This window comes from Charadrius vociferus, unplaced genomic scaffold, assembly GCF_000708025.1.
Source record: "Charadrius vociferus isolate BGI_N301 unplaced genomic scaffold, ASM70802v2 scaffold126, whole genome shotgun sequence".
In the NCBI taxonomy this organism is placed as follows: Eukaryota; Metazoa; Chordata; class Aves; order Charadriiformes; family Charadriidae; genus Charadrius; species Charadrius vociferus.
The window spans coordinates 2,306,278-2,431,925 of NW_009648894.1; the positions used below are offsets into that span (position 1 = coordinate 2,306,278).

General features: G+C 37.5%; 1 protein-coding gene across 1 annotated transcript; it reads right to left on the bottom strand.

Annotated features, from left to right (window-relative positions):
- Positions 1–2,514: 2,514 nt before the first annotated feature.
- NEBL (nebulette) lies at positions 2,515–92,716 on the bottom strand. Its single transcript, XM_009887131.1, has 27 exons — positions 92,651–92,716; positions 92,483–92,554; positions 85,803–85,907; positions 83,168–83,278; positions 76,588–76,698; positions 68,701–68,802; positions 66,999–67,100; positions 60,082–60,189; positions 58,430–58,534; positions 54,935–55,039; positions 53,807–53,914; positions 52,735–52,845; positions 49,750–49,860; positions 47,384–47,494; positions 46,597–46,707; positions 46,255–46,365; positions 45,670–45,774; positions 42,386–42,478; positions 37,067–37,159; positions 36,591–36,682; positions 34,508–34,601; positions 33,131–33,235; positions 31,858–32,029; positions 27,846–27,938; positions 26,746–26,874; positions 9,401–9,516; positions 2,515–3,100 (listed from the first exon to the last, which is right to left on the bottom strand). The coding sequence occupies exons 1-27, from the start codon at positions 92,714–92,716 to the stop codon at positions 2,924–2,926; spliced, it is 2,919 nt and encodes a 972-aa protein (XP_009885433.1). The 3' UTR covers positions 2,515–2,923.
- Positions 92,717–125,648: the final 32,932 nt, after the last annotated feature.

Consider the following 125,648-nt stretch of genomic DNA (forward strand, 5'->3'; position numbering starts at 1 on the left):
TATTTTTATAAGCGCACTCTGATAATTTTGGGCCTTTGATAACATTGCTTAGAACGACGCTGCATAATGACACTAAAGTTTGTTTTCTATCAAAAAGCAGGAACCATTCCATATGAACACAAATTATTAAGCATATACAACATAAAAACCAGACTACATGAATGCGTAACTTGAAACAGATCTTAATAATTCTGCTGACATACCATTCTCAACAGAAATACAATTCACATACTGTTTTCGTTTTTTGACCTTTTTTATTTTGCAAATTGCTTTAGCTGCTTTGCCAGGCTAATGAATATTCAAAATTCATAAAGGAAATTTTAGTTCCATTGTTTAGCAAAGCATAGTCCTCTAATGTCATCAAGTGCTCATTTTCTGATTTACTTTTCAATATACATACAGTGTTCAACACTGCAAATCATCTCCTCACTTAGGAAGAATGCTAGTGTATTTATAGGTGGAGACTTTCTTTTCTACAAATCACTAAAAATTGCAACTTGATGCAATATATCTATCCCAAAAATATTTCTTTTTATTCATATCTGGTTAACAAACTAACAACTTGTTTTTATTGTTGTCAGCATTACACAGCTAATAGAGCAGCATGGCAGCAAGTGATAGCCAATTCTGCCTCAGGCAGCATCAGAAAAATTTGCCAGGATTCCTCTCCTTGCTGTTGATGGGTGGTGATAAAAAACAACGCAGAAGCAGACTGCTTGTTTCAGAGCTTCTAGCTCAGCTTACCACATCAGCCTTTTGAAAAAGTCATTTGACTTGCAAAGCTGGCTAATTTAATGTGGAAGTCACCAGTAAATGCATAAGGGTCTGTTGCAGCAGCAGCTCTATACGGAAAACTTTCAAGAATTTTAAATCAGGCAGCGGACAAGAAAGCACAGGCAATTGCACAGTCATGGACATTGTTTAATTATTTTTTTTTAATGCAATCATTCCATCCTGTTTGGCATCTGGAATCAGCCCCATGTTAGCAACACCAAAAAAAATTGCATAAACTTTCCAATTCCTAATTGTATGCAAAAATAGACCTAGCAGGTATTTGCATTGACAACTGTCAGTTGACATAACAAATCCATACTGCCTTCCTTCTTTATTCTTTAAATAGATATTGCAGGCTTGATTACTTTGTGAAACGAGAAATACAAAATTGTCTATAAACTCTATATTTAATTCTACTTTAAAAACTTCAGAAATGGAAGGCAGCCAGCGCAGGCTCAACATTCTGAGAGCTACTCCAAAATTAACTTCTCTAGCACATGGCTGATCACCACAAATTATACTATCAGCAAAAACATTTTCTTCCTTACACATGTATGCATCCACATGAGTAAGTTCCCAAGTGAATCTTTTACTCTTTTGTCTTTCCTACCAGAGTTTCTCCCTGGGCAGGAATGGGGCACCCTCCTGGCACCCAGTCAAAGCAAAAGCAACTTCCCTGGGACCCAAGCCTGCTGACAGTCCCTCTTACAGGTCCGTTATGTCACCAGGTATCTGATCCTCTCCTCATCCTTGCAGACTGTGACCCGCATCCTGCAGTTCTGATCATAAGCTAACGGACACCAAATAGCTTATGTGAAGGTTTGTCAGCAAAATATTTTCACTGTTTTCTACGGATGGCTAAACTGAAGCACGATGGCATAGAGTAAGTTGGACTACTGTTTGGTTAGTTTTCCTTTCAAGTGTCAGTTATGAGAAAGATTAAATCAGTAAAAGAAAACATAATATTTCTCCATCATTAATCATTTGGCAAACGTACAACCCACTGTTGGATCACCAAGATTTTTTGGAGGAAACTGAAGCAACAGGCCATTGAGCTGATATACACTACAATAACCAGAGCTCTCCTCCACTCCCCAATGGAGGTGCAAGTATTTCTGCAGCAGGGGTAGGTACATTAGCTCATCAGCAAAGCAGCCATTAAGCGAGTTACCTGTGGTAAGAAGGAGGGACGTGACTGCAGGCGTTGTGTGACTGCACCGCACTAGGGCCTCACACGGGATATTTATTTACAGCAGTACAGCAGAAGGTAAAGGAACTAACAGGAAGTATTGGTTGTACATTGCCCTAATGGAAGCTTCTATTTAAATGCTAAGTATTATTAGGAGGAAACAGAAGAGTTGACAGGTTTTATACTCTAAATAGTCTCTGCAAGGAATTTTCTCTAGAAAAGATACCGAAGAACCATGAATCCGGGCATGGATCTAACTGATGGACTGGGATGCAAGCAAAGCTGACAGAGGAGGTGGCTGTTGGAAATCAGAGAAAATGGGTAATCCAGGAATAAATGATGTGGGCATCCAAGAGTCAGGAAATTTTGCTGTCAAAATAGACCTGTTTGCTGTAAGGCTGCTGGGCAGTAGGGTTTTTTATTTGTTTTTTTTTTACTAGCATATTACTTGTCATTATTTCAAATGATTGAATTATCTGCTCAACATTTTTATTAGGATGCTAACTTCTCAAACGTTAAACATCTCCCTAATAATTTGAAGATGTGTTCGAACTCAGTGTGTTAACCTCCTGTGACTTCAGAGTGCCATTGGAAGTGAATCGATTTTATGGTTGTTGTTATAAAGAGAAATAATGTCTTTGAGGTGTAGGAAAAGGTGTCTAACCCTTTACAGCTAATTGACTGAAATCTTTATAGGACTGGCAACACCAGGCTTTCCTTATATGTTTTTGATTTTGAGGGAGCACTATTATAAGCAATGCTGTTTTCAAAGCTCTGAGCTTCTTGTTGATTCTTTATCTTTACTTTAAATGACTCTAAATTGGATTCTGGGTGAGAATGCAGACTGTTATAGCAGTGATAAAGTAATGAACATGTACTCTGAAAAGATTCTTCTGACTTTTTCTAAAAGGTTAGGTTTTGAGTAAATCATAATAAAGCTCAAAGGACTAGAGACAAAAATTAGTTAACAAACTCAATATAATTTGCTGGAAGCATTCCTGTTTTCCCAGTTCTCTGAACAGTACCATACATCCAGCCATCATCAATTGGTTGCACATTGATGATATAATCGCCATCCCTGAAGGAAACTTCATCTTCGTCTTGGGCACTGTAGTCATACATAGCTCTGTATGTTCTCTGTTGAAGAAAAAAAGACAAGGCTGTAAACTCTCAAGCCTAAACAGAGATAGACTCCTTTTCTCCTTTGCACAAAGAAAATGAAAAGAGCACAAAAAAAGAACACAGGGAGCAAGGCAGAGAGAGAAATCACAATTTACCTATTGAAAAGACACAGTACACCTGTCAAATATACAATGAATACAGCCCCCTTTTCTGGGTACCGAAATAATTAATTTTGTGAACCTACATTGTCCAAAGTTCTCATACAAACAGACTTCAAGTCATTCACTGCCTCTTCAAATATTCCAACTGTTGTTTCATATATTCACTAGTAACAGTTCATTACATCCAGCCATGGCTAGCTGTGCTTCTGCTCCTTATTTGCATGACTCCCAAATAGCTTCTCCTGTGTCTTCACTACAGAAAAGAAATACAGTCTTCATTCAGGTCATTAATTTTCCCATCACACTGAATGTCCTTCATTTCATTAGGATTTTACCCCAAATTAAGAATTAGGGATATGTTATTATCTAATGAAAAAAAAAAAAAAAAAAAGACAAACAGGATTTCAAAAAGTCTGAAAAAATAGTTTTTACGAATACTCATTTTTGCATATTCAGAGAAAAGATTGATCTAACCAGAACACAAAGTCCTATCATTGTAAGCCAAGATTTCCATTTTCTTTCTAAAAAGAGTATTTATTTCCACTCATAACCAATAAAATGCCATCATTTACTGGAATTCAAAGTGGATTTTCAAACTCAGTGGGAACAGTCTCCCCTTGTATCTTAACAGCAGAACAAAACTAGCTCATTTTAAAATTCCCAGGAGTAGTTTCTTTTCCTTACCCTGTCTCTCAACAGCAGTCAAGAGCAGTTCAAGCATCACTGATAATATCCAATTTCTCTACCAGTAATTTTTTGATATGTCACCATATCTAGCTGAATTTTTCTGGTACAATGATTTAAAGAGAAAAAAAGTAAAAACAGTCAACGTTTAAGTTAATGCCTAGTACTATTTTCTGAACCTTTTAAGAGACAGCAAACTTCGTTCTGCTTGCCAGCTGAGGAAAACAACTCTGGATAAGTTTTAGCCCACCTCATATACGGGTTTTTTTGAGGGCTTTTAAGGAAATTAGTTTCAGAAAAGATAGAGATTCCTACACACACACTGAGTAGGCCATTTGTCACATTGGAAATGTGGGATCAACTAATCCAAACACTATAAGGCAACTCATTATTACTGCTCCCATTCTAGAAATACACTTTTTGTCATGATTCTGCCTTTATCATTGGTAGTGCAGATTAAACTGTACATAGAAATCAACTCCTGGTTGATTTCTGGAGACCTCCTGGTTGAACACTAGAGACCACTACCTTTCCTGACAAGCCTACTCTGAACTGTATTTGAGTCTTGCTCTGTATAACTGTTCTCTGCTGTGCCTTGTAATGTTGCCACGCTACGGGCTGTGACCAAGAGTGATTTTCAACCAGAGGTATGGGGTTCCTTGGTGGTTCCTTAATGTCTTCCAAGTGTATATGGAAGGTGACCAAAACAAGCATCACTGTTTACGCACTACATCGAAGCAACCAATTGGGAGGGTTCTATCATCACTAAAAAATCCTTAAGGATTCACAAACTAGAAAACTAGCAGTCAGAAGACCCTAAGGAATGGTCTCTGCCTTTGAGAATCTTACTTTTTCCCAACTATTTCTACTGATCTCTCCACTGAGCCTTGAAACTAACTCCAAAAAACCAATGACAAATATGCTATTACAACAAGCTCTGCAACAGTAAGTCCTTTAAACATTTTTTTTTTTAAAAAAAAAAAAGTCCATTTAAGAGAAATGGTAGCAAGTCCATATCTGGCATAATGCAGAAAACTGATTTTCCTCTGAGCCATGCTTATATGTCTCCCTTAAATGGGCAAAGACTGGGGGAAGAAATAAAATGTTTTATTAAACTAACATACAATTGCAAAAAAACAGAGACGTTCTTGCCCACCCAGAAGGATGCTCACTCATCCTTAGAACATCACGGTATAGGACATACTACTGCCGTCTCCTTTAAGGCAGCTTGACTACATCACTGTGGTGGCACAGTTGTGGAGACAAGCTGGTAATTTCAAACTTTAAAAAAATTTATTAGGGCCCTAAATGCTGCTGAGAAACCTAAATTTATGGCCTTAACACCTAATTAGGTGCTAAATGGCTGTCAGGAGAAATCTCCATAATAATCCTGTTAGCATTTAATGCCTAATTATCACTTCAGAGTGTAGTCTGGACTATATAATTGAGAATTACAATGCTTAAAGGACTCAAAGCAGGGATTTTTAAAATGCATTTTAGTGAATTATTCCTCCGTCAGTAGTGAGTTTAGTATGTATTGAGAGTACAGGAGGGTATAGGAAAAGGCTGGGGTTTTGTAAAACAGAAAAATACTCACTTATCTCCCACCTCCTCAAAGGTCTATCTTGCAGCTACTGCTTAGACAGAACAGTAAGGCTTGTGCATATGAAGAACTAAAGCCCAGCTGTCACATTCCCAGCTTCCCAGCCAGATGTGAGCCAACAGATGCATATTCCCACTTCAGCCACCAGTTTATACTTATTCAATGGATCGCTCCTTGCAAGGAGCAGTACCTGTTGCAGTGTCCTTCACATACAGCAGCTATCAAGGAAAGCAAACTTGCAACCTAGGTTTTGTTTTCCTACCCCTTTTAGTTATTTAAAGGAGTGAGGACACCCTCTGTTATTTTCCAAAGAGGCAAACAGCTTTCAGGGGTCTATTATATAACCTTCTGTACTCTGAGCTACAATTTAATTCAGCCCATTATGCAGAACTGCTCATAGAAAGTGAGTGAAAGTTAAGAATCAGAAAACAATGGAATTCATCTGGAAAAAACCTGGGAGTCCTGGTGGACAACAGGATGACCATGAGTCAGCAATGTGCCCTGGTGGACAAGAAGGCAAATGGCATCCTGGGGTGCATCAAGAGAGTGTGGCCAGCAGGTCGAGGGAGGTCATCCTCCCCCTCTGCTCTGCCCTGGTGAGGCCGCATCTGGAGTACTGCATCCAGTTCTGGGCTTCCCGGTTCAAGAAAGACAGGGATCTGCTGGAGAGGGTCCAGCAACGGGCTACAAAGATGATTAGGGGATTGGAACATCTCTCATATGAGGAAAGGCCGAGGGACTTGGGTCTTTTTAGTCTACAGAAAAGAGGATTGAGGGGGGATCTTATTAATACTTACAAATACTTAAAGGGAGGGTGCCAGGGGGATGGGAACAGTCTTTTTTCAGTGGTGCCCAGTGATAGGATGAGGGGTAACGGGCACAAACTTGAACATAGGAAGTTCCATCTTAACATGAGAAGGAACTTCTTTACTTTGAGGGTAGTGGAGCACTGGAACAGGCTGCCCAGAGAGGTTGTGGAGTCTCCCACTCCGGAGACATTCAAAACCCGCCTGGACGCCGTCCTGTGCAACCTGCTGTAGGTGACCCTGCTCTGTCAGGGGGGGTTGGACTAGATGATCTCCAGAGGTCCCTTCCAACCCTGACCATTCTGTGATTCTGTGAAAAAAAAATCTACCCGAAGACTGTGTTAGGATCATGCCTGATACAAAACACAGCTCAAAATTAAATAAACCAAAACTTAGAAATTAGAAAATTTCTATTTCTCAACATAGGACATTGGTGGACATGATTATAAAAGGAACTTATATCTTTTAGGGATCCTGATTTGATAACAATGCAACAAACTGGCTGAAAGGGGTAGCTTTTACTATAGCAGCTAACTCTCCAATCATGCCCACCCTGATATAACCCACGGGATCTTAATCCCTCTCACCCTAGAGATGTCCTGGCACTCAGGCACTGATGGATGACCATCCCCTTCATTGCTTTTAGTTGTCTCAAAAAACACTTATGCTTTGAGATCAGTATTCAGGCTAGGATTTATTTCTTCTGGTCTCCTTCCCCTCTTACTTTCTTCTCTTAGTTCTTTCTTCCCTCTGCCTCTGCTGGCTTACCCAGGCAACACTGCATCTCTGGCAGTACTGCTCCAAGCCCAGAACTGAAGAGGCAGCTGAAAGCAATTAAACTAACATTGTGTAAATTTGTCAGATCTCCTACAGCATGTCCACACTGCATTTTAAAAGCACTCCAAGGCTGCCATCAATCTTCAGTCTGTGCAAGTCACTACATTTAAACACATCCCCAAACAGGGGTTTCCCCCAGCACACTCTGAGACCCCTCTGTGTCACCCCAGTCGCTGGGTGTAACGTACCCAGCACATATGGATGAGCTGCACAGGCTAGGGAAAAGACAGTCTTTTGATGTGAATTTGGAAAGACAAGGGAACATGCCAGGTTTCTAGCTGAATCCAATACGCCTCTTCTGGAGCAGAATCATCACCCTGGGGGTGATAAGATCAAGCTCTGTCTTCTTCACCAGACTGGCAAGTTAGCAGCCAGCACTAGGCCAGCAGTCCTTGATTTTTTCCCCTCTGGAAATGTTTGGGGTTTATTGTCTTCAAGGAAATTCACTCTGTTTTCAACAGCAACAAGATCTGTTCAAACCGTGACATTTGCTGTTTCCTGTTTTCCCCCATGATAAACAGCTATTATCACTTAAAAGAATGCCAAATGACAACAGTTTCAGAAAAGGGATAAGAAATCCTGTTGAAAAGAGACACTCAGCCAATCCATCTTTAAAATACTTTACCATCACTCCCTTCCTTTTCCTACTACCTTCTCATTCCCAATTCGGGAAGGAGAGGGAAATGATGATTCTTAAGATGATTGAAATGATATTGTTTCAACAGGCAGCCCACCAGGTAAGCCACTGGGAGGTAGAGATATTAGGGAAATAGTAGCCATCTACCTGCCTGTATACCACCAAAACCTGCTAAGTGCATTTCAAGATCTGCAGGGATGTCCATTTTCTGTCTGCTGGATTTGAAGGCCGTTTGCTTTGCCCTCCACTGACTAGGAAATCTGCTGGCAAAGCCCAGACTTCCAGGTCTCCCACTTTTTGGACTATGGCCCTTTTGGAAAGCAGCCAGCTCCCCAAGCTCTTTGCGATATCCTTGGAAATTAATGGTTGATTCCAGTATCAGCTGCCTCACAGCTGTCATGCAGGTGTCCAAAGAGTTTCTCGCAGGTACCTGGATCCCAGACTTCCCAGCAAGTGAGCCCCTCAACCCCCAAGCAGCTGAGAAACTGGCAAGCCTGAAAGCACCCAAACCACACAGAACATCAAGATCTTTACAATATAAAACGCCACAGACTTTCAGTCTTAAAGAAAAACACAAGTTTCAGCTAATCTTGAAAACAGGGTTTTTTTAGCTCAGCAAGCTCTGAGTTTCATTCATAATTAAATACTTCTTCATCTCTAAAAAAGTTGACAGAGACAGTAAATATACATCCATTCAAAATAGTTTAAAATTCAAAATTACATATCAATATTTTTAAGGTAAAAAGTGAGTGAATCTGAACTATGAAATCTCTAGGCCGTGATATGAGAAAAAAAATATTATAACCATTAAAACTGAACTTTATATATAAAGAGTTCAAAAAGAAAAATGAAGCTCAATTTCCTAAAAACCCAAGCTGAATAGCCATTCAACTCTCATTCCATGACCAGTTACTTCTAAAACAAAATATTTATTCCAGCTTTAGATTCCCATCCACAACAATTAAGAACTTCATGACTGTGGCCGTGGTTTCATGATAAAGCTTCTTCTCAGTTGCTCAGCAGTATAACTCGATTTGGATCAGGCACAAGAGGGTGAGTGAATCTTCTGTTGAATTGGAAAGGGCACACCAATACGGAGTCTGAGCTAGCTTATACAAGCGGAGATGAATAATCCGGATAGGCATAAAGCCTACTAGTACAAAATCAGCAAGTCAAAATATCTGAAACAAATTTAAACCAATGGGGTGATCTTAAGAAACCAGTGGTGTTTATCCAGTGCTAAAAGCCTGAATTCATCACAGAGCATAACATCAAAGCTCAACCTGTGATATACTGTCCAAGCATTTACCATTTGTTTTAAGCAGGTAGAAGACTCAGTTATTACTCTGCCTTCTGGAGATCATAAATGAATTTTTTTAATGCATTCTGACATAAAAGTTCTTGCCATTGCCCTCAGTCACCTAATCTTTTTTGTACACGAGCACTGTCACTTGCATTTAGGACTAGGACATTCAAATAGTCCAACTGTAGAACTCAAGAGGACCAATTCACTCATATTTAAGAGATTTCACAATAGCTGATGAAGTTGCTTACCAAATAAAAACATTCTTTAAATCCAATACTCACCAGACCTGCTGAATGAGGCTGTGAATGCATGGACCTCATGGATGACATACTGGTCTGGTGCATGTATCCATATCCTTGGGACTGGCTTTGCTGATAGGCCCCAGGGAGAACAGGGGCTGTGTGTTAAAGACATACAGACACGTTAATTACTTTTTTTAAAAAGTCCTTATCTAGCATTTTGTAGAAACTGTAGATTATTTGCATTGTAAATAACAACTCTTCAGTATGAAACAGTTCAGAATGATTTCCACATACAACATAAGGCTTCTCATAGGTTGAATTAGATGTAAATGCAACCAAAGCTATAGCAATATATCCACAAACACTATCAAGGTTAGTTGGAAGGAAAAGCTTAACGTACCTTAAGAAGTCTGACCATAAAAAGGTGTACAAAAGCTTGAGACACACAGACTCAATTCTGATACTGCCATAGATGACGCACTAAATATCATGTTCCATAAACTGCAATTTTTTACGGAAAGACTGATGAAAAAAGCTACACACTAGTACAGTTTTTAAATGTTTCAGTAGAAATACTCTGCAATTAATTCTTCACCCATTGCAAACTAAGTCTTATTTATTTGGCTATGAACAAAGAAGGAATGTGATTCACTGGAAGAAACACAAATGTAAAAAAGTGAGCCCGCGGTTGGGTTTCTTAGTTTATTCTGATTCCATTAACATTCTTAGCCAAACACAGAGAGATCAATGCTTACCTAAATATTTCCAAGTCCACCTTTTTCAGTATCTTCCTCTTACCACAAAACTCTTCCAACTCTTTGACACATATTCTATTCACATTATTTTAACAATTGCATCATTTTAACAATTCTGTATGCTAATCACTAATGTGTTGACTTTTATTGTACCAAGAGCTGCTGAAAGAGTTAATAATAAGGACTCCCTACCTCTATTGCTTACTAGGAAAGCATTCATAAACCTTCCATATCTGCTCAAACCAAACACCTTACTTCAGCAACAGACCGAAATTCAAAAAGATTTAAAAAGGAGCAAAGCTAGTGTAGGATTTAATGGGGTTCACAATGCATGGAAGGACCCAGAACTCGTAAAAATGAAAAGACATGGAAGCAGCAAACCTCCATTTAAAAAAATAGTTTCAAGAAGTATTCATATTTTCAGTAACAATACTGTGTCCTTCTCTGCTTTTTGAGCGATCAGGACAATAAATGTACGTGAAAAAGGATCAGCAATAAATTGTTTGCTGAAGTATTTCTGAAAGAAAAGTCAACCTTGTGCTTTCAGCAAGGTGTTTTACCTATCCTACTTCCCCAGCTACCACAATCATTGACTTCAGCAAAGGTTCTTCTTAAAACATCCATTTAGTTTCAGTTAGCATATTCAAAGGCACTAAGTATATAATTACAATTTGGGATGTTACTTTTTGCTCTACTGTACTTGTAAAGATAAGTAATGCTGTATATTCAACTAGGGGTTTTCTGATTTAGAAAACATGTTTCAAACTGTTGTAATGAATAGATTGCTTTGTTAAGTGAGTGAAATTAAAGTGATACACAGTCAGATGCAACACTGGAACATGATGAATAATGGATGTTTTAGAAGTGCCAAGTTCATCCTAATGACATATGAGTACAAAGACATTTTAAAGCAGTTTAATCATCAGAGAATTGCTGCTCGTTAACATGTTCACAGGATTATCATGCATTAAGTGAATAGTCCTAAGTAGTTCATCAAATAATTTATGTTTCAGTGTTGTTACAAGCTATTTCTACGTGACCAGATGTAGCCCTTCATGAGAAAATAGAGAAAAACATAGTTTAATCAAAGGTTCTGCGATCAAGTCAGAATGAATATATTTTGCCTAATTCACCACCAGCATAAACGTAGGTCAGTTCACAGAAGCCAACAGGGTCTCACGTCCTCGTATCAGCAGTAAATTGGTTATGTGGGTTGAAAACTAAACACAGCTCGAACTTTATAACTTAATAGGAAGTAATATCTTAAGGCGACATTGCCCGCTGAGCAGTCAGCACCCTGCCTGCTCTGCAGCAACAAAGGGCTCGTCGCTCTTCCCTGGTCGCTGGCAGGAGCAGAGCCCCTCAGAGTCCCTTTCTTCTTCCTAAGAGAAGCGAAGATGTTGGTAGAAACTTTTGATTCCTTCTCCCCAAAACACATCTTTCTCAATTCCTACCAATCATCCCTTGTCAGCGTAAGGTAGCAAGCCTACTGACGGTCAGCTTCATTATCACCTCCAAATCGACAGGCTTAGTTTGGGAAGGATAACCCATGCCGCCTGCCTCTGTGACAACTGTCAGCAGCAGGTCTGAGACATGCTTCCCTCTTTTGCAATCAGCTTCTCGCAAGCTGAGAGAATTCTGTCAAACTGTCTCAGCAAACCTGTTTGCTAATTTACCTGCAAGAATGGAAACCGTAAGCTCAGGGAAATAAAGCATTTCTTCCAAAGCAGGAGAAAATTTGGGAAGTGTTAGAAGCATTAGAAAAAGATTCTATACAAACAAAAAGAATTTCTAGGATTAGCTTTGCTAGTTATCTTCTAGTCTTTTAATTAGGTATCATATATACGAGCATATATATCAGTGCTGAAGATACTTGATTGAATAATTCCACCCTTTTTTTCCCAGTAAAAGAATACTGTATTAGGACTGCAAAAAACAATCAATGGGTTTTAACATTTTTTTTTACAAAAATACTTAAGAAAACTCCACATGGTTGTCTATTTGGAATATAATTTGGGAATCACATAAATAAGCAGATTAGTGAAGAGACAACAGAGCTGACCTGTGTTTCTGGTGATAGACAGATAATTCAGGGTGAGATTAAATGATGCAGAGAAAGAGTTTGACTTTTCTTCATCATCATCACCCATAGTTAACTGCAATCTTTTGGCTCACACCGAAGTATAACATCATTGACTGCAGCAGCAGCAAAAGCAATGGTTTTAGTTAACCTAAGGGAACAATAAAGCACAGTGGTGGAACATGAAATTCATTTAGCTGAAGCCAGATTTATTGGTGAGGGAGCTGAGGGCTGACCATTGCTCCCAGAAGTACAGGTGGATGTTTTTTCTTGTTGCGTTAAGACTTTACCAGATGCATTCTGATGTATCGAAACTTATTTTTTTCTTGTCCCATTTACCAAGCAAGCCAGATGTTCATTTTAAATTACCTACTTGAAGAAATTTATCATATATCTCTTACTATATCTTTATAGGCTTCCCCAGAGGAAAGAGAGAGCAAACTGAATGAACATGATAAAAAGCAAACAGAGAGAAAGCCTCCAAAAGAAAGAAGAAGCTGGAAGAATGATAGTGAGTATCAACTTGCTGCAGCAGACAAGGGGGTCTGCAGAGTGTGTACCAATCAGGACATGCTTTGAGAAGGACTGGGAAAGCAAAAGGTCAGACTGCAGAAACAGGAAAGGAATAGTTAAGAGAGTATTGTATAACTACAAGGTTAAAAAAAGTTTATGCTGAAAAGAAAAGTCATTTAAAGGGTAGGGTCCAAGATATATTTTATCAAAACCATACTTAAATTCTCTTTCATTCTTTTGTACAGCAGAACCTCGACAGTCCATGGTAAAATAATATATTCCCAACTGCTAACTACTGCACTTTTGCCATGTACTGCAATACATGCCATTTACTGGACCAGATGTAAGATAAAAATTGCTTCATTTACTCTTACAGACATCACGCAGTTTTAAGCATTTATTTCACTTCATATTTTGATGCTGTCTCAATCCATGGTTTCACTACTAATACTTCAGAGAACTCACAAAGAATATTGCAACATTTTGTAATAACAACATGAGAGAGCAGGAAGTAAAAGGAAAAATGATGATTATTATGTCCTTAATTCTAGTGTCTGTAAGACACCAGAAATCAAACTGGAGATTTTCTGAGGAGCACAACAGTTGCAATAGAGCCAGAATACAGCACTACCATACATCTTTGTGTTACTGCCATTATGACTAGCTCCCCTGAAATAGACAAAGCTGCTTATGGGAACCATGTTGCTCCACGTATTTTGAAGTCCTTCTCCTCTTTTGCCTTGCTGCTGCTGTATTTTCCACTGGTTGCAACATCTAGAGCAAGCCTCATGGTCTTACATTAGAAGGCCTCTCCCGTAGCTTTCAGTTCCTTCTGTCTGTTTCCCTTCCCTTAGAAATTACTCAGCTATGTCCTGTGCAGCAGAAAGCATTGTCAAGGTAGTGATGCAATCACAGGCGGGGAAGTGTAGCTCTAGAGTACACTTCTGGGGTATTCGGGTACACCCCACATGTTGTTCATGTGGATGGGTCACTGCCCAAACTGCACAACCCCGTTGACCACTTCCCAGTCCAAGTTACAAGGGTACATAGCTAAGGAAATACAGCCTTAGGGTAAAACTGTTGTTGCTCTGCTGAAGCTGGTGGATAATAACAACTGATACCTTTTTAAAGCCTTCTCCAGAAACTGTAACTTTGGTTATAAACTCTGGCTTAGTGCTTTATTTTTTTTGATTTCTATCACTTTCCCCAGATGTTGGCTGCTGCTTCCCATCATTAAAATAATTAAAGTGATTTGGGTTGGAAGAGACCTCTAGAAGTAATATAGTCCATCCCCCATTTAAAATCAGGGTCAAATCTGCAGTTTGGTTGGGTTTCTTCAGGCCTGGGATGGAGCTTTCACTACACTTATTTGGGCAACCACAAACCTTATAATTCCTCCTGTTTATTTCCCATGCTGTGCATATTCCTGTACAAGCTCTTGAGGTGAGCTCAGCCCAGCATTGTGTTAACCATACAAGCATCTTGAGAAAGAGTTTTAAGGAGAGATCTGAAGGTTAACACATTAATTCTGCAGAAGTTCACATCCTCCCCAAGCACAAACAGCAAGGTAAATGGAACATAATTGTTGTGAATTTAATGAGTGTTGTAACGAAGGCCTGTATCACAGGCTGATCAGAAACAAGAATCTTGATCCTTTGGCATCAAGTAAGGCAGGATAGATATGATGAGGATAGGATGTGAAAGACATAAAAAGAGAAGAAAAGTCACTTGACTGCTATGACAGATGAGCTTTTAGCAGGCTTTTAAAGATGAAGTGCTAAACATCATTCTCTGCTAAAGTTAACAGTGTTGGAAGAACTCAGCAGGAGTCATGAGGTGATACATCTCAAAGAGGGTATAGGCAGTCCATCCCTGATTCCCACTGCATATCTGAGGCTAATGCTCCATAAGCTGGCTGAGGCAATCTAACACTCCTACCACCCTTCCCCTTCCCCTCAGATGGGTTGTTTTTCTGCTGTCTTGGTGAGCTAAGTCAGCTCAGCAAGGGATCAGACCAGGGACAGATGCAGTGCAAGGAAGGAGGCAGGACGATATACCCAAGGCTACAGGCAGCAGAAGGCAGCAAACTGATCAGCTCAGCTCTCCCAAGGTATTGCCCCCCTCAAGCATCTCACTTCTGTGCAAGCTCCCTCTGAGTTCAAACCACAAAAGAGCTGAGCTTATCACAGACGCTTCCCTCCAGATGTCCCATCATCCAGCTCCAAGCAATGCATCCCATGTAATGCAAAATGCTCCTGTGTGCTAGCACGGGGCATGCACTGCTCAACTACCTGTATCCTACGTCTCCACAGTATTTGAAAAAAGTCATAGTGAAAGTTTAGAGAAGATTAAGCCTAATGCAGCCAGCAAGCGCTGTTACTAAAAACAGATATCAGAGAACTTTAATAAGTGTGCAAGGACTGCCCAGAGATAGAGATGGTGAAGAGGTTGAGATGAGGTACTGAACTCTGCAGCATCCCCATGGCATAGAGCAAGGGGATAGTCTCTAAAGGACATGATAAAAAAGCAGTCACGGGGGTAGAGAGAACAAAGAGAAGAATACGGACATGTTAGATACAGATAACATTAGCAAAACCTCAGTAATAATTTTCCAGTGCAAGACTGATTGCCAAGAACGCTCCTGTCCCAAATTGGGATGAAAAGAAAAGAAAATCTCAAAGGTTCATGCAAAATCAAATTTTAAAAATCAGGTAAAGAAACGATTTTATACCAATCATTTCAAAAGTTCTAGCTTTAATTTTTATAATTTTCAATGTTTATTATAATTTATGTAACTTCAAAATTAAATATATTTCAACATAAAGCTGGATTCTTTGTTTCAAAAATGTGAAGCTATAACCTTAACGATCTCAAAACTGAATAAAATGGAGTCTTTGGCACTAAGACATTAATCATAAGTGATCCATTCCTATAAAGAAGTTTGGCATTAAACTGCTCTCTTCCGGTGAAAAATATTGAAAAACTCCACGCCATCTCTGAAGTTAAATTGTTCAGCACTAACTTTTCAAATGAGCTAGAAAATGGAAACACATACTCTAAACTGATGATAACTTATCTATTATAGAGTTTTATTATTTTCTAGTCAGAAAGAGTAGCACAGCACAGTCAAATTTACTGGGAATAGGTCGGACTGCATAAGCATATAAAAAGCACTAACCTGAAGAATGCAGATGGTGAGACCTGATACAGAACAGGGCTGTTTTTAGAACAGTAGAAAACAACATGGTAAGGCATCTCGGCATTTTTTCTTGTAACAGTAAGTTTCCCTTCATTTCTTTTCTTTCTTTGTTTTGGTTTTTTTTTTTCTCTCTCTTTCTTGCCCTTTACTTGTCAGTTAGGCTGCTTTCACGGCTGTCTGAGCTACCAGGGTTGTTGCTCTCAGTGGTGCTGTCAGAAGCAGCAGTTTGTCTGCATACTATCCATTACAGGAGTCACTATTAGTTAGCAAATTGGAATATCAAACCCAGATATAATTAGGTTGTTGAAATAAGAACCTGAAAGTATGGCCTAATTCACACGGGGTGCTAATAAATATCTGCCATGCTCACTGACCTCATTAGAATTGAAGCTCTGAACTACTTGGAGTCAGTGGCAAATTCAGAACATTACAAGCTTAGGAAGTTTCCATAACCTAAATTATAAAGATATAAGAAATAAACCATGCACTCTTCAAATACTTGAAAAAATAAATGGGGGAGGGGGATCAACAAAATGATTACTCTTGTATTTAAAATAACTAACATTAACTATTCATGAGCAAAAAATCAAAATGTCTCTACTCTCAAGACTACTCACTGACATACTACAATAGATAAAATAAAACATTTTAAACTAAACATCATTACTGTCATGATTAGACTAAGACTGTTCTAAGCACCATTATTTTATAACACGATTTATTAGGTAGCAATAATTAAGCCTAACTATATGTATCCACCATGTAAGCTGAAGCAGATTATTATGGGAAATGCAGAATCATACAATTATAACTCTTAAAAGCAGTTTCAATATAAGAAATTAAAATTTCATTTTGCATGGAATTGCAACAGATCACACATAGCTATTTAGCATATGTCAAAGAAAACAAAGAAATTTTGAAAGAAATGACAAAAAGAACGCCTAATGTGCTCACGGCACACGGAATGCTGCATTTTATTCATAATTTGTTTTCATTTTAGGGGGGAACTATCTCATATTTCTGTTACTCCTGAGAGCAAACATACTCACAAAGAATTCACCTGTTCCAAAATTCCTGATTTGTATGAACAACCAATATCATTAATAGTGGCTACACTGGTCTTTGTTGTATAAGTCCATCATATATCCAATAGCAGATGGAGTGGGAATTTGGGAAGTACTAGCTAGTCCAGTGGCAAACAGTTGGCAAACTGCCTCTCTAGTACATCACGGTCTATGTGTCTGGTCATTCAGGCCTTCTCCTTAATTCTTCATATCTTGAGGAACGGTGCATCAATCAACTCCACTATATTCTTTTTCAGGGCAATCTGTTTCTTGAGGTATGCTCTGGCCTTTCTGAGGGGTCTAAATCTCTGTACTGCAAAAAGCCAATCTCTCATGGACATATTTTCCTTTAAATAAAAGTAGTACAGCTTTCATTCCCCTTCAGAGGAACTGCACAAAAAGGCTATATTCAGAGAAAGCCCAGGCTAGCACAATCTCCAGAAGCCATATCTGCAAGCAGGTATCAAATGTCATTGAGTAGCGAAAAATGAAAGGAACGCAGGATGTCCTGTTTTCTACTGTCAACATTAAAAGAAAGAGGACAGTCAACTGAACATCCACCCTCTTCTTCTCAAAAGACAATAACACAGGGAATATTTTTGCCAGGAAGTGCTTGTGAATATTCCTTAGGGCATCATTTCTACTGAGGAACAGGGGGTAGAGGATACTGAGTCACAGCTCAAAAGCCTTTGTGATCATCAATACGATATAGTTGTTGTAAAGCATCACAGAGTTGTAAAGTATTACATACACGTGATCTTGTGCTCTGCCAACAGGAGAGCAGAAGTCGGATCTCAAACAACCCATAGAGTGGCTGCCTCTAACTGTGTCTGACTGTGGAGCAGTGAGGTGGTGCGTGGCAGCCTCATAGCCTGCAAAGAGCACGAGCCAATCCTGTCCTGGCAGAGCAGACAATTTTGACGAACAGAAAATGCCATCAGCTTCCCCAGACTGCCTTTGAAATGGCCGGTTAGGACTGTAAGACCATAAACACTCAGAAAAACAGATCGTAGCAGAGCAGCCCCTTAAAACAAAAGCAGCCCCTTAAAACAAAAGCCTTTTCACAGAAAGGTATTTGTTATAAAATAGGGTGGTAAATGATGTCCCAGGAAACTCAATTATTAAAATGTTTCAAAGCCTTTAAAATATAGGAAGAGGCTGTTTGAAGTGTTTACTCAAACTGACATGTTTTTGTGGGTTTTGCTAAAAACCAGGATAAAATAGAAGTGAACACAACACAACATTACAATTTAGAATTAATGACAAAATTATTGTCTTCATCCAAGTTCTATGAACAGTCATTTTCAGGATTTTAAAATCTGTATGAATTTTATATCTGACATTTAGAATTTTATGGGCAGTTACAACAACCTACTTCAATTAAAATTTAATTTACTTAATACACAAATCATTTATGCCCCCTCCAGATCCCACTGACCAGTTCTTACCACAGTACTGTAAAAATAAAACTACCTCAACTATTTGGCTTCTTACCCTGAAACTGAAGTCCTATTTGTCCCCAGTTTTGAATCCTAAAATGTCATTTTAGCGTTATCATGATGAACACAGAATATTCTAAACCAGTTACATGTTGTGCAAGTGACAAAAAATTACATTTTGAATATTCAACTACTAAATCTTTTCTAGATGTTTAATTCAATCAATTTCCTCAATAAAGTGGATTTAATACATTAAATACTCTTGCAACCTAAGGACAAAAGAATTACTAACTGGGACTAGAGGAGAAAGGATTGTATATTTGGTCCCGTTGCCATTCTGGATTCCTGTATCTACATGACTTAAAGGACTGAAATGGATTATTCAGAAGAGACCAAATTATATATTAAGCAGTCAGAAATATTCTTTTCACATAAACTTATATAGAACTGAGCGCACATGTAGGGAACACACCCAACCTGTTTCTAACTGAAATCTGAAGTCCCACAACTAACCTTGCGTTTAATTTTCCTTTTTACCTCAAATCTAGGGCTGAAAAAGTACCACCTTTCTAACACCAGGAAACCTCCTACTGTTTTCAAAAACTCTTCTAACTGTAATGTCATTATTTTTAATCAGAAAAAAAAAATATGTCCTTTGAACATTAGGAATCACTGCAAAACAGGAGGGAGAAGCTGAAAAAAACCAAAACACATCTCCTTCAAATGAAAGGTGCAATTTTCAGAAGGGAGAGAGCTCCGTCTTGTTGCCTGAACAAGCACTGTCCTTTTGGGGTACAATGTGGTTACAGCAAACCCTTACAAAGGAAACTATATCGTTCCAGCAAAAATCTATTTGAGGATGGAAGACTGGGAGTCACCAATTCTGAAGGAGTATAACCCCTCTAACGAAAACTGTTGATGCTAAATAATTTGTGGTATCGGAAAGGTACCAAACATATGCACTTGTGCCCATATTACATACACAGAGAAGTACTTAGCCAAGTTCACAAATATCACAAGAGGTTTATGGGTGAGGTATTTATTATTTCACTGCAAGCATTTGTACTAAAGTATACACTTCAGAACAGAAAATCACCTGATTACTAAGATGGAAAATCAGTTTTACCATGACATCATTGAGTGGAAGAAGACTATTTTTTCCCCACGTATTAGCTTTCAGGTTGGCAAACCTGTTCGGGGCTTGCATGTAAAAGAAGCAAAACCAAAGCACCACCTAGTCCAAAATAAAAAGAGTCAGAAACAGAGGTAAGAGTCTGGTGGATAAGAGAAGTGTGGATGTGACCCTCACCAAGAGCGAGTACACAGACCGTTGTTTTGATGTGTTCAGCCTTCTGTGGCAGTGTGACCGGCTGATAGACTTGAAAGGGAACAAGAAACCCACAAAAGCCGATAGTTCTTCCTGTGAAATCTACAATTCCTCTCCCTCCGAATGCCATGTTTGATTACTAGACTCCAGGGAACAACGTTACAGAAAGTTCAGCTACCTAGCATAAAAGAACCATTCCTCCTTGGCTACCAGAGAAGAAAATATAACTGCTGTGTCATTCTGCTTGACCTCCTCAAAATGACAGAGCTTAGCAACTGAATATGAATATGGAGAGGGGTGAAGGATTTCTGCCCTGTATTTCTTCCAGCTGCACCTGGAGATGGAAGACAGATCTCTGTATTGCAATATGAAGAGCAGACAGGTATTATTCCCTCTTTTTTTTCTTTGACTTGTCTTACTAATGATGATTTTTCCCATCCTCAAAACCAGAGGGTTTTTTATAAAAAGTGATGGGAAGGACAGAGCAAGCAAGGGAACCAAATCTTGCCTCCTTTCCTCTTCTCCTTCCATCTAGTGGCACAAGAGTATTACCACTATCCCAACACAAGTAGACTCCTTGACCCATGTACCAGGGAGCATCTCTGCAATTCCAGTGTGTGAAACGAAGAGGGTTTTTTTTCTCCTTTTCATCTGACTAGTTTGTCTTCTGATCAGACTAACCTGGAGCAGAAGCAGCAGCACATTTCTTTGTTCTAGGATTGTCTGTGGAATGTATGGGTGGGTGTCAAAGCCTCAGGCAAATGCTACAAATATACATTTTACATACAGAGCCACAGATATTGGTGTGTGCTAGGGGGAGAGAAGAAGACATCCCTGAAATCAATACTTAAAAGGTCTGTGTCATGCTGAGGAACAAAAGCCCCCTCCATGAGCTGGTACACAGTGCAAGGCTGTTGCCAGTGATACACAATAATACATGAAGTCGACATTTCCTCTTTGCAGGGCTGCATTCAAACAATAGTTTGAACTGTTCAAACAACAGTTCTTCTAATGGCCTACAATATGTTCCTGCCTTAGAGAGGCAAGGGGAAAGAGAACCCCTGGAGTCTGGAGAAAGGCAGCAGAGCAGGCTCAGCTACTCTGGAGCATTTCTTCTTCAGAAGGCTCATATCACACAAGGAGGACATGCCACTAGGGAGAGATGAAAGGACTGACTGTTTCTCATTGAGTTAACTTCAACTCCAAGCTATATAAAGACTTAAAAACTTTAAGTATCCATATCCCACAGGAAGATACTGCGGTACTCCGTGTTCTGCAGTCTTCATAGACTTTGGAATCAAATTGCCAGCATGCCCATTTGCCATATTTATTTCTCAAAGATTGTTTGCACTAATCTTTTCTGGATCTGACCAATTGTTATATAGTATCAATGAGGCATCTAATATGAATTTTCAGTTTTCTCATAGCAACCTACAGGTTACTTTTAAGGTTGATAACAAAAATTAAGAAACTATCAAGATATAATTGGAATTTTATGGTTTGTTGAAATTTGTGTATTTGGATTGCCAGCGTGAGTAAAAGAAGGTAGCTTCCTAGGCAAAAGCAAAGTGAGAGACCTGGGTATTAGTGGCAGACCCTTTTCATCGGAATAAAGAAAGGAAGACTTCAAACCTCAGATCAAGGCCTCTTTATGTTAATTCTCACTACTTGTCTGGTGACAGCAGGTGAACTCAATCTGAAGAACTTGGGCTGAAGGAGACAAGTACAAATAGTGGACATGCAGCCAATCAGTAACATGCTGGCTTCAACCAAATACATGAAATTTTTGCATTCATTTTTAAAATGCAACAGAAGGTACTTGAAAATTCTGTCCTAATATCCACTAAGTTTTCCTACATAGCATGAGCTTTTGGGAGTACAGTGAACCAGACTTCTGTCTCCTACAGAGTGACTTCTATATAGCTTTTAAGATAATATGATGATGACTTAGAAAATAACCAAAAAATCGAGTTTTTTTCCAGCAGAGTAACAATACATGCACAACTGAAAGGAACTAATACTCACCTCTGACTTTTCCCCATCTACGGACTATACACAATTTGAAATAAGAATAAAGGGACACTTAAATACACTGAAAAATTCTGAACATATGGTAAGGAAAAATGTCTATATGCTGATGTACACCAATTAAACTAGAAACTAAGAGGAAATAGAAGACCAAAAAAAGGGAAGGTCAAAAGCAAAAGGGGAGAAAACCAACTTAAAAGTTTTTAACTAAAAAGAAAAAACAAAAAAGGTGTATCAAGGACAAAAAAAAGTTACATTCATCTATTCCAAGATGTTTATTAAAGATCATTTTAAAGTAGAAACCTTCAGACTGAAAGCAAAACTTGGTAATATTAAATAAAATCCTGCTGATTTAAATCAAAGAAAAACAGGAGAGAGCTAAACAGAAATCCCCACAGAGATACAATAAATTGAAAGATAATTAAAGTAAAAACTGAGAGAAGGAAGACTATTAGAAAGTGAAATGAAAACATTCTGCAGTTGAAACAGGATTGAAGGAAAGCAGCATAAGAGGACTTTGATAATGAAAACAAAAGGAGGAACCCTAAGGAAAATACTTCCACTGAGGTATAATGAAAATAAACTGTGCACACAAACTGTTGCATAATAAAAGACAGAGAGAGAACAAATAACAGTGACATGTGAATAACAGTAATACTCTTTAGTGCAGATGGGTCTTCTCATTCCCAACACACTAAGAGGAATTCTTCACCTCAAAATGAGTCAAAGACCAATGCAAAACAGAAGCGACAAAAAACGGTAGCCCTAGTAGCAGTGCCATGGTTCATCTGCTATCATCTGGCTGGTCATCAGAACACTCTGTTCCAGTAGTACACAAATGTGTAAGCCACTTCCCTGCCATCATGGCAAAGCCTGGCATTTCTTCCAGTAGTAGTTGAGTGACCCCTGTAGACACTAGGTCTACTCAAGGACAAGTTTCTGCCCTCTCAAAGACTTAAATGGTTTGATATTTTAAGCTTAAACCAGAATTTCCTCTGGTTGTAGTATTTTGTTTCTTTGCTTTCTACAAACAATGGGCCTGATGAAAAATATTAATTAACCTTAAAGTTTTACTTGCAGCCTTCACTTTATCTTGCCACTCTTCGTCTGTACCTGCACACACAGAGAGCTTTGAGCAACTGAGCTTAGTTTCCGTGACTGGCACTGGATCATACACCACATTTCTGTATCTTACATTGTACCACATATTAACACTCTAGTGTTAAAAAGTCCTTTCCCTGCCTCAGTCTCCAGAGATGGAATAACTGAGAAGAATATATATAGAAAGTGTTCTAAAATAACAAGGCTTAAAAAAAGTCTCCAATATTGTGAACTTGTGCTACTTTCAAGCATTTTTACTCTTGCCTTTGGGGGAATGGAACTAAACGAAACAGTCTTGAGCCATGAGGGTGTGAGATAAATGCCATTTTCACTTACTAAAGTAAATTACTAGCAAAAGACAGTAGACTAATTTTATATGGAGACCTTAAAATAGGATAAGATGTCTTTATAAAAGTACATGCTTTAGCACAACTTCTGAGAAACACTGCAGAGACTGTGAATACAAGAAGTCAAATTAGGTTTACCTGTGTACCTTTCTGTCACTAGCTACCAAAAACTCCATAATTATATGTAAATGGGAGTTACATGTAAAAGCAATTCATCTCCTTCATAGGGTAGATGGTTGAAACACAAATACAACTGTCTGAAGTAATGCAAGACTGGAACAGGTGTGTGAATCAGATCATCCTCTTCTGGTGCCTGAATGCAAACTAACAGGATGGGATCTTACTCATAGGGAAGGAAGGGAAGTAAGAGAGTCAGTGTGAAAAGAACTGGGAGGAAAACAGTGTGTAAGACTGCACAGAAAATCAGGACAGCCAGAAAAGACTTTACAAAGCAACTCCAAAAAAAAACAGCTGAAAAATTTGTCAGACACAATGCTGTCTAGAAAGACTTTAATTGAAAGCAAAGAAACTTCCTCTTGTTGCCTTTTTTTTCTACAGTGTTCTATGAAGAAGGAACTGTCTGGTGTGTATTTTCAAACAAAAGCAAATCTGACATCCGTATATCTCAACTTCTCTTTCTGATGAAAATAATCTGAAAAACCTTCCAAAAAATGAATTAATATCTCCATGTCTGAGAAGCTGCAACACCAGTGTTAAAAGCAGCATTGAAAGAGAGAAATTGTTAGCTTCTGTTCCTCTTTAGCCAAGCTGAAAATAACTACTTGAAAAACAGCTAAGAATTTTGCAAGAATTAATGTGGCACCCAACTGTTTCTGGGAAGTGCTACAGAATGGCTTGCAGGTAAAAGGAAATCTTTGTTAGGGCAGTAATTAATTACAAAGCATCTTGGTAGACTGAGAAGCTCTAGTGCAACACCTTCTGTCCAGTATGGCAAATAAATTCATTGATACCATGAAGTAATAAAGTCAACCTTGAAAAACAGTAATGGAGAGAAGCTGAAAAAAGGACAGATAAAGCTGAAAAGTAATTTCAAAAAGAATATCAGAATGAAAATTCATCATCTGCATCAGGCTTCCTGGAAAGCATTCACAATTGTTTCCTATCCAGTTTTACCTGCTGTACTCTAAAAGGGAGAACAGGGATTTTCCTGAACTTACATCATGCAAAAATATTCTGATTCAGCTCAACCCCGACATCTAAAATAATGGTCAGGGAATCAAATAGGAAGAAGTAATTCTAGTGAACAACATTAGTAGCCTCCCTGTGATGTTGTTACTGAAATTCCCCAAAGACAAGAGAGAGTTATTTAAACTGAATAAGCCTTTAAAGTCTGGTATGAAGGCAGGGACCCAGCCAAGGGCTGGGAGAGGTGGTGAAGGAACAATTCCATCAGCAGTGGCAGTGGAAGACTTGAATTGTGGGTCAAATATCAGCAAAGGTATGTAGAATAAATTAGTAATTGAACAATGTAGAAATAACTGAAAGACGATGAGACAAGGTCAAAGACACTCAGAGGCTGTAAAACTGGTCACAGGTCTCCAACTGTCTTTCATGTTGGCACGCCATCAGCTTGAACACTTGCCAGTGAGAAACACCGCTAGATCTAAAAGTACAAACTCCATGAGAAACAGACACAAATTCTCAGCAAAATGGATTTGGTCCTCAATTACTGGGGTATGCCATAAGAGATACTGCATTAACAGTCAAGGGCAAACCCACCTTGTGGCTATGTGCTAATTGAAATTTTGGATGAGAATCTGCCATAATAAAGGCTGGTACTTTTGACCAAAGATGCTGTCTTCTGCTGTTTTTTTCTGAATGTGTTCATAGAAATGGCCTTTTCTTGTAAATCATTAGGGTTATGTCAAATTACTTAGCTCTGGCACTTATTTCTCCCCTGCAATGGGAACTGTCTGCAAGTGCTCAAACTCTGCCTAGCCAGCTGGGTCAAAAGCGGAAACAATATCTTGCTCAAATATGTTGATCTTGGCAAGAATCTATTCAACACATCACCGCAACAATAGATTTAAATAGAGACACAAAAAGCAAGCTTGCTAGTGCCAAAACAACCGGGAAAATAAAGCCCATTTCCTATTCTCAATATGGCGAGTAATAAAAAATATCCGTTAACAATCAAATCAAGCTGACAAAGCAATGTTAAAATAGCTTGGAACAGAGCCAAAAAAAGATCAGAACAGATCTAAAGAGACAATATGCACTGGACTGTGAAGTCCACTTTGCATCATCACAGGAAGAGACATAAAAACCAGCATGATGTACATTATTGTTATCATCTATGAAAAGAGTTGGGAATATAGCTAAAATATCAAATAAAGATGTACAGACATAATAAAAGGGATTACAGTTCTGACAAAGATGTGTGTTTCTTTCTTTGTTCAGAGTTAGTTCTTCCTTAGCCGTTCCTAATCAGAGCTGCTTGCATGTATTTACATGGCACCTAACACGACATAGACTCACTAAACACTAGCCGCTATAATAACTTATTACTCTGGTGAGTGGGAGAACATAAACGGGTGCAGTCTACAATTAAGATGTCTTAAAATCTAAAAGCAGGGGTAATTCAAGGATGTCAGGCAACTGTATGGTAGCAATATCTTTAACACCTTCTTAAAAAAAATATAGTAACCCCTTTAGATAATCCTTTTCCATACACCTTCTTTAGCAAGTGAGAAGTAGAAATCACTATTTTTAAAAAATACATTTAGAATGCAATGTTTCTGAATATTTACAACTCGGTAGTCAAGTCTAGTTCACACTGTAATGCCACTAGGATTACTAGAGTCTTATTCACCAGTTTCATAAATTTTGTTCTAATCATCAAACATGCAAAATGTGGGTTTGTACCTGGGAATGCAGGTTCATCAAAGTATTCTAATATAAATCCATGTTAAACAATATCAGAGTATATAAGCTTCCCAGCTGAATATTAACCCTGGTTCCCAAACTGCTAGGAGTTTAAGAAAACTTTCATATATGAGAAAGTTGACAGTTGATACACTTTTATTTCTAGGATGGAAACAAGAGTTACAAGCACCTGCATAGTTTAATATGGCAAGAAGTACTTCAGTCACTAAAATACTATTATATGCTTGATTTGTCCACTGAAAGGCACAAGGTAATTTTTTTTTTCAGTTCAGAGGTGTATTTTTTTCAGTTACATTGTGTCTTTCAACAGAAAAAAACCCAAAACCATTCATGTGCATTTTGCAAAAACACAACACATCTTTTCTTAAGCACTGTAAATGGGAGTTAGTAGGGCTTTCAGACTGACAGTGTTACCAAAATGAGGAAAGAGAACACAGGATAAAGCAATATAGCATGCAAGAAACTGTGTAGTCTTGAGATTTTGCTTTGCTTATCAATCAGGCAATGGCATACATAGTTTCTAATTATTTGTGACTAGACAAGGACATGGAGTTAATACAGGCCTGTGAGGTCTCAGCACACTGTGATAGTGTCATTAGTGAAAAAGGTGGCAATAAGGGGTACCTCCTTCGTCAGATGGCCTTGTTATCTCACTGCAGTAAGAAAAGGTAGGGTTCGTGTCAGAGCCATCTGACTTATAGTCTCCCAAACTGGTAGAATGTAAATACTGCTTACTGTAACGACTTGCTCTTTCTACGAAGGTAGAAAGAAAGAATATCACAGTAAATAGACGATAGAAGTGCAAACACAAGAAACAACAAAAACCCCAATGCTGCTAACACTGAAATCCTTACACTGATGGCATTAAAATTAGAGAAAAGTGAATTGTTCACAATTTTGTATCCATTTTGAACACCATTAGTTCAAAAGGTTGCTTCAAAATCAGATACAACTAAGTGTGTTCTCTGCTTTAGAAGAATAGCAGAAAGGGAAGCTGGGATTGAGATACTGGGAAAAAAAGCAATGAAGAATATGAAAATTTCCAGTGGAAAATCAAAATGTTCCTTTATCCCAGCATCCATACTAGTTCATGTGGAAACAACTGTTGTATGATATTCAAAAGAATATTTAAAGTTCCACTATTAGTAGCAAATAAAATACATGTGCAAAATAAACATTAAAAATAAACACTTCTGGGGGAGAAAAAAATCCAAAAACTTGTAGACCCAAAACATTGCTGCTTATTATTACATTACCTTATCTCCTTTTCTATCTACCCTTAAATGATGAAAACCTTGGAGTTGCAAACAATAGCACAAGGCATACCATGTGCCATATAAGCAAAATGTGCATAGAAAAGAAATTATTTTCATAAATAGGCCACCATCTATATGTCTGAAATTTTAGTAAGGTCTAACTATTGGAAAATTCTTCTTATAGTAAGGACAAAGTAGGTCAATGCTTTTTGAGTGACTACTTTTAAGTGGTATGAATAACTGCTGTTTAGGATAAGGTTTATTTCACTATTTCTTATCTGCACAGGTGATTACAGCTGAAGGTCCTATAAAACACTGCTTTTAAAATACTATGGTTTTATATATATGTATATGAAAACATACTTATAAAACATATGGCTGGCACATTGACCTGAACATTTACTGTATCAACTTAGTTTTATAAACATAAAAAGCTGAATTGGGGAAAAATCAGGATATAAGCAATACCAGAAAGCATACGCAGACTCCTAGACTGAATATTGTCCTCCAGAGGATCAATGTCGAAGATGGAGCCAGGATCTGTGCGCCAAACTTTAAGATCTTTTCCCAAACCACAGAAATTATAAGAGAGACACACAACAAAGGAAGTAAAAGCATGAAAGGTATGAGTTTTAACAATCAGCAACCAATTTCCTTCATCTAGAAATTAACCAGAAGATATAGATATTCACCTGAAAGAACCGGAAAGCATTAATTTCCGGCTTAAAAGAACTTAGTGCATTCCTTTTTAAGTTTGACATTATTTTTAGGAGACTTTTTTTTTGTTTTCCTTTCCTAAATATGACCATAGTATTTTCTTAAGTCTAAATAAATGGAAACATGTTAAATATCACATACCAGAGCTCTTTTCCACTAGAAGAACCAAAATCATCAGAGCTACAAAATTACTTCCCCAGTCGACCAAGAGCATCCTTACTCCATGGAGGCACTGCAGTATATATCCCTATAGCTGACAGTTGACATACATCTCTACAGCTGACAGAGGCACTACAGGCTCTCCTCTGCAAACAGTAGAGATCAAGATAACCTAATAAGCAGAATCAGGGACATGGTTCATCTTATCCAAAATAAATTTCTACAAGTTGCTCAATTCATATAAACTCCAAAGTATCCATCTTTCTTAATTCATACCAAAAAAATGGACTAGGACGACAAATTCAGCCGTAGAAATCTACATTGTAGAAATCTACGGTTGGGTAAAATGAAGCCCACTCTTGATCGTAACTAGCAACTCCCTTTGTCTTCCAAATATCTAAGTTTCCTGGGACACGGACTTACTGTTGATCTACTACCTCACTATGGAAAAGCATTTTTGGAATTCAATGTATGGATTCAGTAACAGTAGTAAGTAAGATCTTCAGCTTTAATTCATACAAGTAAGTCACTAATATCTCTTGAATTCACATGTCTGAACTGGATATTGAAAGAAAAAAGAGTCCATAAGAAATAATTAATTTCACATCTGAGTTTAAGTTACAATCACAGCAGAAAAGTTAATAGAGTCAACCATGTTTTTAATAAACTTTTAACAAATATTACAGTGTTGTACAAGCTAAAAGGAGGCTTATAACAAATGCAGAAGCAGCTACAGTGTAAATTCTTGATCTACTCACATCAATCTAATATATACAATTCATTTCTGCTATGTCTAAAAATACAATAATAATTTAATCTCTCCAAACCAGTTTAAAATAAAACCTTGATGTAAAGTACAATTAGTTAAAGCACAAATCTACCAAATCACACCTTTTTACTAGTGGTTTGCTTCTTGGGCAGACTTGTCTGCAAGATTTACTGAATGCATTGGAAGTGGGGAAAATAATTGTCTTCCCAACTTTGTCCTTTTGCTGGTTTGAGTGGTACCAAGCTAAATAATGGGTTGGCAGGTAAAGTAGGACTGTGGGGACCCCAAATATGTCATGTTTCAAATGATTAATAGCCTAGAGGCAATGGAAAGAACAGACAGAGCTAATAAAGTAAATCCCACGGCTTTAGAATACATTCAATGTGTGTACATTATGTGTTATCTACTGCAACTCCCATAAGGTAAGGCATAGTGCTAACTCCCTCTTGACAAGATGAATAAAGCCAACACAAAATCTTTTGATAAACTATGTGTTAGTCCTAACGGTGATAAATTATGCAACTACATAAAGCATTGACAGGCATGAGAGGGGTGGGGGAACTGGTGAATGCCCAACTTTTCCTGTTTGATCATGCCTTAGTAAGTAAAAGCATAATAAGTACAGCTTCATGGCAGCACCAGTGCAGCAGCCATTGATTTGTACTGATTTTGTTCATCTCTGTAATCTGAAATAACATACATAGAATCAGAATCTTGGCAATTTATAGCACCAATAAATTTCAACTCCGTGGTAACTTTTGCCAATTTAAAATATCCTTATACTCACGTGAGAATCACGGAGCCTCTTTAGTCACAGATCCAAAGCTCAGTTAGATTAATTTATCCTGATGGGTTTAGAATGGCTTTAGCATGGTTAAAACTAGTGCCTATTTTTCACAGCAGAGACATTAATTTTAGCAGTCAGGCATTTGAAAAAGTTGTTACAGCTTCACCAATAATACTTTAAAAACCAACCAGATGGACGCTAACACCGAGGTACTTTTCCTAACTGGCTGAACAATTATCAGCTAGGAAAAACTCAAGAGAATTGTTTTTTTCAGTCTGTGATTTTTTTTTTCTAGCTGCCAAGGACATTCCATGAGCAGGGAGCTCACTGCTTCTTTTTAAACAAGCAGATAAAATAGCAGTTCACTCTGAAAAAGCATTAGCTGAAATATCACTGGATATTAGGCTCACAGGCCTGTCATGGCCCCTTTCCTTTAAACAGTTGGACTATTTTTGCTGTTTGGTGGGCACAGGGAGTTAAGAATTCCTGTGTGCTTTGATACTGGAGTATTTTAAGGTGATAAATAGTACTAATATTTCAGTTACTTACAGATCAAGAATTTGTCTTAGGGATGTTCTTAATCCTAATTTTGTGCTAGTGAGCCTTCAGTTACTGAACACAGGATTGCACACATGATTCTTGCATAGGGTTACAGCACACGTGCAATGCAGTACAGAGTAGGAGGTTTGAAGTGCGCACTAAACAGCATATTGCAAACTATATTAAACTTCAATTTTGCAGGAGCTTTTCCCTCTGTGTTTGGCTGCACCACTTTTAGCTATGGAAGTGAGTTCAAGTGCTTGGACTCCACAATGATTTTCTGAACAAGTTGTTGCCCTAGATCCAGAATGTGTGACCCTCTGAGACGTGCATGGTCTTAAAAGTATCAGTACCTTCCCCAGGCAGAGCTTTCTAAACATTCACTTTTGAGAAACCCCTTCTGACATAAGGCTGTAGCTACAGACATGTAAAAGGTGGCTATACAAAAGGAAAAAAATACACTTCTTCATGTGGTGGAGGCTTATTTGGAGACTTTAAGAAAAAGACTGAGGAAGCATCTGCCAGGAATGATACAGATACAGTTAACCTTGCTTTAGGCAGGAGGAATGAACCACTGATTAGTCCTGCAATTTCTCTGATTTTTGAGAGACAGACTTAAACCCTTGCTATTATTACTATGTATGAAGGATATTAGAGTGCTATCTCAGCATGTTGTTCAATATGTAAGGGTCTACACTGGGGTCTACACTGTTGTAAAGCAAGAAAAACAGAAAAAGAACACACGAAAAGAAAAAGAAAGCAGAAAAAAATAAAAATATCAGGTTACCATTGCCTTTGCCATAGCAGACTTGCTAACTTTTAAGAGTTTTCAAATATCCATTTTGATTTTGAACTGGCAATTATTATGAATACCCCAAATGTCATCTTAATGCAGTACTCTGTCTCTACATGCAAAACCAATCTGTATTCCACCCCCTGAACACCTGGTCTAATCTTGGACCATCTTTTAGAACACCACTTCTGAATACCAGTGTTTGGCTTACCAGAGGTCTAATGTGTTATTGATGAATTACAGCTTGAGATATTTTGAAAGCTGTGTGAAATTCTAAAACAAGAGGTAAATGGAGCATGTGCAGCTCTCAAGAAATTGCTGACCAACCGAAGGTGAAATGTCAAACTGGTCTGTAGCATTTAAACATTGAAATATTGGAGAATCACAGCTTTAATCATCTCTCTTCTGTGCAAAATGAAGATTATTGCAGATATTTTGGCCTTTCTTGAAGAGTCAAAATTCAAACTTAAAGTAATAGCAACGAGTATCCATATTTAAAAAAAAAAATTACAGAGCAAATGACAATGTATCTCCCATTCATTCTCATTATTACTTTGCTAGAAGCTGCCATTGAACCAGCAGTTGAACACAAGTTTCATGTTAGAAAAGAGTGAAAAGGAAATCTGGGAGTTTTCTTGGTCACAGTGGAGAACACAAGCAGTGGCTTTAATCTTCTCTGCACTGTTTTCAATAGCAACAGGATTTAGTAACTTACCAACAATTATTCCAGGTCTTCTATCCATTTCAACGATATGTGGATGCACACCTTTATACGCTGCATCACTCACAATTTGGGTGTTTCTCCGCACACGCTCTGTTACAGGATCATCTACCACTGGGGTGAAGCCTCTGCCCTTTGTCTTCTCAAAATCTTCATGGTATTTTACCTGGGAAAACAAGAAGGATTACATTTTCCCCCAAGCTGCAATTGACAGCAAATGGTTATTCTATGCAGGCATGCATACATGTTTGCTTTATGAGGCACTTATATTCTTTGGGGTTTGCACCATAATACAATTGTTTTACACACATGAGATTGGCTGGATGGCTGGCCAAGTCTTTTCTGTCTCTCTGACTTGATTTCCTGATATTTTATTAGGCATTAACTCAAGCAACAAAACATCATCTTACAGTCACACAGGACAAGAAAAGCCCTCAAGAGGTCATCTGGTCCATTCGCTTCTTCTCTAAGATAGGATAGCTCTCTACTGATGTACACAACTACATCTGTCAGTAAAAAAAGTTCCAGCAGTAATAGTTCTAAAGAACTCACGCATTTTCATTTACAGTGAATTTTGAATATATGCACAGTTTCATACAAAAGGTACTCTTTTGCTCTTTTGTTTTATCGTATGCCAGCTGGCTTTAAACATAGGTTTTTAGAAAGAATTGCAGTTACTCTAGAGCAGCCTGCTTTCCAAAAATGATAATAAAAAAATAAAAGTAAAAACAAGGACATTAGGGTAGAAAGTGTTATATAACCAAGTGTTGGAACAAAACCAGTATTAGTAAGAGTTATAAAAGCAGTAACCCTCATTATGCATATTTACTTTTTTAATTGTCTAATCATCAAAGAATTAAATTGGCAAACATTCTCACACAAGCAAATGCACGCAAAACAACTCATTCCAAGAACAAAAGTCACGCAGAAACCAGGAACGTGCACAGGCACAAGGTGAAGTGTGTCACCTAATCCAGTCAAACTGTGTGATGCTCAAATGAGGTGTGTACTTTTTTAAAGAAAAAAAAAATCAACAAACAAAAGAACAGACATTTAACTGTTAGAAAACTGTTTATTAGTATTTTGAAAATGTTCATTACAGTCATATGCAGTTAGCAAACACTCCTTCAACAGGCATAAGAAGAAAATATTCCTTCCACACTTGAGCAGAGTTTCATTAGTTACCGATATTAATGGGAGGCAAAATCCCGTGGAAGTCAAGTGCCATTCCTTAGTATACTCTAGTTTTAAGAAGAAAGTACCCTACCATTGAGATGTTGTTTTGTGTTTCTCTGACATGCCTTAGCTCAGGTGTGTCTAGAAGCATACTACATCTACCTTTCATCTGCCTCTGATCACTGGTGTACTTGACCTGCAAAACAGCAACAACAGCACAAATGAAGTTTTTGTTTACAGTAGAAAGGATGGTGAGAATCACACCACGCATTGGTATCCTTTCCAAATCACAATGCCCAATGTTTTTCTTGTATCTTTCTTTACACTCATTTTCTAGTAGCCTATTTCAGAAGCAGGATACAGATGAGCTAGTATATGGGTAGGGGCAAAGGGCATGTTTATTCCATCAATCACTTACTCAAAAAATAGTATTTACCTGAAAGCTGAAACTCTTGACTGTTTAAATGACATAAATGAAATAATTCATTTATCAACTAAAAAATAAGATAATTAATAAGAAAACACCACTGTGACTTGGACAACTTTAAAACATATTTGTACGGCTGATTATAAGCTACCTTCATATTACCCAGACAGACCCAGACTCTGTCCTCAGTCTGCTTCCAGGTTCGGATTAGTTGAGAACCCCTGGGTCCCCAGGGAGTTCAGCTCTTGCAAGCAGATTAGTCCTTTGGCAGCCTTCTTGCTCCTGTTCAGTAGCTAGTCTTTGCTAGCAGCACAAAAGCAGCAAGGCTGGGATTAATCCGAATATGCTGTTTTCAAAGAGAACATCTGGGCCCTGTGTTTTGTGCATCAGTAAGTACAGAACCTCCTATGTCACATTTCTTCTAATTAGCTTCTTTTGTGGTATTTTACAGACTTGCAAAGATGCAAGGTTAATTATCTGGTTTAAAAAAAAAAAATAAAGGAAGAAAGCCACAGGCAAAATTGTAAAACAGTAAAAGTAGTTGGTCCTACTTGTTGGTTCTAGAGTGAGAATCTATTTAGGACTACTCAGTTCTAACATAGGTGGCATGTTGCAGAGTCGAATGGATGACTATACACTTCCATGCTTTGAATCATTAAAAAAAATTAAATTTGCCCTAAAGTTAAATTCTCATTTCCTTTGTTCTTTAATGTAATTTACTCCTGCAATCTAGCAACTAAAACTTTGTAACAAGAGACGAAGACTCTTAAAAGAATGACTGACTTCTACTGACCCTCTTCTTGAAAAATACTGGCACCCACACAACCACTTACTTTTTTTTGCAAGAATAATCAGGCCAGTCTGAATACTTTTGTTGCCCGTATGTGCAGTGCATGTACTCAAAGGATAAAAAAAAAATTCCATTCAGCAGATATGCAGTTGGATTCATTTGACATGTCAAATCTAAATGGAAAAGCATATCTTTGTTATATTCCTACAATGACTGAAAATCTAAAGGACAAAAAGATTCAAACAACTTGCCGAGCTGATATTGTCTTGATTCTTCTTGACTCTCTCTATCTCAGGAGTGACACTCATAGCAGTAGCTTTGCCAGGCTGCTCTCTGTAGTGAACCTATTATTTAACAGAATAAAATGGTACATACTATTTCAGATAAAGCAATATCACATTGTTTTACATTCAAATGTATGATTTAAAAGGTCATCCAGGAAAAAAATGAAAAGCTAAAATGCATTTGAAGTTTATTAAAGCTTATAAAACTTGATTTTTGAAGCATAACCTTGAATTCTTTCTGTATAGCCTTCTCACTAATGCATTTGCGTGGATATATACACACATATGCACACAACATCTTGACATTTACCACATTGGTCCTTGGCTGTACAGAGAAATATCTTATATTTGGAAGTGGGTAAGCCACAAATAATGCAGTACAGTCAAGCAGAGCACATGAAAAACTGAATTTCAGCAATGACCACTGTAAATGTGTATTTATCCAGACACAGAAATTCTATAAGGATACCATCCATGCTCTAACTTTTATACTCTATATATTCAAAGGTGATTAAACACAGTGGGTACAATATATCAGGCAACCACCAATTGAATAAAACTGCCTAAATTTCACCTTGTGTTTATTTAAATGTACTGTAGGAATATCCTCTCTATCGCTTTTAAACAAAATACACTTGTAGCAATGATGCATTAACCAAATGCACACTCAAGGCAGGATCAGTATCTAAAGCAGGTAAAGGATAGGATGTGGGATCGACAGACCAGTCTCGTGTTAACCCTGGCCCCAAATACTGGGAAGTCAGCTATGGTAGACATTTAGTAAACAATTGGAGATTCTTGCATGATTTATGCCAATCCATATAGTTTTATGTAAAATAAATGTTTCCATACAAACCTTTCTTTTTTTTTTTTTTTAAAATAAGTTCTTGGTCTTGTGCGATAAGGATCACAGTGCTGATACATTATGCTCATAATTCTGTAGTGCACTGCGGCAGTAATTTACATATTGTTCAAGTAACTGTTTTCCCACACAACACTGTTTTGGTCTGTCCACATCAACATATTCCAATTGAAAAATTAACATCTTAGAAAAATGATGGTAAGATCTCAAATGGATTAAACTTGCAAACTGACATTTGTAAAGGCAAAATTATTTTTCCAGACTTAATGTTTCTAGAAACATCTGAAGTTAAAGAATCTTTGCCCAAAGTTATTCCAATGACCCAAAAGAGAATTTAAACTTTCCAGTGAAATTTGCACAACACAAAAATTGGTGAAAAGTAAACAATGATGTAAGTAGAACAACTACAGAAGCTGGCTTGAATCACTTGGGAAAACAGGTTTGTTTGAACAGTGTGCATTTTAGGAGAGCTAGATTTATCAACATAAATCCAGAAACAAATAGCATACTGTTAAGTTAGAGGGACAGTATTCTTGAAAATTGTAACTAAATTAATTTGGGGAACGTGGCAGAAAAAACCCCAGGGAAACACTCCAGCTATTTGTAGCCCCATGAAACATGGCTGGTGATGGAAGTTCCCAGTGAGGAGAACGGCTGGCCTCTCAAAGACTCATTAACGGGGTACAACTTCGACAATGCAGGAAGGCAGCAGCATGGTCCAAAAGTCCTTGCCTTGCTCCCTGCGCTCCTGCAGACAGCATGACTTTCTAATGGTTATGTCAGCCACTAAATACTAAACTCTGATAGGAAGGTTACTGAGGAACCAGAAAAAGACAGATAAAAGAGCTGGAGTTTGAGTACAAGTGTATTTTTCTGTTTAAAAAACAAACAAAAAAAAACCCACCCCAAAACCAAAAACTGTCAAGACTTCCTGCAAATATCCAAGACAAAGAATAACATTTCAAAACATCACACCCATTTCTTTAATTGAATATGTGATGCTTCTCATGCCATTTCCCAAACTAAGCAACGGCTTTTCACAATTGCTTCCTAAAACAGGGTTTTCAAGTAATTCCATTACTGACCCCACACCTAACTAAAGAAAGGTACAGCTACAGGAGGCAGAACTTTGTGCTCATCCTCTGCACCCAAAAAATTATACAAAGGATTAAATGAGAGCAACTTCCCATGCTGACATTCTCTTGATTCCTCTTGACTCTTTCAATCTCAGGGGTGACACTCATAGGTGTAGCTTTGCAGAGCTGTTCTTTGTACTGAACCTAGCAAACATGGCAGAAGATATTACACAGAGACTTCGGAACAACAGAAATACGACAGTGTATTAGACATCATTAAAGGGCACCCTGCATTTGGATGGAAAATACCATTCCTTAAAAAACACCCACATCTTTCCACACGATACTTAGTACTCACCCTCTGGCCATTCTATTTCAGACACAGAAAATACTTCAACAGGAATATTTCACTTTCTTTGATGTTAATTAAAGTGCAAGGCTAAGCAGTTATCATTTCACCATTAATTGACTAAATTAGTCTTTGTGGACAAACAGGAAATAGCACAAATACCACAGACATATTCACTGAGGCACAAACACATTTAATACATCACAGAGAAGTGTGAAAGCGATGAAAATGGGGCACACATTGCTAATGTACTTCTGGTTTTCCTTAACTCTCCTTAGTTCGGGTGGATCAGAAATAGTTGTTGCATGCTGAATTTCTTCCTTGTATTTAATCTGCACAATAAACATTACAAAATATTAGCAATTTAAAGAAGATACAGACAAGCACCAAACCACAATAAACATTTTGTAATCTCTCCCTTACACATACTGCACAGCTAGACCACACATATCAACGCTATTGACCTGAAAAGGAACAGTTACATTTAATTTCTGAAACAGGCTGCTAGGGTTTCCAATGCATCTTGTTTGATAACATGAAGCAGAGAGTGCATATAACAAGCCTAGTATCCTAAAACTCTTACAGTGGAAATATACATCACATGGGATTGCGGCTATCTTCATGATAATTGGGATGCTGCATATACTACTTGGAGATCTGCATCACTCTGGCAATGACTTGGTCTTGCTATTATCTTGCTACAGAGTCTATCAGTCCATTTCAGAAATGAACATTTCACAGATGTTTTCTTAAAAGGGTGGATGAGTTCAAAGTCTCATTCAAGTTCTCTAAAAACACACACAGACACATCAGGGAGAATGCAGATGTTTGGATGGATGATGCCTTTGAAGATGTTATCAGGTATTTACTGTTGCTTTTGCCACATTTAAGCTCTTCTAAACAGCAGTATGTTTGGATATGGTAGACTCCATAATTTGAAAGGTGCACAGAACTAGAATTTTTTCAATTACACACCATATGTACCAAAACTGGAATTCAACTTAATGAGAAAGAATTGTAGGGTTAAGTGGATGTGGTACTAACAACAAAGGCATCCTATTTTCTGGTTTTCCATAAGCTGTCCAAAAGGGTCATCTTGGACAAATCTGTGCATTGCCTTTTTCTTACTGTCTGTTGCTAAATACCTGTCCAGCATTCAGTAAATTTAGCTTCCAATCTCTCATGCCACCATAAAATAAACATAATAGTTGAAAACATTTTTCATTAGCAAGACTCAAGGAAGGAAAAGCACTTTAAGAACAAGGGAACACCATCATGAATCAATTTGTACAGTTTTGTATTAATGTGGCATACAAAACTTCCGTTAAATACATTTTAAGGCTGCAAAATCAAGGACTCAAAAATCAGAAAATGACACAACTTAAATGTAAACATAGTTTTGCCCACTGTACAAACATGCTCCATAACCAGCTTTTAATATATTATATACTACTTCACTCTTTTCCTCTTTAAGTGCTTTATAATCTTCTTTATCTATCACCAAAAGCTGCTTTTCTCAATAGAATTCTGCCTTATTCATTACACATAACCAATGACCCTTACTTAGTGAGTAGTTTGCATGCGGACCATGACTGATGGTTGTTTTCTTCGTCTTTAACTGCTCTAAGGTCCTGCTTTGATGACAGAATTACTGATTTCTTTAGGAACATTTCTGTGTTGCTCCTCACTAGAGCATCTGAGTTCTTCACACACATTAATTCACTAATTTTGCTGTGAAATGAGCAAAAAGGGAATTGTGACAAGGAAAAGTACTATTTTTACTAGAGAGCACAGACAAGTAACAGCTAGTCTGGCTACGTAATTTAAAAAAAAAACAGGACTATACAGCCCCTGCATTCAAATGAGAATTCCCATTGAACGTTTGCAAAACAGAAAACCAGAACAGGTCCGCCTCCATGGCAAAGCATAAAATCATATACTTTGGCAATGGATTATCAGGTCTAGACACAGGAACTTGAATTCAGGCTCTTGCTTTTGAGTATTAACTTAGCGACCTTAACAATACTCCCTAAAGATACCTCTGGGGATGCAATTTCTCATGATTTAAAAAACTACAAATGTACATTCCTTCTTGTGCCTTCATCTTAAGCTCCTTGTGGTTTGTTCAGATTGACTGCCCAAATCCATGAGAACAATTGTAGTTTGTTACCTCCATTGACACCATCATTAAAGAAAGGGAAAATATTTGACCAAGGATACCTCAGATACATGCTGACAGCAAGGGAGTAATAAGTCTAAACGACCTTGGGTTCTGTTTCAGCTCTTCTGGAAGGAAGAACCTATGCACAGGAGCACCTCATTCTGCCCATCTTTCCCCATATTTGGCCTCTCCACTTTGACCAAGCCCTTCTACACTTTCAGTTCCTCACCCTGGCCTTTTTTTTTTTCCAAATCCACTGTAACAAATGTCACTTAGATAATTTTCAACTCTCTTCTCCATGACATGGTACTTGTGAAGAGTGCCAGATTTTTTAACACAGACAAAACAACTTGTTTTTCTCTAAGATCATACTTGGAAGCTGCTTTGGCTGAAATTTATAAATAAATAAATAAAACCAAACCAGCCCAAAGCACAGAGCAAAAAAAATGGAAAATTTCAGTCCAGACAGTTTAGGACTGGCAGAAGTACTAAACCACTGGAAAAAAGGGTCTTTTAATAGAGACTATTAGGTAAGCTTAAGAATTGGCAGCGCTACTAGTCCTTAAAATGCTTCAAAATGTCCACTGATTGAGTTTTAATCAGACCCCAGCTTTGTGGTGTTGACTCGCATATCACAGGGATTTCATGGATTCATTGATTTCACACAAACAAAAACACAATTACAATCTTCCCCCAAAAGACTTCTTCCCAGTGCTGTGTCCAGCCCTGCCTGTCCCTCAGTATAAAGAAGTTTTTAAAAATCCTTTGTTATTTGTAGCTTCTTGGTTCAGATTCAGTTACAGTCCATGTGTCTGATGTTTGCTCTCAAAGTTCTGTGAGACCTTGACTCCAACTATTTAGGAGGCTGCTTCTTCCAAACCGATCATCACAACAGGTGAGATGACCTCAACCTCCTTAGCTGTCACCACTCTGTTTTTTAGGATTTGAGAACAGACTGTTCTGATCTTTGTCCCCAATATATGTCATGTGGAAGAATCTGATCACTTTCAGAACATGATGCAATGGGCTTTTTTGCACATTTTAGTTGTACAGTGAGTGCTATTTTGGTTTGGTGTTCTGGGTGGTTTTGCACTGTAGATGTGTGTCACATTCCATAGTTTCATTTAGCTCAGCAAATAGTTTTAAAGCTGTCCTAAGTCCTTCTGGCTAAATACAAAAATATGTGTAAAATGTTTATATCTAATGGAGTCAAAATTGGTGTAATTTACCCTTCCTTTGGGACTTCTGTAAATTACACAATATAATCTCCTTCTTTCTGCACAATATAATTTCCCTTTTACTGACATATGATTTAAAACTTTCTTGCACATTGCCTTTAAATTGGACGTTCTACACTTTTAATAAATACTAGACAGGACTTAAGTAATCTCAGGTACACCACATGTAATAAAATACCTTTTCTAAAATATTAATTCTACACACAGACTAGCGAGGTAAAGGCCACGCTACTTACAATATACCATTAAACCACTAATGCATTTTGTGTTTCTCTTGATATGCTTTTGTTCAAGTGTGTTTACTAGCATACTGATCCATCTTTCCTTTTTCCCTCTTCAGCACTGTTTAGGATTTCTAAAACAGCAAGAGCACTGTATGCTATTTTTCCATTTGACTTTGAAAGGTATTGAGAAAAAGCATTAGAGTAAGACTACTCCTAATGAGCCTCTGTGTGTGTGTCACTACACTCAAAATAAATGTCTGTGGTAACTGGAAGTCAAGCATGTAACAGATTAGGTTTTTATTTCTAGAACAACAATACTTAAAGGGAGGATGCCAAGGGGATGGGAGCAGTCTTTTTTCAGTGGTGCCCAGTGATAGGATGAGGGGTAATGGGCATAAACTTGAACATAGGAAGTTCCATCTTAACATGAGAAGGAACTTCTTTACTTTGAGGGTAGTGGAGCACTGGCACAGGCTGCCCAGAGAGGTTGTGGAGTCTCCCACTCTGGAGACATTCAAAACCCGCCTGGACGCTGTCCTGTGCAACCTGTTGTAGGTGACCCTGCTCTGGCGGGGGGGTTGGACTAGATGATCTCCAGAGGTCCCTTCCAACCCTAACCATTCTGTGATTCTGTGATTCTGTAATACAAATCTGGCAAAAAAAATCCCCAAAACGTAATTGCACAGGATGGAGAGGCGGGGAGGGACGACCAAAAAAAAACCAAACCAAACCAAACCAAACCAAACCAAACCAAACCAAACAACAACAGAAAGAAAAAGCCCCCACCCTCAAATCAAGAAATCTTACAACTTCCCAACCAGAAACACTATTTCAGGATTTAGGACACATGATAGCTTCCACTGAATCCTCAAACTGCACTATGACTCAAAATTACAAGATGAAAGTGATTGATGGAGCAGAGAAAAATTCCAAGGAAAATATGAGTTTTTCAAATTTTAATGGAAATTCCCTACCTGACCTTACTTTTGTGGAAAATGCTGTATTTAACACTACTTGGTAAACACAGAAATTCTAGTAGGCGTCCAGAGTCCCTGATTTGGATTTCAACTAATATTTATATGCAATTTAGTGTCATGTCTACGCACTACTTTCAAACTTTGTTTTTAAAAAAGCATCTCATCATCAGAAAAGTCACGTCACAAACATAAAAATGGCCCCAGAGGATTCTGCACCAAAAATTCCAAACAAGTGAACAATGCAGCTATAAGTGTTTTCTTGCTTGGCAGTCACTTTTCCACTCTTTTTAAGTTTTGCCATGTATTTATCAAAAGAGGATGTTCTACTTGCAGAAAGCTCTCATTTTGATACTTTACTTTTAGTGGCCCATTTAAGTACCAAAGACATTGAGCATCCATGGATAAACAATACCAATTCAGAACCAGCCTCATCAGATGCACAGATCAACTTGTCCTCAGCATGTAAAGAGACACAAACCCTCCACCTTTTCACACAGCTTGAATACGGACATAATTTTCCTCTTCTTGAAGTGCAACCTGTACCATCCCCTAGGTAACGCCTGTGGACTCTACAGGAACTTTACAGATTTTCTTTTTTGTGATACGACATTTTTCTAAATTGCAAATCACAACTGCTGTTCAGACTGTCACATCGGGAAATATATTTCATGTTTCTCACTCTTGAAAGACAGAAGTCTCTCCTCAAATATTTAGTTAATTTTTTTTCCTATTTTTCATGATGCTTCAATTTTAAAATCTACCTTTGGATACAGAAGAACTACACTAGAGTGGAGCTCTAACTCTATTAGAATGGAGCTCTATATCCAAAATCCAGTAAAGCAGTGTTTGAATGAGATGTGTGATATGCAAACACAGAATTTTTAGAAAAGAAAATGGAAAAAAAATTTGACCAACATTTTACTCACATTACTCAATAATTAATGTTAATAACACTTACGGAACTAATATTGTGTTGATTTTTCTTTACTCTTTCAATCTCTGGAGTCTCCTTTACAGCTGTGCCAGCTCCTACTTCCTTCTTATAAAACACCTCCATTTCCCCAAAAGAAAAAGTAATTATGAGACTGTTAGCAATGCAAGTACAAGTTCTCATAAAAGGGCTGGGCAATTTTCCAAGTTCCAAATTGATCTGACAATAAATCTTGCTAAGAAAGCAAATACTTTAATTTTTCATAAATCAGACCAATTATCAATAACTATCATAGCATTCTGGTTTTTTTCAACTGTAACCCAGATAGTCTATTATCATCCCTTAGACTGACCTCAAACATTTGTAAGTATTTGTAATGATAGTTTTAACTTTGGAAATAATATTAAAATTTAGATCTTAATCTACTAACATTTACAAATGCAGCTTTATGCTTGAGTAATCTCCCTCATTTCAATGTATTTGAACGTGCATGTACATGCAAGATCTGAACTGTTTTTTTAATCTTCATATCTTAAAATACTGAGAAGTGAACAGATATTATTATTTCTAATTTAGCAAACTAGAAAATTGACATATTCATGACAAAATAACCAGAACAGCCAGAGTTATAATCCAAGTCACACAATTTTTTGATTTCTGGGTTCAAGCCAGAAAGCTGAGGACTACATTTAACAACAAAGCTCACTTCTGAAAAAGATACACATGCTGTGTATATAATTCTCCTCTCTATTTCAATTGTTTCAGTGAAGGATAAAACACAAAGTGCATCAGTAGAATCAATCATTCAAAGTTACTGAAAGAGACAGTAAATAACTGCTGCACAAATTCCAAATGTGGCTATAATTGAAATAACCATGGAGCACCAGTTCATGCTGCAAAACTCCTAAAGAAGTTTTATTTGAATTTCAGTATTTGGTGACACAGCTGTTGCCATTCCAGTAAGTATTTCCAGGCTGGTAGTGTAAAAACAAGACTGGAGTCTGATCCTGGACTTTGTAAAAAAAAAACTGATCCTGGAGTTTGTAAAATAAATCTTTACCATTCAGTATTTCTGCCTTTCTTAAACCAGGATTTATTTAACTTTTCTTTTCTTTTTTTTTTTTCCTGTCAGTAAACCTCAGACAACAAAACATCATTCTTGATGCATTTCTCCTACTTCCTGGAAGTCCTCTGTAACCCAGGGTGACCAGTACTACCAAATACTCCAGAGAAGAGTGAATTATTTATATCAATAACTCATTTTCTAAATATTCAGAGAACCTTTAACAATTTAGAATTTTGTTTTACCACGTCAGAACAGAGACAGTTTATGAGTAAGAACTTGAAAATTCTTCTGCATCAACATGTTAGGACAAGGTAGAAAGATTTACGTAGCGGGATGAGCTAAAATATACTTTTATCCTCTACCAAGGAGGGAGTGGTAAAAAATGCTGGCGCTAGGAATTTTTCTACGAAAAAGATGACTGCGCAGTAAGTATCCTATTGTAAATCATCTGCCAAAAGCAGCAGTGATCTTATCTGCAGATCTAGCCACTTTTTTTGTCCCTTAAGGCAGGAAAATACTTGAGATGAAATCCAAAAATCAGAAGCCTATTAGGGGTCATTAATTTTTTTCTATTGGGGCTGCTCCCAGCTATATCTAACTTAGTAAAAAGTAACTTACCTTTATAATCTAAATTGCACAGAATGCTGAAAGATTAAAATGTAGAGAAAGAAGAAAATGATAATTCAATCACATCTATAAACTGCTTTCCTACATTTGGAGGATTTATTTCAAAAACAGAAAAAGGATGATCACAAAACAAAGCAAATACAAATCACCTCAAAGACAAAATACTTTTATTTCATATTATGTAATATACTAACAAAGAGGCCTCGGCACTGAAAGCTCAGACTGGCCTACAGGTCTGCAAGGGGTTCAGATGCATCAGAGGCTTATCAAAGCTTAATTAAGCAGTGGAAGGTTATTATGTGCCTGGTATCTAACTGCTCGTGAGTCCGTACTGCCAGACCTGCTGACCTATTTGAGGACTCAATCAAAAGCTCTCAAAGACTGGAGCAGGGAGGAGAGCAGATCAGTAGATGCTAGCTTGGATCCCCTCTGTTACACGGAGCTTCAGTGCAGCGTGTTAGGATGACGGTGACATGAGATACAGCGCTAATCACCGTCACACCGTGCAGTAGCGCACCATTCAAAACCAAGAGGCAACAGATTACAAGAAACAAAATTGGGACCAGTGGGCCTGTCAACAGCTCCTGTTAGAAAGATGTAGCTTTCAGATGCTCTCCTCTGAAGGAAGAAAAGGAGCAGGTAATGGCTAGAAGACATTAAAGGAGAGCGCACTGCCTAGAGCAGTCTCAGAGACTTTTCTTCTCTCCTCTCCCAGCAGGCTCTTACTCCCCTGCTGAAGTTGCAGTGATATGGGGTAGCTGCAGGTAAACACCTCTGAGAGAAACTAATTAACCTCATACTCATGTGGAGTTGGAGAAGCTGAGAATATCTCTAAGCAAAAGAACAACGTCTGTGTCAGATAATACTAAAATATTTAAGTAACTTATATTCCTTTCTCTCAGATCATTGGCTTTATTAGTATTACTTAGTCTGCCATAAAAAACAGACGCTAACTGGATAGCCTTTGGTTCCTGAGGCTATATTTACTTCTCCTCTCTGTTATATTACAAGCAAAGCTAGAATTACAAACAGCAGAATTAATGGGCCCAAAAAGGAAATGGAACTGAATGCATCAGAAACTGGGCAATTTTAGAAAACTAAGTTCATAATTTATATTTAGGGATAAGCTGAAACTTAAATCTAGCATAAAATTAAAAAAAAAATCCAGTATAACATAAAATTATTAGACATGTATTTATGAAACCTGATCTCTTCTAAATTTTTCCCAAATCTTGATGTTCTGTACATATGATAGGAAACAGGCGAAAAATCTCACATGCATAGTAACAAGCCTTAGAATTTTTTTGTCCTTTTAAATAAAGTACTTCCTGGGGCTTGATGGAAAAAGAAAAAAAATCTTCATTTAAAAATAACTGTGGCTTGGCAAGGTGGTATAAGTGGTTTAGCAAGTCAAAATACCAGTGTCACACCTAGGAAAGCTGGGTATTTTTTTTGTTGAAAGAGATGAGTGATACAGAGTTTGCCAGGAAAATTATGCAAATGGTTCAAGGGACATTTACTCATAAATTCCCTATTTCATGCCGCGGCACAAGAGAGCCTATTTAAACTGAAAAATATCTGAAAAGTTGCAAGCAAAGAGAGAAGCACTATTACTCACTGAGCTGATGTTTTTCTGAGTACTTTTTATCCTCTCCATTTCTGGAGTGTCTGGGACAGCAGAATAGTTACAGAGCATCTTCTCTGCTTCATCTTTGTACATTTTCTGAAAAAAAAAATAATTTTAAATGTCTATTTCCTGCTTTCTTGGGCTCAGAATATCCAAACTACAACAAAAGATACTTATCGCTGATGAACCTCAACATCCTTGTACGTTATTTATTTCAACCTCTCTCCTCTGTGATATTATCATTGTCCGCGTGGGACACCTTACACTGTGTCCCACACTGAAAATATATATAATATATATAACATATTCTTATATATATTATATATTTTCCCTTCACTGTCAGAATATATATATCCTTCTCATTAGGTAATGTAAAAAGACCTGCAAGTAGAGGTAAACAATTAAATTCAATTTACATGTCATGACAGACCTAAATATAAATAAGACAGTAAGATTTTTTTACTACATTTACATTAATTTAATATGGGTATGAAAGCCTCTACAGAGCTAGACAAGAAGTATTTTGAGCAATGTATGTCAAGCACTCGTTGTATTCAGCCTTTGAACTATGCCTACCTGGCTTGCTATTTCTGAGGCCCTTTTGACCCGCTGTATTTCAGGAGTATATGGGCCAACTTGCATCCCTTTTCCTATAATTTCAGTCTCCAGATCCTTTTTATATTCTTTCTGAAGAAAAAAAGAAGGAAAAAAACCCCATAACTGATTCTACAGTTATTTGTACATATGGTTTTCAAAGCTATTCCGATAGCACCAGTCAGCCTTCAAAATAAATTCTTCAATTTCTTTAATTAATTTTTTTTTTATTGTGCACTGATTATTCCTTTTAGCCCAAGTACGTTTGAGAAGATTTTATGTTTTTAACATCTCATTGTGTTAAGAGATTCATTCTGTACTCACCTGGCTTATAATTTCAGAAGCTTTTTTGGCTCGTTGTATATCAGGGGTATCCATGCCCACTCCCATTCCCTTTCCTTTAATTTCATTCTCCAAGTCTTTCCTGTATTCTTTCTGAAATGTATAGCATTGGAAATACTCAGTTGTCTGACACCCAAATTCTTAAATTGTTCCTACTTTAATCTGTGATTCCACTGAACAGCATTCTTAAAATACCAAATAACTTGACTCAACAGCATCAGCTTTGTAGGATCTATCTATGAGACACCTGTGGTGCAGCTTCTGACCAGTCCAAAAATTCTTTTAACAGACTGCTTCAAATCTGACGTAGCCTTTCACATCTACTGTCTTCTCAGCTTTGGCAGCCACAATCACAGACACACATAGACAAGACTTTCTCCCTCAGCTGTGCTTTGCAAGAATGGGGTCATAAGGCTTTACCATCTCTCTAACTCTGTTTATCATTTGGCCCTAACAAAACAAGCAGCTATTTGGACGTAAAAGCAGTAGGGCATGCAGCTGACAGCCCGACAGCCCAGGCCAGGCGTGGTTTGTGAGGAACAAGCACCCCTTACAAAAGATGATGGAAAGGTCAAAGTTCTGGGAAGTCATAACTTTCCCCCGTATGCTGAATATGCAGCTTTTAGACTCTGTGCAGCCTAACGGATCAGGTATTTGGTGAAATTTGTGGTATTGCTACTGCCTAGATTGGTCACCACCTGGAATTCTCAGTGACAATAATTTGTTGCATTCTGTAAAATGGAAAGCTTCCACCAGGTACGCTACTGACCATGCTTGCAATTTCAGAAGCTCTCTTGGCTCTTCTTATCTCTGGAGTATCTGGACCAACTTGCATGCCCTTTCCTTTAATTTCAGTTTCCAGGTCTTTCTTGTATTGTTTCTGTGAAGATAAAACTTCATACATTATGTTCACAGTAGCCAGAGAGTTACAGGTAGATTTTTGCACAAGAGATCCAATTTAAGATTTAGAATTAATCCAAAAATCTCAAGTTAAGATTCACAGCTCTCAAGAGTGTTGGCAAGCTTTTGTCAGGAAAACACGTAACAAACAACATGAGGAAAACTTGAGGAGATATCCACTGAATGTACAAAACTCCACCACTGAATTTTTAATTTGGCAGAGGGTGGGGGGAAATCAGTCCACACAGCTTGCTACAGTTATCCTCTAAAGTAAAGGGGAAGTTTAGCTCTGCAGAACATATTGTAATAAGCTGATACTCAGTGCCAGCCTAATTGAAACACATTTTACTTTTAAGAAAATATTTTATTTATGAAAAGACTACATGTTAGAAATTTAATACTATACAGAATTGTTTCCAGTGAACTTTCAGAGCAGGAAGTTGTAATTTATTCATTTAATAGGTCTTTCCTGAACCACAGCCATCAGGCAAGTGGCAGTCCTCATCCATGATTGCTGCTTTTTCCCCACAACATGAATTATAAATAACCAATAACCAAGAAACAAAATGAATATTTCATCTTCAGCTTATCCATGCAAGGATATATTTTTTGTTCATCAGTACACAATATTAAAATGTAGTACTGAAATATTGTATACAATAGTTGTACTTTTTTTTTAATACAAAATTAAAATATTCTCAGGCAGTGCTATTTCTAGTAGTAATTATTCTTTTCTATTATAGTTTATCTCTGCCTGTGGAAAAGAGGTTTGGGGTTTTTTTCAAAATAAATACATATAATTAAAATATTTTCTTCTTACTTTTCCTGTTTGTTAACTATTGTTTAGGTTGTACATTAGTTAGAAAGAAAAAGGAAAATATCCTTCCATTCAGTCCAACGGTCTGATCACTTTTAGTGTAAAGTTACAAGAAAAAGCGCAAAAAGACTTTCAGTCTTCTATCTCTGTCTCACTCTGACATGGAAATAAATGTGATGAAACAACTCTCTACTTCCCAAACCACAAGTTTTTGCAAAAAGTATAAGTTAATCTGTGAGAAGACATCACCTCTCTCCTCCTCTCTGCTAAAGGTGGAATGGCAGATGTTTCCTCCCAGCTTCCTACTGTGTAAAACACCAAGGAAAAGATAATCCTGGGAGTTACAGCTATACATTCCTGCACTTCTATACAGTAGTAAGGTTGGCCCTATGCATGGCACTCCCTCTGATTCTTATGGTTATGTATGTCCATGTGTGCAAATAAACATATACATAGTAAATAAATATAAAACATATAAATATATATATTGCTCTGAAAGAACGACTCCCAAAAAGTGCGAAGCACAGCATGAGCTTTACCTTCCCTCCCCACACCCTCCAACCCCACTGCTGCTTCCCAGGCAGTGTGCAAGCTCATCTGCAGGAGCTGCATCCGTGCCAGCTTTGGAAGTTGCAGCTCTGCTGAGCACACAGGCTTGCCAAGCACATGAGTTCCTCGGGATGGTCTTCAAGAGGCAGTACACAGATCAAGGAGGCTTCCACTCCCGGCCCCCCACAATGGGAGCAGATTGCACACTTACGTGCTTCCACATAACCTCCAGAGCAACTTAGACCAACACAGTTAATACCAAAGTTTGGTTCTAAAAATATACTCTGGAAGGAGCCTCCACCTGTCTGTTTGCATTGGATGAACCGCAAACTCAAGAAAATCCGTTTCTTCAGAAGCAGCTCTACTTTTGGAAAAAGGTTTTCACAAGTAGAGTACTTTGTTTGGATAAAAGATCTTTGCAAGATGCCTGGCCAGTCATTATCAATATTTATTTTCAGATACCAGGTAAGTGACTCCAACAAACTCAAAATTATTTCATTGACTTTTCTTTACAAGTCCATTAACAGTCAACTTTTTTTCCATTACAATATTAATTATACTAGCTGAACAAACAAATAGATGGAAAAATGAACCCAGTTTTAAATGCTGTATCTACTGACCCCATTAATAATTTCCATTGACCTTTTAATTGCCTGAAAACTGGAAATATTAATATTTGTCATAATTTGGGGTTTTCTTCCAGAGTTTTTCTATATTCTTAAAGCAAAACAGAAATGGTCTTAGTTCTAATACGTATTTCATTGTTGATTATGTAAAAAAAAAAAAAAAGAAATGGAATATTTTCAGTAGCGTATAACATAAAGAGTGAACTTTCTGTGACATCAATGACCTTGAGTAGTATAACATACCTCATTTAGTATCTGAGCTGCATTTTTCACTCTAATCAAATCTGGTGTATCTTCAAACACTGTCATTCCTTTTCCTTTCATCCCTTCTTCCAAATCTTTTCTATACTCTTTCTAAGGATTTAAAAAAAGAGAGAGATTTCTCCACTTAATATTGTGTGCAAGATCTTGAAAAGAAATGCCACTTACTAAATGTCTGAAGGGTCTCTTTGAAATGTCTATGAAATATGAATTAGCTGAAGTACAGGTTTCAGAGTTAAAATAGAATTAGAAATCATGAAATCAAAAGGTACAATGTTGAAAAAGTGAAAAGGTTTTAATGTAGTCATGTCTTTTCCTGTTGTGTTCTTGAAAAATAGTCAGCGCTAGCACATTGTTTAGGGGCCTCAGCTGCCTTTCTGCAGACATTGTAACTGCAGTAGCATTTGCTTTTACAGACAGATATAGGCTGTGCTGTAGTTTTTACCTTTGTTCCACTAATGGCATCACCATCAGAATGGATGTCCTGAACATTATACTAGGACCTGTTAAAATGACTGCTCGATAAATTATAATGTAGAAGCAATATTCTCTTCTGTGCCCCTCAGACACTGCACTGATATGATCAACATTTCGCTACTGCAGCCTCCAGAGGCTGTTCAGTATAAATGTTCAGTATAAAATTAAAAGCACACTAGAACCTGCCCATGGACGTTTGGTTCTTTTTCTTCCCAATTCCTAGAAAGCTCATGTAAACCCACTGAAGTTAAAGTTTTGTAATGATTTTTAATTGCTTTTGCCATCTCCAGGTTTAGGTTATTATTTTTTTTAAGCAAGGAAACTAGAAAAAATGTAAAGAAAATATTTTTCAGAAGGACTTCTATAGACATGAATTAACACTCATAATCATGTATTTCATAAGCAGTAGTGAGCACCTTTGTCTCTGTATAAGGTCTTTATTTAAACAAAAGGAAAACAGGGATTTTTAAAGAACCTTCTCCTATCATCAGAAGCATGTCCTACAACAAGGAGGAAACAACTTCTATTAACTTAGAATGATTAAATTCAGCTATCTCTTCTGAAGGATTTGTGAATGTGGTTCCCAAGAAGAAAGTTCTTATTATATTGCAAAATATTTGCAGAATTGCCTACAGTGGGAAGGCAACAGAATAAGCTGGAATGCAGCTGACACTTTCAAAAAAAAAAGTTATTGAACAAATAATTCATTTTTTACTAACTACAGGTTCTCCATCTTGTTTAATGCAGTACCTCCTTAAAGTTTATTCTGAACCTTCACGCAAAAACACTGAGCTACATCCTTGACTATGAAGAACTACGTCATTTTGCTGAATCTTGAAAGATAATAATTAATTTGACCTAAGCAATCTTTGGGTTTGGAATCTGTTCCTTGAACGTGGATATAAAACAACCTGAAATTCATGCAGTTATGCATTGAAAAAACATTTGCATTTTCTCATATTCTTCCTCTCTGCTTACAAGCATGGTTTACTCCCTAAGTAATGAGTCATAAAATTTGAGGAGGTAAGAATTAGGGAACATCTTAATGCATGTGGGACTATGAAGGGAAGTTACATCAGAATTTTCAAAGATGAACATTTACAGCATATCTGCAACTATGCATGCACTAACCAATTCTGTGGACATTCAGCATGCAGCAAAATTAACTCAATAAAATGCAGGCATTTGCTATTTTTCCCTAGTCAGTAGTCATACATGAGACATGGACACGCAGAATGGTGCTGCACAAACTAGACCTAGCTTGAGACTTGTCTACCTGACAGCCAAGCTTGTCAGAATAAATCAATTATTAGAAGGTGAATAATAAAGAAATATCTGAAAAGAAAATCTTTTCTTTACCCATACGAAATCTAGCATAGACTGGGATAAGCTGTTTTAAGAACAAGGAAAGGAACAAGGTGAAAGGGTTTTTAATTCTAGCATCTTCAATTTGTTCATTGGGGCCACAGCAAAAACATCCATTCTTAATACAGTAAGTATGAACAACGTACTGTTGGTTCCCAAATTCAAATGGAAGATATCTAGCAGCTCTGATATGTCTATGAATTTTGTTGATGAATCTACTTCTAAATTTGATCAAATAGTAAGCCTAATCCATAGAACCAACCAATACTCAAAACCTAACATTAAAATAATTTTGAATAACAACATAAAAATACGAAAGATAGAAAGATAGAAGGATTGTTCATTATGGAAAAAAAAAGTGATTGAATTTACAATGCCACATAGAACCGAAGAACATTGGACAAAGCTTAAAGAAACAGTGAGCATACAAAAATTCGTACCTTCTAACAAAATTTGCTTAAAGCAGATTATGTAATATCGCAGCTATATTATAGAAATTTGCTCTTCCTTATTTTCATCTATAACATGTATGATAGATAATTATTTCAATTAAATTAGTTTAAAGTGACTATACACAGCTCGAGGCATCCATACAACCACAACAGGCTATCACGAACCTGAAACAATTACTGAAAAGGAAAAACTGCCATCTGGACACCAACTGAAATCCTCCTTTCCACCCCTTCATCTATCAGGAAAGAAAACTCCAGGCCCTCGCCTAAACCCTATAAAAAAGATGTCTTTTGCAGCATGCCTGGAAGGTCACCAAATTTGGGCTATTTGAGCCCATGGGATGAACAAATTCCAAAACTGAGGCCCTCGGAGGGAATGTCCTGCCAATGATCCATTTTCTGTGGAGTCATCTGATCTGTTCATTTAACTCTGGTTTTCTGGTTCAGGTGTGCTAAGCTTTATCATTTCCTTACGTTCATAAGGAAACTTCAAAAAGTATCGATTCTTACTACAAGACTATTCATAACATAAAATGTCACACCACAATTTTTACTCATGAAGTCGCTTTTGTATTTAGCTACCAAGTTAACTGTAAGTTGTTCAGCACTCAGGACCTTGTAGTGATGCTGCTTATTGCTCATCTACAACTTAATGACAAAAAAAATCCTCTACCTCTTTCAGAAGGTTAGTGACTTCTTTTATATGCAAGAACTCTGGGGTCTTGTCTAAATCCATTGAGGGTCTTCCCTTGATCTCTTCTTCAAAATCTTTGCGATACATTTTCTGTTGAAGCAAAATCAACAATTAGTGGTACGTGCATGCACACTTCCAAGCATATTTCAGAAAGAACACTGTAAACAGACCCAGAAATGAGCAATGCTATAAATTACTTATCACATTAATAAGCAATGTCATTACTCATTTCATTACCTAGATTATTTACACAAGACACACACAATTTAGACAAAAATACGCATGTATGATGTTTCCAAATAGATTGTTTAGCCTGATCTTTGAAAGAAACAATTTGCTTGGTAGAGAAAAGCGAGGACAAATGGCACACAAGGTAATGGTTCTACCAAGAGGATGAAATCATCTGTTTTCCATGACACAACAAAAATAATGGAATCAAACTGCAGCAAGGGAGACACAGGGAAATACTTTCTCTCAGAATGGATGGTGAAGCACTGGACTAGGTTGTCTGGGAGGTCATGAAACCTCCACCATTGCAAGTTTTTAATAAAAAGTTAGAAAAATATGGCATGACTTAGGATCACCAGTGCTGTTCTGGAGCCCAGGAAGAGTCCTTCCCCTTTGCTGAGCTCCCCAGGCTGAACAGGCAGCAGCACATTTCAGTTAAGGCATGGGGGTAGACTGCGCTTTGCAACTTCACTCACTCCCACCTGAGAACTCTCCCTCATTAAAGATGGAATTAAAGGCAAAAAGTAAGAAAGTTAGTAATCTCTGATCTAGATAACCTCTTGAGCTTCTTCTCAATTAAATGATGCTACATACAATCTCTGTCTAGTGTTAGCACCAATGGCCTTTTGAGAAAAAACAAATTTGAGGGAAGAACTGAGCTACAGAATAGCAAAGAGAACTACTCAGTACTAATTCTACCATAACCTCAATTTATAAAACCTTTAGAATCTGCTTCATCCATTTTCTTAACCTGAGTACAAGATGTCTGTTAGCTTCTCTGTCGATTTAAATTTTGCTAGTTCAAGCACACAGTTTTACTAACCTCACTTTGCATCTTCTGAGCCTCTTTTGAAACTTGATACATTGGTGTATCCACAAACTCCAGCATTGATTTGCCTTTAGATTTTTCATAATTCTCTTTGTACTTGACCTAGGAAAATGAAAATAAATGCTGTTAACAGCTGAGAGGATGTGAGATCTGATTGCTTGCTATGGCGACAGACAAATCCTGTCTTAGCCATACTCCTTAGAGGATTTGACTTGGAGGACTCCTCCCAAATTTAACCTGTTGGAGAAATAGGGCCGCTAGACAAGGAAATTTTTTCTGCAGTCATTTATTCCTTTGCTTCACAATGTCAGACTTTAAAATGGTGAACTTTGAAGACGGTGAGAGTTGAAAGCATCAATCACAATCCTCAAACTAATTGCATGATTTTGGCTGAATGACCTATGTCTGAACAGTTGGCAGCTTTTCAATAGGATCCCCTGTCATGTTTCCATTAAACAACACATTTACTGCAACAACAACAAAATCTGTTTCGCAGCCAGGCCCCACAGGTCTCTCTTCCAGGCTCCATTCTGAAATGCACTTTTGTACCTGTGGGAAGGAAAACTACTGCCTCAGTAGAGTCTAGTCTTGCACCAACGTTCCCCTCACAGCTACCAATGACCATAACCTTAAAGCTAGCTGCAAAATCATATTGAAGGACACAGGGTTAAGACACCAACATACAACTTTTTGCTAACTCACAAAGCAAATACACTTTGTTTGGACACCTTCTGAACACATTCATTCCCACTCTTTTGATTAAGATCGGCAAACACATTATTTAGGTCAATCAACCACCCTGTGATATGGGGGAATATTCTACACAAACCATAAAGGAAAGCAAATAGCTACAAATCAAGGTATGATATTCAGAATGAGCAATATTTTAATTTGTCTCTTCAAAACAAGTAATGTCTGAACTCGAGAAAAGTGTTAATCTCTCTCCCTGCCAGGCCTCTGCCCTAGGCTGATGTCCTGCAAAAACACTCTCCTCATGGGGTGCTTCTGCGTGAAGATACACTCTACATGACTGTAATTTGTCATGCAGTTTTGTGCCTGATTTAATCACTGTTAGAATGCTGCATTTTTCTCTTTGCAAGATGTATTTATGATTGTGTATGCCTGACTTTGAAGCACTGCATTTTCTTTGTGGTGGATTTGTTCAGTTATATCTGGGGTGAAATGATAGAAGCCCTTGCTTTGCTTAAATGATTTCTTATGTTCATACTGAAACGAAAAATATCCAAGAATGTTTTCACAAACAAAATCCAGAACATTTTACAACTTACATAACATTTAAAGTAACTATGGGAGAAACAGCATAAAAGAAACTATGTTTTAGGCCTCCCAACTCAGGAGTACTACTGCTAAATTTGAATTTAAACATTGTGATGAAATGATAAAAGGATATGGTAAAAAATAACTTTAAGTTCCTAGAGAAAATGCTTGTCCTGCTCATCCCAATGTCAAATGTTTATGTTCACTAGAAAATAACCATTATTATTTGCATTTGAAGTGCAAAGGAACACATATGACGGTCTGGGTTTGCCTCCTAGTGGAAATAATTATAAATATCACACAGCAAAAACACTTCCGTAGTTGAAATGAAAATTATCTCCATCTACAGATATGGAGTTCATATTTTCACTCCATTCCTCAACTAATGGAACAAAATTTAAAAAAAAAATCTATAAAATTAAATTAGGTTAATCACACAACCTTTTGCTACACTAAACTACAGGCACCAGATTCAGTCTCTTAAGTCCTATTTATTCACCCTGTTCCATAAAATGAAACACATCTAAGTGGCTTTGGTTTTTTAGCTTGTAGTTCATTAGTATCTCAAAGCCTCTACATTAGAAACAGAAAACAATAAACTAGCTGTTGTACATATATCAAATTTTTAAATTTTATGTCTCCGTAGTTCATGCCAAAGAGAATTACATGTATACCATGCGAGGGGAAGGTTCCACCTTGTGAGCTCTCTTCCTCATCAAAATAAAGAAAATAGGATGAGTACAACCTGTCAGAGTCAGTCTATTTGTGTCCAAACATGCCCAGCAATCTTTCCTCTTAACTGCTGGAATTTATTCCCATGGAAGCTGATTTGTGTAACAGCTTTAATTGGTATAATAGTATATGCTTTTCATAAAGTTGCACACACTTCTACACTCTAGGTCAATCAGCAAACCAGTTCAATCAACCATATCAGTTTATGAGTTTAATTAACCATACAGGTTACAATGTATGACACCGGGGCAGGTGTAGTTATATTATGCAAAAGATGCAGAGAAGCATAACGTTCAAGGGAGAAAGGTATACTACAGGGAAACAACAAAACTGGGCAATTATCAAGAAGCTCTATGCTTCAGAGGGAAAACCAAAACAAAACCACAGACCACGCAATCGGTCTTTGGTAACCAGCTAACAGCACAGTCAGGAAGACTGTTTCATACAGCAGAAGCAGACTTCGAGAAAGATTTGGTACAAGATGTGGAGACACATGGAGGACAATACAAAGAAGGTATTGGAAAAGCATGGAGAAAGGCAGGAGAGTAAGCTATGTTAAAATCAAAGAGATGACATGGGGAGGTCAAATCTGAGAAGGATTTTGAAAACGGGATTTCTGTAGAAGACAAATGGCTAGTGGAGACCTTAGGGATTGACAAAGCATTCTTCTTCCTGCTCGCAGCAAGAAAAAATATCCACCACCATCTGGACAACGCAAAAATCAGAGATTTAGTATTTATGGAGTCCTCAGAAGAGGGCATAGACAATATGAATCAACCCTTCCTGGGCAATAGAAAGAAATAAATTTTGCAAGTAGTGAGCTGTCTTAAGGAAAAGTTCAGGTTTCTATCTCATTAAAGATAAGATGACAAATTCATAAAGTTCATTCTGAGGGCATTCATTTAATCAGCAAAAAAAATACCAATCTTACCTTACACTGAAGGAAACTAGAATTAGGTAGGCCAAAATGCACATGAAGAACGCAGGAAGTGAAAGCTATCGACTCATTTATTACCCATTCAGAAGGGGACAGTGAGTGTTAACTTCACATGTCAGAGTGAGACAGATAAAAAGCAAGCTTCAATTCATCAAAGAATTCACCCCCTCTACTCTGTTCTCGTGAGGCCCCACCTGGAGTCCTGCATCCAGCTCTGGGGCCCCCAACATAAGAAGGACATGGACCTTTTGGAGTGAGTCCAGAGGAGGGCCACAAAGATGATCAGAGGGTTGAAGCACTTATCCTATGAGGACAGGCTGAGAGAGAGTTGGGATTGTTCAGCCTGGAGAAGAGAAGGCTCCGGTGAGACCTTATAGCAGCCTTCCAGTACCTAAAGGGGGCCCACAGGAAAGATGAGGAGGGACTCTTTATCAGGGAGTGTAACAATAGGATGAGGGATAATGGCTTTGAACTGAAAGAAGGTAGATTTAGATTTGACATTAGGAAGATATTAGGAAGAAATTCTTTTCTCTCAGGGTGAGACACTGGCACAGGTTGCCCAGAGAAGTTGCGGATGCCCCATCCCTGGAGGTGTTCAAGGCCAGGCTGGATGGGGCTTTGAGCAACCTGCTCTAGTGGAAGGAGTCCCTGCCCATGGCAGGGGGGGTGGAACTAGATGATCTTCAAAGTCCTTTCCAACCCAAACCACTCTATGATTCTATGAAAGAGCAACACAAAAATCAAGTACTGACAGGAAGGCTGGATTATTTTGATTATTTTAGACACAAGCTTCCATAAGCAGGCACTGACTCGGAAGATGACCCAGCATGCTTCTAGTCATTAGGTCTAACCCTTTGTGTGTGAAGCGCTTGCCTCCTGTCCTGCGTGAGCAATCTTCCTTCCCAAAACCACCCACTCACGCCTTTCCACAGCAATTCTGTGTCCCTTCCCTGGTTTCTGAAGTAAAGACAACAAATGCAGCTAACTGCCCTACTAGTACCATGCATGTAGCATGGGTGCTCTTGGACTGGGAGAGAAGCTTCAGCACTGCACAGAAGCCAGGTGTTTCCTACCCTTTCCTCCCCATTTCAACCCCCATCACTATCCTATGTCAGACCACTTCCCCATCAAGGGGCATGTTTTGTTACATGGTAGAATGGAATATTTTGGACCAGATCCAGTGTAGGAAGCCTCAGATATTGATGAGTGAAAAAAGCTTAAACAGAGAAGCTGTAAGGGAAGCTAGCACTCAAATGGCTGTTGATGGCAGAAGTCCAAATATTAAACTAGCATAATGGTCACTTCTGTACAAAGACTTGCAGATGAAAGCAATAAGTAAGATCTTAGGCAAAATGAGATTTGCAAGGAAAGAAGTATCTTAGATCAACAAAGGAAAAAACAGATAAGGTTTCAAGGTTTCAGATGTATAAGAAGAAATGCTCAAGTACCAGAAGTCTGTGTGATTCTTAGCCAGTATATTGGTTGTTCTAATACCTGAAATATCTCTCCCTAAACACGCTTTTTTCTTCACTACATCCACCAACTACTATGGTTACAACACTACAGTCTACTGTATGAGACAATGAAGCAAGTACCAAAAATTTATGTATTCCACAGTGACTATACGTACTACATATATTTTTCAGATCATTCTTATAAAGGCAACTTACATCGCTATGCATTTTGCTGATATTTAAAGCATGGTTTAAATGCAGCAGGTTTGGTAGATCAGAAGCTGGATCATGTAGGCTTTCCAAATCTTTCTTGTAATTCACCTGGAAAGAGAATTCAGGTTATGTAAATAAAGATTAACGAAAATTAACAGCTTTGTATTACAGTGTGGCCATCCAGAAACAGGAAGCATGAAGTGTTTGCCTGAACAATCTCTACCAGCCACTAGATGGTGGTCATTTACTATTATTTGGAGGAAAAGAAAAATCAATAAAGGATTCATTCTACTGAGCAAATATTTGTGGACTATGCAAACTTTTCCTCAAAAAGGACACTTACAAAAAAATCACACTTTCTATGACTTTTCAGACTAGAAAGGAATTATTATTGTTTCTTTTTTTCTTTTTTTTTTTTTCTCCAGAAAACATAAGAGTATCTTCTGCAATACTTTGAGCTTACTCATTTTAAACACTGTTGAGTCTTATTCTTTGTCTTTTGATTCAGGAATTACACTAACTGTCCAAATTAAAAAGTTGTACATAAAACATTTAAAGGGAAGTGCTCCTGGACATTTTCTCTAATGTAGATTGCTTTCAGCAAAGAGAAGCAATATAATCACCTAAGGCAAAAGATAATCCCTTCATGAAGTGGCAGAAGGTAACTTCCTATAGTAGGATTTTCCATACTTCTAATAGCTGGATGCCCATCTTTACAGGAAGAAGACTAGCCATCTTACCTATCTTGGATGACAAATCTTTTAAACCAATACCTTTAGTCAGCTCCACATATGTATCATGTTCTTCACTTCAAATCAACAATACTCAATTTGCATATCTCTTATTATAATAATTATTTCAAGGAAACTTGTATGAAACACTTAGATTTTGGAAACAATTACATATTCTGTTGGACCCTTCCTAGAGCTGGCCTCTTTTGTTCCCATTGGGTGGTGCTCCACACTTTGGAAACGCCAGACTACAGAACCAAGGCTTGTCTCTTGGCTATCTGGCATCACAGCCTCAAAGAAGAGCTCACATCTTTAGCATTAGATACACTGTTAAATATATCATCCCAAGAGCATTATCACTTGATATAGATGTTTTCTCCAATCTGGCTCCAGCAGCAGGTACCCATTGCTGAATCTGGTAACTGCTGTACCTTCGAATACCGTTCAGAAGATCAACCAGCAGAATGAAGTCTAAAAGACAGACACCCAAATCTCAGCTTCTCATGCAGCTTCCTTCTACATCCACTGGAACGATGCCAGCACTTTGCTCCTCTAAAGACAGGCATCTACAACAGGTCAGGAGAATTGTTCTCTATATCTGTTTATTTCTTTCCCAAATACAAAGGGACCAAGTACAAGGCTATCAGTTCAGAGTAAGCAGCCGTGCCTTTTGACACACAAAGTTAAGTGAGACAAATCTTATCAAAAATGGTTATGAAAAACTCTACAGGCCCTTGGGGAAGTGCTTTGTTAGAAGCAGAGTAAGAAATTGATAACATGCTGTACCTGCTATGCGGACATACCGTGTAGCAGAGACTGCTGCTCAGAGTAATTCATAAGATAGGAAAAGAAATTCTGCTTGAGAACAAATGTTAGGTTTTTCAGGATGTAAATCCATGTAAAATACCAAGCAAATTCACTTACATCACTTGCCAAGGTGGATGCAATCTGTGCTTGCTTGAAGGAAGCACTGTCAAGAGGATTGTATTGGTGGGTCTTCATTTCCTTATTGAACTGCTCTTTGTATTTCACCTTCCACCAGAACAAACATATCTAATATTAACATGTAGCACTTAAAGAAGGCATAGAGAATTCAGACTACAAAGGAGCTTATTAATGGCAATTGCCTTCTCCATAAATCTTTAAACAATGAAGATGTTTAAAGAAGCTCAGTTTAGCCACACCTGTGACTGTCTTGTGCTGGTTTCAAAGTAATTTTTACGTATCTGAATTACTAAAATAAAAAAATAATGTTAAGATTGTCATATGCGATTACTGGTGCTGAAGGATTTATAAAAAGCAAACAGAAACAAAACCATATGACTCACCTGAGTAATCAAATAAACCAGAACTGTTTGACTAGCAATAATAATCTACTCGCTGAGAATCATTCAATTCATAATTAACATAAAAAATGTGTTTTTAACAAAAAAAAAATTATATGATTAATAAACTGTAAAACTTGTAAAATAAGTCACTTGTAAATTTTTCAGCAACTTGAAAGTGGGAAATTAGAATCAAACTTCCCACTCGATGGTCTTCCCACCTCCAGATCCATGTATCACCTGCACTGTGCTAGGCTGTCACCAGAGCCCCCAGATCTATTTTTAATTCTGCCAGAAATTTCCCAAGAGACCCCCATCTCTCTGTAGTACAGTCCCTTCTTGGGGACAATGCCCACCTCATCACAGTGTTAGAAAGCATAATTAAATGACTGTCTGCCACCACTTTCACTTTCTTTTCTTCTTGTTCAAAAGAGGAAATGAGCAACACATAAATGTTGAGGCAATGGCATTAAAAGTAAATAAATCACAAAAATGCTGTAAAACATGCTGAAGAACTGAATTCAGAATCTGAAAAAATAAAATTGAACAAATAGTAAATCTCCTTCCTTTGCCCCCCTTGTTGTGCATGTTCATCAAACATCTGGAGACTTTGCACACATGCCTTGCTTCTTTCCAACAGCTGGGCATAATGGAGGAGAATAAAGTTCAGTCTGAATTATGCTGCTTTCATGAATGTTAGTCAGACCCCTGATATCTGAGCCTATGCAGCATCCATTATAATTTACCACGCTCTGCATTAAATAAATACACAGTTTTTTCCTTACTCTTTTTTCTCTGTTCCCACACGAATATCTGATAAAGTGGTTAAACCACCTCAAACAATCTTCTTCAAAAATTATTTTTTTCTCAGCTTTCGTTGTGGGAAGAATTTTCTTTTTCCTTTTTAGTTTTTCCTTGCCTCAAAAGGCTCTCAACATGATTTAGCTTATACAGCCTTGTTAAGTTTAGCCATGATGCCCAATATTTCACTAATCAGGATAACAAGAAACCAAAACTAAGCCACCCAAACAGAAACTAACCTTATATGTTCAAGAACTACGTTATGATTCGAGCACTTACATTAATTTTTCAAAAGAAGGAAATTCTAAAACATTGTCACTTTGAAAGGGAAACTTGGTCTGAACACATGATGAACTTCATCTTTCATACTAACTCTATAAAAGAATATCTATTGTCTTCTGGTAGATTCATCTGGTTCATATTGTTTGATATTTGCCTTGGCTTTGGATCAAGTGCAAAAGCATATATCTGAATACAAAGACACTGCCTTTGTCAAAGGCAAATACACATTCTGTACGAGCAGTGAAGGAATAAATCAGAGGGCTTTTCTCTTCTAAAGGGTCTATCCAAGATTTGCCCTCTAATAAAAATCAGGCAGTGCTGGAATATGTGATTTAAAAAGCCTCTGAAACCAGCGATCAAGTCAGCATGGTGAGCAAAACTGTCTTTTATTCCTTGGGCATCAGCTCACATCATAACAACATCGTGCACAAGAGTTTAAATATCCGGCTACTGCAGGCTGTCTTCTGCCCAGCCAACGAATGGCCTCAAACTGTGCACGTGGACCAAATGCACAACATGGTCCTTGATATTCTTGTTTAGTGTGAAAACATCAGTGCCAAAGGGACCTTTCCTCACAGCTGGCTTGCCATCTTCCAGCTGCAGCCGTTTCATGCCATTCTTTAAAAGATTTTTTTAGCAAAACGTTTCAATCTAGAGATTCCAGTAATAAATCCGCATTAGTGTCACTTCAGATCACATCACTGCTGCTGAAGAAAAAAGGGGGAGAGTGAACCAGGTCTTCACAGGGCTGTATGTCCTGATGCTGATGTGCAGGGAGGGTCCCAAATTTAAGTAGGCTGCCCACCAATTCAGCTGCAAACGTTCCCGTTGCAGTGAGGGATGTCTTGGTACCCCTGCCACCTTCTCTGGCTGCTCTGCTTATTGCCTTCGCTCTCCCCTCCAGCCCCAATGAACATGTCGCTCTGGGGCAAAATGGAGGTGGCACAATAATATCAGATGACCCAGGCAGTATCTCAAGAGCACTTCCAGCAGTAATTTAACTCTGACTTGTCATAAGGGATTCGTCTCATTGAAAGCTACACGCACGTTTGCTTTCTCTTTTATCAGTATTTTCCTGTTTCCTTCTCCCTTTTGAAAGAAAGCGTGGGGTGGGAAAGGGAGAAGAGAGAAGAGCAAGCCCATGGATGAGTCACTGTGAAGTAAGGCACACGGTATTTATCCTTCTTTTCAAAAGGAGAAAGTTATGGATGCAGTTTAAAGGGGGGGAATATGCCTGAGAGAAAGGGTTCTGATTAAAAACAAGGAAGAGTAATACTTCATCAGTGTTTTCTAAAACATCTGAAGGGGGGAGTTCTTAGCAATGCTATAACATGGTGGAGGAGCATGCAAAAAGTGGGAGTAGAAATGACAGCTGTTAGTGGAAGCTTATCTACAAATTTTATCGTTAACCAAAAGCTTTACTTTAATGAGGGTTTAAAACGATGGCTACCTATTTACCATCTTAATTAAAGTCTTAAGTTTGTTTATTTTTTTAGAGAGTATGTAGTGGGGGTTAATTTAAAAGAAATGCATGTAGGCTGCTCTCTAATTGTTGCCGAAGAAAAAACAGACTTTGCAGGCTTTTAACACAACAACATCCCTGAAAAACCAAACTGGAATTAAATAGGGCCTGGATAAACAAACTTCTCATCGGCCTTGCACAAAACCTATAAAAGTCAGAACTGCAGCTGGACAGAGCAGTGTCTTTTGAAGCTTTGCAGCAACATTCCTAAATCAAATCTGTAGTTCAAAGCTGTTCACACAGGGAGTGTTCAGTTTCAGAAGTGGATGACATCACCCACTGTTCAGATTTACAAAGAAACTACAAAAATTGAATCATTCAATCACTGGGATCCCAGGATGAAGCAGACACAGCTAAAGCATTTCCTCATGACCATATGAAAACATACTAAAAAAAATGAAAAACCTGTCAGAGCATATAGATATTGAAGGAAATGTAACATAAACAAAGAGCTAAATTAAAATATTGGTTGCTAAAAGTACTAGCAGAGTTTAAAGAGCAAAGAAAGACTGAGAAAATCCTAGGCTCTTTGTGTTGTTATTGATAATCTCAGAGAAGGTACATTTTGAAAAACATTCTACCTCTAAAAATTTTATCCCTGAAACAATAAGCACCAGATCCAGCGTAAAACATGAATATCCAAAATTATTCGTCATAAAACCACTTACTGAACACCATAAGGGGAATACTTGATATCAGCAGCTCTTTGAAAAAGCTCATAAAACGCATTAGAAGACATAAAGAAGACCTAAACAAGAGCTTGTTTTTATAAAAAATACAAAAAATAACTCAAATTATACAATGTACATTCAGCAAATTGACAAGCTTCATGTTTTCACAAGGGCTAACACAGTTTCTGTTTTAAATGTGGTTTAAAATCAACAGAAAGGGGTTGCTGCATGCTGTGGGTAAATATACTAGTCCTGGGAGCTATTATTTTTTCTGCTGCTGTTGTCAAAAGCTTTGTTAAACAAAAAAAAAGAAAAAAAAAAGGGGAAAAAGAGAGAGAGAGTACACTGATTTTGTATGGCCTTGAGTGCCAGTCAAACATTAACACTATTTTCTTCACTTTGTTTGCCTTCCTGCTCGCCTTGATTGCTTTCTCCCTTCGTTACACCCACACTGCCTGACCTCTTCTTGCTCCTGTTCTCTATACTCCCTAAATTACCTACCCATATGCACCACATTAAAACATGTTATCATCTTCTCTTCCCATTACATCCATCAGAATTGTCAACTTTGCAAATTTACTGTGAGGGTCAAATAACTAATATTTCTCTGCATGTCGCAGCTTATAGATTCATGCTATTAAGGGAGATTATCAACTTTCAGCACAAGAAGTTTATAATGCTCCCATTTGCTGAGAAACAAATGGAAACCCCAAAAGCCAGAAAGTCTGGAGACAATAAAGAGATCATTAACTTTAACATTTTTTTAAATCTTGTAATTGTTACAAGCCTGCTTCACAATCCTTGAATGAAGAGGACTGACATGACTGACCCACATTTAGGGCTCTTCCTCTCCTACCGCACAGGTGCATTCCTCATCCTGCCCCACCGCCCCGCTCTTTGGACGCAGCGGTCATCTTCTTTTTTTCTGTGCTCTTGATTTATGACCAGTGTGTCTAAGTGTTATGAGGATTCAAATAATATATAGAAACATTAGACAACTCATGGCCACCATCTTTCCTCCACAGGAGGTGGGAAATTGCTGGGTGCACCTCCCCAGTGCTGAAAGCAGCCCGGTATCAGCAGCCTCCAGTGCTGTTGTATGCAGATGGCTGGCAGCAGGGTGTCCGGCAGAAGCACTGCGTCCCTTTCTAAAAGTACATGGCCCGTCACGCACACCACAAGCAGCCACAACAACGTAGACTGAGGAGAGGACAAGAGAAGGAAGGATCCCACAACCTGGATCCAGGCGCAGTGGCTGCAGAACTTGCACCAACAAGGTTTAGTAAGAATCTTCTTTACAAATAAACTATAAGCAAGCTACGTTCTGTCAACCGCTCCTCTCTTCCTGCTGCACCTTTTGCACTATTTGGGCTTTCTAAAGAAGTTTAAATTTCACACCAAATGCTCTCTCTCTTCTCCAGAAGGATCTCAACTGGAACTGCTGCCATCCCAGTCCCTGGCAGTGAAGAGACTCTATTATAAAGCTTTTGCAGATGCAGCATGCATTGTTCAAGAGGAAAAGCACATCTAATAAAAATGAGATAAAAAGTGCATTGATGAAGCCAATGATGCAGCTGGCTCAGCACCAGCCTGCAAGACCCCATGATCCAGCTGGTGTTTTTTGATTGTTGCGATTGTTGGCCACAACCTCAGGGGTACCAGCCTGAGTGAGATGGAGAGGGCTATTGGAAAGGGATCCGCTGTGGTCCCATTTGCGATGACAGGCAGCTGCAAGCCCACTAGATTCTGAAACAGGCTGCAAGGAAAGGAGTGTGTAGACAGCCACTGAATAGAAATAAAGGATACCACACGCTAAATTTAGACATGAACCCTTTTAAATACCACTAAAGATGTTTGCTAAATGACAGACAGCTCCCTTTCCTATAAGCGACAGCAGCATAGCACTAGCTCTCCTAGAGAGCACAGGTGGACTTCCAAGCCTGTACAATGCTAAACACAAAAGAACCTCTTAGCAGGCTTGCCCATCAGCAGAGGAATGAGCACATGATCCATTTGAAAATGGAAGAAAGAAATCTATTTGGAAAAGACAAACTAATTTTGATTCTGAACACATCATTAACAAAGCAATGAAAAACATCTATTTTCTTCTTTTTCATTTTGTGCAGTATTAATGCTTCAAAGTTAATGATGGTTCAGTGTGAAACAGGAAATCACGTAGCAGATATCTAAGGACGTTTGGCGACAGCAAAAGGAGCTCAGCCTCTTACACACATACACTGCACTGTTTTGCAGCTTGTTCTTTATGCCACATTATTCTCATTTTCTCCTAGTTCTAGGGAAGATGTTTACTATCTAGCCAAATCACAAGTATTTGTTACACAACACTGATTTTCAGACTGTTCTAGTGTATACACTACTACACTTGGGTTTGGCTTTTTTTTATAGTTCTGGTAAGACAGACACAGCCTTCTGCAATCAAAGAGCGTTATCCTCCTCCTACAGGAGGGCAGAATTTGTTCCTGGATTTACAAAAGCTCTAAGTGTAGCCTGACAGGATTACTAGTGAGGATTATGCAAGGCACTGTTAAAGAACTACTCCAGAAAAAAAGAAAAAAAAAAGAACAGGTCAGCAGTCAAAAATCCCTTCTCACGATGTCAGGCTGATCTGTAGTAGAGTCTTATGAGTAGAAGACTCATAGGAGGAAAAGAGGAAATATTTGTATTTTCAGCTTTCTTTTTAGTTATAGACTAAAGTAATCCCTCAATTTTTCCTTTTTTTTTTTTTTTGAGGTTAATATATAAAAGAAAGTAGTACATATAAGTTCCGTTTCAGGGGATGGGAAGGCAGGTGGTTTGCCTGTCAGGCCAAATTCAGATCCCATTACTCACATTAGCCAGCAGTTACACAAAAGACCCCAGTTACTTCAGTGGGATTAATCACAGAGTAAGGTTCCACTCAAACTGAATGAGTAGCAAAATTTGCCTTTAAATTACATACAGTTAATATTTTAGAAATCCTAGATAATCTGTATAAATATACACCATCTCCACAAAAGATGAGTTGCAACAGTCAAAGTTCATTGTATTTTTGTATAAAAATGTATATTCTGTTTCCTAAGAATCTTAAATTTACCAGTCATTGCAATATTGTATGAAAAGAGTTGGAGAACATAATCTTCATGCAATTAGAGATAATCATCTAAAAATCCAAATATTTTCTTGCTTTACTAGGAATGAGATATCTGAATGAAGTCATTGTAAAATGACAGAGAATCTTACTTGGCTTAACAGTTTTGAAACTCCTTTAGCATGTTCAAAATCTGGTCTTCCAAGCACAGCAGGCTCCTTATTCATCTCTCCCCTTCCTTTCTTGTACTCAGCCTTAAAAAAATGAATATGAATCACTATTAAATTGTTTGGGTTTTTTTACCAAGAAAAATGTAAGCATTAAAGTTAGTAGAAAAAGCCTCATTTAGTGATCTGCATTGACACTACTTTCAGAGCTGTTCTAATCAGCTCCAAAAAAAAAAAACCCTTTTCAGGCTTCAGCTCCTTAACAACGTAATATTTATTTATTGTAAAACACAATGCACAGCATTCACAAAATTCAACTTTAACCAAATGCATAGCTTAAGCCTGAGAAATATTGTTCTCCCAATCAAGGCAGAACGAGTTACAGTGGCTCAGCATTTCTTACAACAGGGGCTGCAGTTTACACAAGATTATTTGTAGCTGCTGAAACTAGTCTTGAAACAAAACTAGGCTGAGGGGCAGCTTTTTTGAAATTTAAGGTCAAATTCCACTCTCAGTTTTACCACTGCAATCTTGCTGGATGTCAGTGAGGTTGCATTGGTGTAACAGAGCGGAATTAGTCCCGCAGGACTGGTGTTACGTGATCTTTCCAGCTGAACTGCCTCCCATGCAAATTGCTGCAATTTTTTTTCCACAATGCATTAGGAATCAGCACAGATGAATCGACAATAGGTGCTTTGCGATATTCACAAAATTACCCATTGCCTAAAATAGGTTTCTTGCATTACTCCGGCACTGTGAATCAGCAAGGACACTTCATAACAACAGACTGAGAGAAATAAAAGTCCCAAAGCCACTCTAACTCAAAGGGGGTTTGAACCGCAATTAGTAAATTTGAGTGTTGAACGCAAGGCTTATAAGAAGTTCTTGGTTCTCAGAAAACCCTGAATATTCAAAAGGTGGACTTCAGGTCTCTTAAAACCATCCCTCCATAGATGCCTAGTCAGTCTTCCATGAAACAATAGTTTCTGCAGTTACTTAAAATCTTGGTTCTGGGCTCTTAATATATATATTCTTTGAGTTGTCTACAATAAAATATTAAACTGCATCACACATTGCTACTTCTCAAACTGCTCCTTGACCTATCCATTAGCAGATGTCACAGTAGGAGGGAAAAGAATTTGAGAGAGGAGTTTGGGGAGGAGAGCCCCCATGCAAGAGGTGGCGTGTTTGCACAGCTCTCAGAAGGACAGCAGGGAATTGCGTTTCCCTGTCACTGATGGCCGAGATGGGAGGAGGAAGGGGAGTCCTGGGATGTGAGCGTCTCTTGTACTGAGGTGAAAAAAGGCTTGGTCTGTCTTCTGAAGTGCAGTATAGCATACGAGCATGTGACTTATTTTGGGAATGGTTATCATGAATAAAGCTGAAACAAAACCAACTTTAGTAAGCTCAACGTTGTCTTTAGATCAATGACCAATAATTGCAAAGGTCATACTGTCAACATCAAGATAGAAGAAACCCATAACTTTGTAACATACCAGGCAAAGGTTTTGGTTTTGTTAGGGTTTGGGGTTTTTTTCAATCAAACCTCCATTTCTGATTTGGGGATTGCAGGTTTTCTGCTCGTGACATTTGAGAATTTCAGCAGCATTCTAGACAATCTGACTAAAATTGGAAGACCTAAAATAACATGTCTAAAAAATACAAATAGAGTAACAGGAGAACATACATCACTTATTATCTTTGTTATCTCAGTTGCTATCTTTATGTCTGGCCTGTTCAGCACTTCAGTGTATCTGTGAGTATCTTGCACATCCTTCCTATAGGATACCTGTCAAACAAAAAACAGTTTTGTTTAAAACAAACAAGCAGAAACATTGTAAGTTTATGAATAGCCTTTGAATGACCTATCAATTCAGCCATCAAATTCAACACAACCCTGCCTAATTTATTCCAACACAGTCCTGCTTGACAGGGATTATTTAGTAAGACCCACACACAGGTTAACAGGATAAGAAAGAAATTCAGAAGCATAAAATAAAATATTAAAATGAAAAATGGGTTTGCTTAGAAGCATAGAAGAAAATGAAAGCACTGCAAAGACCCAAATATTAGGTTTTATCATTACATTTCAGAGAACTTCCAAGAGTACAGCATTTTTTCTATGCTGTACCCCTTTTTAATATAAACTCCCCCCAATATGATACTGAGCACTGCAGCCTAGCAGATTGCAGCTACACTGAACAGAAACTGTAATTCTGCCACAGTGAACGTGTTTCTCAGTAATAGACAGCCGTATAGCTGGTATGTAATTCAATGACACAACTCCACCCCAGCACCCCCCACTCCCCACAACTCCACTTATCTCCTTTACACAATCATGGGAACAAGAAGGTTGAGTGTTCCAGCATGTGGAGTACAAGACTGAATCTTTCTCTTTGTGCAAAAGCCACTACTATAATGAATGGGCTCAGAAAACTTTGGCCAGAAGGCTAAACCACAGGTAGGAGAGTCCAAACATTCTCCATTTAGCAAAGCAATCACAGGAACAGCATAGACCTCAGGGACGTTACAGAGTTCCGAGACCACAAGTTATCCTTCTTCTCCCTCTCCAGGGTCTGTAGAGTTTTTCCTCTCCTTTGCTGTAGCACATGTGCCAATCTAAGCCAATTTCCAAGAGCTGTCTTACTGAATTATTCTGAATGATTAAGAAAATCGTCCCTGGTATTCAAAAGTGTCTGAGAAACTGAAGTTTCAGGCAAAAGTTAGAAAACAGAAAATAAAGTCTACAGGAAATAGAAAGTATCAGAATAATTCCTGCTTTACTGGAGAGTCTTTTCGATTTTCTTCTGTTGTTTAGTGAAGTTAGCCAGCCTCTCAGCATTGTATTTCACCATCAAGAAAGTCCTCAGCTTGAAGCTTCGCTTATAAGCTCTGCATCTAGTTCCTATTTCCAAGGTAAAGTTTTACTTCGGATACAATGCAACAAACTCATAAACTGCAGCACCCAACAACAAATATAATTTGTAGAAATGTTACCGTAAAAAGAAAAGAAAAAAATCTTACTTTTTGGCAAATATTTTACAGGCAACAGGAAAGTAATTTTGGACCCATATGGCTTCAGCTAAGTAGACAAGCTAAATAGGCTTCAATGTTGGCTGCTTGCCCACAAATAGATCTTACAATTTTTAACCTACAATGAGTGACACACGAGTGCAATCACTGACAAAATAAATAAATAAATGGGTTGGAAGAATACAGCCCAAAGATTCTCTTACAAAGAAGATATAAACTATTTCTTACAGTTTGTTAAAACCACTGTAAGTTTTGTTTTGGTTAGGTTTAAATTTATGCTATTTTTTTAAGAAACTAGATGTAAAGACAAGCATTTGCAATTCAGGGCTTTACATGAATTTAGTTAATTATATGCTGTTCATCCTAATGACCACATGAGGTGAGGTGAAAACCACAAAGGCAGCAGAAACAGGTTTCTGAATAGCACCCTATCATCCATGTAAATTGCAAATTAAAGGCCAGCATATGTGCTCAAAATAGAAATTAGGAATGGAGTGAATTTAACAACAGAGAATCAGGAATAGTGGTGATAAAGTTGAGGAAATGTGGTCACTTATTGCTCCCAAATGACATGATCATATAGTACATGAAATAATGGATTGTGGTTAATTTCAGGGAGAAAGGGGGGCAGGATAAGACAGTGACAGTCCTTTATATTTCACCATTTTCAATTATATTAGATGCAAGGCCAATTGCTATAGCTTTTCCTGAGTGAATTATTATTCTTCCTGCACCTAAACCAGTATACCTATTACTTATGTCTGAGGGAAAGTCATCTAGCATTTTACAAATGTCTGCAATATATATTTGCTCCATTCTGCAGCTTGTCATACTCCAGTGAGAATAAAAATGTTATGCAGCAGAACAGTAGTTTGTCAGAGGTAGGCCAAAGAAAGAAAAAATATGTTTCCCATTTCCTGAATAACCTCAATCCCTGGATGCTGACCCTTTCCCATTGGGACAGTGTGCTGGCCTCTATTACACAGCTGCTATTCTGTTCCATCTAGTGAAATATTTTTTTTTGTTTATAGTGCTGTGTTAAAACAGTAAAACCAGAGCTATTCCAAGAGAGCAGGGGAACAGATGTAGAGAGGGCAAAGCAACCAGCTTGGTGTGTGCACCCGTAAACACCGCGAAGATGGAAAGCGGAGAAGCCTACAGGAAGGGAGAAGAGAAAACGAAGCCTGGTCAAGCAACAAAAGAAAGGAAACAGCAGAAGCACCCAGGGAACAGGACATCTTTTCTGCTGAGCTGGTTCAGCCCCTTACCCAGAGGCTCAAACCCTGACTGGAACCTCCCAGCATTACACCACGCCCTTACTCAATCTTCACTTCAAAGGATTGCTCAGGCCCTACCAAAAAAACATCACCAAAGGCTCAAGAATTACTCCTTTTGATGAGGACCACTGGTCTACGAAACATCTGCACAAACTGGCCTTTGCACAGGAAAAAGCAACTGAGATACTGACAACTTAAGAGCAGCAGTGAAAGACCTAAATGGAGAGTTACAGCAGACCAGTGGGAAATGCAAGCAAGAAAGAAGCGAGGACAAAGAGCGGAAAAAATTGTACCACCTCTAGTTTTGAAGTTGAAAATAGTAAATTACAAATATTACCTAAATTTAAATTATATTTCTACCCCAACTTGAAATTACAATAAAAAGTGGCTACATTGTTGAATATTTTTAAAAAACGATAGTCTGAACAAAAGACATTTCATAGAATCACAGAATCACAGAATTATTTCTTATCTTTAATCCCAAATGTGACTACATACTCTGAATTGCCAGTATTTTTTGCAAAGCACAGAAAATATTCAGGACTTGCTCATAATTAGTGGACTAACTGTAACAGGGCCAAACCTCCAGCTCTTATAAAAAGGCATAAGGTCTACTGAGGATAAACATGCCAGTCTATTTACTCCAGCTGAGGGTCCTGAAGAGGCTTCACCTTTCACAATGGTGCAAGCGCACTGGAATGCACTACAATGCTGCAAAGTAAACAGATTTCTAACAAGGCTGCAAAACATCTCAGGTTGTCAATCAACAAATGGAAACTTCTGCTACACGGTGACCCAAGCACACCTGGGTTTAAAGGACTCAGACCTTTCCTGCAGTCTTTTGTCTTCTCCCCTATTCCAATTCCAAAAACTATTCCAAGCTATAAGTAATAAATTATTAAAATATGCACAAGCAGCTATGAACACATTTTGCCCTCTTGATATACAGACACAGAAGTCAGCAAGGAGCTGGGCACACCTGTCTGCAAGAGAATTTGTCTCTTACTGTTTGTCCCTAAGAGCTGCAAGTTCACTAACTAATGGCCTGTCAACTGTGTTTCTGCCCCCTTTTCTCTCATCTGCACTTTGGGGTCCATCAACACTAAGAAAATGACTAGCCGGTGACAATCATCATTGGCAACAGCTTTTCTGATCCCCACTCAACCAGTGCTGAAAACCGTTTCCCAGCTCGTGTAGAAGAGACAAACACATTTCTGGCCCATTACAGATTGATGCAGTCATCCTTTCCAGTAATGGGCTTGAAAATTGATTGGTCCCAATTACATCAGGAGTAAACACATCATTTTCAGCACCAGTTGGAAGTGGTCCAGGGGGACCTGCTGTTGACAACCACTGTCAGCAGAAAGTTAGTCAGTGAAAGGTGATTTTTCTAATGCAGATGCTGAATAGAGAGCCAGAAGAAGCCTGGCTTTAATATGATCTGCATCAAAACAAACATCGACATTTTGGTATGTTATTGATGGTGTTTAAGCACATCAAGTTTAAGATCTGCTGATCTGGTCTTATCAGAAAGAATGTAAACTTCTTTTTTTGTCTGTGGATTGTGACTGCACAATATCCTGAACATGAAAAAAAAAGCTTACTCTTAAGACAATATGGACTTCTTCAATATTCAAATTTAGATGGTCAGTGAAACATTATAAATTACCACTACTGACATCATATGGACTGCAAAGAGAATACACGTACATCAAAAGTTTGCCCAACTGTCCACTAACATCTGAAAAGCAGCACTGTTTCATACATAAGCGTAAGAGAGAAGATACCAGGACTCCAACCTCAGATTTGCAAACTGTCTTTTAAAACGTCCACAGGTGAGTTTATTACAGTTTTCTTATTTGTAAAATCAGACCACCACGTCCTTATTTCATACAATGTAATGCCGTGAGAAGAATCAATAATTTTAACCAAGCAGAATATACAAATTGTTGTACAAATACTTAATGCAGTTTTGCTATTCATAATGCCCAGTGATGGACCAGGTCACGGAACAGACAAAACTGTGATCCACAGCTTCAAGGACTTTCATCAAATGCTGTGTGCAGCTTCTACCCAGGCACTATGCAGCAAGTGTTTGCTTCACTTTAGAAACTTAATTGTCATGTCATTTCATTGTGCAGTTATGTTCTTCCATCCATTTGATCCTCAGCTACATGTAAGGCAAACTACTATTTCGTGACCTGATGGTTTTCTACGGGCCACCACCCAATTTTGGTCGCACGTTTGGAAACTTCTAGATAAGCTAAATGACATCAGATAAATGGCATAAAGTAGCCTCATGGTGCTTACTTCACTTTTTTTCCAAATGCCTTTGTGTGCCAAAGTCACATCATTAACATTCACTTCACAAAACACAAACACAATTTATAGAGAAAAGTACCTTGGTTTGGATAAACATGTGTTCGTTCAAGCATTATGTAGTATTTAAATTATTTTTCAAGTAAATTTCCTATCATTTAAAAAGTCACTTTTGTTCTTTTGAGAGCAATTTTCTTCAGTCTAAGTATGAAGAAGAGAAAAATGTTTTTCTTATACATGATCACATTGTTCAGGAGATTTTACAGTATTTCCCTATTATGCAGTTCAGCCCACGCTTATACAGCGTGTTAATGATATTCAAAGTGGTGCGAAGGCCTACAGCACATGACAGTTTCAAAATGTCAGCACAAATGTATTGTAAGTTGAATACAGTCTTAATTTTTAAAGGAAATTGCACATTTCACAGAGTTGAGTATAAATGTCAGCCTTATTTTAAGGCTGAGTAAATAGTCTTAAACACATCCTAATCCTATTAGATGCAAACCCTGCATGTAAAGGTTGAATTGAGTTGGCAGAGCATTGTAGGTAAACACGCATTCTGCTCCCATAGGTATACTGTACTGAGTGGTGGATAAAAGAGCTTTGTCCTTCTATTCCCCCAGTAGTTTCCCTCCTTTTGCCTTGCACTTTCAAAGCTGCAATTCTACTAATAGCCTGATATATTTCAGAAAGACAAATGCTCCACATTTGGGATGCTCGCTATTCCACGCTTTGACTCAGAGATGAAAACTCACATAGCTCTTAATTAAACCTGTACTTACAAAATAAGAAATCCACAGCTATTCACCATGGTGCCCAATTACCCACAGAAGCTGTGGAACTCCACTGAACAATAACTGGACTTACATAAGTTGCTCCTTTATGTGTGATAAAGATGTATCCCCATTGCACTGCGGCTCCCCATGAGCAACCAGAAAGAACCTGTTCTTAAACGGATGAAACTAACTGCTTGGAGTTTTATGTTGGATACGGAGGACTTGTTTGATTTTTATGAAGTTTGCTGAGGCTGAAAATAATTTCCGTCATATTTTTTCATTATTTTTAACATGCTGTTAAAAGTTCTCATTTATCAAAACATCCTTCCCTCCTATGTCTGCCTTAATTTCCTTTTTTTTTTTTTTTCTTGCTTTAAGGGTGAAAGAAGATGAAACAACTGAATTTCATTTACTCTCACATCTGTACCCTGCTCTCCTTAATTCTGTTAGCAGGTGATGTACAGCTGTGGAAGGGAAATGGGTTTTGCACTAGCATACTAATCCTCAGACCATGATGAATTTGATTTAAAAACTCGTCTTGCAATCCTCCTGGTCCCACCACCTTCTCTGAGAGGGATTCCCATCTCTCTTCCCAACATTATTTCCTTCCCTAGTAGTCCACCATCATTCCTACTGCTAGGTAAAAAAACCTCCTGCTTATGGGAAGAGAAGTTCATGTTCCAGGTCCTACCCTCCGTCAATCTGACATCCTGATGCTTCCAACACTAGAGACAGCCTGAGTTTGACAGGAAGAGGGAATTCTGTAATCAAGGCAGGTTGCAAATTACTGTAGGGAGTTCCAACGCAGGTATTTCCCAGCAGAAGAAAAAGTTATTCTTCAAATATAATGCTTCCCTGAAGTTTTCCAGCAGCCTTTTAATCAGCAGCCAGCTGTCAAGATTCTGCACACATGGACATACATCTAACATTGACATTTAGCTTTCAGCCTACATAACCTAAGAGTGTTTGTTACACTGTCAGTAGAGAAGAAAGGATAAATTTAAGTTAATTCAAGATGAACACCCAAGCTTCATTTTCTATATTGTTAGCAGCAAACAAATATCCCATTTATCAGAGAAATTAGAGTTATAAAATCACATACCTACCTGACTTGACTTGCTTACCTAAGAATGGAAATGGATCCTAACTTTAAAGGAATTTACATGTCAGCTGCTCTTACGGGTTTTGTGTACACTTTAATGACCTCACTATTTTAGCCAATCTTCTCCTAAAATTTTCTTTTCTCATAAACAAGCTTTTACAAAACCTAAGATATTTTTCTTCAAAGTTGCATTGGTATAATTCAAGACACTAATCTTGGTAGCATTTCCACCCCTAGCAATGGTGCATTGAGCTAGTATAATGTAGCTCAACCACGAAATCAAACCTGACTTGAAACTAATAAAAAATGTAAATACTATTATTAGGCTTTTCATACTGTGAAAACCCAAAGAACTTCAAGAAGTTAACAAGCAGCTGTAAAAAAAAAAAAAAAAAAAAAAAAAAAAAGCCCACCCAACTTGCTAAATACTCCAATTTCTTTGTAAATTATTTAAGTAAAACTACAAGACCAAATACTTTGGCCAATGGCGCAAACTAGTGCCAGCCATCAAATTGAACTCTATGGCTCAGATTCTTCAAAATAAGTCATAAATTGTTCTTTGGAACTCATTAAATACGTACTCACGAGATGGAAACAAAGTTATTCACGTGCATAAAAGTGTGCACGAGCAGGGCAGAAAGAGCCCCCCTCTATCCTCTAAACAGAACCCTTGAAGAACTACCCAAATGTTGAGAGCATAAGACACTGAAACCATGCCGGTGTTCATGAAAACAGAGGTTTATACACTTTTAAGTACAAGTAGGTACACATGAATTCAGAGAACCTGTCTTTGTAATTTTATTTCAAACTGATGGCACTTAATAACAATTACAACTAATAAACAATAAGAACTGCTTTCCACTGCAGTTTAGAATAAAAGGCACAAACCATTACTCATATTGTATTTTAAATAGACATTATGTCCCAATTTATTTCAAAGCAAAAAATGTAAAAAAATACCAACTAATGAAATATGAAAATATTCCATGCCGAATTCATTTCATTTAGCTACAATAGATGTATCTACCCCAAACAAGTGAACTCATTTCAGATGGGAGAGTACTTACATCACTCTGGTGTTTGTTGACTTCCATGGCATGCTTAATATCTGGAGGCTCCTTCATATATGCATAATCTGAAGTTCCTTTCTCCGCATCATGTTTTTGTTTATAGAGAACCTGAAAAGAGCAACATTATACTTCTGTGACCTAGGAAGAAATAATATGAGCTCGGTTAAACCTAGTGTCACAGCGTGCCTGTATTCGGGAAGAAATGTAATAAATAATTAAGTTCCTTAATGGAACCAGAGTCCTGAAACAAGAGCAGCTTCTACCCAAAACAGAGGCATATGAGGCACAGTCAGCAGAGAGGTTTCTCTGAGTCTGTTATTGCAGCAGAGGTGTGAGTAGACAGGAGGAAGAAAAAGAAACATACAGAAACAGAAAATTAACCTTAACACAGTGAGAAGACAGCCCAGGGAAAAGAATAAGGGAAAGCTTTTTTGCTCAAAACACACTCGAATCTATCAGCTAAGTAAATATTTCCTAATGTTTCTTTTTTTTTTTCCCATTTTCAGAAAGAAAAAGAAAAGATTTTGTGCATTCCTCATAAACAAACAGGTTTACATGAAATACTCATGGCCCAAACATCTATTTCTTCCACTGTTAGGAAATTACTAGGACAATACAGATTTTGACTAGCCCCCAGGTTGACGAAGAAAAATAATATTTACATTCAATTGTCATCACGGTAAAGGAAAATGGAATTGGATTGTGAGTTTATAAACAAATTTATTTTTATAATAGAAACTGAGCTCAATGTTGGGCATTCATCCAGCTTTCACTGAACTGTGTTATACTTAAATATACACACACTCACATACTAAAACTGCCTGAAAAGCTGATCTTGCACTTATCTTTGTCAGAAGCTTTTAGGCTTACATTAAGAAAATTCACCAGGTTTTGATGCCTGAAGAAGCAGCAAGCATCAAGTAAATTCATTTTCTAATAGCTCTCAGGACCAAGCATTAAAATAATCCCTAAGAAAACAGCAAATACTAAATAAGATTGAAAGCCGACCAGGAGGAGAAGGATTTGAAACTAAAACCCTTGATAGCAATAAAAGAACACTGTGAAAGTTTTGAGATGGGAACACTTGACTACGGTGGTTCAGAATCTTTTGGGACAGGATACTAGAACTGTGAGAAAATGTTGTATCTGTGTTTAAGGCAGCAAGATTGCATCTGAGTCGCAGATGAGGATGCAAAAGGCAATATATTAGTATCTGCCCTGACTATCTCAGATTACAAAATGATACATAAGCTGAAAGATTAAGACAAAAAGGTGGTGGGCTTTTTCGCACTGCTACTATATGAATGAAAGTATCAAATTAGGAAGCTTAAAATGTGCCATCTCCTTACACAGTGTAAATCCAACACAATCAGGCCTCTGAGGAAACAAACACAACTTAAATTGAAATAAGAAATGGTCTATAACCTCCCTATACTGATTACATCTTGCAACTGGCAAAGCAAGTAATATTTAACAACACAAGCATCACTAACAAACGATCCCCTGCAAAAGTGTAACTACTATATAAACTTAGGCCACAAAAACTCTTGCTACTTCTCCCACTTCAGATTGTCACTTTTAAGATGTTCCCCACTTAACACCATTCTGAAAATCAGAGCCGTACCATTATTTCCAAAATCTACTCATTTACAGATATCTTATTACATTGCCACTTTGCTGTTCAACTTCTATATTTTTCTGCTGGTGAATGGGTATGTAGCCAAGACATCAAAAAACAAAAGCACATCAACTCCCAACATGAGAAAACTAACAGAAATTACAATTGAGTGTCCACTATCATGGGAAAAGATGACAGTTTCTTTAGCTTATTGTAGGAATTGCTATTTGAAAGCTGTGTTCTTCCTATCTTTTCACATTATTCTTATTAACTGACTCAAGTAATCTGAAGGCACCACAAGCTAGGAGGAGTTCAATAACTGCCTGGTTTAGTTTTGGACAGTGTAGTGCAAAACTATTCCCAGAATTATAACCAGTTCCAAGAAAGCATGGGGAAAAAAAAAATATTATTTCATCAATATTCTTAGAACCATTATTTTACATGTTAGCATGTGTACACTTATTTCTCATTTCACGTTAATTTTGAAGTTTTAGCTAAACTGAATTTTCTTCATCTACATATGAAATTACTCTACAGAGAGCTCAAGTATTACAGGTCATTGACATACCCTCTACTCTGTAGCGGCACCATTTATTAACTCCAGATATACAAGGCAATTATTTAAGTAGGTATGACTTCAGATTGAACTAATTTGTAAGTACTCATTTTTTATTTTTCTTATCTCCCTTGTACACCAGTGTGTCAATAGCAAGCTGCATTAACGAAGGCTTTGTGCTCTTTTAACATATCTCTGACTGACCCTCTGTTTTGGAATACTTTAAACACTATTAAATTTTTATTTTTTTATTTCCCTTTGTAGTCAGTAAGCTGAGCTCTAAACTTAAAATCCACAATGTCAGATTTTGTAGGAGGAAATGTTCAAGAACACAGAAAATGCCATTTTAATCTCTAGATAGAGAATTAGATTATCTGATGTAGTTGTGTAAAACAGTACTAGAGAACTTCAGGAGACTAATACCTGCTACCATAAAAAAGAGGAAATCTTGAACATGAGATTTGATACCATAAAAAAAACCTGAAGAAATATATAAAACAGTCTGATAATATGTAATATGAATGTAAACAATGCAGTAAACCACAAAAATAGTTTTATCATAGTAAAAAAAAATACATATTAAAGTAAAAGGATACTAAAGTAAATACATATTAAAGTAAAAAAATACATATTAAAGTAAAATATCTATTAAAAGTATATTAATATATTATATTAGTACATATTAAAAGTATATTAAAGTAAATACATATTAAAGTAAAAAGGAGTAAGAAAAAATTCTGAAACTTTCTCTGGAAGTTGAAAATATTGCTTAAGATTCACTTGGCTCATCATCTTTGAAAACAAAAAGAAAAGAACTGTTGAGCATTGACATATAGTTACTATTTGAGATATTGCCCTGTGCAAAGGAGAAAATTAAACTGCCTTCAGTTTGCTTTAGATTATTCCTTTCAGATAAGAAGAAAAACAGTGCAATCTCTTCTTATGGCAGAAATAAAGTGATGAAAAAAGTGATGAAACACATACTTTTTTTTCAACATTGTTTCCCCCTCAGGCAATTTTAAATACCTTTATCATTGTTTGTGACACCTTATTAAAAAAAAAATGTTCTGCGTAAGGAAGAACTCAGTATACTGGTCTTCAGACAAGAGAAAGACTTGGCGCAAAGCTAGCAATGATCAGAAATTTTCCTTCAGAAATGTTTTCCACAGGAAAGTTGCAATTTTTCCAGAAAATGTCCATTTCCTCTCAGGAAAATCAAAATGAGGCCTCCTTGCCTAGACTGCTCCCATCAACTTTATTTTCTCATTGCAGAGAAGAGGGAAACTGGTGAGACCGTTGTAGGCTGGCAAGGAGGGTGAAGTTACACGTTGGGGACAGGGATTTCTCCTGTTCCTCTCTAGTTTACTGTGGGGACAGCTACAACAAAAGGGACACAGGGAGGAAAATCTGTTGCTCACCCTCAAGAAAGCTATTTAGAAGACAACAGTCAAATTTTCTCCATAAAGGCAAAACCAATATTGATAAAAGCCACCCAAGTATGTGGGGCTACAAAACTTCATTTTCATTCCCCTGGAATATTTTTTTCCCATAGCATCATGGCTTTTTGTCAAAATTTCAGATGGATTTCCTTCTTTATGGGTGCCAGTTCTGTGTAAAACACAAAAGAGAAAATGCGGGCTTTATGCAAAAACCAGCCGAGGTGGTCTTGATTTAGTCTTTCCTGTGTATTTTGAACAGGCAATTGAGCATAAATCAATACAGCCAATATGGGGAGAAAGCTCCACAGGAGGAGAACCACAACTGTCAGGGTGTTGTACTCTCCATTATGGCAAGATCCTGTCAGTGCTGACATTGTATGGCTGGAATCCTGCAGAACAAAGTCCTGGCTCTGTGGAAGTTAAGGACAATTGCCATATTAGTGAGAGCATGCAAAAGTGACAGATGGTGCTATGGCAGTTTGTTCTGGTGAGGAGAGCAGCTTTAGGTGGGGAATAAGTTCTCATGAGAAAAAGGAAATTTCCCCTAGTTGCCTCCAAGTTCCTAAATCATGAGTGTGATAAAAAGGCTGAAAATGGAGCTGCTGGGCAGCAGCAGCAAGGCAGCAGCACCATTTCAGGATCTAACATCAAATCATGGGACAGACCATTTGCCGAGGACACACCTGTGTAAGGAGGTCACCCGGCAGAGGCATACCAGCCTCGGCAGTCCTGTGCCAGCAGGCAGTAGCAGGGAGAGTCAATGGCTCCCTTTCTTCCACACCATGATCCCCTAGTCCCGACACACCTGCTTGGCAGATGAGGCTACAGATCCTGCCGAGAACATGGCATCACAGAGCGAGAAAGCACCTGCATGATCTGGCTACTAAAGCATTCAAGCCCAGCCTTGCATCCAAGAAGCACGAAAAGGGAGTCAAAGGTGTAAATTTGTTCTAATGTGGATGGGGAGGAGGACACGTGCTCGTATTTTCCACCTCTCAGGAAATCAGCACCTATTTAAAATCAGCTACTATAATTGAGAAACAGACTGCCTTTTTGCAGAAGACTTGGCACAATGGCCAATTGGTGCTGTTCCCTCTCCTTCCTATGGCATATCCTTGGTCTTCTCTTGCTGAAGTGATGACCTGTAAATGCACAATCTCAGCTAGAAAGATGCAGCAGAAATCCTCTCTGCCATATCCTGACCCAGTTGAAATCTGAAATCCTTGTATTAGCTACTACTTAGGTACCGCAGTGACAGGCATAATGTGGATTAGATTTGAATACTGTAGAGAAGATTTTCCACTAGAAAATCCCCTAGGATCTCTCTAAAAGTAGCATTAAATTCAGGTCCACTGCAACACTAACCACAAGTTGGAAAAATGTGTCAGCGTATCTTTAAGTTTTATGGTAGATTATGATTTATAATGCATCTATTCCTAAGGGAATGGTATGAATTTTACAGGAAAAGTTTCTGCTAAAATATCCCTTGGCCTGTATGCATATTTGTTTCTCTATGACTGTTGGATGATTGAAGAAAACCTTCAAAAAATATCAAATGAAAGTGTCAGTCTTTTCCTTAAAAGGTTTTTTTTGATGAATCAAATGGTTTCATTTTTAGTCTCAGCTATTTATCTTTTCTGCCACATCACCAACGTTAATTAAACTCATTTGCGTAAACTAATGTAGAATGTAGTCATTTGGAATTAATCCAGGAGTAAATCTGTGGCAAACTAGTTAACTAATGTTTTATAAATCAAGCTAATGGTTTAAAAATGTTATACAAGTTTAATTCCCAATTTATTTCTACTGTAATTCTTCTAATCACTCACTTTACAATGAAATGTCACATTAATGTCATTTCAGCTAATGTGCTAGTTTAACTTGAGTGTATATATGTTCCATTTCAAACTATAAAAACTAAAATATTCTTTATGTTATTATATTTGCTTAATATCACCTTGATTAACACATTGTTTTAAACCAAAACATTTCTTCACAAGCTGTCCTGAGATTTCAGGGCTTTCTTTTTTTATGAATACTTTCTTTGTTTGAAAAAAAAAAATCACTGCATTAGAAGAATGCATATTGAGATACAATCAATAATATGGATTTAGGACTGTGCACACTTCACAGACTTGCTGTATTAAACTATAAGCAGTTAATATCTTTAAGAGAGGAGAAAGGCAAAACAAGAAAAATGTGGAAATGCTGGGTGGACAGAAAGCCATGACCATCTATCAGCTGTAATTCACATGAGTAACAACGAAAATCTGCAGCTTCATTCATATTACACATACTTAATACTCACAATTCTACTGAGATCAATGGAAGTGAAGGGTCACCTGCCTACATTAAGGCTATCATATTTTTAAGCCCCTGGAGGCAATTGAACTGGAATTTACTATTTTAGTCACTGTTTGCATGTATTACACTATGTTCAATATACTTGATTTCATATTTTTAATTCTATAAAATTTGTTGTGAGTGGTAGTACGTAGACCATCAGAAATATATTTATGGTCACCAGTAAGTGTCTTTAAAAGTCACTAAAACATTTTACCTTTTTTCCCTTCAGCATCAAATATTTTATAAAGCTAATACAACATCCAAAATGAAATGGTTGTTGTATAAGATTTTTCTATTCTATAAATGCAGTGCAATGTCACTGAATTCAATAATTCCTTACTGCATTGATGTACTTCTAATGGACCTCATGGGACTAGCAGTTCATTGCAGTAGCAGTTTTTAAATTTATATTTAATAAACATAACGAGCAAGATTGCCAACATTTTAAAAGTGAATAGTTCTTAAAGTTAAGAAGTTATGGTCATAAACTGGCGATGGTAAACTCACCCAAATAAATCAAGCAGGCAGTCAAGTATCTGTTCAAATATATTGTTCAAATTGGTCATATTCTGTCACGCAGTTAATCTAAAAATCATTTTTGTGATTCTAAAATTGTACCTTGCTCTGAAGCTGCGTTAATTCTTTTGCAAATACACTGTCAATTGTGGCTGGCATCTGCTGATAAAGAGAGTTGGAAAGGTCTTTCTTAGCAGCTCCTTTATACTTCACCTAGAGGGGAGAAAAAGGTGACATAAAATGCAAAAATTAAGATACAGTAATCATACTACCTATTATTTCTATTAAGTAAAATGGCATAGACCATTAGAACTGCAAAGATCTAATGCTGTCAAACTTTCAAGCAAAACCAGATCTTTAAATAATAACTTTAAAATAATTCAGGTGGATATGTCTAATTCACAAAGCAATGCATAGTATCTTGTAATTAAATTCAATAATTTGGGGAGAAGTATAAAATAAGGTAAGCAAGGCAGTTATTTTTCCTATCTTTTTTTAAAATCATTTCCAAAAAACAAAATCATCTTTTTTCTTTCCATTTTCCCCAATTTTGCACAATGAGAGGCCAACCAAAAATATTTTACTGATTTGTAAGTAGTAGCAGTTAAATGTAATTAGAAAGGACAGGAACATTGAACTTAGCATGTCTGCCATCATTTCTCATTAATTTTCTAATATTACAGACTCATTTTTAAATTACTTTTTATTTATCCTTTACCTTCTCCACTGTTCAGTAATAGCAATTTCTCACAACAGGGTTTTATGAGACAGGCCAGAATAAAAGTTCAAAATCTGGGAGGCTTTTGCTTCAGATCTAAGTTTTTCAAATTCATAAAACAATAATGTCAAGTATTGCTGTGAAAGTAATCCTAAATATCAAAGATATCTTAAATTATATTGTCTAATGTCATTTATTTACTGTGCAATATACAGCTGTTCATGAGAGACTAGTTCCCCCTATGTATTACATATATCCACAATTCACTGTAACATTTGTTGCTGTTTCTCAAACCAAAGGGCTCTTTTTCACTGCAATAGATGCTGTTAAGAATTTCAGTGTTCAAGTTTTGCAAAAACAGGTTACGGGACACTAGAGGTCAGTAATTTACAAGACAAACCATCCATCACATCATTGGCTTCAGGTAATGCTGCAATAAGCACCAGAGTGCTCAACAGTGAGATATCATAAAACATACGGGGATTTAAATTTTGAAATTCCTTTATATCTCAAAATGTTTGATTAATAATTAGCAGCTTTTCTTTGTAATCAGATGGATAGATTCAATAAATACTCTCTTTATACTGTACTTTTGTAGACTAAGTAGTCTGTCTCTTAGAAAGCATAATTTCATCACATTTATGTCCCTTGGGACATGCCACTCTGGACATGGCACTCTTTCTCAGAAAATATGAAGATAAGTATAACAAAAATATTCATCAGATGCACTTATAATAAATGTAGCCACACAGCAAACTGATGTATATCAGAAAGATAATATAGAATGTATATAAATTACATAATTCCAGACAGGGATATTGGGATGTTCTTTATCGTAATCATAAAGGTAGGACAAAAATAGAGGCACCAAAAATTCAAGTCTTCCAAGGGTCACATTGACAGAAAAATCACTCGGAACCAGCAGTTCCTTAACTCTCTGTCAGGTAAAACTCCCGCTGCTGTTCTCACACATGGAAAATAATCAGAGATGCAATCCTCTGGCACCTTGTACCTGGGACATGAAGAGTTAGCAGTAAACTCTGCTATGGCATTTGGGAAGTTTTGCCACTGCAGCTCTGTGCGTACACAAAGATGGAAAAACTCTGACATGGGTATGCATATATATACATGCAAGTGCTCAGGTAACCTGCAGATGGCAGATGTCTGCCCCAGTCCCCTTGCTGAAGGAGGGCAGGGGTGATAACATGGTAACAGTTTCCTTCCCTCCTTCTGCTTGACAGTCAGGCTGTGAATTGTCCGCAGCAGGGAAACTACGCACAGGTATAATTTGAAAACCTCATCGCTACAGAATAACTAAAAAGAAATCCTTTTCCTGTTCCTCAGTTTATCCATCCATAAAATGGGACAGCTAAGACTGTCTCAGAACCATTAATAAAACATCTTTGAATCCCAGAATAAAAGTGTTGCATAACTCCAAATTATTATTACTCATATATACAGTATGCACTAATTACAGTGCTTTAAGTCACAGAATCACAGAAACATCATAGAATGGTTTAGGTTGGGAAGGACCTTGAAGAACATCGAGTTCCAACCCCCCTGCCATGGGCAGGGACACCTCCCACTAGACCAGGTTGCCCAAGGCCGCGTCCAGCCTGGCCTTAAACACCTCCAGGGATGGGGCCTCAACAGCCTCTCTGGACAACCTGTTCCGGTGCCTTACAACCCTCAAAGTGAAAAATTTCTTCCTAATGTTTAATCTAAACCTGCCCTCTTCCAGTTTAAAGCCATTCCCCCTCGTCCTATCGCTACAAGCCTTAGTAAAAAGTCCTTCCCCGGCTCTCCTGTAGGCCCCCTTTAGGTACTGGAAGGCCACAATAAGATCTCCCCAGAGCCTTCTCTTCTCCAGTCTGAACAGCCCCAACACACTTCAGCTTTAAACAGAATTGTTATTTGAAATAAGCCATCCTTTCCCTGCTAAAAACCACCATATTCAATTCAGAGAGTTTTTATGAGGCATAAGAAGCAAAGAGTATTCTTCAATCCTTTAGGTCTTACCTCAGAAATAAAAGCACTGAGACTTTTCACATGTTTTAGCTGTGGGGTGTCAGGTACAAATATGCACTTGCCCTTAGATTTTTTAAATTCTTCTTTATAGTGTATCTACAAAGAGGAGAAAAAAAGTTTAATTGTTCTTAAAAAAAAAAAAACAACAACAGAAAAACAGAAAAACAAACAGTGGCTATTGTTGCTGTTGTAATATTTATGGCTACTATGCTGGGTGGCTTGCAAACACCACAGGCGGGATCAAATTAGGCCACACAGGGAAATGCCCACACAGTTCTCACACACAGTACCAGGGCTATGCAAAAGTCACGGAACTCTTTAATAATAAAGAGGAAAAAGATATTATTTTCTACATCTACAGCACATTTTCAACACTGTCTGTAGATGTTCTAGTATCTCTAAAGAAAGGAGAATCAAATAAAGTATTTTCTTCTTGATCTCAAAGATAAAATTGTTAAACTAACTTCTAACACAGACCTAGCAAGCACAGAATCTGTGTAACACAATCAAAAGCCACTGCCAAAGGTTTATGAATCCAAGAGTTATATGATGAAATTCAGAAGGCCACTGTCAAATCATTGCCTACAAAGCACCCCAACCGTCATTACATGCAGATAATATCAGAGTTTAAGAGCATTTTAAGTTTAAATTGAGCCATTTTTTAAGTCATATTTATGCAGAGCAGAAACAATTTTTGACACAAAACACCACAACGTATTTCGGGGAAAAAAACCCAGAAGTGCTTTGTTGGTTGTGGGGTTTTTTTTTAACAACCAACCTTTTTCTTACCGTGGGGCAAACAATACAGGCAGGTGTAGCAAGTAGTTATCTATAAATAATCACATGACTGTTGATGAAGTCAGAATTACAGTTTGTATTGGTGAGATTGCGAGGAGGATGAAGTCCAGAGCCACGGTGAATGCATAGGGATCTTTATTATGTAAGAACTGTACGTCTACAATGAGATGGACTAAACACATTTTAAAGATAGGCATCCTACATGGATAGCCTTAAATGTTTTTCATAACATTTCTTTCTTTGTGCATAGAATAGTTTAGTTCAATGTAAATTGAATTATTTAGTATTAAGCTTTCACGGTTATTATCTGCTACCATTTCTCTAACCTCATTTTCACATTCTGCACAACAGCAGCTTGCATTTATGCACTCCAGACTTGCTGACAAGCACTGACAGAAGCAATATGATCTGCATCTGAGCGTTACAGAAATATGCAGTCTTAATTTCCTCTTTCTCTGAATCCTTAATGGATATCACAAGTTGTAGTCTATGCTCCTCTACAGGGACTTGGAAAATTCATGAGGTAGCTTGCACAGAATCAGCTCCTGTACTTTCTGATGCAAACTTTTTTGCCCACCACAAAATGGATTAGATAATGCCAAATTCATCTCCCACTGATGACTGCATAATCCTCGCACAGGAAACAATTTTGGTTACTATTGAGTTCATCCAGGTTTGGACTACTGAAGGGATCTACATCCCATTACCAAATCATATTGTCGGTCTTTGTGGATTACAGTGTATTCTAAATTAAAAAAGTTTGGTGAACAATGGGTGCAAAATTACTGTATGTCATCATTTTACTCAGGGATACACAAATCCAATGGTTCACACAACGCGTGTGTGACACTGTACTGCTAGGTAATCACAAAGTAATACAAAAAAAGGGCAGTTTTATGATAAGCATGAGCAGGCACTTACTGTCAACCTGCACCCATGTACCGGCACGCACACGTGTACTTGCAACGCCAGGGCGGGGGGGGAGGGGAGAGAATGTGTACACAAACAGCTTTAGAAAAAGCTTCATAGAATTATGGTCACTCACAGTGATACAGCTGAGGAGTTATGTGGGAAATCTAAATAGCTGACTGTCTACTGGTTAGGTTTGATGGAGTTCCCAGTAGGAACTCCTGTAAAGCTGAGACTCTCATTGAGGAGACGGGAGACTCTGGTGGCTCCCACCTTAGATAAATCACCCACAGATAACTGAGAGCTGGCTGTAATTACATCCATTTGAATTACAGAGCAATAATTACATTTCAAAATCAAACATGAAAGCCTCCTAAGGTATCTCTTTACTGTGGGGGGATGACACAACACAACTAGAAGAAACAATCAAAGCCATTCTGCTGTAGAAATCATGCTTTCAAAATAACTGAAAGCAGTAAAGGACAAATGCCACCTCCTTACTCCTTTATCATTCACATTTATTATAGTAACCCACAGTGGCCACAAAATGCACGCAGGCTCAAATGAGCAATTTATAAAGGACGTGTAACAAAATGTGTGGTCAAACTCTGCTCCAATACTCTCCATTCTGCTACAGAAGTGTCTGCGTCGCTTGGAATCAGAAAGATAGAATATGAAATGGGACAACTATAATGAAGTCATGACATCTGCACTTGTAAAGTGTATTTATTGGAAATGATCTAAGCGAGAGGCTTAAGAGGTTGGCTATGACTGAACAAAACCAATGGCTGGAAGGAATATGCAGAGAAGTTAATATTCCTTTTCAAAGTTTGGGGTTACAAACTCAAATGTCTAAAATACTGAATAGGAAATTTTGCCTGTGAGTGACTTACCCTTCACCATGTATTTTGATATGCTATTTAGGTTGAGTAGCTCTGGTAAGACTTGCAAAAAAAAACAGATAATAGGAAAAATTTGCAAAAGATGGCCTGGAGCCACCACTGCTCTTTTGATATACTTTTGAAGTCCAATAGCTCACTAAACGCCCAGTTTTTAATAGTGGTCTCCTGACCCCTTTCTTCTCCCTGAGTCATGATAAAACTACTCTGACCAGCGGCACAGCTATCCAGTAAAAGCGGATTAAAATTCCTAGACAACCACCAAAACAGGAAGCTTCAAATTGCCTTTTTTCTTAATGGATGTTATATGGCAAGATCAACTTTATGAAACAAGGGGATCCAATCTTTAGGCTGAAGCTTCCTGGCTCGCCAAGAAAATTCATCTCACCATGGCCTGTTCCATCAGTCTTTTCCATGGGGGAAACACAGGAGGAGACTGTGGGCTAAAGGGTAGGCTCCCACGCTAACAGCTTAATTTGAGCAGCCACCTTTTCTTTGCATTCAGGGACACATATTAACCTGATTTTAATATGAGTATATTTGAAAAACTTTTCTTAGTATCTTGACATCAGTGATGTAACTATGTTGACAGTCATCATGACAAGACCCATTACAGAACTGTCAGCTCTCAAAGACCCACTAAAGCTTAGAAAAGCCACAAAAACTTCTGAATGTTCTTATCTAGCTCTCATGCTAGACCAAAAGGGAACTCTTTTCCACTAAGGATTCCCTTTCCAATCCTACATTTCTTAATTTATAATCTCTCATAAGACTAAGAGCTGTGTCAGACCACAGATCCGTTTAATACAAAATCCTCTGTGGCCACAGAAACCTAGAGAAAAGCATGAGAACAGGGCAAGCATATAGTATCATTGCCCCACAGTATTTTACTAGTCTCCAACAATTTGGACCTCAAAGTCCTCCTGAGTTAGAGGCTGTGACTAGTAATGGCGAGCCCAGAGGAATGGCTCCACCCTGAATTAGGTGGTCAGAAGCCTGTTGATATCAGTGGAAAGGCACTCTCCTTCTGCACTTGACTCTAGGTCTCTTTGGCCCTTGCTTTATAACAGAGACGTGCTAAAGCAAAGTTGGACTCCGTACAAGGACAGTTAAATGGCAAGTAGTACCACTTTTTTGCTATAGGGGAAAAGAAGCACTGGTACCTCACATTACCAAAATTCAGCAGAATGTTCAGAAGCAGAGTATCTGCCTCTCTACCAAAGAGGATTATGATAGTTTGGTCACTGATCATTTTATTTGTATAATAATTCCCCTCTCTGCTTATGGCAGTATTCACAACATCACACCACACAATCAAAACAAAGAGGAGATGAAAATATACCAAAACTTAGGTAATATAAGCAAATGGACAGGCTCAATTTTAACATGGAAGAGAAAAGGCCTGGAAAGCAAGGTAATTCATATAAATCAAACACACATGACAGTTCTGAAAACATCTGTTGAGTAAAATTTCATAATGGAGGGAGATTAAATGAAATGGCTTTAGGGAGAAACAATCCAGGGGGTATCACAGCCACAGAACAAACATCTGCCAACCTCAAATGAAAACGGGGATTCCCTCAAGAACTGGAGCACATAAACACTTCACAACTTCCCCCACATACAGTTCAAGGCTGACAGTTATGCATGCACTAAGGGCTGCCATTGTAACACCGTTTTAAAACTATATCGCCAAATTAAAGTCAGTCTGCAAAGAATGCAGGGCAAGCACAATGCAACCCCAGTATCTCAGTCATGAGCACTCCTGGTGCTGCGTTCTGATGGAGGAGCTGTGCTGACAGCTCCACCACCAGAAAAGGACAATCACCCAGTCTCGTGGGCAGCAAGGACACAGGCTGCTGTCCCAAGGTCATCTTAGGGCCAAGCTGCAAGCCCTGTAAAACCATTGTACACATAAAATGTACAGATGTACACCAACCACACACCCACATAAACAAAAGTTTGTGTAAAGATTCATGCTAAAAAGGATAAAGAATGTATAAAAAGTTCTGAATGTTAATGAGTCAAAAACCAAAGGCAAGAATGCAAACCCCTTGCAGTTCATCGGCCTCCACAAGGAAGCGTGCAGGGTGAGGAACTTACCCCCCAGCACAAAGGGCTTGACTGGTCATAAGAAATTCCCGTTATAGCAAAAATTTTGCGAAACAAAATTCACCCTCAATACATACACGTATTCCATTCAAGCCAATGAAGAAACACCTGCTGATTTCAGCAGAGGCTGAATAAGGCCCCCAAATTGGATGCCATTTTTAAACAGAGTCTCTTCTTTGACATTAAATTGGTCTGGACCATTATACATTTCTACTGCTTTGAAAGCATTAATGACACGCTGCCATTATGCATTACATATCTCAAGGAAAATCTAACACACTTGCAGGCTAAAGGCATCACAAGTTTTCAGCAAAAGCCCACATCCCTGAACCATTACGGGCTTCAGAAACCTGGCTTGACGTTGTTATTCATCTTAGCTCCTAAGCCCCTGCAGAAAATCAGAGAAAGTACAGCCACTCCATTTATCAGTTAATGAATAGCCACAGCCAATATTACTCTAATGGGTACACAGCACAGTAATAAATCCTTTTCAATTAAAGAAAATATTTCTTCAGAATTTTTCAGGGAGTTTTTGCCTTTAAGAACAGCAACCATGTTTAGAAATGAGTTGCATGGAAGCAATAAATGTATTTTGGGTCAGATAAGTGCTCCAGGTCCATTTTCATTTTGGCCTTTACATGAGTTGACAGGCACTTATCGTACCATATGCTATTCTTTTCCCAAAGAAAGCATGTAGATAACCATCAGTGAAAATACTAATAATCTCCACTACTAGCTTAAGATTGAAGGGAGCCACCTTGGTAGCTTCTCTTAAGGATCTATCCAATTTTCAGCACTCTTTCTGTGAAAATTAAAGTATTACCAAAGGATGTATGGACAAAGAGGAAACTTTGACCTTGTAAAGTCACACTTTCAAGCCAGCACTGTAACACCTGCACATCCCAGATACTGTTTTTCTGAGTTACCTATTCTTTTGTCATATGTAACCCCTAATAATTTATACCTTAAGTGTACAGTGTGTATGTTTTGTTCTCATAAAATCAACATACTCATTCATCTTGAACAATAACATCCCAAAACTAAATATCAGATTACAAAACCACATGAGCCAGATATCAATTTTTGGTCTCTTTAGAAGAACACTTGTTAAAGCAAGTCCTTCTGTCCTCAGTAACATCTCCTCTGCTGACAGCCACCATCCTCGCAGGAGAAATATCACTCTAGCTCCCATTGACATGAAGGGACAAAGTTAGTCCTCAGACACACTTTCCCAGAGGGACACAGAAATAAACTTCCACCAAGGTAAATCTGGTGCTGTTACACTGAAGCAATTGGATCTACTCCAATTTAAAATGTCTTGGATCTGATCTATGATGTTTATACAATGTCTATATGTGATTCATAGTTTTAAAAATCTATAGTAACTATGTCAAGAATTTTCTAGATAAATAATTTTTAAAGATATTCTAGCATTTCAGTGGATTCTTCCTATAAGTGTAAGTCAATAATAATATGCTACACAGTTTTGAGCATCTATCACTACAGACCGATAGAAAACACTCCAAATTCATCTCTTTTATTTTTATTCTCCCTCCTTACAGCTATGTATACTGGTACCCAGTTCTGTTCTAACCAATCAAGCTTCATAGGATTAGACTGTAACTCAAAAAAATACTGCATTTTCCTGATGAAATCAGCTAAGGTGTTCTCCTGGGTGATACCTTCTACATGAGACCCACTTTTTGGAACATTCTCCTTCCTAGGGCCTATGCTTCATACCATCCAAATGGTCTGCAAAGCTCATCCTTTTGCAGCTGATAATTCAAGCCACCAGAGTAGGCTCTGCTTTTCTACTATTTTGTGTGCTTTTGTATTTGAGCCTTGGATGGGCACACACTGCACTGTACATACCTGAAAAAAATATATGATAAATATAAAGCCACTGGAAAGCAAAATGCAAATGTAAGGATGCAAACAGTCACTGCCACTTACATCACTTATTATTTCACTGCATTTTCGGGCCAGTTCCATATTTTTGTCCTCAATAACAGGCTTGAGGAAGACCTGTAAGAGAAAGGTAATCATTTCAGGTTTATTGTCCTAAAAGGATAACAACAGAAGGAAATAAGCACTTTTCAAAGCTATTGAGGTTTAACTCACCTGTTCTTCTTCCTCCCCATCCTCATTTTCATCTTCCCTGAAATCCTGAATAACAGATACTCGCATTTTAATACTTTGCAGAAAACAACAATGAAAACTCTAAAAAGGTTCAGCGCTGCAGGAAACAGCTCAGACCCTCCAGCATGCCTGGAATCAATGCTTCATTTGTGTCCTCCACTGCACTTAACTCTACCAAGGCTCCTTCCTTATTTAGGCAGCACTTGACAGTCTTTATCTGAACAATTCAGTGTGAGTGAACCGAAAGGCATTGCAGATGGCCTTGTTAGCTATCAGTCACAGCAGAGCTAATGCTTTCTAACAGATAAAATATAATTAAATGACCTATCCCAGTCAGCTATTTTTAAAATGACTATGAACACACTTAATTAAAATACTGTGATGCAGTTTATTCATAACATAAATAATTTAGTAAAATTAACAGACTTAAAAGGGGAACATTGACTCCAGGGTTATGGGAAAACTGCCCAGTTATAAGATTCAAGGCATCACCGACTCCAAACCCAGTTATCACAAAACTTCATTTTGTTGGTCCAATAATAGAGCTTTTTGACTAAAAAAAAAAAGCACACTGTTCTCATTTTCCAGTAGATGTAACTGCTAGTATATTTTTCAGGAAATATTCCTTTTCCACAAAGCATATAAAATTCCTTAAATGCTCTGCATATTATGTCAGCTGAAGGTTAAACTTGTGCATGCATAGATACAAACGCACTTCTATACTTACATATTTACACAAACATGAATGTTGCTTCACTGTTAAAAACTGTCATGCTATATAGTCTCAAAACCAACCTTTTTCAGTATGAAGTCATTGACTCCAGCTGCAATGAAACTGAAAGATATCCTTATGCCAATGGATAGAGTGTCACAGTGTTTATTTCTGTAAAACAAGTAAGGAGGTATTACAGGGTGAGTTGGAGTAACCAGTATTTTAAAATTCTTTTTCTTTCCAAACCATAGCTTGTATACTTCTCATTTTATAGAGGTCATGATTTTGAACTTCATCTAGCACAGTGATTCACCGCTACACAGCTTTGCAATCAGGCAAAGATATAAGGAATGTGTACTCTTAAAAAACCTCTTCAAAGAATTTTAAGTACTTGTGCCCAAACACAGTGTCCTTAGAGTTTATTTAAAAACACACATTTCCTTAGAAAAAGAAACATTTCAAAGAGGAGGACAAATACAGCATTTGATTTAGTTAAGGTCTGAAAAAAAATATTAAGAACAAAGGCATAAACTGCTTTCAGTCTATAATAATCAAGAGACGGAATTCTTTATACGTTAACATTACAGAAACCTTCGAGAATTCCTATTCCACTATGTCAAATATGATCTCCTAAAGTTCAGATTCGGATTGGCATTGCTCAAGTTCAGGTTGAAACATAGAAGTCTGGTTTGCATAGATGAGGATTACCTGTAATTTATGCTGACTACTTTTGGACAAATTATTTAGTCTTACAAGATGTGTATTCACAGTAACAGGTCATTTTTGAAGATTATGGCCACAGGAAATATATACCGAAACAACAGATTCATGCACGATTTCAAGAACCACATGTTAAGGAGACCGAGTACCTACAAAAGTGCCAGACAGAAATGCAGCACCAAGGCTTCATTTGGAAATTTTTGTGATAATATTGTAAATACTATGTTCTTCCAGTGCATTTAATTTTCCTTTCCTTCCTTCATTTAATAAAATTTTTAAGTGGAGACATTGAAAAATATTTAAGAGAGTAGAGAAGAGCTATTAATAGCTGCAAAGCTTGCTGAATATGAGGAAATCTTTTGCTAGTTTTTGCACTGGAAAGCAACTATGGTCAAAGTGATGAAGTCAAAACTGTTCAGGTTTGCAGGGGGAAGAGGGGGCTGTTCACCATTTTAACATGCTTACATTGTATCTGGTGTTTTTTCAGCAGCCGAACATACCAAAATTCATATATTAATTGTGGTTTTCCTGTAACAGTTTCTGCATAGTAAAGATCTGCTTTCTCTTTAGCATGATCTTCAACTGATTTGATAGAATTCATTTTTTTCTCATTTTTATATCATTTCGGTCAGGCATACCCAAGCAGTCCTATGTAACTTCCATAATACAGGGACTGCAAGACAGCTGCTGTAATTCATCATATTAAAGAAAAATATAATACAATGCACAAAGAGAGCAAGGAAAAAAATATCACAGTGTCAACTAACCATATAAAAGTTATTCAAAATGGCACTCTTCACATAACAGATGCAAAACGAGACTATATGACACAGAAACCTGCCTCCCTTTTTTTCATCCTCCTCAAAACACTGAATACCATAAGATAACATTCACTGTGAAATAAAGCAAACCTGAAAATTAAATATATCCAGATATAATTCAGAGAAGATTTTGTTATAACCATTTAAGAGTTGCACAGATTAGAAGTGCATTATGTTTCTATTAGCAGCCTGCAGGTCAAGAACAAGCTTAGGTTACTTCCATAAGAGGCAATAAATAAACTAGAATCAGCAGGCATTTTTGGTATAGCAAATGTTTGTGTATGTTTATAGATATTTTAAAAACTACTCTGAAAATACCAAATCTAATTGAATAAAGACCTAGTTAAAATGATGAGCTTTATATCCCCCCCAAAATTATGAAGGATGTTGTATTAAAGATTTTTCACCTGCAAAACCTACATTTTTACCAAAACCTTCAAACTGACACTTCTGAACCATTTTCCACGGTATATAATGGAATAATCTGTTTTCATTTGTTCTGGCAAGAAACAGCACACATTAAACAAAATCCACTTGTACAGAATCTTAAGAAACCACTGTATTGGACTGCTAAGCTGTGTATACACAATAATATTTGTATGCACACAAGGCATAAAGTAATTTTATTGTTGCGTTATAGATATCTTAAAATGCACACAATGGGGAGAAGTGGGTTCTTCAGGGAAGTATCCGATATTAACTCATTCAAATTTTGTAAGGGAATGCTGCATAGTTCCACATTGCCACTTCCAGCCTCGCCGCATGGATATTCCACAGTTCACATTTAGCTTTAAGAACAAGGCTATTTTGTCGAAGAAGCTCCAATAAAATCAAAATAACTGTACGTTGTCTAGATTGTTCACAGAAGCACTGTATTTGCTGTGCACAATCTTCACTGTGTATGAACTTTTGATAGAGAAGACAAGCCTTCTAGAAGCAAACTATATGGGTTATCCTATGAAAGGAGACAGCAGAATCTCCCCACACTTACAGCCATCATTAGATTGTGTCAATGTACTGGTTTTTGCACAGGACATTACTCAAGTATTTGGTCTAAATGCGTATCTGCTAAGGAGCCAGAAGGGAAAGAAACATGGGGTATAAAAGAGCCTGAGTCCCCGTGAGTACGAGTTGGCCCTGCATGCGGATGGTTCAGGCCCACAGTTGTGCAGCTTTTTTGCTTTGATCACACACAGCTGTGTCCACATCTGGCCAAAGCCCCGCCATCTCCTCCTCCCTTTATCAATCTTTTAAGGAATACATTTGGGAGATGTTAGCCCAGAAAGTTAAAAGGCTTCATCTCCTTTTGGCCCTGATACACATAACAACGTAGCAGTTGCACTCAGCTCTGTCACAGAACAAACAATACCGTTGGACTTTTTTGGCATAATCCCCCCAAACTTTCTGAGATCTGCAACATCCACATACACTGTTGAGCTGAAAGGACTTCTTTACCACTTCACAGAACAGCAGAAACTGTGCTTGCCCTAGAAAAGGTACCAGAAACACCACAATCTCAAACATATTTAGCAAAGTTCCTCATGGGGTACTTGGACATAGGACCAAGGTATTTCAGCTTGGAAATCTGCACAGCATTATAGCAAGAGGTATATACATATTATGAATACACTCATTCAATTCTGGACTGAAAATCTAGTAATAACAGAGGCAGAGATTTAGTGCTTTAACTATCCTGCTTCCAATGAGTTAAAAATCAACCCACATACATCCCTGAAATGAAAATGTTATTTTCTGTTCTCACTGGACAGACACACATCACTGAAATAAGTACAATTAATTCAACACAACGCAGCTGGTGGCCTCTTTTCAAAAAGCACACAAGGCATTTGTAAGCGCTGAGGTTCAATTACTTCTCATTTCTAGAAATACTCATCTATCAGGCTGGAAGTTACTCACAGCCCTGCACAAGGAAGTTCATAGTTAGGCTATCAGTACCACAATCACAAACAGAAAGAAAGCGAGGGATCCCAGCCTGCCACTTTCATCTTCCCTTGAACATGAAATACCAATTAACATTAACAAAAGAAATTCAAGAGATGGTTCTTTTTAGAAAAAAAGCTTACCCATAAGCTTGTATCTGTCAGATCATTAACACTGCATTTATCAACAACACCTCAAAACCTGCAAATATTTCCTGGTTCTAAGCTAAGATTTTTCTTCAATGCAAGTTATTTTATTTAAGGTTTTGGTAAAGCAGAGAGTGGCAATGGTCTTTTTAAAGACAAATATAAACGCGATGTTAGAATAGTGATTTGTGTATCCCAGAAAACCTAATGCATTTTCAATGCCTGATAAATACAGACATTTTTTGCAAACGCATACTCACGGAGACATCTAGCCCAACTGGATCTTGATGACAGGGCATTGAAGGTGTCTGTATGGTACACCTGGTTTCACATAATACCGATCTAATCTAGTACCAGAAGCAGTGTAGCTATGCTAGCAGGACACTGCCTGAGTTAATAAACTCTTTCCCACACAGCTAATTATCCTGAAAAATGATCTCATTCAGAAGTGGGAGTATCTATCAGGGCACAACACTGTGCCATGTGGATGTAACCTTATCTGTGACCCGCAACAATACATTGAAATAAACCAGCATAAAGCTTTTTCGGATACTAATGTATTCTAAAAAAGCTCAACTTCATTTTTCTCGCAATATTCATAATTGCTGCCTATGTTTGCACAATAGTTTTTAACCTTCAAAGATGGTATTTCCTAAATGGGATATACAGTTTCACCTATTTTTTCCTAATTTTTCATTTGTCAAGAAATGAAACCTTCAACAACAGGGGAATTTGGTCTTTCCAACCCCCCAATATTTTCAGTTGAACCAGAAGCCTGAAAAATCTACCACTCCTATAGCTCCCTTTACAAATTGATGCACCAGGAGCTGAGAACAGAATCAGCCACATTTGACTGCTTTGCAACTGTTTAATCCAGTCTTCCTGACATAGCTGCGGCATTTCTCTTTCTTGCCAAGTGTCATAAAACCCCTCTCCCCTTATTCAAGTGTCCAACTAGGTACGGGAGTCCACCAGAAATAACAGCTCTAGAGCATAGCAGCTAAGGCTCTTCAGCACTCCCCACCTCTTACTAGTGTCATTACAACATTAAATAGTCAAAACATTTATTCCTATGACCTACAAAACTGGAGCCCCGATGCTAGTCCTCTACGCCAGGAGTCAAGAGACCTGCACACTACTCCCCTGTAGCTGGTGGAAAGTGGTACGCATTCAAGCATAATTTTAGCTGCCAGGGTTACTGTGGGAGGTATCCATAAAAGCAAAATCACATTCAGTAGAAGAGGGATTCAGCAGAGAAGTTACAGCTCTTCTCTTCGGACTCCTCAAATGGAGAAAAGTTTAGACAATAGACCATTCACAAGATTTTCACTTTATCCAAACCTAAATCCTATGGAAGAAAGAGCCAGGACTATATAATAAGAATTTGGAAATTTTACCTTGCTATAAATCACAGCTAAAATTATCAATGATTTTCTGTAAAAGCTATGAAGTCATTAATAAACAAGTTTTATTTTGCCTCAATAAATGCTAATAAGCTAAAGATACTCCCTTTCTCCTTTTAGTGACTATATATTCATATACAATCTGAAATAATAGAAAGATATATTTGGCTTACAAATAGACTCTTGCATACATTTTTTTAGCTCTGTAGACTGGGCATGTGTACTTACCAGGAATTTTTCTTGTGGCATTACTTCAAATTCAACTGCCTGAACTCACAGAATCTCCCTGGGCAGGAAGAGAAAATTGGACCTTTCCTATAAATTTAATTTCAGTTGTAATTACATCCACCAGCCTATAACCCTCACTTAATGAATGCATTTTTCTAGAAACTAAAACCACAGTGGTTTATTTTACTTGTATTTAATTGAGTTTTTTCTTCTCCATATTTTTGCTTTTCTTGTGTTTTGATAGACCTAATACTGTAACTTCAGTCACGCTCTCTCTGGATGAAACAATAGCATATGAAACACCATCTTTAAAAAAACCCTTTATAACTACTGTTCTGGAACATTTCATGTTACTATGATTCTCGAGTAAGGAAATTTGCATCAAATTGTTACAGACAGCTAACACTAAAACAAAAACTAAGTTCTTCATCGACAGTTATTTAAAAACATAGCTTTTAAATTTCAGAATAGTCCTCAGAAAAATCCCTGAAACACAAAAGATTAAACGAAATAGGCCAGGATAAAGTCACTTGTTCAATGATAAAAAAAATTATTCAAGTGTCTTCATCTTTTCATCAAGACAAATAATTTGAAGTCATAAATAATTGATGAAGAAGGTGTATTTTGAAATATCTTCAGACCCAAAAAGACAAAAATATAACCGTAATTATGTAAAACATAAAACACCTTTATTGTGCTTAAAAATAGTGATTCTTAAATAGTTCTCATTTGGAGAAACTAGTTTACCTTTTTTTCTACTTTGTGAATTGTGCACATCGTAAGACTTAAACAAGAAAACAAGTTACACCTACTTTATGTCCAGCAGGGTTTAAATCTGAATTGTCATAGTCAAGCTTCCCTCGTAGCCCGCCATTCCATGCATGACAGGTTAAGACAACTATACACAAGAGCTGTAGTATGAATTTAGCAGTGCATTCATAGACAAAGCACTTCATATATAAAATGCACATTCAGAAAATATCCATAATTTTCAAGACAGAGAGTTTACAATGACTGATGGATAGCTCATTCTTTCTGAAATGCTGCTGTGGCAAAATAGTCTGCTTGAATAGAGTAAATATTATTTTTCAAGTGCTTATAATAGGCTACAATGGATTTGGAAATACAACTGTTAATAACCCTGTATTGAAAAGAATCTTATAGCAAAGAACCCTATACTAAGGGCTCTCTGGACAGCCTAATCCTGTAATTGAGTTCATGATTGTAATTCAGGAAGGCAACTTACAAGTTCTTAAGCATTGACTACAGTGTTGAAGAAAATACACTAAAAATACAATAGCTAGCAATCATAAGTCACAGGAATGTTAGATCCTTATGTACACTCTGTTTAACAATGATATACACAAGTTTCCATGACAACAGTGACAAGATGATAAAAACATCTTCTTCCATCATCCACTGAAAAATACATTTCTGCTTATATCATTGATGAGGTGGCAAGCACCTAATTTAGAAATGTCAACTTGCATTTAGTAACGTATTTTTATATTCAGAGAAATGCACTTCATATTTTTAATGGATTTAATTTAATATCTGAAGCAGATTAAAATGATTCATGATCTGATTTTTTTGTCTTTTAAATAAACTTACATAAAACTTTACCTTTTACTTTACTCATTGTCCATAGCTCAGCTGAAAATTTCAGCTTAAAAAGATTTCCCCCCATGGAAATCTCTTCTGCATAGATCAAAAAAAGCTAATCTAGCATTTCCCAAAGAAACAGTGCAGATTTTAGCAGAAGAATGCCTTATTTTTAAATTAGCTTCATTTTGCTCCATCATTCACAAAAAATAGTAAGGTAGTTCTGCTTTATGAGTTACGTAATTTGCTTTCACATTAGAGCATCATCTTACTTCTAGTTTGAATGGTTTTCTTCAAAACAGTAGTGGACACAAAACCTGCATTTCTTGCTCCACCTACTTTATAGTCATTTCTGGGACCTGGTTACCACTGAAAACAAGCAATTCCAATGACATCAGTGGAATTTAAACTTGCAGTTATCTCGATACTGTTACTTCTAGGTGAGCATACTTCTCAATCTATAAAGGACCACCATAATACTTATTAAAATGTCAGTTCTTACATATTACTATAGGAAAAAATAGCCCTTATAAATTAATAATAAAAATTTAGCCCTCTCCATATAGCACAGTACATCCAAATTACCACATTAAAAGCACACTGAATTACAGTTCTTCAAATCAAGAAAGGCCAATGCCTGCACCACATGAAATAATACAGTAAGTACCTTCTGAGAGGAGGAAGGCAAAAGAAATAATGTAGCAATGTTTTGTATACTACAAATTATCCAGAAATACCACCTTTGGGCACGATTGCTTGTTCCTGTTAATAATATTAAAGAACAATAGCTACTTCATACTCGTACAGCTTCTTGTGAATAAGATTTTAAAGAATTTTATAAATACAGGGCTAGAGCCTTTGATGGAAGATACTGACACAGATCAAGTCAAGCCCTCTCCCTGAACTCAGGCATTTGAAGACTAGGATGGAGTCAGGCGAAAGTAAGACCAGCCGTGGGCGGCTCTAATTAAGCCTAACCAAAAACCCGCTCCAGATCACACTGCTGACTCACAGCTACTTGACAATCACAGTACAGGCAGAGGTTTGGGATGTACAGCAGGCTTGATTCAGGGAACAAGATGTCTTAAGTTTCCTTCAAACATCTGGAATTTTGTAAAAGAATTCAGACCAGGATAAAGAACTACTCCATAGAGCTGCTCCTTGCTATATACCTGAAGATATATGATTATCCTATAATTCTGTTTTACAAGGTTGAGAACAAGGGGCCATGCAGTAAAGCAGTATTTCCAGAGTAAGAAAGGAAGTCTGTGATAAATCAAGTTTTTTTGACTCCCAGGCCCTACAGTTTTAATGCCGATATCATAGAACTTCTCAGCAGGATTTTTCCTGGCTCTTTTTTCAGTGATATTCGTGTTAAGTCATTTCCAGCATAAAATCTTAATTTATAATACTCTACTTACCGCATTGAAGATGGGGGTTTTTCTAGAACATTTTGCTGAACAAAATTTTAGAACAAATGTTAGTGTTAATATAAATCTAAAAAAAAGAAAGGAAGAGGCAGGAGGAGAACAGAACAGAGAGCAGTCTTTCATTCAGGACCTTATACTAAATAATAATCAGTGAGCGACTGGGTTAACATGCAGCATAGAGTTAGAAAAACAGAGTACTTGTTAAGCAAGTTAATTTCAATGTCTATTGAGTTATGGGTAGTAACTATTTGGCACGAAACAAGCAAGATAACCTCTCTGAAACCTGGCATATAGAAAGAAAGAAAAAAAATACCATGTTCCTTCCTTGCCTTCTGAAGTCTAAATTAAAGTTATATTAAGATGTTTTTATTTTGAATTCAAAAGAATAGGTGATATTAAAAAGTTAATTTCCAGTCTAGTTGGGTAAGGGTCTATTTAAATCACATTATTGTAAATATTTATTCATTTTTTTACATACATAAACCATCACCGGAGTATTAATTTATGTTAGGGCCTAAGGCCTAGCTTTGAAAAGCTTTTAGTCTTTTTATCTCTCTGATGATCTCATGGGAAGTCTGAGCCTGCCTTTCAGCAAAAAAACCTCCAAAGCCTGAGGCTGCCTCTGGAAGAATTATATTCACCTTCAGGTCTGTGGTAAACCTATTTTGGCAGCTTTATACTACAGCTAAAGAAACTTCTCAATCTCATCAGAAAAGTGCACGCAACAACGTTAATCTGTAATACAAAACTGTAAACCCTGGGGGCGGGAAGTGCCTAATCTTATATACATAGATGCTATTCTACAGCCCCAGAAGTAACTACGTATTTCACTTCCATTTAACAATTTTAAACCACCACTTTGCAAGATGAAGATGTAGCTATAATATGCTCTGTGTAGACATACAAAATATGTCAGACTCAGCTTCCCCAAGCTTATATTTAAATCCTAGGATATTAACACCCCATACAGCACAGTACTTGACTAATGCTACCCACAGGGTTTTTTAAGATGTTAGAACTTTATACAGCTAAAAATCAAACTGAGGTACAAAATGACTATCAAAGCACAAGTCATCTTAACCTCATGTTGGCTGTAAGACTAATAATGAATTTAATCTTCTTGTTTTACCATCATTAAACATACAAACAGCCTTAACCCAGCAACCCTGTCTCTACTGCGTGATAACAACAAGACTCAGCCAGAGAGCCCTGCACCCTCCTGAGACCCTTCTCTGGCCCATGAACCTTCTGTTCTTGTCTATGCCATGGTGCTACTTCAACAAAATGCCTGTCAGGACCCCCATCACAGTCTGGATTGGGCCACTCAACTGTGGGCTCAAATACCTGTTGGGCTGGAAGCAATATCTACCACTTCCTAGAGGAATGTCATCACACCTGAACTAACAGAAAAATGGTCGTAAGCCTTCCCCTCTCCAAACACCGGGCCAAGTTTGTGAGCAAGCATGTTTGCGACACGTATGCTGCAGTTGCAGAATAGCAGGCAGGCTCCAAATTTGACCTAAAGACTTCAGATGGGGGACTCTGATGGGATATAAGCAATGGGCAGATGAGGGACCACTTCAAGAGACGATGCTGCATGCCTGCATGATGCTGTAACAGATCTGCAGACTCTGCTCTCTGCGCATGCACGTTGTGAGACAGAGTTTTGAAAACAATATTCTGTGCACATCTCACCTCAGCATCCAAATCTTTTCTGGATGCCACGATCTTCAACTTTTTAATTTAAGAAGTCGCATTACCAGACTATAGTTTACAACATAACAGCAGATGGAATCTTTTTAATATCAAAACTTTTACAATGATGGACCAGTGGACCAGCCCCAGTAGCTTTTCTGAACAGTATTTAGATAACTTCATAATCAAGTAGAGGCAGATGGAGATATCATTTATCAGACTAGTAGCATTTAAAGTCAAGTTATGAGACTAAACTTTTAAAAGTGTAAACTAGGTGCTCATGAACTTTGCTAGATAAAAATTTCAAAAATAAAAATAAAAGCAGTTATTTGCCAAATCAAAGTTTTATGTAGTTGTTAGGCAGTTTCAAAAAGGACACCACCAACCGCCCGGCTAACAATCTTAAAATGGAAAAAAAAAAGAATTACCATTTTGTTAAGACCAAGTCTAGTGAAGTGACACCCCAATTTCTGAGACTCAACTTCTAAGAAGCATAGGGTCACTTCAAGGACAGAACTCCTGAATCTCATAGAATTTAAAAAAAAAAAAAAAAAAAAATCACTAATTACAAAACCAAAAGACAACAGAAAAGATAAGTAAACCAGAGAAAATGACAGTATTTTAAGCCTGCACTCAGGTTTGACCCTGAATAATATGAATATGTTCTCTGTCTCATGCTGAGTCAAGTAAAATATTGATTTAACTTCATAAACTTCAATTAACTTTTTCTTTGAAGGCTGCTTCTATCTGCATTTTAACTTCAAAAATATCATCTTTATCCTGGTTATGACTTAATAGATGTACCGATACAAGTTATGCAAGCAGATAAATGAATTTTGTCCATATGTAGAAATCTAGAAGAAACTGCAATTTGCCCAATCTAATCAAAATCATCTTTTGTTGCATGGAATTTGTTTTGCCTCTATTTCCTGCTCAAGTCTATCAGAACTTGCTGGTTTGCTTTCATTTGAAAAGCACAGAATTTCTGTTGTGATTTGTTTCTTCTAGTGTAAAATGACTTCCAGACAATGCAAGAATATGGACATTCCTCATAGATTTTCTGTCCCTAAAATTATAATTCATTCTGCTGGAGACTGAAATTAATGATGTACTTTAATCCACTACTCATCCCTTGTAGTCTAGCCACAAAAGAAAGAGTGTTTAAAAATAAACATGCTCTATGTTCTAAAAAACCAAAGAGTTTTCATCCCATGTAGATAGCCTTTATCTTTGCATTAATAAGGACCACACAAAAATAATCCCTAAGGGTCTAGTCCTGCCAAATCAGTTATGTTTAAGATCAAATATATGCAAAAATCTCTGCCATTTACAGTTCTCATGTATGAAAACAGCAGAATCCATATGAAAATGGCAGAATCCATAACTAGTAGAAAATATTACAGGTGATCAGCAGTGACTATATAACTATTCCCTAGCACTGCAAAATAGTGTAATTGGCTATGCCTCTGCATCATTATGTTTGAAGAAACAATAGCTTAGTTGTTTTCTGTGTTTCAATACCTCTCTTTTAGTCAAAAGCATGAAGATTTACCTGTAGAATGCAAAGGCAGTGTTAATATTAATTTAGCACTAATTCTATTTGTAGATTAACATTACCTGACCTCTTTTATAGACTATCCTAAATTGAAGATAAACGCTTTCAAAAATTCATTTAAAAATAATCTTGTATTTGAAAAACAATTCTCATTATTAACAGGTTAACAACTTTGAAGCAACTCACACTCAGATCACAATAAACTGAAGAACACAAGACTTCAGAAAGTTTTGTTTAAGTTCAGAAAGTATCTGCTTAACATGATTTAGTCCATTTATCTGAGGAATTAAGACAAGAAACTGCTGACATCACTATTAAGATAAATTTTGTTTTCAGAACCCCTAAAATGAGATCTTTTCAGGCAAACTGTAAAGAGAGATACAGTAGCTGATATGTATCAATTACCAATGCAATCAATATACGTATTCCAGAGTCCAAAAATGGGTTTGTTTTCATTTTTACGGAGCTAGGGAGAGCTTGGGAAAAGGCTAAAGTTAGTTAAGCTTTAAAAACAATTAGGTATAAACAGAAGATGAGCTCATTAAATAAGTCTCAGTTTACAATGAAATTCCAGGTTTCCTTCTTTTACAGGATGTATTTTCCACAGTATGGTTTAGTTTATGCACTCTGAACTGCAGATTATACCCTGCCAAAACCAGTTAATGTACTCACTCTTATGGAAGAAGTCTATTCATATATTCTCCATCTATGGGAAAAAATAATTTGGAATGGAACAATGTTGCTCTATCACCTGTTAGATACTTAAATATGCATTATTTGTCTTGATTCAAATCTAAACAGAAAAAGACAAAAGGATTTCATGTCTTTGCTCATTATGAAAGATAAAGTATAAGTTTTGAGTCAAAGTATGCTAAATATTGTCTGCCAATATTTAAGATTCATAAGGATGCAGAAATTTCTTCCAGTACATCACCTGTTGGAAGAACCAAAGAGAGTGTATATCCTGTTTTTAATAGCACAGACGTATGTTTTTCCACATGGTTTCTTAGTTTTCCACCACCTCCTTTCAGGACACCTCAGTGTCCTGAAATGAAATCTTTCATTTAATAAATAAAAAATAAAAAAGCTTTGTTTTTTTAAATAACCATGAAGTGTTTGTTCAAAACATATCAAAACATATATGAAGAATTTGTTCTGCATTTACCCAGGGCAGTCCAGTGGAATGCGTGTTCAGAATGATCGACAGCATTCAGAATCAATGGAAAAATGGAGTGAGAGTTGACATTAGTAAAGCTCTTCTTTTGTTCTGAGTGAATATTAATGACTCCTGCTCAGTCTTTCGTCAAAAATTCATTCAGAATGCTATGTTATTGGAAAAAACACTCCACTTGGAGAGACGTACTCATGTCATTGCTGAATCAGAAGCTGGCAAGAGCTACAACAACAAACATTTTTAAAGCGCATGTTTGTCTTCTGAATAAGTCTTTCATATGGTAAGCTTAAATAACATGCCTCTCATGACCCAGCCTTGTGACGCTGAAAATGTCTCTTTGCACCTCCACTCTCAAAACTTAATTGGAAAAATACAAAATAAAGGCAGTTTAAGACAAGAATGACTGTGGATGGTAAACAAAATATTGCAGAAAAAGAAGAAAAAAAAGAAGAAAAAATGCACAGATACAAAAACCTAGAAAAGAAAATATTTCATAGCCAGGGCCAGTCTGTCATACATCATTTATAATTTTGTTTCAGTAAGCTTACGTACTCTTTTTCTTTTACCTTCCATGCATTATTGTCAATATCTTTAGACTGTGCACAGTACTCTAAGAAATTTAACTTAAATTTAGTTTTCAACCATCTTGTTATATTTCCTTCCATGGACTCGTTTTAATTCTCAAATTCATCTGTAATGACAGATTTTTCTCTCAGGTGAAACAGTTTGTTAAATGCTGTATTTACATGAGGCAATGTCTTTTGTGTATAGATGTTAATTCCTTTCAGTATTCTATCCGCCTCAGCTCCATATTTTTTCCAGATACAAAAACATTTTTGTGGGGAAGTGGTAAAAAGAATGTTTATTTTTCCTACAGATAACTGTAGCCACATGATTTCCTCCATACCACTGTGGGTTCTCATTCTTTTTTCCAACCTCCATTCACCAGCAGTGCTTGGCTGCACAAAGTTCCCACTATCGTTTCAGATTTATGGAAGAAACAAACAGAAGGAAAAGCTGGCAGCACAGAGCATCCATTCTTCTTCCAAAATCTAAAGCTGAAAACATTTGTGGAAATACAGCACTGTTTGATACTTTCAATAACATGTTCTTGTATGGTGCAGTTAAAAATGTTTTTTACTTAAATCCTACAGCCAGATCTTATTTACTGAAGGCTGCTGCCACATACTCAACTTTGCATAGAACATGGTACGAAAGCAATTAAAGATGTTGGAGTGACTATTACACTTCCTCTGGCTCAGCCTTCTCATCCTGCCTCCATCTCCGGATACCCCAAACAACGTTAAATTCCTCCTGGCCAGACTGAATTAACCTCAAGAATCACCAACTTCATGCTTCCCTTCCCCATGTCCGTTTAGTCTGAACGTAACTCACAGGCTATGCCATACTAGCCCATTCGCAGGCAATATTACCACAGCTCCGTACACCAGTTCAGAGGCAATTTTGGTGAGACCACCCACACAAAAAATATATTGCATATTCCATGATACCATGAAAATCAGAGCTGCTCTAACATCTAATTGGTAATATCACGAGCAAGACGTTTGCACTAACGCAGGGTTTCCATGACAAGAAGCTGAGGAGGGCAAAGGGGAAGAAAGGTCTGCTCTCACAAAACAGCCAAGATGAAGACAGCCACGATGAAAACTGCAAACTAGTCTCCCAGTGCTCCCACAGGCTCTTGTCTGTTCCTGCATCAGCGCCACTCCTCTCCCACAGCTATCCTCCTTCCACTGGTGACCCATGTACCAGTCTCCTTACATCTGAGCTGGAGCACACTCTCTCTGGGCACGTGAGAGTTCAAAGTCTATAATCTTTAATATTTCTTCATATACCAAATATGCTCCAGTACAAAGTCAACCAGGTCCACTGTTTTCTGATCAATAAACTTCTGCAGACTGTCCCTAACAAGCAGATGCTGACATGCAGTAAGACAGCTATTCCTACAAAGAATGTATGTTCACGACCAGAGCATGCTATCTTATGAAAAACATATTCTATAGAACTCAGCTGAATTCATACTTTTCTGCTTCATAAAACAGAGTCAGCACCACCAAGAAAGATATAAAGCAGTGAACATTAATTTTCAAACAGATGATTGTGAGTACGCAAAAAGCAGATGTGTTCAATCTCAAGATGTCAGTTTTACATTGTCACTCCTCAGATGAGAGCTCTACTTTTAGCACACACACACTCTCTAAAAAAAAAATCCCTCACAAAAGCCTTGTGAAAAGAAAACATGCTTCTCCAGAAAATCTACACGTTGTGAAAAGCTTTAAAACATCTACGTCAACTTTTAAATCAGTTTCTAGGAAATAAAACAAAATCAATAATAAGAATAAAGAAAAACAGTCTTCCAGGTAAGTGACAGCAACAATTATGGGCCAAGAGCAGGAAGTTTATGACTGATCAGTTTGATGTGCCAAGATGAGCCAAGATGTGTTAGAAGCTGGAATGAACTTCATGTTTCATATTTATAATGGAAGGTCAGTCTTGGATACATATTCATGGGGTGGCAAGACAAGTGTCTGACAATGAAAATGCAGAAAATACAGTAGTCAGGTTATTAAAAACATTAAAATATTACACACAAAAATATTGTTTTATGTCATTTAGGATTACACTACCATGCACATGGTCCTTACCGAGGATACCAAAACAAACTCAAATTTGTTATTTTCTACCTAACCTTAGGAGTGTTTGACAATGCATTCACAATAATGTTTTTTACAGTATTTTGTATGTAGTTCTCTAGTTTATTTTTAAAAAAAAAAAAAAAGAGAAAGCAGGAATTCCATTAGATAGCGCTGTACTGACACTCGTGTGGTCTCTACCTAGGTTGCAGCATTTAAACCCATCATACAGATCTCTGCCACCTGAGCTGACAAACGAAGAAGAGACCGTAACGTCCTTTGCCACGTATCTCAGCCTGCCAGTCCTGCCAGGCTCAAAATAGCTCCCTGTCAAAATTAACATTTCTGCTACATCTTTCCCCAAACACTAATACTTCTTATCAAACTGAGTTGTCCCAATTTCCTTGTTCAGATTGTCCTACTTTCCTCCATCTCTACTCAACAACAGCCAGTCCCAATTTCAATGCTCTTCCTTCTCAGCTTTCTACAATCATCTCTTTACATCTTCCCACAAGTTTGTTTTCTGACTCTTTTACACAGGAATAACCTGCAGCCTGTAGACTGTCAAGGCACTGATGGTACCGAAAGGAGAAATTCCCTATTTGTATTTCAGATATTTCAGCTTCATCCAATATGAAGCAGCCCAACAACCAGCAGCAAATGCGGATGCAATTCTGAATAGTCATCAGATAGGAAATTCTAGCCATCCTGTAATACTAAAGCAAATTAGACAGAGATCAATAGGCAAACACTAATCCATCATACAAATCATCCTCCTCTCCTGCCTCAGTTCTTTTTTTTTTTTTGACAACACTAACAAATACAGCAGAAAATAAAATGAAGTTATTCAAAGAAAAAAAAAAAAAGTAGATACATTTTTAAAACATAAGCAAAGTAATATATATTTTCCTTAGCCTTTGGAAGCGCTGTTCCAGGATGACAACTGACTTGGGAATTTTCAGTTCCAAGTCGAAAAGTTAGACAAAAGTAAGTATTTAGAATAGAAAGTACTGGACAAACAATGCAACAAACAGCTCCATAAGGTCTAATAGCAAAACCTGTGCCTCAGAGTTCACCTCTGAACTCCCTGCTAAGTACTGCTGGAAAGCTACTGTACTTGGTGGAGAAACTCTCTACACAATGAAAGAAGGCAGAGTTACCAGAAATGGAAACAGATAGCTGGAGCAAAAGTAGACTGAAGATGAGAAATTACAAACTACCGATAACTTTTGACATTGAAAAGGTATAGAGCTACCATTACAGAAGAGCTATACAGCTTTCATCTGTATTGTTGGTTTTAGAAGAGAACTTGCTTACCCTTGCTTTGAACAAACATACTACTTAACAAATTTTATTACTTTACATCTAGTAAAACAAACAAATACATAAAATTAGTATTTGTCTTCAATTCTCACTGAATTACAGACACGATGACTATGGCCTATTCCTATCGAAACCAGTATGTTCAACAGTAATACATGTTGTTTTGGCTGACCATCATTACTTTCAATGAAAATAAAATCTTGGCAAGTACTGTGACTTCATTCAAGGTCTTTTAGTAAATCCACAAAATCGTGGAGAGGATAAAAGTAAACACTGTCATCACTGGGTATATTAAAATATAATAAGTAAGACTGACGCTGTGATTTAGGGGTGTTTCATTTATCATGTGTACTCAAACAAAAAGAACCCCAGAAGGCCCCTTTTCTTGTCAAAAACATGCTTGTTCAAGAAAATGAAGATTGTACTTCTGGTCACATTTAGTGCTTCCTGGGTACATCCTATTACAATGCACAAATGCAGCATTACGATAGGAAGAGATGAGAGTCAAATTAATCCGGTATCATTTGTCTTCCTCCATCTCTCTCTCCCTGCTTCCTCTCTGAATCTTTCAATAACTACTCTCCTTTTTCTTTCTGTCCATTAAAAAAAAAAAAAAAAATCAAGTCTGAAAGCTATGAATCAAGAATGCTTCAATGTCACTGGATCACAATAGTATCTCCAGATATGGTTAATTTTCCTACTTTGGCACCCCCACTTCTCTAATTATGTTTATATTCTTCTTAATTGATATCATACTATCTGGCTGAATTGTGAACTATACTTTCAGATTTTATTGAGGCATTGCTGAGTGGTCCTGATCTGCAATTAGGTCTCTACTGCACTAGATCTTAAGAGCTGCCAAAAATCCCTCCCCCCTAGACAGCTTATATTCTAAATACAAGTTGACCTCAGCCTTTATCAAAACCTGAACTCCACCACTGTTTATCTTCTGTACTCTGTAATTGTATTGCACAATTTGGGTTCTGCTAAGAATAAACATGAAAGCGTAATAATTCACTTACATTTCTATAGTATTCCTCATCATAGGATGCCAGCTCCTCTTAGATGCGCACCTATGTATCAGATGGGGCATTTTTCCTCATCTAGGACAATTCTGAGTTGTCCAAGGTCACAGAAAAGCCCATGGAAGACCATCAAACATATGCATGTTCCCCCTTGAACACGGGACTGCACTTTCTCTTTCCCAGTGTATTCTTTCTGGCCAACAGTATGTGGACTTCAAAGTTACAGCTGTATTCAAAACATTCCAGAGCACAAAGTCCATCTGTATGCCTCCCATTACCTACCAGTTTGGGATCTTTTTTTTAATTTATTGTCCTAACTTTTTTAATTTATTGTCCTAGCTTTGGATTTGAAACAAATTTTCCCCCACTTGCTCTCCTTTTACGCTTCTAAACTTCTATGAAGTCTCTGGAAAGACAAAAAATAAAAAGGATGGAAAAAAAATTACTGTGAGCTCTCTGCCTTCTCAGCATTTTATTGGTGTCCTTGAAAAAACAAGGCAAAAGGAAGATACTCTTAATGTACTAATGTCAGAATAAATCTCATGTCTCTGCTGACTAGGTTCCATTTTTTGAAACTTTTTTCCATACAAGCAGTGGCATATGAAACCAATTCCTTCTTTCATAATTCTGTACAACACTACATTTTTTTTCCCCATGAAGTATATATAAAAAACCACCTCCCAACTCAAACAGAGAAATGTCACAAAAGTTAAATTCAGAATGAAGATCTGTAAACTGTGGGTCTCAAAAGTGCTGCTTAATTTCAGAAACTATCATATCAGCAGTTTTGGAACACCCAAGAAGGAGGTGCCGTTTTATTAATATTCCACAGAACCAGTTACACATAAGTAACACACATTGCCCAAAAAGCAGTCTAGTCCTTCCCCTTAGTAACAGGACCTGTTTCAAGCTTTCTCCAAGAAAAACAAACTTGGACCGTATACAATATTCATTACTGCACACCCATACTAGAACTCTGTATTGATCACTGTAATTTCTTTAAGTTATAATTCAGGCTTACTTTCCCTCTAGGCGTCTCTTTAAGGAAAGAGGGCCACTGATAATGATATATTCTATAGAAATGCCAACTGATGCCAAAATGACACGGAATAAGTGACCACAGACTGCCAAACTCAGCTGAAAGGTCATTCAAGTCACTAAATACTGCAAAAAATGTGTTCCATTTCATTCGTAATTCAAAAGATTAGAAAAACGTGGTTAACACTAACACTATTGAAAAGGCAAATACAAATTATACTTTCCTTTTTTTAATGTTTATTTGAGTTGGTTTAGATGCACCTTGAAGTAATTGCTTTTCCTTCACTGTGCTGTTGAACAGTTTTGAAAACCTCTACAAGAGCAATAGAAAAGAAACTGCCTTAAACCTGGGCTCAGATAACAGGCGTGATAAACAGACATTGTAAACATGCATTAATAAAATGTTCTACCGAATACTGAAAATTCAGCTGGTAATGGAAACGACATAGAATCATAGAATCGTTTTGTTGGAGGACACCTTTAAGATCATCAAGTCCAACCATTAACTTAGCACTGCTAAGTTACCGCTAAACCATGTCCCTCAGAACCACATCTACATGTTGTTTAAATGCCTTCAGGGATGGTGACTCAACCACTTCCCTGAGCAGCCTGTTCCAATGTTTGACAACCCTTCCAGTGAATAAATTTTTCCTAATATCCAATCTAAACCTCCCCCGACGCAACTTGAGGTTGTCTCCTCTCGTCTTATTACTTGTTACTTGGAGAAGAGATCGACCCCCACCTTGCTACAACCTCCTTTCAGGTAGTTGTAGAGAGCAATAAGGTCTCCCCTCAGCCTCCTTTTCTCCAGGCTAAACAGCCCCAGTTCCCTCAGCCGCTCCTCATCTGACTTGTGCTCCAGACCCCTCACCAGCTTCGCTGCCCTTCTCTGGACATGCTCCAGCACCTCAATGTCTCTCTTGTAGTTAGGAGCCCAAAACTGAACACAGTATTTGAGGTGCAGCCTCACCAGTGCCGAGTACAGGGGGACAATCACTTCCCTAGTCCTGCTGGCCACACTATTCCTGATACAAGCCAGGATGCTGTTGGCCTTCTTGGCTACCCAGGCACACTGCCAGCTCACATTAAGCCAACATTACTACATTTTCTTAGTCCCCCGTCAACGTACCTAACCAGAGGCGAAAATACAAGAACTCCTTAAAAGTCAAGAAACCACAGTACCAAAAATCTCAGGTTCCCAGGCAAAACTGTATTAAACTTGAGTTATGACTGAAGGAGTTAACTGATTTTTTTCACCAGCCCCGGAGAAGATAAGGTCTGATTTCCCACCGACTTCTTTTCTTCAGACATGCAGTCCCTGCCAGCTGCAATGTCAGTTCTCCAAAGACCTCCACACCATCCCCGGTGCTCTGGACCTACCCCAGACTTTCCCATATCCCATCCGCAACTTAAGCAACAAACAGTCAGGGCTGCAGTCAGTGCTGTGTCTGGTCCACATTTCTGAGGAAGATTAGGCAAAAAAACCCACCAATAATTGCTCTAATTATCCCAAAATAAACTATAAATACAGAATATTCAGAGCTACAGTTAAAAGAAATCAATCCTGAAATCATGAATTTTCAGCCAAGAGACCACTGTGATATATATTCTTAACTTTTGGCTTATGAAAACTCATAAAATTTCATATAGTAATTTCTGCATCACGGTATATAGATAAATACACAAATGCATTTTTCTGTAACTACATCTAAAAATGAAAAGCCTTAATCTACATTTATTTTGTTATCATTTAATAAATTTTGACCTGGCAGTGACAGGGGCCATGGCATTGCTAGACAGAATACTAGGGCTGAGGAATTTATATTCATTCTGTCCATTTCGATTACTACAGAGTTTTTGCTTGAGGGAAGAACAAGAGAAATTTACTTCTTGCGGCATGGTCCTCATATTTTCCAGCAATCTCAATCTATTTCCATTCATTTTCCAGTATTTGCTTTGCACAAAAAAGTATTTCATAAAGAGGAAACTGAACTTATGGCTCTAATTCTGCTTGGAATTCCGCTTTTCACATCCCTCGGGATTTCCACCACTGCCAGTAGAGCACAGTATAAGTATATATTCTTATAGAGAAGTGTACGCATCAGCAGAGATCAAATTTCCTTTAATTACAGGTATTTCTACTTAACTATAATCATATCAACAAGTATGCAGGAACAGAATACAGCCAAAGCATCTTTAGAGTAACTTAAAACATGTAACTACTTTGCTGTATCTTTAGAAGGTGGCAAATTATATTTTTCTCATAGGAATTATACAAGACTTCTGTTTTCATACCTTCCAGGTTTTTTAATGTAGTCTTTACAACTACAGTGCTGCAATGAGCTGCACACAGGTAAAGATCTGCCTTTATGCAAAGTACTAAAGACTTCACAGTACAGGCAAAATCATACACCCATACGAATTTCCTCGTAGGAGCAGTGCTTAACACTATGATCAAAATTGTATGCAATAGGAAATGATAAATGCAAATTGCCTATCTAACTTGAAAGAAGAAATACATATCTATAATTCACATTTGCTAGAAATTGTCCTATAATTTCAAATAATCCAGAGATTGCTCGATGCACAGAAACAGATCTAGTTCAAGCCCCTCTCAAAATACAAGACTCAATCATAGAATCATAGAATGGTTTAGGTTGGAAAGGACCTTGAAGATCATCGAGTTCCAACCCCCCTGCCATGGGCAGGGACACCTCCCACTAGACCAGGTTGCCCAAGGCCACCTCCAGCCTGGCCTTGAACACCTCCAGGGATGGGGCCTCAACAACCTCTGGGCAACCTGTTCCAGTGCCTTACCACCCTCAAAGTGAAAAATTTCTTCCTAATGTTTAATCTAAACCTGCCCTCTTCCAGTTTAATGCCATTCCCCCTCATCCTGTCACTACATGCCTTAGTAAAAAGTCCTTCCCCAGCTCTCCTGTAGGCCCCCTTTAGGTACTGGAAGGCCGCAATAAGATCTCCCCGGAGCCTTCTCTTCTCCAGGCTGAAGAGTATATTCTACTTATTTAAACTACTAGCAGGTTATACATGATTCACAAAATAATGACTTGCATTTTGCATGAGTTATGCGTGAAACAGCCAGAGTGCCAACCAGCAGAGACTTTAGAGGCATCCTCTGACAGCGCAGAAAATAAAAACCCGATGCCCACTTCTGATGCCAGCTCACAAGAAACAAATAACCCCAGCCACTACCATGTAGAATTTAACTGATTTTTATTTATCTCTATGAGAAAATGTTTTCCATTATGGACAAAACGCAATGCATGTCTCAGTGTTTGCCACTGATTCTATAAAAACAGTGTCTTTATTGCTTTATAAGGGAAAATTTATATCCCTATGAGCAATTAAATTGGTAACAGAGGGTCAACAACAGCATCTATTGTCATTGAAACAGATATAAGCACAATAAGCATCTCAGCACACTCTTAAACCACTTCCTCTCTCTTCTTGGAAACCATTTTAATTGCACAAATTCAATACTTATGCATCCATTTATTCTGAATGCTAATCTTCTGAAAATCAGAGCTCGTACTACAAAAACCACATTTGATGAAAAGGTAATTTGCATGAAAAATGCCAAAAGGCATATACAAAGTGGTATTTCATATACCAAAACAAAATTATGAAGTCTCCGCAAAATGAATTTCATCCATTATCTACATAAAACCAGATTATAATAGGACAATTTTTCTCCGTAGTGAAATGCAATGAAATTGCAGCATAACTTTAATTTAAGAAGTTTAATACAGTTCCAGTGTTATGTCACATATTGTCTTTGAACTGACCAATTAAACACTAAAATTCTTCTCATTTTTTTATTATAACTTGCATTAAAAAAAAAAAAAGTGCAAGAAGGAACTGTGTAAATACAGTCTTTGGCAAACACTTCTTTTAAATCTCCATTTTTGCCACTTAAAGATATGGAAAAACATTCGGCCTCTATTTCTATTGTCTTTTCTCCCCCTTATTATAAGGGGGATAAAAGAGGGAAAATTTTACCTAAATTTTACCTTTTTCTTGTAACTGTAGTTCTAAAAACTCAGGTAGAAAAACAGAAGTGTTTTCTGCATACAGAACGGAAGAATCCAATACTAAAGACAAGTGAATAAAGGCACAAATGACAGACATAACACAATGAAGGTAACATTTGAACATCCTTCTGAACTTTACTAGAAGCATCTTTGACACTGAGCATTCAGCAAATACTTGTGAATTTTTTTCTGAACATAACGAATACGTTATGTTTTGAAAATGTTCTTACACCTTTAAAGCCCTTTGAAATCCTTAATGACTTTGCTACAGAGGACAATTTTGTCCTAAGTGAGCTACCTCTGCTCTCTCATGTCTCAGTCTCCATTGCCTGAAGAACTCCAGTCACAAACACCTGTACAGCTCCATACCCCCTGTAGCTCTAAGAAGCAGTTTCACCGATAAACTGACCATCCCAACAACAAAGCAGGTGCTTGGAAGCCATAAAGCCCTTTGAAGTTGCAGAAATCTCCAAAACTGAAAGTTTTCTGTTACTTCAAGTTGCTCTCAGTGCATGTATCAGAGAACTCCAGTTCCATGCTGGGGCAGAATTTTGCCTACATGAGAAAGGCCATTAGAAAACTCTTATGGGTTCACAGTCCTTATACACAGGATCCACATTTAGCCTATGTACAGACCATATTTCAGGAGAATTCGCTGAATACCCTATGTGAGGGGACACATTTCTTTCTCTCAGCATTAATTCTGCACACAGTGATGCACCACCCCTTTGGCACAGCTTGAATCAAAATGCTCAAGGCACTAATAGAATTTCTTACAACAGAAGAATCAAGATGAACATTAAGGATGGAGTAGCACTAAAGGCTACAAACTTTTAATTGTTTGTCTGATGTGCCTCTTAGGTCGCCCAGTGTCTTACAGAAAAGGACTAGATCATCTTCTTCAACCTCACCTTTGGTGAAACTGTCTCCAGATACACAGAAATTGTATTAAACTGAATTAAAACCTAATTTAATTAGATCAGCTAAACCTTTTGCACGGGGGCTCTTAAATCACTTTCAGCAGTATGAGAAGCAACTTTGCTACCCACCTCCATTAGCTTCCTAGCTCCTCCTAGCTAATATTAAACATATGAGTGAAGCTTCACAATTCTCTTTAAACCAGTTCAGAACTTGATTGTCACTTAAAAGAGCGATCCTGTCCTTTCCCCTTCTTGCCCCACAACTCACAAGTGTTAACTTCCAATGCAGATGGATGGGACATATCTGTCACTGTCACAAGCAGGCAACAGTAGCACCTCTTTAAACAGCAGTGTAATGTTAGACCAGCTCAAGATGACTGCCACACCGCAGCCTGACGTGCATCCTTCTAGTCAACCATCAGACCTGTATGCACAATGACCCCTGCAGAACCGTAAGTGTTTCACTTCTATAAATTTTGTTCTTTGCCACCCGTAACTCCTGGCAAGAGTAGGCAAAGCCTTCTGGAGTCTACCTGCTCTGTAACATTTTGACCAGTTTTCTTGCCATGAATCCCCAAAATGCTGTAAAAGATAAGCTTTTCTCAGATAAACATAAGCATGAATTAGCCTTAGCAATAACAAATATGAACTTTTTCTGACAAACCCTACGGTAAATTATCTTTACTCTTGAAAACATACACTTTAATTTCTAACTTAAATTCATCTTCCAGATGGTAGATGTTGTAGATCTTGGCTTTGTTTTCTTCAACATGTACAATTTCTTTCTCTGATCAAATATCCTTTCTTCATGAGATCATTCAAAATCATGAAATATTTTCAGTATTTAATTCAAAAACAACAACCAAAAAAAGGATTACCCTCTCTAAGGACATCTTGCCTTGGAGCAGTCCTTTAGCATTTCTCCAAACCTTCCTCAGTTTGTTGGGCTTTTCAAGTGTATCCATGAGAACTGAAACTGCTGCTTCTACAGAGGAATACTAATACTAATGGAGAAAGAGACAATGACATCTCTAGGTTTATACCTCTACAGATTGAGTTAACTCTTCTGGTTCCCGCATAAGCAGCTGATGCACATCTTGCATATCATTTTACTATTTTCTCTACTGAAGTAGCCATATCCCAACTCACATTCAAGCATCATTGCTAGGTTTTCTGTTTGTTTGTTTGTTGCAGAAACTGACTTTGTGGGAGGAAAAGGATAGCTCTAATAACTTAAATGCTGAAATACTAAAAAAGTGTATTAAAAAGTAGAGGTAACAGTGAATGAGAAAAGAAAGTGGTATTTCATAATAATCTGCCTGCTTTGCTTACATAAGAAAGATTAATTGATATGGCATCCATATAAGAATACATCATAGAAATATCACGCTGATTTGAATCTCTTTATTCACAATTTCTTTGCTTTATTGATTAATTTATCTTAGCCAAGATGATAAGGAAGACAATGTTTATTTATCGAAGGAATCCTACCAGTACATAATAAGGGAACAATCACAGGACAAAGGCAGATTACCCAGGACCTAAGGAAATAATAACCAACTTTGGGTTTTTATATATTTCAAAGTAGTTCTGCAATATTTACCACTCCTTATATCAGAATATAAATGATTAGCAACTTATAATCACCACGCATCCATTGGAATTCCATGAATGCTGCTTAATAAAAAATAACAATTTCCCCATTTGCAACAAAACCCATAACCAAATTCCATCTCTGCTGCTGTTACACCGACCAGAACACTTACTGGGAATATGTTACAAGTCAATCACAAAGTCAAAAGAGAAAGTGATTTAAGGGCAAAAATATAGTTACCAACTACAGTAAGGCTGAGCACAGCAATTACTTTTGAACAGCAGTTTCTTAACTTTTGTTCCTTTTCAGATTCTACAGTTGCCCCAATTCTGCTGGGTTCCTTGAAGATGCCCTAAGAAACTGTACTTCTTGGACATCACAGATGTTCATCTGTTCATCTCTGTGCAAGCCCTTCATACCTTGCTTAACTTCTACACTGTCAGCAGAATTTCAAAAGAGAAAGTCAATTATTTATGTGCTGAAAGTCCCACCAACAGTGTATGCAGGAAGACCTTATAAATAGTATATATTTCTCCAGTTCTCTCTGGCCTCACAGTCAGCAAAGATTATAAGCAAACGAAAGCAAAGCATAAACACTGGCAAGAGTGAGTTGGGTAGTTTAAAGATGAGATGCTCTGGGGATATTGGGGATGCTCTAAGAAAACAATTACAGTCATTCCTAATTCTAAAAGGAATGATAGCAAGGGGAGAGGAACAAGTTTAGTTTTCTATACACTGCAAGCCACAGTGAACACATGGAGAAGGGATACAGAAAACCTTTGAAAGACACAAAAAAACCCAACAATATAGCCATAGAAACGGGATGTAATACTAGGATGACGCAACTCTAGCCTTCAGCAGTCGTGAGCCTCTTTCTCATACAGGTGTATACTCTGATTGCAGCTTGCTTGCATCTCCCTGCATAGCACATGACTGTGTTTTGTACTCCAAAACCCTTCACTGAATTCAAAGTATTGGGCCATGTTAAAAAAATTCAGTCTGAGGATGGTAAGCAGTTTGGCACAGAATGAGAAGGTACCACCACGCTGCAAAAAAAGTGAAAAGGCCTCACCATCTTTCAAATATGTGTGGGAGAAAACATCTTCAGGCCCCAAATCCAACCAGCCTGATGCTGAGCTGAGCAAGACACAACAGGACTGCATTTAAGACAGTGTTCTCTGTAGTATCTAACAGCACTGATCCAGGCCGTGTCATCTCTAAATAAAACCATAAACTGCATTTAACTATCTTTAGGAAGCTACAGGTTATTTAAATCCACAGCCACAAGCTCTTGTCGTATCTCTGTTGGGACTGCTGTAAAGTCCCACTTTTTCTGATATCTTTTCCTTGTCTGAATACTTACACGCCATACTACAACCATTTCTTTCTGACAGCTGAATGAATAGCTGTCACTCCAACAGCTTAACACTATTTTTACAATCCCCAGGATCATTTCTGTTGCCCTCCCTTGAACTGTACCAAACTATTCCAAATCTACCTCACCATGGGAACACAATACTCTAGTATCAGTCCTGATTCTCTGCAACTCTGCTGAGTGCAATCTCCTCCTTCTGTCCAGCATTGCTCCCACTGTACCTCTAAGGATATTAGCTCGTTTGCCCCAGTGCTACACCGAGAGAAGCAAGTAACTAGAATGAATTCCACATTTTTCTGGTTTTCAAATCCAACTTTCATCCTGTGATATGTATGTTCATAAAGCTATTGTTTTACATCTGACTATTAAAAATACGTATTTTCGGGCTTTGATTATTTAACCCAGAATCTGAAATCACTCTATAACGGTGTTTGTTGAAAGATCACTAAGTTTCCTTTTACTTCTGGTATTATTTAACTTTGTATTTGCATAATTTACCAGCAAACATTTCATCTCACTAGAGTACCAATAAAAATATTTCAAGTCTTTGAGCAAGGACTAGCCTCTGAGGGAACTACTAAAAGCATCCCCATTTGAGATACCCCTTTGGTAACAACTACATCTTGAAATCTGCCAGTTCAACATCTAACATACACCTCGCTAATCACAGACAACAAACCCTCTTTAAACAGTCCTGCGGTCCACCTTCAGATATCTTGAGGTAGTGGGATGGACACATCTTTCTGCTTCTTTTCAAAAATACTGTAACTTTTTATATCTCCTAGTTGTAACTTTAAAAAGCTTAAATCCCAAATGTGAAATAAGAGCTTTCCAATTTTAAATACAAATTCAAAATGCAAAACACTAAGACAAATTGGAAAGGATCGGATTAGAAACCGCATTCCATTGCCTTGAAATAAGATTACATTGGCAGAAGTTATCTTGGTTATAGCTAAAAACTACATCTTATAATGATCCTTTATTTTAAAAGCTTTATTATTTTTAAGTCTGTTAGCCATTTATAATGGACTCTTTCACCTTTCTATATCCTTTGTATTTAGCTAGTAACTTATATTCAGCATCAATTTCTTTCCATCTGTTACATAAATGATTTAAATTTTATATTTTTATAAAAATATTTTATATGAATGTTTTATCACTGCTTCTATATTAGTAAAGAATTTAAGAGTCTCTATTATTGGCTCAGACCAAAAGTCCATCTGGCCTACTATTCTTTACCCAAGAATGGCCACAAGCGTTAGTAGGAAGCAGTATGGACAAAGTAAACATATGTGATACTTCCCCCACTTACACACTCCCTGACTCTAACTGTTTTCAGTCTGGTGTTTTTCCTGAGCCTGGTGTGGTTCGTCTCATTCCACAGCAGATTTTTCTTCCCAGTGCTTGCCCTGTCCTTGAACTAATCTAAAGTTTTTGTACTTACATCGTCTTCTAGCACAAAAATCCATCACTTAATACTTTCCACAAAGAAGCATCTCCTTTTGCTTGGTTTGATTGTGCTTCTGACAAGCTTCATTTGTTGATCCCTAGTTCTAATAGAAGACAGGGAGAGCAGTCACTCCCTGACTACGTTCCCTATGATGATTTTGTAGACCTTTCTACAACTCCTTTGGAAATTCTTAAACGCCTTTCATCCAGGCTATAGACTCCTAAGCCTGGACTCCTTCACTTCTCCCATTGAATTTGACCATTCTTCCCAGAAACTTTTATTTTTAAAGTTGAAGGTACCAGAACGAAAAACATTACTTCAAGTATGGGTGAAAAAAGGATTTCCACAGAGATATAATCAATTTTTTTTCTTCCATTTTCCATTTTTTCCTATTTATTTCTAATGTTTGAATTTCTTTATTGACTGCTATTAAGCACTGAGACTGTCTTCACAGCAGTAGCTCATGAGAGGTAATGGTCAGTCCAGAGGCCATTGTTGTATAAATATAAGCTATACATATGCATTTATCTGCACTTTTAATGTCATTTTCCATTTCATTGTTCAGTTACTCATAAAGTCTTCTTGTAATTTTTCACATTCTACTCTTGCCCTACCTTGAATAATTTATAATTACCACAAACTTGTGTCATTCTTTGCTTATCCCCTTTATCAAGTCCTTTACAAATCCCAAGACTGATTCTGTGCAGTGTAATTTTGCATTTTATATTTATATTACAATTTGGTTACAGTTATACTACAGTTAAGTTAATTGCTTTAAGCTTTGCAAATAGGGTCTTTTAATGTTCCAAAGAAACACATTACTGCCTGGAGTCATGGTCTGCTCACACATAAGTACTTTAATCAGATCGAATCCATCACTGCTAATATTTTAATTGCTAGTTAATTCTTCTCCTCTATCAGAGCAAAAATTGATATCAAGTCACCCATATTGACTCAGGGACTGGTTTAAGAAGCTGTCACTTGTTAAACTTATAAACTGTCCTTACACAGGTTAAAGTTGGCTACTAAAATCTGCTGCCAAACAGTTACATAGCTTTCAATTATCCAAAAACTTTCTTAATAAACATTTTCTTAATCTTACAGATATTTCTTAGTATTCTGATTTTAATATTAAAATATTTTCTTAGTATTGGCCATAAAAAAAAAAAATAGAAGTAAGAAACTACTCTGGAAGTTTCTTTAAAAATAACACTTTTGCAAAATGTAAGATACTTTACACCTCTTTCATCAAGGACAGGTCTACCTTGAATGACCTCATTTCCTTTAAGAAGGAAACAGAGTAAAAGTGCCAGAAGGAAGCACGCAGATAGTTACTACAAAATAGTGATGAATGATACTTTCTTCATGCATCATTTCTGCACAACCTTATATACATCCAGTTTAATGGCCTAAACAGCTTCCATAATGGTTATCTGAGTGTGCAAATGTTGATGTGAGGGTCTATTATAGACAAAAATGAACAATCGCATTGCTTTTTAAAAACATACCACAGATTTTTTCACTGCTTGGGGATCTCTCACACTATCAATATTTATATTCTTACAGCACATTTTCAAAGTGAAGCTTACAGGCAGAAATCTCCTGTCAGTTCTGCAAAGCAAAATTCATACATGACGTTGTCCTCTTCATATATGTAAGATTTGCTTCAGAATAAAAAAGCCTTGCCAGAGTTAAATGATGATTTAGGGGTTTTAAATTGTTTTTTCAAGACAGCACAGCTTGTCACCACATTTGCTATTAGAAATTTTATCAACAGCATTAATTTATTTTTATTAAGGATACTTTTTAACACTCTGTCAAGCAGGTTCCCACAAAGCAGTAGAACTATCATCATCATTATTATCTAACATAGCATTTCCATAATAGAACTCCAGCAAAATTTACTGAATTAAGACTGAGCCAGAAAATCCAGGAAAGAAAAAAAAAAAAAGTGAGCATTTAAAAAGTCTTGATTTCCTTTGTGCTGACTTAAGAGTATTTCTAACCAACCTGCCAAAGCTGCAGATGTACGAGGGGGAAGTGTGGAAGGCATCTGTGGGGGAAAGCACAGACAAAGCAGAGATGTTGGCAAAACCCTGTACAAGAACACGGCTTTCAGGATACCAAAAAGAAATTTCGTTTAAAAGAGTAGTTATAAACTACCATTTCAATAAGCAATCCCTCTCTCAACTTCACTTAGATAAAAAACTAACATAATCAGGGAAATATGTAAAAAAAAAAACTGAGGGAAAAAGACTGATTATTGCTAGCCACATGGTAGCAGAATTCTTTTCTAAAAGAACTATCATTAAAGCAAATGGAAAACTAAACAATTTTTTAAAATGAGCAACTAACTTAAGAAGGGATCACACTAACCAAATTAGAACAGAAATGCTGAATGTCTATGGGGCCATCAAGGTTAACAGTTGATAAGAAAGATTAAATAGCTTTTAGTACAGCGCTGTTATCAAACCATACAAAAAGCATACTTGAAAATTCCTCTTAACACACAGCAAAGCATTACTTTATTCACCTACAGAGTTCAGGCTTCACTGTTTGCATTCAGAAAGCTATTAGCAACAGGGGACCATAAATTGCCAAGCTCATTTGGAGCAATGGCTCTAACATAAATAAACTTTGCTTAGCAATTAAAAATATGTCTGCTCGTAGACAAGTGAGGGTTGCATGACTGCATTAGAAGAAAATGAACCATACTTTCTATTATCAGGTTTAATACTTCTTTAGTGTATATATATATATAGTATATATATAGTATCTATATAAAAATAGTATATATATATAAATGCAACCGTCCTTGTGTGTCAGTGCAAGAAAACTTCTGAAAAATCTGAAAATGTTAACAAGATTCTGTAGTTCATTTTAGGAAAACTGTCCTAGATCATACCTACAGCACTAAGCACATGCACCCAGACTTAAACTACTAGTGGTTTGCTGCAGCGTAATCTTAATATGACCCTAAAAAATGGTTTGTAAAATGAACACAGAAGATGACTCAATGTAGACCCAGTTTAGCAGTGAAGCACGCATGACAAAATAAAACCAAAAAGAGCAGCAGGATGTCCCCTCATTTTCAGGCTTGCACACAAACTAAGGGATTTCCCCTGACGCAACAATCTGCTGGCATGGCATTTGGAGCTGGCCACACAGATCTACCAAGAGGTTTGGCCTCCTGTACCCTGATGACTAAAAGTCTTTGGAACAAGTATGCAGATTTATTGTTTCAGTAAACCAATATGAGAATGCAGTTGTGCCTCTACATTTCCTGGCATTTTTGTAATAAAAATAACAAGTTAACATGAGATTAATCCAGTCCTGAGAAACATATTCCACCCTTGTGAGATGTTACCCGAGAGTCTCAGGAGAATGCCACCAGCCACTGAGCTGGCAGAGGACTGTCCCAGGTGAAAAAGGAAGGCAGGACAGTCAGAGGCACGTTAGTACACCTCACTGGCAAAACTGGCCAAAGATGTCTATAATTCAGGTCTCACCTGGAAGTTACACCACTTGCCTCCAGAGAAGAAATCACTCTACAATCCATCCATGGTTTGGATAGAGTTGAGAGGACAAAAAGTAACTTTGCTGTGAGGGCGAACTAGTTGTGACCATCTAGATTTCTTGTCTTAGATGTCTGGACATCAGCAGAATGGGAGACACACAGTATTCTTGGTGGAGCTGGAGATGGACAAAGGGAAGGAGCGGGAAGACTCCAGTCTAGTAAAATAGCCAAATAACCAGATGTCGGCAGTAAAAGATACAGGAGACTGGGAGATCTTGAGCTGTGGTCCTTCACACATTAAATCTCCTTGGTTTGCGTGTACAAACACAGCATGTAAAGTTACAGCTGGTATTTCAAATCCAGGTGTCTCTGCCAACCATTCATTCTGCTTATGAATCCATGCCAATTTAACTGTTTATCCAGTAGGATTGAAAAGGATGATCAGCACACTGCTTTCCCCTAAAATTGAGAACTTCCATGCGATTTCCATAAAATTCTGTATAAAATTGATTTAAGGCACCACATACACAGGTGCAAGACCCACATTCAATTTTTTCAGGCAAAACAGGGACTCAGATCTGAATTCTGTTTTGACTCAACTGATT

Coding starts and splice junctions, on each gene's coding strand:
- NEBL (XM_009887131.1), bottom strand. CDS start 92,716: ATGCGAGTATCTGTTATTCAGGATTTCAGGGAAGATGAAAATGAGGAT. Junction 60,190..66,998: donor TTTCAAAACTGTTAAGCCAA/GTAAGATTCTCT, acceptor TTCTGGTGGAAG/GTGAAATACAAAGAGCAGTT. Junction 49,861..52,734: donor TCACTAACCTTCTGAAAGAG/GTAGAGGATTTT, acceptor TTAAATCCTTAG/AAAGAGTATAGAAAAGATTT.